This window comes from Anser anser, assembly GCF_964211835.1.
Source record: "Anser anser genome assembly, chromosome: 8".
In the NCBI taxonomy this organism is placed as follows: domain Eukaryota; kingdom Metazoa; phylum Chordata; class Aves; order Anseriformes; family Anatidae; genus Anser; species Anser anser.
Genome location: NC_139728.1, coordinates 28768348 through 28912526, shown reverse-complemented (window position 1 = coordinate 28912526; position 144179 = coordinate 28768348). Strand labels below are relative to the sequence as shown.

At 43.1% G+C, this 144179-nt stretch overlaps 1 protein-coding gene and 2 long non-coding RNA genes across 7 annotated transcripts; 2 read left to right on the top strand and 1 right to left on the bottom strand.

Moving 5' to 3' along the window:
• The first annotated feature begins 45223 nt into the window (after positions 1-45223).
• On the top strand, positions 45224-63809 carry LOC310903240. Of its 3 annotated transcripts, XR_014587370.1 has the most exons (6): positions 45224-47070; positions 47587-47746; positions 54746-54880; positions 59644-60288; positions 61913-62007; positions 63130-63809. It is a non-coding gene; the product is annotated as an uncharacterized lncRNA (long non-coding RNA). The 3 variants fall into 3 exon arrangements; XR_014587371.1 differs by lacking the exons at positions 45224-47070; positions 47587-47746 and having other exon boundaries at positions 54284-54880; positions 59287-60288; XR_014587372.1 differs by lacking the exons at positions 45224-47070; positions 47587-47746 and having other exon boundaries at positions 54290-54880; positions 59690-60288.
• On the bottom strand, positions 52098-59270 carry LOC310903241. The gene is made up of 2 exons (XR_014587373.1): positions 55387-59270; positions 52098-54124 (listed from the first exon to the last, which is right to left on the bottom strand). It is a non-coding gene; the product is annotated as an uncharacterized lncRNA (long non-coding RNA).
• Positions 63810-63862: 53 nt separating the features above from the next.
• Positions 63863-141689, top strand: LOC310903239 (uncharacterized protein). Of its 3 annotated transcripts, XM_083846018.1 has the most exons (16): positions 63863-68944; positions 71968-72061; positions 73788-74020; positions 78236-78414; positions 79562-79725; positions 81744-81919; positions 83210-87568; positions 92082-92226; positions 102632-102814; positions 104286-110262; positions 115866-116006; positions 116211-116504; positions 118800-118862; positions 136814-136921; positions 138515-138580; positions 139850-141689. In XM_083846018.1, the coding sequence occupies exons 12-16, from the start codon at positions 116410-116412 to the stop codon at positions 139854-139856; spliced, it is 339 nt and encodes a 112-aa protein (XP_083702144.1). In that variant the 5' UTR covers positions 63863-68944; positions 71968-72061; positions 73788-74020; positions 78236-78414; positions 79562-79725; positions 81744-81919; positions 83210-87568; positions 92082-92226; positions 102632-102814; positions 104286-110262; positions 115866-116006; positions 116211-116409; the 3' UTR covers positions 139857-141689. The 3 variants fall into 3 exon arrangements, 2 of the variants coding, with proteins under 2 accessions (XP_083702144.1, XP_083702143.1); XM_083846017.1 differs by lacking the exon at positions 138515-138580 and having other exon boundaries at positions 139415-141689; XR_014587369.1 differs by lacking the exons at positions 83210-87568; positions 115866-116006; positions 116211-116504; ... (2 more) ...; positions 138515-138580; positions 139850-141689 and having other exon boundaries at positions 104286-112578.
• The last annotated feature ends 2490 nt before the right edge of the window (positions 141690-144179 follow it).

Below are 144179 nucleotides of genomic sequence, written 5' to 3'. Positions count from 1 at the left end.
ATTCAGGGCAACTAGGATGTGTCAGTATTGGGAGGCAAAGACTGCAATGGCCAGTGGAAACATTCTTCTTATGCATGCTCACCATCAAGCAGTTGCAGGTGGGCCGTCTGGAATCACAGCCATGACTCTGCCTGGTGTTATTTCCTCATTTGTTGTTTTCTCCATCTGCTCATTTATTTTCCTGGTTATGGTCTTCTTCTCTCTGTCTCCATCTCCCCCCTCTCATTCGTTTAAGTAGAAATATCCTTCCCTCTGGCAACTGTGTAATGTGCTTTCCCTTTTATGTATATATTTGGCTTGCAAATAGGTAGCTTAAAAAGCAGAGACAAGACAGAGAAACCATCATCAAATTCCAGCAGATTCTTCACATATTTAGACTATCTTCCTGCAGATTTTGCTTATATTTTCTGGATTTTTTATTTTTATTTTTTTTTGGCTGTGGCATATCTCAATCTGAACACACAGCAATGAAGCTTTATTCAGGACAGGTTATGTGGGAGATGAGACTGAAGCACAGAACATGATGCACAGTAACTTCAGGCTCAGTTACCACCTTGCTTGAGCACAGCAGGGATGGGGAATGACTGGGTGTGCTGAGCAAATGAAGGTGCTTTGCAAAACATATGGCTGCTGCCTTGTTGCTGAGAAAGTGTGGTTGCGTTAGTTTGTGCTCAGTGCCAGCTGTGGGGTGCTTCTCCTCTATTTGTGCTTTGCCAAGGAGAATTGCAAAGAAACTGAAATCTAAGCAACCATTCTTTCCTGGATTGTGAATATACTGGGTTTCATCTCTTAAATAGTGTAAACGGGGAGCAAATCAGTGAATTACAAAGGAGCACGGGGAAGGGAACAGCCTGTTCTCTGTCAGATGGTGGTGAGGGCTACTGTACTCTCAGTCCGCTGGTAAATCTGCCCTTCATGAGAGTATACGAGTGTGATATTTTAATCTGTTATTGTTATATTCAGCTCCCCGTTTTCCCAGGAGTGAATTTTGATCTGCGGCACTGGGGGGCTGCTGGAGTCTGGTGGATAAGGCGCAAACCTGGTTTGCTGATGCTGTGTGCTGAACTGTTTTCTGCCCTAAAATGTATGGGTTTTGGCAATGATTTCAAGATTTCACTGAGAAAAGGATTCTCAGCTTTTCCACAGATCCACTGTCTGACCTCTGGCCAATTCAGTCACCTTTCTATGCCTCTTTCTCATCCATCCCATCTGTTTGGACTTGAAACTCTTCAGAGCAGCCATTGTCTCTTTAAGTGTATTTATTTTGTACAGTACCTAGCACCGTGGGGCTCCTGCCTCAGTTGGAACCACTGGGTGTGACTGTAATGTAAATACTGAGTAATAATAATAGCATATGTGGGGGTGTAGAAACAGGGAGAGAGAGAAAAATATTTTCCCCATTCTTGTCTGCTTTTTGTTGTTGTTCTATTTCCTATTCACAGAAAGCATACAATACTGATTAATGAAAAATTTCTGGCTCCAGTTCAGTATCTGGCTTCAGTACATTTGCTATTTGATATCTGAGATATGTACAACATGTTCACAGTGAATTCTCCAACTGAAAACAGTAGAGTTCAAACCAAGTCAATTAATTCACAGAGTGAATGGATTCAAGCCCAGATTCTCGTGCCTTGTGGAGGCCTCTTTGAGTCTCCTGCCAAAAGATATCTGTTTAAAAATGCAGTAAACGTAACTATTTGATACTTATAGCTCTTACAGCCTTATGTGATTTTTTCCTTGTTATGGCTGATCTCTGATAATTGAGTTACATTTTGCAGACATTTCAGGCATTCTCTGTCTCTCTGCGCTTTCTTCCCCCCCTGGCGCTGCAGCTCAGCCAGTGCTTTGGACGGTTTCACATTTCCTTTCTCTTTGTTGCCTTGGATATTCTGCTGAAGTAAGGCATAACAAAACTGTATCCAAAATCCATACATACCTCTAGCCAGGCTCCTTTCTGAACCTGCTTTGTGGCTCTTGCTTGTGAGAAACCTTATCGTATCTGCGGAAGGAGAGGAGAGATAAAGCCTTACAATGAAAATGACTGTTGTGTTCTGCATTGATGATCCAAGAACATTAATAACAGATCTTTGTTGAGTAGCATCTCTCATCCCTAACATTCACGCATTTAATCAAGTGATGTATATAGTACAGTAGGCAGTTTTGATAAACAGTCCTCACTTACGTGGAGTATAACAGGTAACCGTTATAAGACCAAGTAGAAAAAAAAAAAAAAACAATATATGGGGAACATTTTTATCCATGTGAAAAATTAAGTTAGAATGATATGGAGTAGAAATTTATGCAGGGTATATGGGCTAGCATTTCTTTAACAGGCAACATTCAGGATTTCTTTCTTTTAGTCTTTATACCTTACTTTTGTATAGTTTTTCAGCTCCTTGTAGTGCCCTCTCCTGTCTTTCTCCTTTAAAGTGAGGATGTCCCAGGGCTCTTTTAATTGTGTTCTGCTCTTTTACCATCATACACTTTGCCCATTTTTTAATCCAGCTACTCATCATATCCACCTGTTCTCTTTACACACACTGACGTCCTACATCTGAGCTGTTTCCATCCATCCATCTCAGAGCATGGGTATGTCTTCCTGGCTATTTTGCCACAGCTGAAATACTTCATAGGCATAAGTTAAATCCTGACATATCCTTAATAGTTCCTTCATCCCTTTTGCTCTCCGTGACCCTTGTCTGTACCACTCTTCCCTTGCTACTCAGGTCTGCAGCCTGGGGTAATCACGTTTGATTCATTCCAGTCTTTGGCCCAGAAAAGAAGGAATTCCTTTCCATCTCATGGCCTTCTTATCCACCTGGTCCAAAGAAATGACGCAAGTAAAGTTTATTTTCCTTGCCCATTCCTCTGACAAATTCTTGCAATTACTCATCCCATCTTACCTCATGAAGCCCACTATTTTCTTAATCTTTTAGATTCTTCCTTACTTTAACCCTTACTATATTCTTGTGTCTTTTGCTGCAATACCCATTTAGCCCTGTTCTGCCATGGCACCTGGACAAGTTTCTCACAGACTGGTGTCTTGTACCAGCAATACTATTTTTTATGTCATGTTTTTCATCATGCATAGTGCACTGAGTGCCACCATCCCATTTTGGTTCTCAAGTTTCACCCCTATGACAAGTACTAAATAAAATCAGTCAGTGAAAGAGACCTGAAGAGGCAGGATAATATCCATATTATCTAATAATATCTGTAGTTTAAAAGTACTTTAAAAATGCATACTCCTTTATTATCACTCTCTCCTCAAGTTCTTTTACCATTTCTGTTCTGGTTGGAAACTGTAGGCAGGAGTTTTTCGTTTCTGGGTATTTCTGCAGCACATAGCACAACGGAGTCCCATTCTACTCCGTTACAGCGAATACTGCTGAGGAGCAGCTGTAAAAGATGAGCATTCCCTAGCACTATGTTGAAGCATTAGAATATTTTATTTGGCCGCCTGAAGAGTTGCAACACGTATGGTAACATGACGCTGGTACAATATCAAATGAGTATGCATTGTCCTCAATACTTTTAGACTATAAATTAGAAGACATTTTGTAGCTGCCAGAAGTTCTGGAATGGCCTCACCAAAAGGATAGTGTTTCAGGAACAACTTCATGAATTAGTGGAAGAGATCATAAAACAGGATAATGGCAATCTTGAAACTGCCGTTTCTGACCATGAGGCTTTGGCTGTCTGATTTGTTGATTCATTATCTGCAAAAGGGTGGTAAAAAGACATTTGATCAGTGAACATGCGTTGTGTTGCATTTGTGTAGCATTTAACTAATTCCATGCTTTAGGGCTTCTGCTTTTCTTTAAAGCACAAGAAGCTGGCTAGATACAACATTTGGTACCTTGTAGCCTAGGTGTAGCATCTAGTGGTGTGGCATTGAAAGATGTTTTCCTGTTTGCAAAGGTACTTATTTGCTCAAGTTCACTGCTGGGTTTAGCTGCTCAGCTCGTGGGATCTGGAGCCGGTCCTGCTCCGTCCTGCTCCTATTCGACAGCAGATAGCTTTCCATTCTTCTGCAGCAAACACCCAAAGGCTCGCTCACGCTCTTTGGGAGGCGTTTTGTGCCGCATGAAATGGGGGACCTGCGGTCGGTTCTGGCTTCAGCGTCTGTGCTGTGGCTACCTGCAGCCGGAGGGGCGCCGGAGCACCCCACTCCCAGCAGCTCCCATCGCCCTTCGCCTGCCGCCTCCTGCCCGCGTTCGAAGGCAGTCGCGCTGCGCCTGGCAGATGCCGCTCAGCTAATGGGATCCCTGCAAAGGGTGCCATAACCTTCGGCAGGCAGTAGCACGGCTGTCAGCGCTAGCACGCTGAGCTGTTATTTGTGGTATATTTCGATAAGGAAAGATAGCTGAGGAAATAAGTGTCAAAACTTAAATCATTTCACATTGTAAACTGTTGAACTGCTTTAATCCTACAATAGTTCTGCTTTTTTTTTCAGTTTATTTAAGTTGAGTCACAGCTAGAAAATCAGCTCCTCGGTATTTTTGCAACCACAAGTAAACCCTGCCAGCAGTAAGAAAAGGGTGAAAAGGTGAAGGGTTGAAACAGTAAAGCCTAGAAAATAATGAAATGTCAGCAACACTGTGCTGGTAGCAGATCTCCAGCAAACCCACAAAGAACAGAAATGATCATATTAAACAGCCAGCAATAGCAGATCAAAGAACGCTGGACCTGGGAGAGTACTCTTGTCTCAGGCAATCTCCAGGAAGGTGTGGGCAGACTTTTCTTAGAAATCCAGAGAAGTTGAGAGCAAGTCTAGCTTCCATTTCACTCCTTAGAGCATTTATTAAGGGTATCATCCTGAAGCTGCCTCTCATTTTCTTGAGGAATTCTCCTGGAACAGATAAAACCTTATGCGTGCTGATTTTAAAAAAAAGATATTCAACAGATTCTTCACTGCACTTATCTTGTGTATATATAGGTAGAATTTCATTCCAGCACTGCTCGTGTGTAGAACAAAGTGCTTACATAGCAAGCTATAATTTCCCTCCTCCTGCTTCGGAAAGTATCAGTATCACATGATCGAGGCTTCCCATCACATACCAAGAACGTTGTCTAATTGAAAACATGTGAAACCAAATATCTGGTCATCAACCCTTAACTGAAATGGATTTTCAGAAAACATTTCAACGATTTCAAACAAACAAAGTGTGTTGATAGACAAGTTTTGAGCAGGAGGGGAAAAGTCTAAATTCATCCATTTCAAGCTGTGAATTAATCGTAGCTTGAGAAACAGCTTTTGTCATGCCACAGGTTTGATGTTTCCCTCCCCAGATCTTACTCATACCTTCCTTCCTTTCATCCCGATGATTAGAGCTTCCCTTGGGATGTCTGCTCCAAGACATGCATATCCAAGCAACCACGTTTCTCGCAGTTCCTCTCTCTCCCTTTCAGCCTAGAGCTCCAACATGCTATTGGTAAAAACATCTCTATAAAACTCCATCCAGCTGCCCCCTGGATATTTCATCCTCTTCCATGCCTTGCTTATCTCTTTCCAGCCCTTTACTCAATGTTTCCTTTGTCCATCATGCTATTTCCTGTTTCTCCTAGCTACATATGAGTTGCTTCTGTCATGTTTATAAGCAGGTAATTTAAATTTTGCTCATCTTTGCTCTACTCTCTTCAGTGTTTTTAGGTACATGGTTCATAAAAGTATGCAGTAACATAAAAAAGTGAAATGAAACCTTCAAATAAACCGAAGAGTGAGGCTGAGACCTATTTGCAGATGTTCAATAAAGTCAAAAAGAAGCTGATTTGAGGGGATAAATTATTCATAGCTAATTATTTGTGCTTCTTTAATGCTAAATATCCTACATTTCAGCCTCCTGCAGGCAACTCAAGCAGTGATTCCTGAGTTCTTTAACAGCAACAACCACACAGTTTTTGAAGTGCTTTTGGTCCCTCCGGGTTGACAGGTGCTACATAAAAAGAAGACAGGATATTGTTATTAAGGCTCTTGAGAGTTTGAAGCATAAAGTCCTGTAGAGTGAGCTGAGATTGTATCTTCAAAACACACAGATTACAGCTTCTACGCACTCATAGGCTCCGGGCTGTTCTTTTGGCACAGGCTTGAGCAAGGAGCGGTGTGTCGGTTGCTCTGCCCCGGGGATTTGTGACTCCAGCTCGGGGCTGCATTGTAGTTCATCATCTGCCTCTGTGGTGCTGCGAGGAGAGAAGATGGGAAAGTAGCACTTGCCTGCACTGTACCACGAGTTCACAGTCCTCCTATGCACATGCTGACCTTGCTGTATGCCCAGACACCTGTGGATGGACTCAAGGTCCTGGCCTTTCTGCCCCTGAGCTGGTAGCAGCTGGGCACAAAGCTCCATTTCCTCATGTAAAGCAAGTTGTAGCTTGCGCGGTTACAACTGCAAGGCTTTACTCCATATACATATCTCACGTCTCACATTGACCATCCATGGGCCTTTTGGCTATGAATACTCTGCGCTCTTGCCTGCTTTATTCAAGGAAGATGCTACCTCCTTGTGAGCATCCTTGTTCAGTTTATTCCAAGTCAGGGATATAGTTATCCGTCACTGAACTAAGTATGTGGTGTGTTTTATCAACCCATTATACTTGTAGATCCAACGTTAAGGTTACAGTAGAAAAAGACTTGATTTACATTCCTTTCTTTCTTTTTCTTTTTCTTTTTTCTTTTCTTTTTCTTTTTCTTTTTCTTTTTCTTTTTCTTTTTCTTTTTCTTTTTCTTTTTCTTTTTCTTTTTCTTTTTCTTTTTCTTTTTCTTTTTCTTTTTCTTTTTCTTTTTCTTTTTCTTTTTCTTTTTCTTTTTCTTTTTCTTTTTCTTTTTCTTTTTCTTTTTCTTTTTCTTTTTCTTTTTCTTTTTCTTTTCCTTTTCCTTTTCCTTTTCCTTTTCCTTTTCCTTTTCCTTTTCCTTTTCCTTTTCCTTTTCCTTTTCCTTTTCCTTTTCCTTTTCCTTTTCCTTTTCCTTTTCCTTTTCCTTTTCCTTTTCCTTTTCCTTTTCCTTTTCCTTTTCCTTTTCCTTTTCCTTTTCCTTTTCCTTTTCCTTTTTCTTTGTTCTTGTTCTTGTTCTTGTTCTTGTTCTTGTTCTTGTTCTTGTTCTTGTTCTTTTTCCTCTTTTCTTCCCTTTCCCTTTCCCTTTCCCTTTCCCTTTCCCTTTCTGTTTTTTTCAGACATATCAGCTACCCGAGACTGATGTGCCTTGGTGTAAGATTAGCATGAAGGAAGCTACAAAGCAGGCAGCTACAATGCGAGGACTATTTATATGCATCATTTTATTTGCATTGTAAAAGGCTTTTCCAACGCACAATGAGTTCCAAGTTCTCTGTGATAAGTTTCAGACTGATTACTGGAGTGCACAATATATTTTGTATGTGTATTTATATGTAGATATATACATATAGACAATGTTAGAAGGATATTAGCTCAGCATCTTCAGAGTCATATCAGGCTATGAATGGAAGTCCGTGTGTTTATACAGACACCAAGTAGTATGTTAAAGGGCTTGTTTTTTGAAAATAAAAGCTTAATTTCATTATCATAATGATGATAACATACAGCTCTGAATGGTATTAGTTCCTGTTTACATTACTCATGGTGTTGGTCTAAGCTGCATTTGCCATCTAGACATAATTACTATTTTATTATTATTTTTTTCACAGTTAAGTGGAGCATTTTAGCACAGCTGAATTGCTGCAAGCCTTGGTGGAACAAATCTATTAGTGGTATGGCTTGAAACAATACACAAAAGAGCCCTGTGTGTGGTCTGCTCTACATGCTTTTCACTTCCTTATGTTAAACAATAAATCTCTGAGTCAGCTAGAACTCAGAGACTAACATCCAACGAGAGCCGCATTTTATCTTTTATTCATTGGCAGGAACATAGCTGTAGGAGGTATTCAAATCACACTTTTATTTAAACAAACACAGCTGGATCACAGCCTCTTAATATAGCAATTCTCTAATGAAAAATAACAACATAGTATTTATCTCTTTTCTTTTGTGCAGCTCTCAATTTGCTAAAATTAGGCAGACTTCAATCCCATACAAAATTGGCATGTTTTCATGACCAGAGCTCATAGCAACTAACTGCAAAATTATAATGGGAATGTAATTATAGTAGGGCATGTGAAATACACATCCTTTTGCTGCTGTAAGCTATATGGGGTTATACAATTATGCTGTAATAACATCATTTATCTTAAAGAAGTCAGACAGCTGATTTCATTTATTTAACTTGAGTTCTCCAGTTATGTGCTGTGTCAGGTTAACCTTAATGTATTGCACAAAGTAATAGGGTGCTAGAAGTCAGGGCTTCCCCAAGATGCACTGCTCTCTTGTTTGCACAAGTTTATTTTCCTCTTTATCCCCGCGAGTATTTGGAGGCAACCAAATTGAGTTTCTAGCTCTTTGGGAGCCTTGTGAAACACGCTTTTCTTTCTTTGTGGCTGCACTGTTCCTTTCTTTCTGTGGTTGACATTTGGGTCCAACAATTTGTAATTAATTGCAGAAGGTCGTAACCAAGAGAAGTAGCTGAGTCACTTGGCCACATGCTGAATGAGAGTTTGAAAATAATCACCTTGCCATTTATGTGGTTTAATAAGTAGCATTGGCCAAATTCTGCACTCATCCATGGCAAAGCAATTGCACCAAAACCAGCAGGACTTGTGTAAGTCAGTGCCGCCTTTGATCTCCTCAGGATTAAGCAGAATACCCGGAATAGTGTATTTCTACAAGTGATGCAGTATTTAGAGATTATTTTATGCTTCCAGTCAGGTATAACAGACTGCATGTGGTGGCCTGGGGAGGGTTGCTTAGCAGGAGTGGGTCAATCGTGTCACGGAGGGCAGTGTGGTGCTGGGTTCCCACTTGGTGACCTGGGGAGTCGTGTGGCTCTCAGCAGGGAAGGGACGTATGGGGCAGGGAGCAGAGTTACAGGTAAGGCCTATTGTGAATAAAAGTAAATGTAAAAAACCCAGCTTAGGGATGCAGACCGATCTGGCCTGGGAAGCTTTATGAGGTTGAATTGTCTGGGAGACTCTAGGACTGTGGGTGTAGGACTTCTAAGATTAAACAAGGGCTTGTTCTGCAGAGGGGTGCTTATCACCAGCACTTTATGCCATCAGGCTTCCAGACATTTGGATGCTTGTTCCAAAGCTAGAAGCAGATCTACAGCCTATACAGCACCAGTCCAACTGCTTCTTCAGCTCATCGTCTTCCTGTCTCAGCTGATTCATTTCTCAGTATCTGGTGACCGCTGCCAATTCCATTCATATCTCTGGAACTATTTAACCAAGCAGTGGGCACTGGGACATGTATTTCTTTCAAGTCCAGTTCTATATTTGGGGATCACAATGCCATCCTAATGCTGTGTTTCTTTCCCTTTACCTTGTTCCTCAGCAAGTGTTTTTAATAGACGGACACACAGTGAAACATTTTAATTTCAGCCTGAGCTCTTGATGTTTTAGGGGTGTTAAATATGTCTATTGTGGACCAACAAAACACTTTTATTGATGAAGGCAGCAGGTTTGGCTTTCCTCAGCAGCCATCAGATCGCTATACACATGTAGCTCCTGATGCAGACAGGGCTAAACAAACTCTCTGTTCGTTTCAGAAAGCTGGTGTTTAGCACACTTGCTGTAATGGATTTTGAAAAGAGTTCAGCCTGCTTAAAACAACAGCCATATGGTTTTCAATACTGGAGGGCTGGCCAGAATGTAAATGGATATGACACACATTGTCAATAAAAAGTCATTTTACCGCTACACGCACATCTGTAAGTTTAAGGAGAGGTTTGGGTCCAAGTCCCCACTGACCAAATGTATGGGGTGGGGAGATCTGGTGTGGGGTTGAATTTTAATATTGCTTGTTTGAATGGCAAGCAGCATTTCACAGTAAAAATATTAAAATCACGTTTCTTAATACTGAACGTTTTTCTAAGCAAGATCATTTGTATTTATACCTAACTTGTTGTGTTGGCTACTCTTATTTTTTTGAGGTCCCCTTCTTGTTCTGCCACTGTAGATATATCTGTGACATAATATCTGAATTATACCATTCTCCAGAAGTTTTTGTAAGTCCTAATAGTGTAACTGTGGACTGGATAGACAAAAAAGAAATCACGCCCTCACTCGTGTCTAATTGCCAAACTACAGCTCCAGAAAATAAAAAATTACTAATAGGGACCTTTGCTTTTTACTTTTTGCCATGAAATGCACAGTGTAGTCAAAGTGCAGTCCTTTCTACAGTCCAACTTTCTTTAAATAAGTGTACCTTTGTCAATATGCACTTTTCTTCTCTGTTTTGCAAGTAGATTGCTGGAGCTGAGGTTACGCACCATAGAAACATTTCTATGTAAATGCTTATTTAAGAGAAGTGTGGTTCCAGAGGTACAGTTGTACCCACGACCACACCTTTGAATCTCAGAAGCTAAAGAAAAATACAGGGAAGAGTTAACCACAGTCTTGAAACCTCTTCTCAGGTAACATGGAATTTGATTGCACAACAAATTCAATATGGGGCCCCAAGATTATATCAAATAGGAAGTTTAGAGAGACCCTGTAAGGATGAGGAGACCTCAGAAAATTTCACCAATACAAGTGCAGATTCTCAGTGAGCTACCATCTCACATTACGAAAGAAACCATGGAAAAAGACCAAATATTTTGCCCTTATCTCAGAGAGCAGTTCTTGAAGGTAGAGAGGGCTTTCCTCTTCTGTCAATGCGTGATTCTACATTCCAAGCAAAATAGGCCTGTATTCTTTTTAGTGTTCAATTTTCTTTTTTTTTTCTTTTTGTTACCCATCTCTACACTTATTTCTCTCACCCGATGTCTATCTATCATTTATTAGTATCTTTCCAGTGTCACCTGTCACTGATAGTTACCTGTCCCAGTTATCACTGTTACAAATCCTGGAAAATTCTGTAGGAGCCACTTGAGTGGAGTGAAACTTGGAGAAAAAAAGAGTTTATGAGCACAGCCTACGTTCCTGGAGATATTTGGGAAGGTGTGGAATAGACGCAGTAGTTGGTGAGCAAATACTCACAGAAATGCATTTGACAAACAATGCTACTCTTCCAGGGACTGTCCACCCCCAACTCAAAGTGAAAAACAAATAAATTAACCTTGGCGTTGTCCTTGAGGAACGAAGCTCAGTCAAAATGATTTCTTTCTATGGATGCCTTTCAGATCATCATAATGACAAGTAACTTGTCTGGGCACAGTGACAATTTGTGGATTTTGTCTATGGATGTGAAGTTTCACTAAACACAGCACTCATGAGTGCAGATAAATTCCTTTTGGATCTAATTTCACTGTGGTCCACTCCAGTATTAGAGATATGGGTCAGACGTTTAGATGGGATGAAGCACTCAGCTGTTCCAGATGTTTGCTCAAAACTGTTTAATTAAACTAAAGTGAGGTATAGCAGTCTCGGGAGAAACAGCTCTCGGAAGTTGTTTGATGCTTTGTGTTTCTGATTTTACAAAAAATAAATATTTCTAAACACTGTTCAGCTTTTCTTCTTCTATCCATGATTAGAACCGGGAAGTGTGGCACCAGGCTGGAGAGGTAAATGAAATCAAGAGAGGGAAATCAAGCCAATTCTTGATACCTCACAAGAGCTGTGACCTGATTCAGGTTCTTGGAGTCAGTGAATGGTTCTCCCATTCCCAATTTGTAGATCTTAAGAAAAAATGCAGCACTGTCAATTCACAGGTTCGGTAACATAGAACAAAGTAACATTCACTGAAAGAATGCCCATTCCCCAAAATAAAGTGTGGTTATAGTTATAAAGTCAGCATGGCTGAGCGTAGTGGCAGTATGTTAGTGGATGATGTGCACAGTTTGCACTAAGTGCAGCCTGGAAAAAGCACAATTTTGGCCGCCTGGAAGCCTGTCCAAATGTGCATCTCATGCATTCTTTCTTGCAGGGAGCTCTGTCCTCTCCATTCAGCTTCATGATGAAATTTGGAAAGGTTGTCTTACATGTTTTTCTTAATGATATAGTGCAGAAAACCCTTTTGTTTGCTCTTATGGATGAACATAGAGTTCATCTGCCAGTACATCATCAGCAAACGCAGCCTCGCTCTGTGTTCCAGCTTGTCCGAATTCCATGTGGCTGGGTTAACCCAGCACCAAGTTCATATATTTAGTCACTGGCAGGGCTTTCCCATTCAGGCTTGGCATGATGTTAACCACAAGTCTTTGACCACCTTGGAAAGTGGACAGATTGAGCTCGTGCCTGTGCACAGTATGTCACATAGACATAACTCCCTGGAACCATTGGAGTACTGGGGCCGCTTTCACTTTCATTTACTTATTTGCTCACTTTCTTAATGCATGGTCTTCTGCTGTCCCCCTCCTCCTTCCTTTCAGCAGCGTTAGCACAAGGCTAATTTTGATATAATGCCTGCAGCAACCTGTCAAAAAGTTTAAAATCAAATTTTTGATGTATTATATCATCATGAAGAAGACATCAAATACATTTTATCTAGATGCTTTTGCTGAATTGTTCAACTACTACCTGTGTTTTCTCTAAAATTAACTACTGGTTGAATTAACTACTTACCTGAGTACCTACACCAACATGGTACTTTTGTTTAATGCTTACTCTTCTATGGAGCAGTGGTACCTAAGACAGAGAATATTATGATGGCAAGCAAGGTTTTGAATGTGGAGTGTTAAGGAAGTGGCTTTAAAAGTAGCCACGGAGCTGGTTCAAGGTGTAGATTAAGTGATCAGCCCTCTCACATGGCTGCAAAATGCCTGAGCTGGTGGTTCCTGAGAAGGTGGAGAAGGGTTTTTGTAGATTCTGTCCATAATTTCTGCTCCACTTTCTCTGTCAAAAGCAGCACTTAGTGTGCCTTGTCCTGTCCTGGTCCCATCACTTTTCCCACCCGGCTTTGTCCCTAGCCCCCAGTAAGAAGAACAGAGAAGAAAGGATCTAAGTTCTGGGATGCAGTAAGTACGGAGATTAGTTATCCCTGGTTAGTTACAGCCAAAATATTACTTTTTAGGCTTCTATTTATAACCTTATTCATCTTCTCACAAATAGCAAAATTCCATAAATCCCCATGTGAGGTGGAGAGCCTTTTTGTTTAGATAAACTTTCTCCAGTTAATTTCTCCTAGGAGCATATGTAAAACAAGGAGAGCAAACAGCAGCAAAGCAAGACATCAGTCAGCCAGACAAGCAGCGCTCACATACTGCTTAGTTCTCTCTAGCACTACCAGCACAGAAAGCTTTCCCTGCAAACACATGTTGAATGCTGCCTTATAGACCCACACAGACTGGAGCTCCATGGACTTGCCTTTTAGGGAAAGATATAAAGAAAAAGTGGGGAAGGGAGCTGCTTCTTTCCGTCCTTCCTGTTTATCCTAGACCTCATTTAGCAAAATAAGAATCAAACAAAGAGATGTATGGAGACAAAATACATGTGTTAGTTTCCAGAGTCTGCTATTTTTAAATGTTACCTTGGATAAAGGAAAAAGTTTGTTCAGAATACTGCCTTTTCACCCAACCACTTCACTGCCTCATTTACTGACAATAAATAGGATTAAGAATATACATTGTTTTTACTTTCCAGTTAGATGTGCTGAATGACACGTCTATGAAAAAGGAGCATAGGGTTCAATTCCAGAAGGCACTTCATTAACAAAAATGACATATAACCCCCCACACACACTTGGCAGCCACCTGAAAAGGGTTAATGAAGGACCTATTTGCCTCCCCCATCTGTGAAAATATGCCAATCAAAAAACAGCTGCTATAAAAGGCTGCAGCCCAGCAGGAATAGGAGTAGTAGGTGGAGAGGTGTTGGAGAAGCAAGCTGTGTGAGGCTAGCCTGCCAAGGAGGGCTGAGGGAGCTGGAAGGGGACTTGGTCCTTTGCTTGTTTGGTGCTAGTGTGGAAGTTGCAGGAGAAGGTGTGGGGGGGGCCTCTGGTCTACAGCCTGAAATGGATTGAGTTCTCAGCTCTGGGAGCCCCGTGTGTTTGGCCCCACTGCTGGACGTGTGACCCTCCAAGTTTCGGGGAGTCAGTCAGATGTTTGTTGCTGTCACTGGGGCTGGAGAAAGACAAACAGGCTGGAAAGAGCCTTCCCAGATCTCTTCCCACCTCTTAGTGAAACGCAAACAGAATCAAAGCTTCTGAATACCTCCCAAATAAAAAGTGATGATTCCTTTAAAGAATAAATAAATAATCATGTATCACTTTTTCCTCTTACCACAAAACTCTTACTTGTCTTCTCAGTAATCCAGTCCTTACTACTATATATTTTGTATGTTTGTGCTTTTGCTTGCTATGAATGTGCTGCAGATGGCTTACTTAGAAGAGGTGCTTGCTGGTTTAGGTTACGCTTCTCTTCAACCCCAGCTATGCAAGAGACATACTATAGAAAAGGAGCTAGAACTTGCTGGGCATTACTGGAGAGGAGAAAGGGGCATGGCATACGTATAGTCTTATACCTCCTATAAGACACTTTTGCCTGTGAGATGCCTTGCTCCAGCCTTTACAACCTAAACGGGGACTGTACCCCTGTGGGTGTTGGTAAGCACAAGTATAAACCTGGGATCTCATTAAATTTAAAAAGCAGGTTTAGGGGGAAAAAGGTTATTTAAATTAATACTAGCACAAAAACGTGCATAGGAGCTGGGAATAGAGAGGCTTAAGGGAGCTGAAAAATGCCTTCAGCAAAATAAGATGTGATAGAAACGATGTGTCAGCTATCAAAGACATTGACTAGGAGCTGAAAATGGCAGTAGGAATACATTAATAAAACTTGAAAACAACAGCTTAAGGTGTTTGGTTGCTTGTTTCCTTCATATCTGTTGAAAAGATGGAAAGATTATACGAGAAAATAGCAAATATTCCCTAAACTTGCTTATGCCATTCTCCAACAAATCTGGTGTGGACCACGTCAATGAGCTGTTTCTCAAGTGCTTAATTTTGTACTCGTTAACTTTACTTGTAAAACAGAAAGTACAAGAGAGCACCAGCCAAACGGCAGATCCCTAGATATGTTCATTGGGAAACTTCACTTGTATAATTACAATTAATTTTATTGCATGCCACAGCAGTGAACTGGATATTGTAGCTATCTGCTAACCAGGTTAAAAGCTGGAGCCATGAGCCCAGGAAAAAACAGATAGCTCCCCTGCTTGCATGAGGGATGAAGCCAAAGTGCAATTGTCCAGAGCCTTTTTCTCTTGGGAATTGTGATTGCTATAGCTCAGATGGAACTGCTTAAAATGTTCTAGATCCTGTAATTTCGTCTATTCTGTATGATTTTTGTGTCCCTTTGGTATTGGGAGGTGAAGCTGCTGCCTTGTGAGGGCTCCCTGTCTGCAACATAATAATCCCCAAGCCAGGCTTGCCCGCTGAGCTTGGTGATCTCCAAGGCCTGTGTCTTCAGGATCTTGGGGTGCCTGCAACCCAGCTCTGTTTGTGTGCCTCTGTGGAAGAGAAACTTGCTGGAGCTTGTGATCCAGGAGGAAACGGGCCACCTTGGGCAAAGCAAACGTTTATTCTTCAAGAAGAGTGACTCCAAGCTATGACTTAAAATTGGGATTCTGATTCTTATCAAAACCATGTTTCTCCTTGGTGTTCACAAAGAGACAGATTTACAGTTTTGTAATGCAGATGCAGTAGCAAGCCTTGTTTTGGGAATATCTCCTCTGGTACTTAAAGCCTGTGCTGTAGTGCCTTCCCTCTGAACAGGGCTGTGTTACACGTGGAGGCTTTCCTCGGCTCCTCTTCCCAGCCAGCTCAGCACCTTCTAGTACCCTTCCATGGGTCTGCAATATTTCACGTTACTGAACGTGAAGTATTAATGACACGTATTCTGTTAAGCTTATGGCCTTTGCTGTATTCTTAGCTTTTTATGGTGATTGCCTGATGTATTAACAGTGATGGCAGCTGCCAAGCTGCTGTGTCTGAGCTCCTGCTTCCCTTCTCACCCTGCCCTTTTGCCAGGTCAGGGACTCCAAACAGCAAGTTCCCTCTACTCTGTTTAGTATTACATATATTCTTTCCTTATTTTTATTCCTAACTTTTTTAAATATTTGCTCCAATTTCCCTGCTGCCTCCCTTGCTTCCCCTTCCTGCCAAGAGAGGAGAGGTGAATGGACCGTGCGATGATGAACGGGAATTTTAGAGTGGCCTCGGGCTGCAGGATCCCCGTGCCCAGCTGGGATGCGGTCCTTGCATTCAGCCTGGCCCTGAGCTAGCTGTTCAGCTGTCTGGAGAACAGGCAACTTCTCCTGCTGAGTAGATTGGCCATAAAATATGCCAGACTGGATTTCAAAAAGCCTCTTTATCAATTTCTGCCGCAATGCATGGGACGATAGTTCACTTAACCCAGTTAGTATTATTGAACAAAGATAATCTGTCTGGACTATGCATGGCTTAAAATTCGACTTTGTGTGTCACATTTAGCAAGGGTGGTGGTCCTTTTTAGAGCTTGATGTGCTACTCAGACACTTTAGTTATCTATATACTATTACCAGATCTGAATGAAAGAAATCAGGAGCGTTGCACATCCTATAGCACAAGACCAGAGCTGTTGATACACATACTTGGGTGAGTAGATCGGTCCCAGTGCGCACACGGTGCTGGTGGCCTGGATGCCAGGGTGCTGCTTGATACCACTCAGCACTGAGGCTTTACATCTGGGGTCCTGCAGGCCTCACAACAGCTTTACAATGCTGCCTGGGGGGGTATTTTCCTGCACTCACAAGGCCTGAAAATTTTAAAAGCAGGAGCTAAGAGTGACTCCAGAAGCAGGGGGTGAATACGCGACAGAAATAGTGCCTGTGACTTAACGAAGGCTGAATTACTCCATCTGGGACCACCGCCGTGCTGGCTCCCTACGAACGAGAGTCCCGAGGTTGCAGCTGGCTGCTGCCCGAGCAGTTCTCGAAGCCGTGCTCGGAAGCAGCTTCATTATGCTCTGCTCGTTGTGTCTGCACCTCCATCTCTTCAGCTGCCTGGGAAATATTCTTGGACAAGACGTGCTTGACGGGTGGAGAAAATCAAGCAAAGCAAGATGCTGGCCCCTTCCTAAGACGGAAGTGTTACCGTGCTGGCTGGGCTCTCCTGTTGCCATGTTAGCCATACAGGAAAATGGCGTGGAAGGGAAAGCTCGAGTGTAGTCGGGAGTTCTCACAGTCCTGTTTTTGTGTTATTTGTGTTTGCGACAGTATCAGCTTTTTCCACATAAATACCCGGAAGGCAAAATTTCATTTTTTTTTCTGCAAAAGCTCCAATAAACAATCGCTTGGTGCCTGCTCTGCAAACTGACCCTCTTCCTGAGATAGAAATGTGAGGGCTTTGCTTGTTGTCAATGAGCCTGTCATGGTTTTCAACATGTTACTTTGCAAGAAATTCATTTCCAGTGATCAGCTTATAAACCTGCCATAAGGAAGTGTGTTTTCACACTAGTCTAGTGTACTTCTTGTTTTCAAACTCTCAGGGACGTAGAAATACACCAGATTTTTGGCAGCACATGGTTTAAAAATCAGCACCAACGTATCTATTGAACATCTCAAATGGGTAAAGGAAAGGGCAGGTTTCATCAGGGGTCAGTAAACAACGAACATCTGCCTTGCCAATCTTTTCTTTTGCTACAGTTTTGTGCAGTCCCAAAAATCCTTCAGACATATGTTGAACAGAGTTTCAAAGCACCCAAGCCTCCTGCTTCTGCTGATATTTTGGCCAGTGCTTAACCCTATGTAGTGCAGCCTGGATTTTTCTGACTGCAGCTGAATCAGATCGGATGGATCAGGTAGCGTTTGGGGCTGGGAAATTGAGGTCTCTGATCTGCAGCAAGTTAGATGAGGCATGGGCAGAAGTTCTGTAAGCCACTTGTGCAGTTACCCAGGAAAAATAGATGAGTGAAGCATTAACTGATGTTCTTCACCCCTCTTTGTCAGATCTTGGCATATGACACTTAGCGTTAATGTGCTTATTAGAGTTTGTCCCTGCCCGGTGCAATCTGCCCCAGTTGGGCATAATAAATTGTTCCACAACGGTCTTCAGCCAAATAAGTGCTTGACCTAATAATGCATCTTAGCTCTGCCTCGAAGCTCAGCAGTGCCGTGCCGCGTAGGACACACGAGTGCTCTCTGAAGGTCGAGCAGCGCGACTCTGCCAGCAACAAACCACCATCTGGTGACCCCTCGCTTACAGCATCAGCCTTCGCTCCATGGACATTGCCAGCAGATGCATTTAATTCCCAGCCTGGATGTTGCAATGGTGTGCAAGGAGAGGAGTGACCCACGACAAAGCTCTGTTCCAGCCCCTGCAAGGCTTTATCGATAGGCTGACCCCCAGCAGCAAGCAGCAGGTCAGGTCGTGGGCAGTAGCTTACTCGTGCTGCTCTGCTCTGTTGAAGCAGTGACAAACTGGAGCTTGGGAGTAATCTTCAGGGATACTCATATGTGGAATCAGCTGCAGCTGCCCAATGTGGTTATGCTTTGCTTTTAGTCTGTGTAACCCAGAAGGCTACCGTCTCTTGGCTTAATTTCGTTGGCGGAAAATGAAAGGAGCCCCAAAGGCAGTATCAGAGCAATTGGGACTTGAGCATGGTCCCAAGAGCACATTTTTGGTAATGTGGAGGTGTACGTATGTCATTCTGTTCAATCCTTGCTTAATTTGTATGAAACATTAAGCATAAGTGGTGCTGATCTTGGACAGAGGTGTCCACTAAGGACTGAGCAGCCATTCATTGTCCTGTTTAACTTCATTAGAGCATCTCTGTCTTAAAATATTAGCTTGGCCATGGTTTGAAAGATGGCTGTCTGGCCTAAATGAAAGGGAAATAAAAGAAAGAAAAATCCCTTTCTCCATTTCAAATTAGGATCTCAGTAACTTGTCCAAAGCCCTGTAGAAATATAACTACATTGTCTTGGTGGTTTCACACTCACTCCACATGTTTTCAGGCAACTGCACGTTGTAGTGGGGCTGCTGGTTTATGCATTTAGACATATGTTGTTCCAAATGTTGCTAGAGAAAGCAGTTCTGATACATGTATTTGAAATAGAGAATTAGAAATATTACAGATACAGTCAAGTAGGATGTCTGGTTAGATATTCTTGGGGAGAAAAAAGCACCAAGTAGATGTATTTTGGATTATTTTTCCCTAGAAAAATATGGTTCTGTCAGAATTGAAAAATTCCTGAAAGCAAGTCAATTTTAGTGAAATTTCACTCATTTGTATGTTCACTTTTGTGAAGGAAAAAGGAAAATTCTAGCAATGTCAGAATGTTCCATTTGGACATTTGCAAATTAAGCACTTCAGTTATACAATGGAATTAAACTGAAAACGCAAGTGCAACAATTTTATCATGGAATATTTTGATTTGTTTTTGACAGTATTTTTCTTGGAAATTTTACCTTTTACCTTTTACTCTGAGTAAATGAAACAAATCCTTCACAAAGCATAATTTCTCTCTTTGTAGCTCTGCAGGTAATAAAGCGTTGGGCAGAGTTTCTTCTTAAGCAATTTCAGACTGGTGAAAAAATACGCTTTATTGTTTAAGAAGAATTTTTTACATAAACTTCTATCACACACATTCAGCTTTCATAAAGAAACCTTTCGGATGCGTAGTGACTCTTATCTCCACGCCAGTCACAGGGCTAAATGTGTAATAACTGACAGCGTCTAGAGGATTTTTGCCTTGGCTTGCTTGCTAACAGAATTTTCTCACAAACCAGGCAGGAAGAATCACGTACTCTTCGAACAGGGAATCACTGAATTTATTCAGCTAACAAGTCAATAAGAAATGCTAAGACATTGACCTACTTATAGCCTAAGTTTTGCTAACTTTATGTTGATTAGAAACTGAAGTGGGATCTCTTACCCCCGTATTCTGGTCCAAGCCAGTTTTCCTTCAGTTATAGCTGGTTGTGTCTGAGGTAAATAGGCAAGAAAAGGTTCAAAATCTTGCATGCAAGTAGGTGTTAGGTGATCAAAATGAGTTCGAGCTCCTTGAATCCTGTTATGGCTGAGTACTCCATGAACATGGATTCAGGACCTGAGTGACTCTTTTCCTGTGATGGCAAAATGTGGATTTTTTTTTTTTCAAGGACTCCCCTTGGCTTCACAAAATCGTGAGAGTCTCTTCCAGATGCCACCACGCAGCAGTGGTACATGCAGCCATTGCAGGTCCCGAATTCCCATCCTCTGGTATTTATTAGCCCGTGATGACTGCCTGCAGATTTGGAAGCTTTATATATTTTGATTAATCCTTGTACTCTGGGGCAATGAACAGGGGTGTGAGAGGCCATTTGTGTGAGAATCAGGTAACTTTTCTTCCTTGGTTATTTGCAATGCAGAGGCAAGACCAGAGGTAGGCACACCATTTTTAGCAAGTCTGTAGTACAGCCTTCACCACAACCAAGATCCAGCTGAACTTTGTGTCAGCAGGAAGCCAGATAGGCTTTTTTTCAGGAATAGCCACCTACTCCTTGGGACATCGTGCAGTACCACCCACAGCCGATGAATTGCGGGACATGAGCGCGGCGTCCTTATGCTGTGATCCTTTTGGATGAAGGTACAACGATGTGATGGTGCTGGGCTGAATGACCCCTTCACAGCTGTCTCACTCCGTACCAACGTTTTCTTATTTCATTACTGATTACAAGGAATCGGATTGTATTTACAGGGTCAAAAGTTTAAGTATCCACTGCGTAATTCTTACAGTACTTTGGGGAGGCAGGCTTGCATTAATACCACCTCATCTTGGAAGCCTTCAAAGCCTGTCAGTATGTCTGATAGTGTTTGGCACTCAGATATGACAGTGAATGGTAATTTGCAAGTGCCTCAAATGGACAGAAAATAGTTTTCATTATTTTTACTCGATTTGGAGTAGTGTCAAGCACCCTGTAAGAGCTTGGATATTTCTAGGGCTGCGTGTTCCCTAATGGGTGACTGAACAGTACAGCACATCCCATCCTTGGTCCAGGGCTTGGAAAATTCCTGTTTCAAATCCTGGACTCAGCACAGCTCTTCTGGGTGACCTTGGGCAGAGGAAGCAGCTAGTTTATTGCCTTTTGCAAAATGCTTTGAGTTACAGATGGAAATGCTATATAGAGGGAAGGCGTGACTGGTGTGTCGATGGGTGCTGGGGAAGCATGGGTTATGAAAAAACGTGTGGAGGAGCAGGGAAGTGGTGGAGAGAGAAGGAAGGGAGGAAGAGGTTGCTCTTCTCTGCTGCTGTAGCACCTGGGCAAGGACCTCTGGGAGCCAGCGTGCTCATGCCCTTGCTACCGGGACTTCTGACAAATCAGCCTGTCTGCTCTTGTGCTGGCTTTCGCTGCATCTCTCTGCAGACCAAATGATGCACTTCTTTGAAGAAGCTGTAATTACAGAAGAGCCCGGCAGCACTTTCCTGTGGTGGTAACGGATATATCAGCATTTCCACAAAGTCCCTTGTGAGGGATTTACAGCTCAGCCATTAACATTAGCTACACAGTGGGTGTATAAGCCGCTTGCCCAAAAGTATTAAAAAAAATAGTTTTAAACAGCGTAGCAAATTTTTGCAGGCCTTGTCTAGAAGCAAACTTGCACTGGTTTGATAAAAAGTGAGTTTAACCTAGTTTGGTTGGAGCATTGCTTATTTGTGTGTACATGCTCATATCTGGCTTGAGGGTGACTTATTTCAGCCTATTCTGATTTTAATAAACTAGAGGATATGCAGAAACTCTATAAGGATTCCCTCTTCATGCATACCATCTGCTGTACTGAACAACTCTGGTAGCTACTGGGTTAAATAAAACAAGCTTCTGATCATACAGATAAGGGGCAACAGAAAGAACGAGCAAGTATTTGGTCAAACAGGTTTTGAACAGTTAAAATACTATACATTGTGCACAGCCACAACCTGACACTGAAGATGGAAGCAATGCTGAGACTCCAGCTATGTTACTACTGTCACAGTGTTAAACTGAGGGGAAATTTCATAGCCTCTCAGCCTAACATAGAACACAAAAACTAACCTTATATCCTCTCTCATCCACCTCATTACACTGGGTAGACATAAGAAAACATTCTCCTTCTGTTTCTGTGAGTTAAAGATTGCATGCACGCTTACTGAAATAAGCGAAACGTTTGAATGTCAGAGGTAAAGCTGAAGGCTTTTTCCCATGGATGATCTTCAGTGTCAGAATTCATGGTTCAGAAGGCACTTTCCTCTGGTAATGGAGTCTGAGGCAGTGTTAATATGTATGGCTTTTCCCAGCCTGAGAAAATACATTTGGCAGGAGGATGTGGGAGAGGAAGGAGGATGACACTCCTCTAGTGTGGCGATTTCCCTGACAGTCAGGTCTGTGAAACAATACAGAAGGCCTTGTACTGTCATCAAAGCATGCTTCCTGGAAAGTCAAGCCAGATCCTGGGATGTCCATAGGATGGTGGCCCTCGGGCAGTGTCCAAGTTCTATTTTCTGTGTGTGCTTTGCAGTCCTTTTCCCTAGTTATGATTTTAGAGTAGAAGCTCTTCTGCGCAAGGACTCTCTTCTCTGCTCCCAAACTGCTCAGTGTGATGGGTTCCACTGGAAACTTCGCTCACCATTAATACCTGTTACTACCCCTATTGCCATCACTTTAAAAAACTGATAGAAAATAGCAAATATTCCAAGAGAGCCTAACAGAACTTCTAGATCACGATACACACTGATGTGTTCCTCACCTCCCTTCTGCTTTCTGTTTCTGAAGATGACGTAAGTTAGGAATTGAAGAAAATGGAGAACAAACAGCTGTATGTCTAAGAACAACTTTTATGGGACATACATTTCTGTTGAAAAATGGAGTGCATGAATGCCCACTTAACTAATTTTTCTAGTCTGTGAAGATGTGTTTTTCCATCTGAATGTAAGGAATAACCTTACTTTAGGAGCAAAAAATATTGAATGGTTACATTAAGATGGTGAATATTGCCCAAAATTACACTGACTGATGTCCTTAAGAATTCCTGCATCTCCTGAGCCATAGCAGCAGCCTTTCTAAAGGAGCTCCTCTTGGTGTTAAGCAGTGGTGCTAATGAACAGCTGGAGGAATCATCTGCTTTTCTTATTAATACAGCAGAAACATTGTGATGACAGCTGAAAAGGCACTTAGGTACAGAGTTCGTGGAAGTGGTTTAGTGCTACAACTTCAGTATTTCATAGCACTGCTGCTCGCACTACCAATACAAGAAGTATAGGCAGGTTTCCCTGTGCTGTAAGAGGCAGTCGTACCAGCATCCATGCAGAAGTCAGCACATGGCAGCTGGTAATTTCCCCAGGGAATATGATGAATAGGGTAACTTTTTTTTATTATTATTATTATATACTCTTACCCCCCAGCTAGCAGGTGACAGTTAAAAGTGATGGGGATGTGTTGAATCCTTGTGAAGATGTCCCAGCCATCTGACTACATCAGTCTTCAGAGGAAGATGTGGATTATCCCAGGAGGCAGGAATTAGTACACAGCAAGCTTGCAAAAAGAGAACCTTCTAAGAAATTTGTGTGTCCTGTGCTCTGGGTGGAAACTCCATCCCCTTGAAAGTAACCCTGGCACTTTAGCTTCGTGTTGCCAGATGAGGTGGTGGAGGTCTCCACAGAGTTTTCCTGTAGTATCAGGACTCAGGGTGCTGCTCAGTGACGTGGTCGAGTTCACACAACTTTATATACAGCAGGATGTTTCTGAAAATTCAGTCAGTCTAACATTTTAGTTATAATTGAATAATATTGTAGACTTGTTAAACACTCAAACCATTTCATATTTAATACCTTCAGAATTAATAACTGATTCAGTTTGGGGTATGATGAATGTCCATGTCAAAGTCTAATCATATCTGGCTTTTGTTCCAGCATATTCCAGAGACAAAACATTCTTTTATGACTCTCCTAGTCTATGCATTTTTAAAAACACAGAATAAAAAGTCTTGGCAGCTATCCAGTCACGAGGATGATATTCATTCCAGGAATATTTTTAAGGCCACTGCTTTCTGTTCATCCTCCTGGTATTCTTCAGTTTCTTCATCTCTTTACAATTGAGATATCTTTTTTGTTTGTTTGTTTTTGTCATTTAAAAATAATATGTGGTTTCAGCTTCCTCTAATAAGACCTAAATTCTAATGATAAACTCTAATTGTTTACATATATCTATTTACAAACCATCACAGTCTTTTAAACTTCACTATGCAATTTGGAAGGAGGCTGTACTGTCAGACTATGATTACGTATTTCAATTTTCATCCCTTATGAGATACTCAGATGAGCTACTCATACTCGTATTTCTACAGGGGAAAAGTTTGTCTTGGGGAGAGCTTCAGTGGTGGCAAAGAACCATGTTCTTCTGGTGTTACTCAAACCCAAGTAACTGGTCATTTGCCTACCATGCCCATGCTTGAAGATGTAGGACCACAATACCAGAGTAACTACAACGTAAGATACCCTGAAATGTCTCAGAAATAACTTCAAAGGCAGTGCGTGCATTAGTGAATACTGTGTATGTCTAGCGTGGCTTGGAGAATTTGGCCTACGGCAAAAGTCCAAAAGAATCCATCTACTTTAAAGATATTAGGACTTACAAAAATAAACCCATGCAGTTACTTTCAGTCATAAAATTAATGACATTTGAATAACAATACTTGGAAAAAAAAGAGAATTTGGTCTTAACAAAATGTGCACTCCTTGAATTTGTTTCAGTTATTGATTGCTAGATTATGGCATTTGCAATAACTCTAAATTCTTGAAATGTTTTAGTCTTTTCATTTTCATGCAGAGATTGCAGAGATGCTTGTTCAGCATGATGTGAAGATGAACTCTGCATCCAAATACGTACATAACTGACTTGGCTTTTAGTTTTTCTGTCATAACTGCTACTTCAATCACTTTTCCTGTGGGAAAAGGTATTCTGACCTTTGGTTTTATAAAGACAAAAATATTGTGGAGATCATCAGCGTTTGGAAAATCTTTCCGTAAGAGAAACATTGAATATTAAGGTTGTCATTTGCAAACTGGCAGGAATCAAATATTTGTACCCATTCTGACATTGAATAGCATTGCGTTAAAGGAGCAATTGCAAGGTGGCAGCTTGTAAACTTGTGGGTTATCTTAGGGCAGGAAGGGTCTAAGATCATCTAGTCCCACTTTACAGGTCATAGAAATTTAGCCATTCTGTTTGGATGTAAGCCTAAAAACTGAGTCTGTTTGACATTTCAGTGTTTTTATTCTCTCCAGGTGATTTTTTCCTGAAAAAAAAAAAAAAGAGCTTTTTTGGTTCAGGAGTACCACATCATTTTACAATTATGTCCAGTCCAAAGACAATTCTGATTTTGTAATTGCTATATTTGAACGGGAAAAACTAGAAAGTACAGTGACTAACTGTGATCTTTGAACAGCTTATTCAGGAAAGGGATAGTTTTTTCTCATCACTTGTAGGGTTGAAGTCAAGATTTGATATCATTTTAGCTCGGTAGGAAGGCATAGGTATTGACAGTGGGTTAACATGAAGAAATTGTGTGGCATGGGTTAGAGAAGAGGATCTGACTTGATGAACAAATGATCCCTCCTGGCCCTCAGACTGCTGAATTACTTCATGCGTGCTAACCATAGTTTACAGTAAAAGTGCAGTGGAAATCACCAGCATAATGAAACAGGCTGTAACACTTGCTATATTTCAGGGCTTCTCTTTTATTTTTCCATATGCGAATGAAATGTCAAAAGAACTATACAACAAGATAACACATCACGAATGGTATTACCTGTATTTTTCCAAGACAAGCTTCCCTGAGTCTCTAATTGAGAGGGGAAAAAAGTGGATTTTCCTGTAATGGCTGGTGCATTTGTAATAATTAAGGGTTAAGGTATGTGATCGTTATGAGAGGGGTGTTGATACTGGTGCACTTCCGTGCAAAAATTATGGGTTCCCCTTCCAACTCCTGCCTATTGCTAGCTGGCTAGCTGAAACATAACACTGCATGCTAAATATAAGTGGCTAGATCCTACTGTGGATCCATCTGCAAACATACCACGTGCCAGTTGCTCTAGGTAGGGTATCTTGGCATGGACATCTGTTTACAGGGAAAGCCTTTTTTTATTTTTTATTTTTTTCTGCCCTAATTGTTTCCATGTATTTCAGACTTGGGTTTCTCCCATTTCATGGACATGAGAGCAATTAGCCAAGAACTTACAAGCTCAGCAGTTAGGGGAGTAGTTTATAAACAAATCAAGGTTACTCACAAGGCATGTTTGCTCGGATCCGGTGAAATGGTAAATATAGTCATCTCCCAATTAGTCTGACCAGTGAGGGGGGATGGGGCAAGCCAGATAAAGAAAACACAGATACTACAAAACACATGTAAACGAGTCAATAAGATTGTGTGATAAAGGCATAAAGGAAAAAGGTCTATGATGCTTTTGGCTTAGATTCTTGGGTGCAAACGAGCTCTTGAGCTGGGAAGTCTACACGGCACGCTGATACACCTTACCCCAAGTCTACCACGCATGGCATAAACACATTTCCCTGGTGCCACAGCCCTAAGAAAACTCATTTTTCAGTGGGGGTACTGTGCTCGGGCTCAGGGCTGTGAGGCAGTGCTGCTTCTGCGTCAGGTCTGGCCGGGCTAGACTCTGCCCCGACAGCCCCAGGGCTTGTGGTTATGGGGTCGGTGGGCGTGCAGCCCCCCAGGGTTGTAGATCTGCTGTATGGGCACCCTGCCCCAGGGCTGGCTGGGCGCACTACCTGCAAGGTTTTCCCAAGATCTAGTTTATGAGCAGATATTCTTATATCTACTCTGTGTATTGTTGTTGCTCACCCATACTTCTTTAATTAAATAGCTTCTGTCTGCTGTTCCAATATTATCTACTTGCCAATACTTAAACTGACATTTTCATATACTTCTCTGAGCGCACTGCGTCAAAATTCAGCCTGACTTACACCAATGGGTTTTTCTGAGCTCGAGCGTCAAAACAGGGGGAAGTGTCTTAACAAGAAAGTTAACTCATAAAGCATAAGACAACTAGACATACTGTACTATAGAGTGTCTTAAAAGCTGTTGACCCGTGGTCACTTGGTGCTAGTAAACTGAAGTATACTAGTACACTAAATGTCTGAAATCGTAGTATATATTTATTAAAAAACGATGAGAATACTCTTTAAGGAATTGCTGTTATATAGATTATTAGGAATTCAGCAGTTAGGTTTTTTTTCAGCACATCCAAAAATTTTAGTTTTTTTCAGCACATCAGATTTGGAACGTGTAAATATTATCTATTCCTGAACACTTAAATATCTACTGAGTTCAAGTTTTGTTACTACACATTTCATTCCTACACTGGAACTTGTGTTCTTAGATGTCTAAAGGTACGCAAGGTTGATGCAATTAAGTACGATTAACTTTTTAGAATGGACCCTCAAGAGTTAAAGCCCTCTGTTCTGAATGGGCAATAATATCTCAAGCTATTTTTCAAAACCCAAGGGTTTATTCATATGTTCTTGGCCAAGATTTTCCCTCCTTTCTGCTGCTGCTCCTCGTAATGGATGCCAGTTTGCCAAGTGATGGTGGGAGTAGTGATAAACGCGTAAGCGTAGGTGTTGCATATGGTTGTAAAGCAATCTGGACCTCTGTGGGTCCCAGGCTGTTCTGGATGGGAGCCTGTCTCTGTCTGGTTACACCACAGGGCTCCCATCCAGCATCTTCATCCCGAGCAGCAATGTTCATGCAGGTAACTCCACTGAAGTCCACTGGGCTCCCAGGATGTGAAGCTTTTGAGAAGGGGTTGGAGAATGAGGCCTTGAGTATGCAATGGGCAAACGTCTGTGGATACCTGCTGTCTTGGTAAAGTTAAGTTTTCTGCACTGTCGCCAGAAGTTTTGGGAATCAAGCCCTTGTCTATTTTGTCACTGTCAAACCCAGGGAGGACAACGCTGATACGCATCCCCTTTGTAAATGTCTAAGGAGTTGTTTTTTTAGGAAGAGCCAGGTACACGTATACTAGTCGGCTCCTTAGCACAGAGCCTCTCCGGCACTCTAACCCTATACTTTAGTCACTACTGACAGGTAGAGGGCAAATTTGCATAATGAACTGTTTAAATATTCAGTTTTATCAAGGCTTCAAGGCACTATTTGTCCTCCGCTTCTTCAATAGCTAGTGACCCTATCTAAATCAACATCATTTGTCAAATCAAATTAGGCTTGTTGTTAATTTCAGACAGTGATGTTCATCTTTTTGATGCTTTCAAACAACTCTGAGGTAAATCCCTGTGACATAATGCTGCTTAGATATGCTAAATGAGTCACTTGTTCAATGCTGCAATTGTCAGAAAAATATGAAACTTAGCTCTAAGGTAAATATTGTTGGGTCACTTGAAATGTATGCAAATTTGACATTTCTCTACTGATTAGCATATCTACACATCAAAGTTTTCTATATATCACATCAGATATTTTTGATTCAGGAGAGTTAAGGTCAGTGGCACTTGGCATAGTCTTTACTTTGCATCAGACAAGATGAGAAATGAAAATCTTCTTGGGGAAACTTTCCAGCTCAAACCTTACTTTACTGAAATAAGAATATTGCAGAAGAATAGGGGAAGATAGCAGAGGCTCCCCTTTATTGCTGTGTTCCTAATAAAGGAACATAGAGATTATTCACTTAACTAATTAGTTGTAAAAAGAAAAAAAATAGACAATGTATTTGTGTTCAGAAAGAAGAAAAAGCTTCCCTCAATCTGTATTACAAATTTTTCGATGCAAAGTGTACCTCCACAGATGTTCATTTGCTTTTGAAATGAGTTGTTTTTAATGATCAAAAATAGGAAGTATGTCCTGTTTGTGTGAAAGTTGCACTCTGATTTGCCTCGGTGGGAGTTTTGCTTGTCCTGCACAGTGCAGGGTGAGCCCCCAAACCTGCCTGAACGTGAGGGAGTCGCTTAGCTCAGCGGTTGCTCCATGGATGCTAATATACGTGGTCACAAGTTAATTGTTCACACCTTTTGCACATCAGGCCTGTAGAGATCCTCAATAAATTGTCAGTGGATTCAGTGTCCAAAACTCTGTGAAAATCCATTATGTTCAGTGGCAGACGGTTCTCAGTTTGAATGGTCCTAGGCTGCCACGTACGCCATCACGAGAAGGATAATTCGTGCAGCCCCTTGAAATCCTGGTACCTGAATGGATCTGTGTCCATGAGGGGACAGAAGTACGCAAGCAGCCAGTAGGCACTAAAACTCACAAAGAGCATCTTCCTGGGAATAAACGCAGTGCACACACACCGTGGCTTTCTGTTCTGCTGCAGCAGAGTAATTCGGTCATGTAGACTTTTTTTCTTTCAAAAATAGGGAAAGTATCTCAACTGCAGCATACAGTGAATGCCAGCAAAATTTTGTTTTAAAAATAAAACAAACATTTTTCGAATTATTGGAGCAGAAAGATGTGTCAGACACCACTAACATATGTTTATTTTTCTTTTTCTCTCCTATAACTGAAACATGGCCAAAATCCCTTTCCTTCTCCTTTACATTGTGCAAGTGCGTGTGCATATTTATCTGTAGATATACATTTTATGTTTTGCATGGAGACCTTACATCTCACATTCTAGAAATGACCAAATGGACTTCTTTTACTCCAGAAAATAAGGCGTAGAAATGCTGGTTGATCCATTATTACTGCAGGGCATATAGCACCACTTAACCACATTAGTAGCTGATGTTTGATGATAAATCAATAACAGCTTTTATCTTCTAAGTAAAAGATATTTTATTCTCTTCCGCCTGTCCCTTGATGGGTGATATAAAACCAGGATCTGCGCACACATTCTTAAGGCAAGATTTTAAAACTATTTTGGTGTAAGATTCACATTTGCAAGCTGCCCATGCTTCCCATATTGGCAATGATTTTGACAAATGTAAAAAAGTCACTAATATTTTGACACTTTCACTGCCCAACTATGATACCAGCTGGCTGTGAATTCAGTTATTCATTGTTCTGCTGTATTTTAAAGACTGGTCCAGAGCCAATGTACTGGACCAGCTCCATTCATTCATTTTCAAGATTGAAGTTTCAGCTAACTGTAGTGGCCATTTTTCAAATAGATCTGGAAACCTCTTCCAATTTAACAGGATCATGCACAACAGAAAAAGTCAAGTGTGCGCTTAGCTTTAAAGCTATTTTCTTTACAGCAATTATATATATTTCAGCATAGATCAACCTAGTCTTCACAGGATTTCTGACTGCTCTCCTTTATTTTTAAGATATGACCGGTGTTTTCTTCACAGTGAAACAAGCAAAAATATATATATTTGTAATGAATAGATGGATTTAAAATTAAATTAAAGTAAGGGAGAACTTACTCCTGAACTCTTAAAACCAAAAGTCACTACACTGGACCGAGATGTATAATAACTCAAGAACTATTTTTAAAGAAACTAAAAAGAAACTTACACATCTTTGGCTCCAGGTGGGCAAATATAACTTTTAAATGGACTGAGATGGAGCTCTCAGAAGTCCTTAATGCATCTGCGGGGCAGACCAGAAGTACAGGCTGCTTTGTAGGGCCAATCCTTCCTGATCTGAGCGTTCTGGAGAGCAGGTACATGTCAAAGTTAGCAGGTCCTGCTGAAGTGCCCTTCTTTAACAAATATAAGAAAAATATGCTTACTTAGTAAGTCTTCTTTATTGTGCCTGCTAACGTTTTACAATATTTTCCAAAGCCAGTAACAATATTCATCCCTCTGGCTTGTAACTCACTGATTAAAAAACAGATTGCCAGCAGTCATCTGCTATTGTCTGGCTTCTTAAATTCTGTTTCTGGTTTAATTTACTTGATTGTTCCATGCACTATTCATGAGTTCTATAATATTCCGAACTTTAATTTCAACAGATTAATTCTTACTAATTATTCAACATATGAACCTGCACATGAGAATTGTACTGTATGCACCATCCTGAGGCACGGAATGCAATGTCGAATCGTTTTCTGATTTCAAGTGGAAAACAAACTAATTATGTGGAAATATGATAATATATTGTGCTGCAGGGACCAGCCCTTTGTCTGTTTAGAAATGTTTACTTATGATCGGCTCCCTGTGTTATTTCTTCCAGGAGGAGCTGCCCTTTCTTAATGCATAAACATTATTGACTGGTCCATGATTCTTTACTTCAAGAAAGCTGATTTACATAATTTTATATTACTTCCGTCTGGTGGAAGCAAACAAGACATCCCAGGAAAGTAATAATTGAGCTAGCTGTAGCAATGTTCTGGAAAGATAAGACACGGAAGTCCTTGGAAATGAAGGATCACTTATTTCTTTTATTTCCCCTACTTTCTTTTTTTTTTTTTTTTCAGCTGTCGTGCAGCTTTACCTCTGCTGTATTTGATTTGATGCATATCAGCATCCAGCACTGCATCACTGCATGGGGTGCAAATCAACCATCAAAAAACAGACGTAGAACATGCTTTCTCTATTGCTTTTTTTTTTTTTTTTTTTTTTTTATCAGCGTGCCCCAGTTGAGGCTTAATTGGGTAATGCTGGGGCTGTGAAATGTTGGGATACAGGATCACTTGTCCTCGGGAGAAATCTGCTGAAGTCCCACCGTGGTCAGTGAAGCTGTCAGCAGCCTGGCCTGCAGTGTGTCAGCATTACTGTGCTAAAAACTGGGGGGACACAGCAAAACCTCACGGTAATGCTGCTCACCAAAAAAAAAATATGATTTAGTCCCATGCGTGAAGTGGGGGAGAAGGGAAATATAAAAAGATGTAATACATTTTTGCTTCCCATGCCACGTGAAATGTGATATGTGCTACACACTGAAAGGTTGAAATATGTTTTCAGAAATTAATCACCCGAGAGAACTCCAGAAACATAAAATAGAGGGATTGAGTTTCATAAGGGACCCTGATCAGTAGTGTCTTTATGTGGCAAGTCAAGGCTATGAAAACTAAATACCAGCAGTGATGGGAGGAAGATAAAATTGGAGGTACATTTTGATAGACCTTGGGTGATACAAGAAAGTTTAACATATATCAGAATATTTTCATTCCTCCTAGAAAACCAGTTCTTAAATGACAAGTTAGTATTTGGTTTTCCATCCTTATATCTTCCCCAATAATTTATAGTTTATGAACTTTACAGTATCTAATGCATTTCACTCTTTACCCCATTTCCTTTTTCTTTTTGATGGCAAAGCTATTTGCAAATAGTCTGCTTTCTGGTTCGTCTGTCTTTTGTTATTATTTCTACTGTATTTCTACTTGCCTAAAGGCCTAAAGGGCTAGCAGAGGTCTCTGTTGAGACCTGTCCTAAACTCCTGCCCCCAAAGTTCTCACTCTAGGATTCAAATTTAAAATGACTAGCTTTCACTCATCTATTTTTCTTCAGTAGCTCTAACAGAAGCATGCAGTTGCATTATCCCTATAATGAAGTAGCCAAACCGAGTCAATTCTGTGATGAGAAGTTATTTCAGTCCTCTCCAAAAGAACATCTTCCATCCTTTGTGCTGCTGTAGTATCTAACTGAATGTTGACTCAGAAGTCCTCTTATGCTCCAGACCCACCTGTCCCAGCCCTGCTGTTTGCTACTGGCTGAGGAGTGGGATAGAGAGCAGGACCAATTGTGGGAGGAATCCCTTCATTTGTTCCAGCCACTGATTTTCCTGCCATGAAGACTAATGGAGGAATCAATATTTCACATTAAAAATGTTCCCAGAGAGACCAGGGCAGCTCAGGAAAGATGTGCAAATTCAACGAGGCAGCGTAGAGGGGAAATTTTAATATTCATTTTAGATCTTCAGTTCGGGTTTGATATGAATCTGAAAGTACTGCTTTAAAAGACTGGTGTGGATTTCCTGGTGTCAGTTAAAGACGGTTTTGTTCACAGTTGGTGCAGTGATCAGGGAGTGGGGAGAAAGATAGGGCCGCGGGGGCCAGATGGTTATTCTTCTTACTTGGGCTCAGACTTGAAGAGTAACTTGTTCCTTTGCTCAGAAATAAAGGCCGTGGAAAACTTCCTTGGGAAATGGCTATAGAGCATCTCTAGGGCTCTTAATTGTATTTAAATAATTGAAATTTAAATATCATTGTAACCCGGCAGACTGTGTTTTCTCTCTGCCACAGCAGTGCTTAGCATGTTGGAAAGGCAACAAAAGGAAAGGAAGAAAGGAGGCCGTTTTCCCAGTCCCACGGTCTGTGCCTCGGATCCTGCTCCAGCCTGCAGCCGCAGCACCGGCTCTAGGCTGCGGTCTCGTCTGATCTGCGGCTCAGCCGTGTCAGATCAGGTCACTCCTTGCCTCGGAGACGTTCCCCGAAACAAACTTGGAGAGGTTTCCAGAAGTGAGAGGAGAGGGAAGGTGTTGCTCCTTCCCCCTGGCCAGCAGGAGGGAGCTTGCTGCCACCTCTGGCAACACACCTGCAACCAAATGAGCAGAAATTGCTGGCAGTCTCGTGGAGTCAGTCGTGCAACACCTCGCGCTACCCCTTACAAGTGCTGCTGCTCCACTTCAGGGGCTGGGAATGCTGCGATGAGATGTGTTGACCAGGACCAGGTAAGAATGTTTCTAGCAGCGCAGAAACACAAAACCCTATCCTCCTTGTCCTGAGATGCTGCTCTGAAAAAAAAGATGATCTATCTTTGCTTGATCTGTGTGTTTTGAGTACACTCAATTCAGCTTTCATAAATTGCTGCTTTTCCTGGGCATTGTTTTGCCAGAAAGCAATATATATATATATATATATATATATATATATATTTTTTTTTCCACATGATGAATGTATAGGAATATAAAATGAAAAAGGGAAGGTTTTTCTCAGCCTTGGCTGGAGATCTGGGACTGCTCCGGGTGGCCAGCTGCTGCCTGGACAGCGCTAATGTAGGAGATGCAGGACTTGAGAGACGTGGGAGGACTGCTGCAAAGCCTGCAGTCTGCCTAAGGATGCTGCCATCCTCTTGCCCCTTAGCACAGTTTAAGCCCAGGGCAGCCAGCCGAGCAGCTCCTTGCCCATAGGGGCAGGGTACAGGATCCCACCAGAGGCTCTGCAGGTGCTGGGGTGTGGGTGCTGGTGCTCCTTGCCTCGATCTGCCCAGGCTCGCAGTGCGTGGGCTGCTGGTTAATGCCTCTGCGCTGACACAGAGCAATTTGTTGGTTCCCGGCAGCTCCGAGCACGTGGCTGGGTTAATTAAGTTTTGATGCCTTCTGCGAGGTCTGGTGGAGGCGCCAGGGAAGTTTGCGCTCTACTGCTCTGTCCTACCTTGAGCCTCGGGTGTTTCCTCTTCCAGGCACGAGTGTTTTGGCTGGGATTTGTGATGGTGTTTGGAAATTTTGCCCAAAGAAGCAGTGGGGCTAGAGGCATCCTTGTTTCTGTGCTCTTTCACAAAAGGAGCTGTTTCAAATCTCACCTCTAGTTATATTTGGACTTTTTTTTGGTCTCCCTTCCTATGTGAATGTCTATTTGTGGAAGGACAGATTCTCCCTCTTGCCCCTTTTTCTCCCAGGTAAACCCGATTTCCCAGTCCCCAAGTTATTTACCTTCTATCTCCTTGATTTGTGATCTGGTCCCTTCGCTCCATCAGCTCATCTCTGCAGGCAGGATGGGGATCACAGGAGGTTTTCTCTTAAGGACAGGCTCGTGCTCTGCTGAAATTTGTTATAGTTAATCCACAGACACCCCAAGGAAGCTAAATAATGGCATGTCCTCAGTCTGCAGCCGGGTCAGATGAGCAGGGACATATCTTATACCCACCCATTTGTACCCAGTCCACACCAGAATTCCTGGGTAGAGCATAGCCTGGCTGCTCCATCAGAAGTTGCCATAAATGAGGTGCTGAGCGTGCTCAGATTGACTGTACGTGGGTTTTGTGGTGTCTCTGCAGTGGGTTTCCTGGTACCACCCATGCTGGATTTCACTGGAAAGAAGCCAGTCATGGCTAAAAAATTTAATATTGTGTTCTGAGACTTTTGTTGAGGGAATGACTGATCTAAATCTTGTTGAAAAAAAATGCAAATAATAGCCTTGTTTCCAGCAGGCTTTGCGTCAGGCCCACATTCATGATCATAGTACAATGATGTATGTCTTTTTAAATAATTTTGTTAAGAATGGGCTTGCTCATTTTTTTATTTTATTTTTTTTAGCAAACCATAGCTAAGGGGAGTGGGGAAGAAAGGAAGGCAAGGAGAACCACAGAAACTGTGCTAAAGGAATTTGAAATGCAAAATGCATTAAAAATTTAGTATGTGAGCAAAAATGGACTACTTTGCACTGGAAGGGTGAAAGGGAGGAAAATTTATTATTTTAATATGTACCAGGCAAGGACAAGCACAAATCTGATCACGTCTGAGGAAGCAGAGAGCGACAGCATTGGCTTATATTGAAATGCTCTGGCAAATATTTTGGTTTAAAAGAAGGAGTGAGAGAAAGAACGAGCCAGATCTGGCACATCAGCCTGCACCTTTTTGCACAAAGCCATGCCACGCTCAGCTATCCAAACTTTCTGTCTTACTTGAATGCATACGTTTGATAATATGAAATGACATATCTATATTTACTCCTTACGTTATTCAGGGGGTTGTTAAAGAGTTCAGGGGTTTAATACAAACTGTTCTGAAAGCTTCTGCGTCATTCTCACAAAAACAACCTGATGATAAGGGTCCCTCTCTATAAGGCGTGTGACTGCACTGGAAGCTCATGCGACTGGGAGTAACTTGGGGATCTCTAGCAGGGAAAGACAAGGTTCTTGCGTGAGCAGAGTGTGTTGGAGTCCGTGTGCTATGGCAAGACTCCAGTGAGATCCGTTGTGTCCCTCCTGGTCACGCTAATCCCCCTGCAAGCATCAACGTGCAAACCGAGACCCTAAGGAGTGCTGGTCAGACACCCTCCCAGTTGGAGTTCGTCTGCTGGGCTATACTTGAATTACCCACAATTGATTTATTTATTTTCCCTGGGGAAAATTTGTCTTCCAGGGGCTAAGAGTAAAAAAAAGAGAAAATCCGATGCAGCCTTTCAGGGCTCTCTGTATCGAGTTAGTTTCTTTATGAAACCGGACTTGGATGCCAACAGTGTGTGTATGGAGGCTTCGGAAAAGAGCATTATCATGGAATTTCTCTCAGAAAGCAGTTCTTCCTTGGGTTAATTTTCCTTCTAAAAGTCACTGTACAATCAAGAAGGAGATACATATGTGAAAGCGGGAAGATGCAAATGTGTAAGTTTAGGCCATTCACATTAAACACCCAAGAGGGGGAAACAAACCCCCTCATTTTCCTGCAGGAGTAGACACGAGTAAGAGATGTCAGTGCAGCTATGACATCTGTTTACATGGGGATTTTATGCACCTGTTCACTAGGCAATAACAAATGCTTACCATGGTGGTAGCTGTATCACACGGTACATATGCTGCTTCTGACATACATAACACCTCTTTAAGGAAACACATGGCCCCATATGTCATGAGAACTTGTTTACATTCTACAATACAGTAATGGAAAATATGTTTCATAATAAATGTTTTCATCATTTTTGTGTTTAAGGAAAGAATGGGAGTTTTACACCCTAGCTGTCAATCTGAGTGTCCTCCTTCATTGTTCTCATTGAGAGATGTGTGGCTGTGAACTAAACTTCCTAAGAGCTTTCAAAATTCAGAAGAGTTCAGATCTTAACAGATCAGTTTTAAGGACTAATGTCCATGGAAAACGTACAATATTTTTTTAAAAAATGCAATATATATTTGATGCACGTCAGAAAATGTATTTATTTGAAGTTCTATCACATGTCCCATTTCTGGTCAAGCTGACAAGAATGCATGTCTTGTATTGTGTGTGCCCAGCTCTTGAGATACTGAAGCCACTTCAGAAGGAGTATGCCGTTGGCTCTGCAGTGTCACCTCTTAGTTCAGTCATCCTGGAACTGGGAAAAGGCATTATGTTACTTCATATCCCTAAAAGTAGCAGGTCATCTTCCTCTTGAGCATTGACTAGTCCAGCCTCTTGAGAAATTAATTTCTGGTCTGTAGCTTGGATATTTTTTGGCTGAGATCATTCAGATTTATGTTGCCATTTTAAGGCTTTTCCCTTCTAATTGTTCTTCTGTTTTCATCTGACAGTGTTTCTGCCTTGAAGAGTGCTCAAACACAGAAGTTTGAGTACTCGATTCAATCCTTGCTGCTGGGGCAAGATTTGTCCTACAGTTAAACTAATAGTGTTGTAAGAACTCAAAAAAGAAACTTTTATTTCCTATGGCACAGAGGTCCAAGAGTTAATTCTTATTATAGGGATTTTTATTGATGATATTCACCCTGACACTTTCTGGGATTTAGTTTTGGTTATTCCTTTACACTTTTAACCATAGGTCACATTCGTGGAGTTAGTTAACCGGGTGAAAATGAGACCCTACCTTGTCAGCAGAATCCACTCATTTACAGACAATACTGAAGTGTGAATGTGGGGGATATGTGGACTGACAACTTGTATTGTTTTGATTTAAAGAATCACATGTTGATATATTGTTCAAATACTGCTTTTATCTTTTTAGCCCTTCTTCAAAGCAGTATTCACCACTAGTTCAGCAGTTCCCTGGTATAAAAGAATGAATGAATAGATCATTTATTCCAAAACATAATAGCATAAGCTTGTCAGCTCCCTTTGTGCGTAGATGTAATGCTGTCTAACAACAAAGAATTTTTATAAGTTTCATTGAATGCCCCCCACAAGTACATTTTATTACCGCTACCTCATTTAGCATGTATGTATAAGAAAATACATCTTATTTTCTTTATTTTAAATTATCTGCCTGATAAATTCTTCAGGTGCCTTTAACCACAGTCTTGTGAGAAATAGAAAATAGTGCTTAGCTGTTTGTTTTTTTTCCTCTCTCTCTCTATTTATTTATTTATTTTATTGTTTTAGATTTTGTTCTGGGCAATGCTTATTCCTTTCCTCCAACCCCCTTCCTAGACTGGGAAGTCCTTGCCTGCTTTGGCCAAGCTTGGATAAGTTATGTACCTCTATATGATCTGACAAACAGGAGCACAGAGAACTTTAAAATCTGCTTATGAAATGTGTCTGTGGTAAAATATCAGTAATAATTTTAAAAGGGTTAAACTTCACTTTTAGTGACGTTTTCTGATTTATGCTTTCTTGCTGTTAGTTTCTGAGTTTTTTGTGGCTTATGCAATATGTTAAGGCATGAAGATGCTCTTGCCTGTATGTATTGGAGAACAAGGATGCATATTTTGAGTTACTCTATGAGCTGAGCATGTGTTTTACTGTTTTCTGTTTCAAACATGCTGCTCTAGCATATTTGGAGGATCCACCACATGAAAATAGACTTGCTAAAGTAACTCATCGTGCAGAAAGTCTGAAACTTACTCTCAGGATACTGCAGAGCAGCTCTGACATTTAATCTTCCTCTTGACTCTGAAATTGCAATGTCACTGGAAAAAAATAAAAGCAAAACACCTCCCAAACTGTCTGGTCCCTGAACTCTGCATAATAAAGAGAAATGTGATGTATTCTTTTAATAACTATAGAAGCCTAAGGCCCTAATTCAACAAAGCATATATAGGTCTCATTGACTTGGAGGATGCTTAAGGTTAACCATGTGCTTCATTGCCTTGTTGAGTTGGGGCTATAGATACAGTGATAATGTATACCCAATGAAAACCTGCCCTAGGTAAAAGCATGGGCTTACCAGACAGTGCTCAGCTTCAATTATAAATAATTCCTCTTTTTTTAAAATAAAGTATCCCTTTAACACACACAGACACACATGCACACACGCAGTGTTTTTTGTTCTTTAAGATAAATTCTCATCTGTTGGAATCATACATAAGATTCTGTTTCTCCCCATACTGCAGCTTGGTTTTCATCCCACAGACAGATAAATACACACATATTTCTAGGTTATTATCATAATTAGGCCCAAGACTCCTTTTATAATTGTACATGGAAGAGAGGGGATAGCAAATCTTGTTTGACTTGGAATTCTTGAAAGTAATTTTTTACTTTAAGATACACTTCCCTAATAATTTTATTCATTACAACCATGTACATAGAACAATTCTGAAAATACTAGGGACGTATTTATATTGTTTCTTAATTTATCTACTATTTTTGATACCCTTTAGAAGGGAATGATGTTTTCCTCTTTAACTGTGCTCGAATACACAAGTACCACCTTTTAAAACACTGCTGACTGTAATCCTGTTCCAAGGTTTTTTATGTTCAGTATGCTACTGAAATTTGGAACAAAATTTTGCCCATTAATTTATCCTATAAACCCTGCTGAACTGGTCTTTTGGTCCTGTACCTAGGTGCCTTGCTTACAGCAGAGTGCCAGCAAGCAATATGAATGGGAGAATGGCAATATTTAAAAAAAGAACATAACTTAAAATCCCGAAGGAAGAACTGGTTCCCAGCATTTTAGGGCAGCATATGATGTTCCATCAGTCTGAAGCCAACATTTTTTTTTGACTTACTTTAAAGTCAAGAAACAATATGATAACAACCTACAGAAACTTGGCACAATAATTGAATAATCACTTTTCTTCCAGTGTCTGATCAAGCCATAAAGAGAAAAATCACAAAGATGAGACAAATTTTATTTTGCTATCGTATGCGGTGAGCAGTTTCTGAGAAATATTGTTTCCTCACTACAGGGAACCAGTGCCTACTAATAGCAGAGCCAAGCAAAATTTCTGAAAATTGTTATTGTAATGTTTACATAATGAGATCATATTTTTTTCCCCTTATGAAGTACAGGTGCAAAATCTAAACACTCTGGTCCCAGAAGTACAGCTTTCCAGCCATTTCTTTCTTAAGCAGTTCTTGCAAACTTAACCAGCCATCTATTAATGGGCTATTTACAACCCTGGTAAATCTTCTCTTTTTTTGCCTCTTGCAACCCTACCAATGAAAAACAAACAAACAAACTAAAAAACCCACACAACAACAAACTCAAAATCTTTCTACACTTTTTTTATTTAATTATTTATTTTCTCATATTCTATTTTTCAAGAGGCAGTCAACCTACAGAAGAGCATCTGCTGGACCCTGAGCGGGGAACAGACATACAGAAGCCTTGCAACCGTGAAAGCCAGGAGGGTCGGAGCCCGGATGGTGTTTGCTCTCAATCAGGAGGCTTTCTCCTTCAAACGAAGGGAGGCAGCACCCTCTAGCACTGAGCCTTTGCTACCACTCCAATGACAGGCACTGCCAAACATAAATCAGAGTGATAACAGCCTCTGCTGGGGATTCAGACCCACATTTTCCTGCATGGAAGATAAAATCTTTTCTGGTTCTTAATTCAATCACATACCCAACTGGCAATCTTGCATATCAAAATGGGAATCCTGGGAGGCTGCTGGAATATGCAGATCAACAGAAGCTAATTAGCATTTACTTGCAGCCATCCTTAACTGATTGGCAGCACAGCTGTGGGGACCAAGCAGAACATGCTGAGTTGCATATTTGTATGGCCACCTGCCATTTGGTGGGATCCAAAATAGTGTAAACTACCACTTCATAATAACTCGGTGACCTTAGTTTTGAAGTAATATTGAATAGACATATTTGGCTAAGTGTATAATTAGTGCTTATTTCACCTGACATGCAGTTCAACAATAGGCTGTGCAGCAGTACCTTCTTAATTTGACATGTTGATGTCTTAATTGAGATTGACAACTTGTTAGGGAGGTGCTCTATTTCCAACGCAGGCTGAGATCTACCCATCATCACTGACTTTCCTATACATATGAAACAATACACTTTTATCCCTTAAAACATATTCCAACTATTCAGAACTGAAAGATCAAACGTGAGTAGAGCTCGCTGATGAAAGCACCAGGTCTACTTCTTGCAGAGTTTTTACCTAAGTACTTTTACAGATTTGCTCAAAATTTGCAGTGAAATGGGATGTGACCCAGAAAATAAAAATATCAAGAAACATAACAAAGAAAATTAAGGGGAAAAATGTTTAGGCAGAAGGAATGTCAGCATTGTAGGCCAATTCACACAATGGTGGTGAACTGAACATGAATGAAAGCCGTACCGGATATCAACTGTAAGCCATTGAAAAGAGAGCGGTGCCTTTCATGGTTAAGCAAGTAAAGAAGTTTTATAGCCTGGTTGCATCACCACCCTGATCTGGAATTCTGGGTTACCTGGATCAAAGGATGCCTGTGCCTACAGGCAAAAATAAATAAAACAGATCAAATTTGTGTGCCTATCACACACTGTATATAACTGACCTGTGTAAATTGGCATGTTTTCTTGGGGCATCTGGACTGGCTTGTAGCAACTAGGAATTTGGTCCTCTTTTGGGACCGCATGATAGAGAGTTTAAATATATATGTATGTCTAGTGGTGGTAGGAAGAGTATGTGTAGGATTGCTGATCGATGTGAAATATAAAGAAATACATAAGTGGTGCTATAAAACTTAATGGAAGATGTAGTAGCATGGTGACAGGTAAGAAAGGAGTTCTTGTTTGCATGTTTCCAAAATAGGACCAGAGGCTGTGGGAAAATGAGTCCCTTCAATCAAAACTACATCCACATTATTCCTGTGTCACCTATGGACAGAAGCAAGACCTGGAGGTCATCTGCTGTTTCTCACCTGAGGATGTACTATTTAAAAACCTGCTATGCCTTAACCAGTACCTGCCTTTCATGGTGTCCTTGGGATAAATATGTTCAGGCATACTTTGGGGGACATGACTCTATCACATTTCCTGTTTATTAAAATACACACACATAAAATACACTCCTGATGATGCTCATGAACAGATAAATGGCTAAGTTAACAACAACCCTCCCCTTTGCCCCCGTGAACTGTGTAACGTACAGATGGAAAGAGCCCACCAGGCCATTGAGTTCAGCTGGCCTGCCTCTGCAGGAGTCATTCCAAAACTTGCTTGGTGTTTGATCTTTGGATGGAGATCTACATTCTCCATCATTTTGTCAGTGCTCTGAAAGCAGAGGCAGCTGTTGAACGTTACAGAGGGGGCAAAGCGACTTGGTTCTTGAGCCCTGGTGTGAAGGCTTTGTACACATGGCCCCAGAATTGCCTTGGCTCTTTCTGTAGCCACACTGAATCAAACCATCTCCTCCCATTTGAGGAGAAAAACCTCAGCTTAACTACTAAGAAGCCCTGCCAGGTGCGTAAGCACTTCTGAGCTAAGGCTTTGTAGGCAATTTGTCACTAGTGCAACCAACGCTGCCACACAGTAAATAGTTCAAGGTGTTGTGGATGTAACCTGCTGGCCCAAAGGCAAATGAAGGGAACAGAAATTTTCCCATTGTTTCAGATGCACTTTGGATCACACCCGTGGTTATCAGGAAATCGTGTAGCTCTGTTCCTGGGTATACCCTTGGATGCCCTCAGGTTAGGGAGGTCGTGTGTGTCAAGAGCCTTGCTTCTGCCCAGTCAGATGTTGATTTCCCAGGCAATTACTTGGATGCCTGGTTTTGTGAGAACCTGAGCAAGCTGGTAGCTGGTCGTAGAATGGAAAAGAGATGGGAGTCTGAGCTGACTGGCAGCTTGACAGCCTGTTGGGCAGGTTGCTGCAGCTCTGGGCTTTCTGTACGTATGGGGAGCCAGGAGCCTGGGAGCATTGGCTCCCGAGCCCCGAGACTCCCATTCATCTGGGACTTCCCATGTTCCTTGCTCCGTATTATGCAGCCAAGTGGAATTTTAATTAGAAACTTATCTAAATTGTTTGATAATTTTTCAAACCTTCTAGAATTCCTTTTTTTCCTTCCAAATGGGAATGAAAACAAACTGGAATATTAAAACCATCCCTGTGCCAGAATTACAGATCTCCATCCAACACTACTTCTAAATTCGTGCCACAATAGGGTTTGTGACTGAGCTATGTCATGTTGTATCACGCTCTGTGAATGACAGCCTGACATTATAAGTGCTCATCACAGCGCTGTGTACGTATAAAGGATGTTCTAAGTTCTGCCAGCAACCAGGCATGGCCGTTTGGGAGCTATCTGTAGTCACTAAACCTCAGGAGCTGTATTAGGGTGCAGGCAGTGAATTCAAACTCCATCAGCCTGGTACGGCTGTTGTGCTGGTAAGACCTGCAGTCTGATGGGGATCTCCCTGTTTCACTGCTCAGAGGGGGGGCTCCCCAGGGAGGGTCCTTGCCGTGCACCGCGTGCCCCAGGCAGTGCCACATCCTGCTGTGAAACTTGTGCGCTTTGACCACAGCATGGCATTTGTGCCATGACCCCACCATCACCTCTCCGATGAAATGGGCACTCTCTTAGGAGGCTCAAGAGACTAACGATGTCTAAAATAAGATGAAAAACTACTGAGCCCTGCACAGGGGTTGCTGGGAGATACTTTGTGCCATCCCTGGTATTGGAGAGGATGATCCTGCCTGCATTAAGATGAATCATATGAATCTCAGCTTCCTGCTACTGATGAGAGCAAGCCCTCTACCTGTTTAGGGGCACATTCTGGATTTTTGCTTCGTGCAAGCATCCATCTCTCATATCCATGTGAGATCCCACGAGCAGCAGGACAGCTCATACATCAGGCGGGCTCAGGGAGACCCCTTCGTTAGCATTCGTCCCAGTCCGTGCTGATGCTGTAACAGGTAATTGGACAAGTTTATTTCCAAAGCCTGTGCTGTAAGCTGAAGTGAGATGCAGTCCTCGGTAAAGACTTTTGCTGCTTTTCTGCTATGCAAAATAACAAAAAAGACTAATCTTAAAACTGCTCTTAATGAGTATAACCAAAATATTAACAGTAGTAAACAAGAATACATTTGCTCATAACTTGTCATATCAGTGTAATAAATTAAGCCAGAAACACATTAACATTTGACAGCTTAAACAATGCAGGAAAAAATACAAACCTCACAGGGACTATGTGAAGCATGTTGGCAGTTTAACAGACATTTTGAGATGTAGATACATATATCAACCTTTCTGAATTTAGTCTTGATAACTCCTTTTCCTCTGTGTGCCAAAACACTGCCGTGTGAAGACTAATGAGTTCCAGATTTGTTTATCTTTGGTGGCTGAGGCAGATTCATGAGCCCCTTGAACCCATTTTACAGCGGTCATGTGATAGCAGCGTGCAACACCAGAGGCAGAAACGTCTCTTTTATGCTGATGGATATACAGCGCGTTAAAAGATCCTGCAAGAGAGATGTGCTTGGCCATCTGATACAAGGGCCCATGTCAGATCTGTTTTGGATGATCTATATGAGTGAATTGTCCTGCCTGTTAGCTTTCATATGTGTTTTATGTTTATGTTCAGAGGTGTAATAACAACTGCTCGGAATAAACCTCGTATACGAAATAGGGATTATTATGTCTAACAGCAAGACTTCGTGACGTGTGCTTAACAGATTTTTGTATGGATGACTGTTTTTTTTTCCAAACTTTTTTCTTTTCTTTTTTTTTTTTTTTGTATATTGCATAAGCCCTCATGTAAACATCACAGCTGAACAAGACTCTGGTCCAGTGAAACTTCTAAGTGAAACCTCTTCCTCTTGCTTGTCCTCTATTATATATCTACTTTTTTTATTTGGCTCTTAGTTTGCTTTCCTGTTAATCAATTTATGGTGTTTTAATGTTTCCCTATGTTAAGACCTGTGGCTGCTCCTGAGGGAAGGGAGTGTTATGAATATGCGTATCTATCAAAGTTAACATACAGCATTTTGTGTAGGTTTTTGTGAAAGCGGAGCAGAGCACTGACCTGCTGGAGGTCCTGTGTGGTGATTTCTTTGCGAACTAATCTTTGCTTAATTTTGAAGAGAGTGGTTTGGGTTTATCACCCCCTTGTCCCTATGACTGCTTTATATCTCTTGACAGGAAAAAACTGATGCAAAGGCACCTTCAACAGCTTAAAGCAGAGAATGCTACACGAATGTCCCTTGATGATGGCTGGCCACTGCTGTGAACCTGCCTCTCCTGCCATGGTCTGGCCAGAAATGAATTATCTTGAATTTTAAAGTGGTGTACATGTCTAAGTAACTCTGTGTTGGTTTGTTTTTGTTTTTCTGTTTTAGCAGATGCATTTGGACTAACTATTTCAGTACAGTAAACCCTTCTGCTGAGACCGCTCCTTATCTTTCTATTTCATGTAAGTAAGATTTTTTCAAAATTTCTTTGACTGGTCATATATTTTAAGTAAGCAAGCAAGACTTTCTGTGGAAGCATGACCGTTTGTGACTACTGTGTCCTGTGCAGAAGGAGATGTAGCACACGTGTATCCTTGTAGTGCATGACCTGGGTGAGGCAGGAGAAGGGAAGGAGCAGAGGAAGAGTAAAGAAAAAAAAAAGAAATTGAGAGAGAAATTGAGTTATGTATAGGGATTATTTGTTGGGTTATTTGTAAGGAAATCTCATTTGTTATTTGAGTACTTAATAAGTCATCTGAAACCTGAACTAGGAATTGGCTTTTGTTAGCTCTTTCTGATAGAGGTACTAAACCAAGGTCAGAATTTGTTCCATAGTAATGAGAGGTAACAAGAACTTTTGGATTTCACTTCTTGTGGATTTCTTCATCGTACACTGTGTAGAGTACACTCCTGGGACAGCCCAGTCGAGCCTGAGGTCCCCATGTGCTACACATTGGATAAATACACAGGAAGAGACAGTTCCTGGCCTGAAATGTTCACAATCTAAATAGATGTGGCAGCTGAGAGGTGCATAAAGGGGAATTTCCTTTTATCATGAGTGCACATCTGAGTTGCTGAGAGGGGAAGTGATTCAGCCACAGACAGGAATTTTGCCCGCTTTGGGTGGTCGCTGAGCCTCTACTTGCACCTTGGCCACAGGTCACGCTGATCCCTCCAGCTCTCTGTTTCATGATTGTAAATGCAACCTCTTAATTATGATTTTCTGAACCAAATAAGTAAAAAGCAGACAATGCCGTTTCACATAAGAACAGTCGTCCATTTCTGTACCATGAGCAATGACTGTTCTTGTTCCAGTAGAAGCCAGACCTCTTCATAACATACCTTGTAACCTGTTAATTATAATTTCTTTCTCTAACACTTGGATCACACTACTAAATATTTTTAAATATCTATATATGTGTTTTTTAAGCTGCTGGGTTTAGGTTACACCTTTTCCATATGCCCAACCCACACAATCCCATCAACGCTTTCACACACCAGTCAAACACTCTATATTTGTGTGAAACTCACTGAAGGAAAAAAATTCCTATTACTACTACTACTAATACAAATTCGTTTTTCACAACTATTAGTATTTTCCTGAATGCCACTGAATGAAATTACTGCAATTGAATGTCTAACTTTTTGTTGCACTGATTTAGCACAGAGGTTTGATTTATATTTATAATTACTCCAGTCCCATCACCACATGCCTTATTTTTTTCCTTTTTGCTCAACAAAGCTCCCTTTACAAAACTTAATCACTTTCTGTATGAGCAATTCCCTAATACATTTTATATTCTGTTGTTAGTGTGAATGATGTTCAGAAAGTTGATACACATTGCAACAGCAGGTGTTAAGACAGGCAAGTAGGGAACAAAAGCTCTTAGTGCATGAAAAAGTCTAATAATAGACAATTTGTTCACCTGGCACTGGCTACATTAGCATTTGAGATGAGCTCATTGTTATTTGGCAATGAGCTTTCTGCTGGTCGCAGGGATGAAAATATGGAAAATCCAGGTTGTGGAAATAAAGGTTTGCTAATATTAGAACGGCATTAAATGGTGCATGATAGAACTGGAAAGGTTGAGGGTGAGCTGGGGGTTTTAAATAGTGAGACACTTCCGTAATCAGGAAAGCAATCAATAAAGACAGAGTTGTGTATACACTTGTAATAAAATTACACGTGTAAACATTTTCAATAACTCTACAACTGGGCAAGCTGTTCGGAGCAGGTTTGCACTCAGAAGTGTAGTTCCAGCTTTTTCCAGGCTCACTGAAAACGTGGCCATTAGTTAGGGAAGCTCACCACGAAAAGCAAAGTTAGGCAGTCTGCTCAGAAGGGAATCATCAGTCCATAAAGGCAATTCTCTGCCGCGGCCCCGCTGGGGCTGCCAGAGCCACGGGGCAGTGCTGGCAGCACCACTATGTCCTGCTTGTGTCCTGAGCACCAGGTACGTGGGGTGTGCCTCCAGACCCCAAGCAGCTGGCGTGAGGAAGAGCACGTTGATTCCTGGAAGCGTGTTGAACGCTTCCATGTGTGTTGTTGGGGCCGTGAGCATTTGGGAGGCTTTCTCTTCCAGGAGGGGAGCATGCCTGGTCTGGAGGAGGGGAGAGATGGAGCCTGCACTTGTCTGTGCTTCCCATCTATCCCTCAGAAGGTACAGGGGAAGCAGTGCATGAATTAAAAAGGGCAGCGACACAGTCGAGTGGCCCTAAACCACCTTCTGCTTAGCATGTACACTGCCTCCAGAAAGAGGGCCAGGTGCTCTCTCCCCAGAACAGACAGTGAAATGGGTGTCCTTAACCCTGAAGTGTGTTTTCATGTCCTAATCTAAAACTGAGGAAATCATATTAATTTTAATATATAATAATAATATGTCATCATCGTAGTTTTGTTTTTGGAGAGCAAAAGTCCCTCTGATCTTTTCGATTTTGTTTTCCATATCCACACCATCCCATCTCCTGGCTGTGTGCAGCCAAGGGATTTGGTGAGAGCTGCAGGACCCTGTTCCTATCTACTACTCTGAGCCGTGCACACTGGTCTGTGCCTCGATCCCAGGGACATTAGGGATGGGGACATCACAGATCTCCCTTAGGTGGACCATGGAGATGAACCCTGCAGCAGAGGCCACACTGGTAAGCTCCCTGTAGTGTTTTGTTGTACCAAAACTTTACATTGGCTTCCTTAAGTCACACAGTAGTTCATTGTTAATCAAAAGCTTCTGTTCCTCAAAGTTATGTGTACAGTTTCCAGTGATCTATATGTCAGCAAGCCCCCACCACCATGCAGCTAACTGGGCTAACCTTCCAGACAATGACTGTACATATTTTGGGCCAAAAGCCTCTTCCCTATTAAGTGTAAAGTGCATTGACCATTGTATTACAGCCAGGCAGGGCTTGTTTGACATAAGTGCTATTCGTTAGCATCAGATTTGGTATTGCAGACATCTATGACAATGTGCAATCCGTGCTAGAAGAGGTCAATATGATCATATAGCACCAAAAGGAAAAAAAAATCATAATTGGACTATTGGGTATTGATGATGTTAACAAATAGACAACGATTTTAAAATAGTTGAACTGGTTAATATCTCACACTTTCAAAAGTGAATATGCTGGAGAAATTCACAAACATTTAGCAATCAGTTCTCACATTGCTTGACCACAGTAGTCGTGCACTGATGGCATTTGTGGCAGTATGTATGTCTGGTTAAGTCCGGGAGTCAGCCCATATACATATCTCTGAAAAGTCAAGGACCAGACAATTAGTTTCTTCACATCAGTTGTTTTTGTCCTCCTTTTTTTTTTTTTCCTTTTAAAATATCAGGTGGAATTTAGGACGTAAGCCTTTAGGTATCTAAAGGGAGGCCACGACTGAGCACGGATCAGATTGCTTTTCCTTGCTCAACTCCCCCTTTGCATTCCAGCCTGACAAAGTTTTGTTGCAGTTACTTAGTACATAGATAACTAAATGCTTTAAATACTAATTAAAATAGATGATGTTTAACTGTTGGCCTGTGCTATTTGTTTATGATGGAAGACAGCAGTGAACAGAATCATCTATTACCATTATCAGCAGCCTTTCTTTTCTTCTCCAGTTCTTATCCAAGCAATACATATGTCCAGGCACTGACTTGGTTCCCGTAAACAGCCTTGTTTCCAACAGAATCTCTTCCTCCATCTTTCCACTGTCTTATCTTTCAATTCACCCCGAAACTACCTTAAAACAATACATCCTAAGTTCCCTGGGGGTTGTGTACTTGAAACTTTATATTGGAATTGTTTTAGCCCATAATGCATGTAGCCTCATTTTCCGTATGCAGAAGTGCATTGCCATTAATCAAAGGAAGAGCTGAGTAAAGTGGTACAATCCACATTCTTATTTTGGAAAATTAAAAGGCAGTATCATTATTAAAAGGCAATTCGGCTAAATGTTTTCTGATGGAGGGAGAATTGGGACACACTACATTGTCCAGTGACTTTGCCAAAAATATGACACCAAGAGGCACGATAAATGAATGTATAAATAGTAATTGTTCTGAAAGGAGTAGTCATAAATCACAAAGTGAGTTTCAGGACATTACTTTCATGGTGATACTTGAAATGTGATCTACCTTGAATTAAAAGAAAATCAGATTTTCTCCTCTGGTTGTGTTGAAAGGAGTTAGATACTGGAAACCCAATTTCCCTGAAGCAAAACCCTATGCAAAATATGATGCTCTGCAATAAACATTAGACCAAGTTTTGCAAAGAGGAGGGGGGCTGTTGAAGAGTGCAAACCAGCAATTTTTTGGAACAAGAGGTTATTAATCATGCAACACTTAGGGTTAGCAAAGTTCTGGCCCTGAATCAGCGACGCACTGCAACAAATTGCATCACTCCAGTAGGAGCAGATAAGGTGATCTGTGAAGCCCTGCAACAGATCTCGGAAGACCTTTTCCCTTGCAGAACAGCCCGTGTTATAATGAAATACAATCCTATTATTTGTTGTATCCATTTATCAGCAGAATTCAGCCTGTCTCATGCTGTCTGTGCAGATATTCTTCCCCAGGTTCATCCAGCCTGCTTTTGGGTGGAGAAAATACCTGCAGCCTACCTTTTCCCATTTTTTCCCTGAACAGCATCTCCATGAATGTGTGCACAACCTGGGAAGCAATAGTGAAAACTGCTGAAAAGCTAAGTCTGAAGAGCTCGTAGGATAGCTGAGCACTAGACCTTACCAAAAGAGGGGTCTTTCTTTCTAGGCATTGATATCCTGTGGACATGACCCTGCAGAGCTAATCCCAACTCTGTTTCCCTTATTAGATCAGATACAGGATTCACAGGATGCTTTACAGCTTGGGTCCTCTGTGTTCCCAGAAATCCTCTGGCCAGTTCCCTCATCTCTTCTGGGTCTCTCTGTGACCAGTTTCTGCTGTGCCTATAAGGAGTGGTGTGTAGGTTGGCATCACTAGCTATAATTGCTATAATTACATTTGAAAGTAGACCCTTGATAAGATTTGGAAACGGGGACCAGCTCAATTATGCAGCTTTGTGATCTAATTTTATTTGCTTTGGTTTCACAGTCTCCCTCTTATCCTGCTTGTTGTTTGTCACACTCCTTGTGCTCTGGTTTACATCAAATGAGCTCATCTATGCCTCCTGCTCATATAGCTTATGATATAGGGACAGCCCAGGGAAGAAGCCTGGAGCCCTGAAACACATGGGTTTGCATGGAGAAAGTCAGTTTGGAAAGGCAGGGGAACAAGAAGCTTGGCAGTCTCGGAGCCTAGAGTAAAGGGGATGTAATGTGGTGCTCCTCACCGGGCCTTTCACTGCTTCACAAGGAAAAATGCAAAAGTTTTGGAGCAGGAATTGTTGCCATCAGCTGCTAGCCACCTGGGGCTATTCAAAGAGTAATGAACTTTTGGTATTCCTATAAATTTGAAGTGGTCAAATGATCTCTGGTTGTTTTGTTTGTTTCTTTTCAAGTATTATTCTAGAACAACAGATACGTGGCAATTCCTGCTTTTTTCACTGGTACCTGGACCCCAGATACATGGTGTAGGGAGCAGAGATGCTTGGGCAGCCTTGATGGTTGTACAGTATTGATGCACTTTTTGATTTAATAACTCATGTTCCTCCAACACGGCAATTTCCTCAGCAGCAGCTAAGAAGCTAATCTGGTTGCCAGACTGACCAACACAAGGCTGAAGTTTCTGAAGCTCAATAGCAGGATTTGAAACAGTTGGTAATTTAGGAGCTAGAGCAGTATGTTTCTTCAGTATAGCCTGCAGGTCAGCCATTACCTGCTAATAAATAGGTAATAAATAACCACTAGCAGTGTCAGCTTGCTGCTATTTATTCTCTCATGTAATATTCCAAGTCTATTTGTACCATGGGAAAAATTACCTGATAGGAAAGCAAACAAGCCACAGCCAGATCTCCCCGCTGAAGCTTGCACAAGCAGAGTTGGTGCCTCGGGCTGTCCCCAGTGCCTGCAGGTAAATCACTGCTGCCACCAAGGGAACCTCACTCCTGCCTCACCTTGTCTCTTGTCTCAGGAGTATCTGCCTGGTTCACCCGGTCCCCAGCCAGACATCATTCTCCAGCTGAGGACTTGGCTTTCCAGTAGCGGTTTGGTCATTTTCTGAGAGCAAGTAGCCAGGCACGATTGCCTTCTTTCTCACTGTTTTCTCCAGTATTTCATGTAGTTTATCCACCCTGCTAAAGCTGGCAAAGCGGTCTCTTTCAGAAGATTGATGCAATGAATTTCACGCTGTATCTTCAGTAAGTGAAATATTTTCTCCCCATTTTTCATCCAGCTCCTGGGGCTGGACAGATAGTTTTTTATTAATAGAATATACACTAATATCAAAACATTTTTCAAGCCAAATCTCTTAATTACTTTTTCCATTACCTGCCTGGCTCTCCACATGAATAAATGAAGAGAAGCAGAGAAGATGGACACATGACAAGATCCTCTATGTAAATCGCTCTGTATATCCCAAACCATCTTCTAGGGCAGTGCTAACTAATTTATGATAGGTCACCCAATAGTTATTAATAAGTTATTGAATTAATATAAAATTAATTCAGTAATATTTCTTGAATTAACAATGGCTCATTAGCCAACTCATGGCTTAATCAGCCTTGTTTTCTGCAAAATATTTGGGAAGTGCACTGATGCCATGGGTGCTTGCTAAAGGTGCACGCAGTGATTCAAAGGTGCTTCCCCTTCACCAGTGGAGGCTGGCTCTGTGGAAATATGTTCTTAAAGCATCCAAGATCCATCACTGCTTTGAAAGTGTCAAAATAGCACTTTCTGTCTGTATCCTCTTTGTGTTTCCTCTTCGTTACGTTAATGGGTGGCCACGTGCTGTGCACTTCGCTTGCCTCACTTTGAGTTTTGCGCTGAGCTTTCAATTAACAGGGCTCAAACCAATAACTCTGGCAGCACTTTCCCCTCCAGAAATCCAACTCTTATTGCACATCCATTTTTAAAAAGGTGTTATTGATCCTTCAGGAGTCTTCCGGGATCCTCTCTGCTGCGTCTAAGGGTGAGGGAAGGAACTCGCTTGCCACCAGGATGAAGCTGCTTCCCAGGGCCATCAAGGCGCGGGACTGCAGGGGTGGCAGACCCTTGCTGCAGCCCCCCGAGCCCAACTATTATCAGGGAATTTAATGAAAGAGACTGGGTAGCATAAGACTTCAATTCAAGCACAGAGAATAGTTTTTTACAAATGCATGAATATTGGGTGGGCTCTCACATCCCCAACTTTGAATCATTTGAAGTTTGCCAGCCCTCATGTCTTTCATTAGTGAAGGATATTTACTTCATTTTCCATCCATTTTTCTTCTTTTTGTCACCTCAGCTTTGCTGCCTTCAAGGAAACAATATATTACAGACATGCTGTTTTGCCCTCGGAGAGCGTACGGCAGCTCATTTAACTCTGGTGCTGTTCTCCTGATGCTGTAGCCTGAAATCCATCCGCTACCTGTCTGCAATCCAACCTATACTTCCTAAGCAAAGTTAACCCTTTGTTAAGGGAATTACCTCTTATTTGTGACGGTGTCGGTCACACTGAAATACACACAACTGTGCTGCCTTGGTGGTGCTGTCTGAAAGACATGCGGTGAATTCAGCCACAGTTTCTCTCAGGAGTTCAGCTCAACTTTCTGACCACAGTTATCTGAAAATGCTTGGAGCCTTTTTTTTCGCTTCACGTTGTTTAATGCCATCATTATTCCAAGCTGTTTCTGTACATGTGTGAACTTTTTTTTTTTTTTTTTTTTTTTTTTACAGTGCTTAAGCTATGGGCTCTTGGTGTGCTGTTACTGAGGAGGCCTGATGACATGGGATTTGGAGCTGGGTGGAACAGGGTGTATTCTGCCACTTGATTTATTGTCTGGTCAGATTAATTTGCTTTTTTTGTGCAGGAGGATCATTACGATGCCAGGTGTTTATTCCATTTGGACTGTGAATCTAGCTAATTGCCAGGGCACCTAGAGCTTGTGAACAACCTTGTGTGAAAACAAAACAAAACAATCTAAAAGTACAAAACCACTCGAGGCACCCTGCAGAACAGCCCTCTTTCGCTATGGATTGGGAGCCCCAGTACAGAACGAAAACTTCTCAAGGCTGGGGTTGTGGAGCCAGCAGCATACATGGAAGCAGAGCTCTGACCCCTGGTACCCAGGCAGGACTTGTCTCAGAGCAGCATCCAGAGGGGATGCTCACCTTAACCTCCTGGTCTCCACATGAGCGCATGAAATCAGTTTTGTACGGGCTGAAGGAAGAAGGGAAACTCCTCGTGTTTTTCTTTTTAGGGACTTTACACAAAGTGTTGCTGTGAAAAATACATGTGAAAAACAAAACACTTTTTTTTTTTGGCAAGCTGAGAACCTGCTTCCTGCCCTTTGGTAAAGCAGGCTTTGTGTGTCCCTCCTGCTGCAGCCTCTAAGGCTCCTCTACCTTCTTTTTATTTACAGCCTTGCTAGCAAGAAAATACACACAGATGATGGGCTCAGGGCTCCAGACCCCCCTGTCTATGGGCCAGCACGGACCCTGGCTGCCAGGCACTGGGCTGCGGTACAAGCCCTGTACAACCCAGTGAACAGGGACCAGGATGCCAGGGTCCCAAATTTTGTCACCAGCTCTTCCAACAGACAGTCTGCATGGTGTTGTTCAGTATCTCCTCCTGCTCTTGTACGGAGTCCCATTTCTGATGCCCAACAGAAGAAGTCTGTGCATCACCTGGGGTCATTGCCCTATAAATTGCAACCCTGGGGAACTGCTCACCTGCTCATTTGACACACCTTGTGTTGTGGCTTATACAGCTGCTTCTGTTTAAGTAACTGTTGTTATTCTTGCATGTGGTGGTGCCTTTTTTCTTCCCACGTTGCTGGTACAGTTGGTAGATGTCTGAAAGCGGCTGAGCCCTAGGGCCCAGCATGGGGGGATGTCCTGGTCTGTCTCTTAGGACGTGGTAACTTCCCTCCATCTTTTCAGCAGTGATGCAATAAATTATTACCCTGCAAGAGAATTTAATCACACAGTTAAATACATCATTTGCAAGGCTTTTAGCATGCCCTACTAAATTCTCCACTTTTTCATGTAATCTCTTTAGGCCACTGTCACAGTTTCAGATACCTGTACTGATTTCATTCCTGGTAAACGTATCAGCAGATCACAGCAGGAAAAAAAAAAAACCCTGACACATCTCCCCAGAAGTTTTTGCTGCAGCCTGAGCTCCCAGCCGCGTCGCGTTCAATAGGTCAGCCGAGAGGCACTTTGCCATTGCCCGGTAATTACCGTGGAACCTCTAATCCAGGCCACAAATTCCTCCCTGCCCATAGTCCTTTCTACTTCAGAATGCGTATCTAATAGCAACCAAGGACTTTTCCTATTTTCTCACTTGGAATCTGTTTTGGGAACTTGGAATTGCTATCTCACTGAATCAGTAACATCTGTGACTGCAGGGCAGCCCGAGTGGGAATGGTTAGGGGGTTAGGCAGATTTCCTGCATTTCAAGGCTCTTTTCCTCTGAAGAGACTTCTTTGGGACAATCCAATTGCATTTAATGCTGCTTCTTTCCTTTTTTTTTTTTGTTGTTTTAACCCCATCTTTTCTCCCTTTTTCTTTCCTCTCCCCAGCCCCACCCAAGTTGTTTGGGTTTAAGAAGTAAAAATGATTTTAAGGACGCACGCCAGCATTTTGAAAAGTTTTGGTTTCAAACACATGAAAAGAAAAGTCTGAAGGGATTCCTAGAACTGTATTGCAGCTTGCAGGTATGGCTTTGATTTTCCTTTTGGCAGGCTTTCGCCATCCACTCTTTCATTGCCCTTCCAAGAAACACTGCTGGGTGCCTAAAGACCAGCATGCTTCTTACACTTGGCAAGAGAAGATAACAGTAATGCTACAGTTTGGGCTTTGAAAGATTAAAAGCAACATTTATTCCTTACAGTACCTTCAAACTTCCTCAAGTTAATTTAAAATCCATTTTAGAGAATGTTTAACTAGTAATACTGGGTTTTTTTCTAAAATTCTGTATATACTGTACCTGTTATTTAAACCGAGTAAGAGGTGGATTAAAGCAAGCACAGTGCTTTAAAGTGTGTTACATGCTTTGAGCAGTCCTTTCCCTCTGTTGGGAGGAATACCCTGCACTTCTGGGACTGGTCTCTTTACGATATCTCCGTAAAAGCACTGGCAAGAAGTGACTGTACGTTGAGAGCAATTTTCAATTGTTCAGAAACTTTTTGCTCCTCCTCCCCCCTTTTTGGTGGTGACTGACCTTATTGCTAGCCAAGTAGACAACAAAAGTATCCTTTCCCCAGCTTGCAGGGCTGCTGATAAATTATTCATACAGCTAATGAGGATTGTGAATTTTCAGGCATTTTTAAAGGCTTGCATCACTTAGTCAACATTTCTCTCACACCTGCATGCTTCAGGCAATCAGGTGTTTAAAATTACCGACACAGAGCTCTGCCCCTTCTCCTCCTGAAAATGCTTTGTTCAACAGCGGAGTCCTGTGGCTATTTTGTCTGTTTGTCTGCGTGAGGCTTTTTCTGTGCTAATTAGTGTGAGGGGAAAGGGGAATCTGAGAGGACTGCGTTAATTAGCAGAAGGGATCACATACCTTGGCTTATATTAATTTTGAAATGACAAGACACAGGTGCGCATTTAGTGGCATTGAATGCATGTTAGCATTTAAGGGCCTATTTTTTAATTTTTTTTTCTTTCTTCTTCCTATGGAAGGATCTTCCTTTAGTGGGAGTTACCAGGGAAAAAAAATCTCAGAGTAAGGAAGCTCCTGTTGAAGCTAAGAGCTACGCGATGTGAAAGGACTGATTATGTTTATATTACATGGTCTCCTGTGAAAAAAATCAAGCCTCCCAGCTAGCAGGGAAAGAAAGGTCCCTGCAACTGAGGAAACAACTGACTCAGTGTCTTAATTCTGAAGGAAATGAGTCCTTTGTAGATGAGAGGGATTCTTCTGATCTAGTTCAGTGAAAGGCATGCAACTATGAAAATAAGTTTTTCCTGTAGGGTTGGAGAATAAAGCAGAGAATCAGAAGGACCGGGGATTGGAAGGCAAAGAGACTTGCATTTAATCTTGTTTTAACCTTTAAATGTTCCACTGGTGACTGTGCATCACCCATGGTATCCTTAAGAAAAACTTGAGAGTGAAAGATTAACAATAAATGAAATCTTTGTTGTGTGTGGCAGCCTGGCTGCCGTGGCTGGGCAGCAAAGAGTTTGGAGAGACCATCACGGGTCTGCCTGATGGTGTAGGGCCCTGAGGACCTCACATCCCTGCACATGCACGTCTGAATGTGGGGGAGATGGCTGAAGGCCTAGAGCAATGTCTGAAGAGGATATTTGGTACTTTGAATATGGACCCGAGCCTGTATTTGAGCCCAGTGTTGCCTTCAGCTCATGCTTTGTGGAGTTGAGTTTGCAGTGGGTTTTGATGAATGTGAAATTCAAGTGTGCATCACTGCTGGTCCATACACCAAGGCGTGTCTTGGAAGGGCTGGCCCCCTTCACCTTGCTTGGACACTTCTGTCTGTCCTGCTTGCCCTTACAGGGGTGTCTCAAGACTGCAAAATCCTTCCCATATAGCACTCATCACAAGAGAAGGTAGGAGAGATGGGCAGCATGAAGCAGGGATGCTTACACAACAGCGTGCATTTCTACAGCTAAGGTATAGAAGACATATTGAATTTGGCTATAAACAGCAAAAAAATGAACTTAAATTTATCCTGTTCCCTTACTTGGCATCATAAGGTTACTGTGGACGTAGTCTGTGGTCTTCTATAGGTGCACAGGAATGCATGTGTGCCAGCAGCCAATTTTTATCGTAAGTTGTTTTGGTGAAAACTGCGATAGTTCTGTGGTGTTGCCAAGGGTTTGGAACTGTGCTGAGAAATCTAAATCCTCATATAAACTGCAACAGCATCGTGAAGTATAAGCACTGTAAATCTTTACAAATTATTGGTCACTTGAAATAGATATACTTGAGACATTTGGTGCGTATGCCAGTCATTCGGTCATTCCTGGGCAATAGTTTTGCTCTGAAATAAATCCAGTTGACTAACTACAGATACTTCATACCTTACCAGCAAGTACAGAGTACACTTAGTGCCATGCTTACAACATAAGTGACCATTTTGAAAAAGCAGATCAGTCTGGAAGTTGATCAGAAATGCAGATACAATAGAGGAATGTTTTTAATGGCTTTTGGGGAAATATTAAGATTTATTCACATAAAGACCTACTCAGCATGTTGCACAAACTCCTCTTAGCGTACTAATAAGTCAATGTGTTACCAAATGTTTAGTCATTATAATTACAGCCACATGTTGTCCTTTTTACAAATAGGTCTGGCTTAATTGCATCATTTTTCAGCAGGATTTATGTGGTCCTGTTTAATCCAAAATTAGTACATGCACAAATGAAGTGCAAACTATTTTCCATCACTGAACTGTGAAATATTCTCCAGAATAGAGATATACCAACAAGTTGCTAAAAAGATGCAATAAGCAGTCAGGCAACTTTGCGATTTCTATGTATGTGTGTGTCTGCTTCTATATAATTTGCTAAAAGTAAGAAAAAATATACTAAAATATACATTAACTGCCAAATGAACAAAAAAGTCAGTAAATGATCTAAATCAAGCAGTCTTTTTTGATCATCCCCAGTAAGACAAAGGATGGGAGAGATCATAAGTCTATCTTGATATTGCTAGCTTTCAGCGTTTATTAAATACAGTAAGAGCTAATGCATTTTATATATCACATCAATCTATCACATGCAAATATATCACATTTATAAGATTATCTGTAGGCCAAGATTGTGTAGGCCTACGTTCTAAGTTACCGTGACTAATATTCCATATAACCTACATAGTTCTGAGGGCTTAAGGGTGTATGTAGGACATGGTAGATGTATGAGTGTGGGCTACTTGAACCTGGGCCACATGTAGCAATTACAATACATCCATAATGATTTGAAGTTTGGAACATGTGATTTCCAAGAGCATTGTAAGTTAGACATTAAAATAGCAATGCATGACTGAATCCCACCAGGACCCAAAAGCCTAATGCTGGAAGCAGATGAAATCCTGGTTCAATTTGTGTCTTAAAGGGAAAAGTTACTTTGACTGAAGTAGTGCTGAGGTCTTGCCATCCAGAATGGAAAATTTACTTACTGCTGTGAGGAACTCTGCTGATTTTTAGTGGGCAAGTCAGAAAGCCAACAAAGGGTCCCCAAGTTGCTTAAGCACTATTATGGAAGTGCTAAGGATTGTTCTGCCTCTAAAAATGAGAGTTTCTCTGTCATTTTTGTTTTCTTTTTTCTTCTGTTGTCATCTTTGTGCCAGTATGCATAGCTGCAATGTAGACAAATGCAGCTTTTGAAAGCTACTCAGTTTTGTGCAGTATGTGATTTGGGTAGAAAGTAGGAGAATGGCTCTATTAGTAAAAATATATGAATATTGAATATAGCCCTTGTTTCAAATTCTACTCTCCTCATTTTTATGGCTTGAAAGTATTTTTCATTGTATGTCTTAATGGGCCAAAGTTTCAAAGACTTACTCAAAGTAGGGCACCTCATGACCTGTGCAAGATGATCTTAGCCATGAGGAACGTGCACCCTTGTGTGTATGAATGGGTTAATATACTTGCAAGCAGTAGCTCGCAGGTCACTGCCACTTCTCTCTGCTTCAGCGTGTCACCACAGTAATTCACGCTCTGAAACCTTAAGGCTATATCTGGTAACGTTCACTTTGTGCTGCAAATAGCAGCTTCAGCTGAGCTGTCTCTGAAGTAGCGCTGGTGCTCAATGAGCACAGCGATCCTCGGTGAGCAGAGCTGTCCACGAGCTACCCAAGTGCGGCTGGCAGTGATGTTTGTGACGTGTATGATCCCAAACTGAAAGATCTGATAAACCAGCTCTGATGGTCAGCTGGACTCATCGCTCTCAGCAGCCCCTTAACCTGAATGTCTTGAGATGACAACAAAGGTGCTCCCAGGGTGTTCAGGACTGTACTGAGGCTTGAGCCAGGGTGTGAGGTCTGTCTTGCCAGTTTGACTAGCTCCCTGACTTATTCTGCTCATTCACAACTACTTTTCCTAAGAATGTTTGTGTTTGGTTTTGTGTTCTTTTTTTTTTTTTTTTTTTTTTTTAATAGTCCAAGTCAAATGCCCAGACTGAGGGACTTGCTACCATTTGTAAATCGGGAGCTGGACATTTACCTGGTATTTCTCATGTAGACATTTCCAAATACACTTTAATGAGAACATATGATCACTGTTAGCTTCACTTAATAAGAGCAAAACATACACGGGCATCATAATCATACTTGGAGAAATCACAGGTAGAAAAGGATGCTCTGCTGCATTTTGGAGAACATTTTCCTAAGGAGATCTCATTTAATGGGTTCCGTTCACAACAAAATCAGCATTTCCAGAGCTGCATGCATGCTTCTGAGCAGCTTCAGGTAAGCAGCTCAGGACTGCTCCGATTTGGTTGTATTGTTTCTCTTCAGCATGTTCCTCTCCATGAGGAGTGACCTCAGCCTGTCTGTGTGCCAGGGGAGCGATCTCCATCTGTTGAACACTTGTCACATGAACCAGTGACCTACACCGATGTAACACCCTACAACACCTGCGAGCTGCTCAACCGTGGCCGCCCTGGCCACCGAGAGACATGGAGCAAGAAGCACCCGCGACAGCTTGGAAGAAACTGGGTCACTTTTTTTATGTACCTTAAAGACAAAATATGAAGCAAAATTCCTCCTGGTAGCTGTGAAGCTGGAAGCGATTTCGAGCCTTTTTTTTTAAACAGAAAGTCTGCTCTTGCCTTAGTTCACAGAAATTAACACTGAAACATTAGCCTGTCATCCACCGAGTGCTTTAACCACATAGAAGAAGGCACCTGGACTCAAAAGATCGAAGCTCTGCTCGCTTTTCTCAAGTTGGATATTCTGCTCTTTCTGGTGTGTCTTGAACATGTAGAAGCAGCAGAACTTGTCTCGGGGAATAAAGGCATCGCCACGGGAAGGGGACAGATGGTACGTGTTCCTGAGACCCAGCGACGGATTGATGCTCCTAAGGAGAGCCGCTCCCACAGGTGGAAGTGCTTTTAAATAAGCCGGTGGCACAGAAAGTTGGGGAAGGAAGGAACGCCTCGGGTGAGTGATCTTCTGCGGGGTTTCGGACCCGGTACCCCTCTCCACATGAAGCTGCTGAGGTCAGCTCTTTGGAAGTTGGGAAATCTCCCCAGGAGGGCTGGGCTCCAGGGGGATGGAAAGAGCTGGGGCTCGCAGGAGGCTGCCTCCAACCCTTGCACCAGCTGTTCCATGGGTATTTCCTAATACTTTCTTCACTTTTATTTATTTTATTTCACTTCAAAGTTGTCTTTGAAAAGAAGAGCCTGAACCGGTTGTGTGTTCACTGGCTGACTGTGATCCCGAGGCCTTTTTTTGTCTCCAGAAGCCACATCACCTGCCTGGGGGCACTGAGGTGGGGCAAGTGCCTGAAGGTCGGCTCTCCGGGACACAGCCTGGTGTCAAACTAGCTTATTGTTTCCAAAAATGGTATTTTTCCCACCTGTTTTTTATTTTACTTGTTTGAAAGTAGCTTTTTTTCACACAAATTCCTGCCAAAAGGCTTAGTAACTCACCTCAGCCTGTGGCCAGCACCAGTCTTTTGATATAAAAGTGCAAAAGTTGGTTTAGATAAGTTACGTGTTTTGCATGGGGAAGATGTTTTCCTAACCCACACTGGTAGAGTATGACATTCTCTGATTCATGAGAACTTCTAAACCTTTCAGAAATCTTCTGTTCGATTTTCAGGCTTTATTATGGTAAGTTGAGATGTTTTTTATCTGCAACATTATTGTTCCTAGTGTGATCATTTTTGCAATTAGAAAATAATACAGATTAAATGATAGTTTCGGTTTTGAGTTTTCCAGGTTGCAGAAGGTGTGCATCTATATTTTTCTTTCAAATTCTGCATTTTAAAAGATTTAAAAAATAAATAAATCAGAATATAGCTGAAGTATTTCTTTATCCCCGATCCCCGTAGGCTGTCTGCAGCTAGTCTGGGCTGAGCATGAGCTTGGAAAGAATACTTCTATGCTCCTGGAATATAAATTAATTGCTAACTTCTCCAAGTTAAAATGGTGATACTATGTTTTATCTTCTAAGAACAAGCAGGGATATCAATTAAAGTGTCACAAGAAAACCCTGAATTGTTGTGAAGTAGCATCTGATTTCCTAGATTCATCTGAAAGGTATGCTTTCAGATCTCAAAAGCCTCTCCTTAACCCCTGTTCCACAAATAGCCTTATGCTGGGATGAAGCAAAGACAAATACACAATAGAACTTAAATATCTGTTTAATAGGAACTGCTGAGGGGTGTGTGCTACATCTTCTCATAGCAACCATAGGCCACATTTCAGAGGTGGAGGCTGAATGGATCAAATGCAATGGTTTCCATGGTTGCACAGGGTTTCGTGTACCCAATAACATTAATATTCTGGTCCTTAATAGAATAACTTGTACAAAGGCATTTTTCCCTCTTTATTTCCTATCTTAAATTATTATTCTACGGATGATTGAATGGAATTAGAACATTAAAGTTATATTTAATCTTAAAATGTTGTTGAGATTGTTTTTAGCATGGGCTCAAGCCTTTAGTACTTAAGGGAGCAAAATTTCAGGTGCCTCCTGAGTCAACACTGTAGGATTTGGCTGGTGAAATAATGATTTTTTTTTTCTCTTACCAGCTTGCTAATATCATTTATCTTAACAGAAGTTTGATTGCCATTTCTTGTCTGGCAAAGTCAAGTATATTGATGATGGCTGACTGTTTTTGGAAGAAGACAATGTGAGGCTGAGAGCTTACAGGTGGGATCTCAGTTGTGATAATGTGACTTACATTTTAAGCCCAGTAAGTTGTGCTGGATCAATGAAAAATCCTTTTTAAGGGAATGCCTCCTTTTGTGTTTTATTACCAAGTTGGAGGTGATTATCATTCTTGCCTTTGTTATTATCTAGGCTTCTTGCAGGCTCTTCTCTGCTGGAAATTGTCCACTACCTCATTTTTTATGTCTTTCTGAAAAATCACAGTTCTTAATTTTGGTAGCTATTATGAAAACAGCACTCCAGAATTACACCTTACCCAACAGTCATAGAAAAGTCCCCGGTAAACAGTGTGCCTGGATAGTTCCACTTGACCAGGACTTTCATACAACTTAAAACCACAAATGCTTGGGCTTTATGAAGGATTCTTTTTAAAGTGCCAATAATTTGCAGGTGCTGCCCTAGTTCTGGGATAAGCCATGGCTGAACGAGGAAAGCTTGCTGTGGGGAAGAGGCATTGTGTAACTCTTCAGCTGATTTGCTGGAGAAAGAAATATTTTGTCAGTTTATGTTTGACATTTCCAGTCTCAGTGGGTATATCCAGCCCTACTCAAGCAGGGGGCATAAGCATCCATCCCAGAACCATAGAATAAAATATGCAGAGGTCTTAAGAGAGCTCTTCAGAAAAACAACACAGTGCTTAAAGAAATTGCCCAAATTTGTGTGACTTTGATATCTCCAATGGCTAGTAGCTACTGAGATGTAATCAGTGCTGACTTCTGGCCTCTGCTTTACAACTGGAAATCTGTGTGAGCGTGTAGAGCTCTCTAAACCTCCCAGTGATTTATCTGAAGTGTTTGTTATCTGGCTCACAGATGTCTATTAAAGTGCAGTTTACAGAGAAGAGCTCAATGTGCAAAAAGGTCGAATTTTTAGCTTGTGTAAACTGTTGTTTGCCCACTGAAGTCAACAGAGTTGTCTTTTGATGAACCCCCAGCAGAGGACCTGGTCTCTAACGAACTTTCAATGTATTGTTCTTGGCTGCCTCTATGAATATTTCAGAGTGTGCTGAAGCTGGGCTCTGAATGCATTCATTCATAAACCACTGTATAAATGATCAAAGGCAAGGCTTCTTGATCTTGAATGCAATAAATCCTCTGCTTTCAGGTTTACTGGACTGGAGACTATCGTAGAAATACTTGTTCCTCACATACAGATGAGGAAGCTGGAGTCAAGTATCGCTCACTTTGGACAAATGCCTCTGGAAGTCCCCAAATTGCTTTGCACATCTAACAGATTGGACAGAAGCAGCTCAGCCTCCACAAACAGCAGCGTTGGGCTGGGTACAGTCTGCCTGCATGGATCGTGTCTTTGGAGACATTTGTTTACTGCTTTAGGCCTCTTTAGTGGCAGAGGAGAAGGGGTGTTTACCTGAGTATCTGCAAAATGCAAGCAGAAGGAAAGGTGACTAATTTTAAATCAAGCAGTATATATTCATATAAGCTTATTTTTGAATTTCAAACCTTTTGTTATAAATACATTGCATAGATTATTAACAAAGACTTATTTTTTTTTGCGTTTGCATCTAGGTTTGTTCAGCATCTTGGAGATTTCTTTTGAGAACAGTGGTAAAGCCTTAGAGCAAAATGGATGTGAAGCAGGTTTTGGGGTCATGAAACAAGTACAGACTTCTTAGACAGAATAGATTTTTCCAGCCATCCAAGTAGTTACATTCACGTAAGAATTGTTTAAAGACAGTATTTTCTAAGGGTGTTTATATCCAGATGATGTTAGAGAAACATGTACAATGAAGACTAAGTGAAAATAAAGATCAGAACTTCTTCACCCTTTCTAGGTTTCTTACAGGAAAAGACCTCTCTGCAGACAGAAAAACCTCTCTGCAATAAGGTGCAGCACTGTTTCATGGGATTGGCAATGCTTAAATCTGAACTCAGTCAAAATGAACACTCAAGAATACTGTACAGTTGGGATTTGCTTAACCCCATGTATATCACTGTGGATTTCCCCCATGCTATACGGGCTGAAATTTTTCAAATCAAAACCGTCTTCAGTAAGGACTCCCGTGGTGCATATCTTCCTTGCAAAGGGCAGAGAAGCAGTGACAGGTGGGAAATATAGTCTTGAGAGGCAATATTTCCTAGGAGAAATACTTTTATTTCAGGATGAAATATTTCAACTTCAAAGATCTTAACTTCTTTCAAGTTCTTTCTCTACAGGATTGCTCACCTAGTGCTAACGCTGGTCAGGTTTGCCAGAAGCCCTGTGCACGTGCTTGAAGGTACACACACTTCCAGTGACTCTCTGTAGGGCACTGATGTATACAGGTATCTTCATACTTCAGTTCATATTTACACATGTATTACCACCTCCTCCTTTTAGTAGGGATGGCTATCTAGAACTGCTAATTGTCGTAAACAAAGCGTTCATATCAGGGTGGTCCATTAGAAATGCTTTCGCAGGAAATGAGACGTAACTTCTTTAAATGTGAAACAAAGCTCTTTGTAAATTGTTTCCTTTAGTTAACCAAACCAAACTACATTACCTAGTAACAGAGCCTGCCATCCAGAGGCAAAAGAAATATGTGGCATGAAGACTAACTGTGAAGATTTCCTGGCTATTGGTCTATATGATACCAGTACCAACCCCATCACCCAAGATGGGTGACAACCCCATTCTGTTAGAAATTACCAGTAAGAAACAGCCCATTTCAATCAAGAGTGACAGCAGATAATGGCCGTTTGAGATCTAATTAATGATTCTCTAGCAAGTGGTAAGGCCTTGCCAGCAGCACCTAAGCTGTACCGGTGTACTGGCCAATGCTGTGCTGCTGGGCAGGAGCTGGATGTTGTGGTTTTCTGGTGTCTGAGCTTGTCACACCTCTCTGTGATCAGCAGTCTGAAATGCCTTCTGTGACTAGGTGATATCAATAGGAATTAGTGGTCTAACGCTGTTCATTGATAGATATAGAGAGTACCTGAGATTGCCTGCCTGAACTTATAAATGTATGTCATTTATAAAAAGTAGGGGGCTTAGCTAACGTTTCCTTGCCTGCTAACTGTATCTTCATCAGAAGCAGCTACAGCCACTCCTGCACACAGACAAGATCACTGCTGTGAATTTTGAAAACCCTGTGGGCTGTGATCCCTGTGGAGGATGTACGCACCTTTCCCATTCAGAATTCAGGTTGCCTGGATGTACGAGCACGAGTACGGCTTTTGAAGTTTTCAAGGGCTTATCATTCATGCCGTGTCTTCCTATGTGTAACTGGCATTACTAATAAAAAACAGGGGCCCAAATCTGGCAAATTAGTTATTGGATTGCTCCATTCATCTGTGCTAACCTATGTATCGCCCTTCTTTGTGCAGTTGTTCAAGAGGTTAATGGATAATCCTGCCCTTGTGAATAGGAATGTTGCCAGCAACAACAACTGGGACAAGATTATTGACTGTCTGAGGCAAAGCTTAGAAGATAATTGTTGTGTTTAAATGCTAATTCTATAGTATTATCCCAGTAACTTGTTGATGCATCTAAGAGTTGCTTGATGTCTATCTATACACACCCACACATGTGCACACACTTGCCTGTGGGAATTCACATGCTTCTGCTGATATGTATGCAAAAGATTCACTGTGTTTTCTTATTTGTAAACAAAAAATGATTGGATTTATGTCCTGATAAAGGGAGCTATTCCAAACACACCACCAATTTATGACTATGTTCATCTTGCAAGCTGATCAGTTCATCCTTGTGATCTTGCAGCCACGGTTCAAGATACAGAAGATGCAGAAATGCCACAGGACAAGCTAGGGCTGCATGTTACCAACCCCCCACTACAGGAATACTTCACCCATTGGGAGAAGCATACGCAGACCATTACATCCTTCACTCGGCAGGGTTTGTATGACATGAGAATTGCTACCTGCCACCCAATGTGTCTCATGCTGGGAGACAGGACTCTGAAGTACTGGAGCCTGGCTGTCTGCAGTCAGGGCTGCTGTACTACATCCAAAGCAAGCTCGCCAGTCAGCAAACGCTGCATTAATCTTTTGGGGAGTGTTTGTTTTGCTTGTTTTGCTAGGCTGAGTTTCAAGCAACTGATAATGTGTTTGTGAGCAGTTCTCCTGTTGCAGCCCATTTTTCAAAGGAAGTGCGAAGACTGATGCTCCCAAGGTTTGGTGGAACATGGGTGTGAAGGGTTATATATGATCCTGCTTCGATGTGTGAGCGTACAGTGCTTTCAAGTGCATGGTAATATGTCTGTGCAGGTACATCTGGGATAGTGGAGTTACGGCTCTGTGTGAAGTCTGATGAGTGTTTTTAAAAATATGCCTTGGTTGTGGTTCTTCTCTATGGGTGCCAATTCTGCTCGTGCAGCTACCTCACTGCAAGTGAGATGTGCGTTTGCTTGCTCAGTAATAGTCAAATTTTCAAACTGCTGCAGGATAAACTCTGAAGCCTTCCAAGAATTAAATTAGATAACCACTTTATTGCTTAAAGGTTTATGAGTGTAGAAATGCCTGGAATTTCAGGAGGAAAATGACAATGTATATGGCTTGTCGCTACTTGCAGTGTCACTGCTCTGTCCAGCTGCATTACTGTTGTTATAGTTCTCATAGGCACTTAAAATCACATCCTTCAATATATTTATGCATTTAGTTTCTCCAAGCAAAAAGGAATTTAAATACCTTTTAGGATTTGGAAAGTTCAGATATGATTCCAGAGCCTCCCAGATGTGTAGGACCTTAAAAACAAGAAACATTTTCAGGACTTTTTTAAGCTTACTCTCCATTGTTATTAACCTAATCTTTCACCTTTTCCCAGTCGCAATAAAGATGATTTCAAAGGCAGAAATGAGAAAAAATATATTCTTTCAAATCTACCAGTTTGGGGGCCTGTTGCACACGTTTTTCTGTTTCTTTGTGGTTTTAAATTACATTTCTGCTCTGAAGTCAAATCATCCGTTAACATGTTGGTCTGGAAGGCCCCAAAGCTGCTGCAGACCTGGCATGCAGCAAGCAGGCTGGCTAAATGGGGAAAGCTGTCGCTCATCCTCGCCTGCCGCAGACACAAGTGCTGTGAGAATTCCCCTGGTGCAGGAAAGTGTTGTGGTATCAGACTCAACATTTATTGGTGTAGTAACAGGAGAGTTCCTTCAGGCTCAAATTAACGTTATAAAACTCCCCTTCCCCAAATCAGCTGCTTAAATTGGATTTAAGGGAGGGTTTCACGTCTTGTATTTTTCTGTGTACCTCTTTGTGAAGAGTAATGCCAATCCTTATGCTCAGTCTTCAACAGTACTATGTGTGATAGGGTTGGGCTGCGTAGGACAGTATTGTCCTACCACGTAGGGTGCTGTACAGACTGCTGCTAATGATAACGGGGATGCTGTCCAGCTCTTGGTAGTGGAAGGTCCCCAATATGGACAGACCACAGTGTGAGGAATGTAATATCAGATGTGTGTTAAGGTGTGGGATGCAATCCAGTGCCTACAAAATATAAGCACAATTCCTCTTGCAGAACTTATCCTCGTAATTTTCCTGAGCAAGCTTTGATTCTTTTGTGTGTATTCTAGAAAAAATAACAGGAGTGCTTTGGAAAAACAAAAGACTTTCATATGCTCTGGAATTTCTGCAGTGAGAGTATGCAGACTTGAGGCTAGTTACTGAGAACAGTCCAATGTATAGCTGAGGGTGAAAAAATAGCCATGTCACTTCTTTGGAACCTGATCTGGAGTTCACTGAAATGAATGAAAAGGCTCCTGTTGGTTTTAAGTGGATCCAGCCTTTACACAGTGAACAGAAGACATGTGTCTTATCTGCTTAAATGTGAAAATGTTATTGGTAATTTATGTTGATAGAAAGAGCACATGGTAACTTTCTTCCTGCGTTTATATAACAGGAGGAAAAAGCTTCAAGTGCACAGTAAAAATACATCAAGGATGCAGTTGCTTATGGCCAGCACAATGACTGTGACACAACCGAAGATTAGGCTGTTTTAAGAATATTTGATGGAAGGTAAAACATTAGGCACAGGTTTCCCATTACCATCCTGCCTAAAGATGACAACTCACCACTCTTGGTGAGCCGTGTCATCGCCAAGCTTGCAGGAGGGGAGATGGTTCTTACTGAAACACTTGTGTGGTGTCTTCTGATTTTGGTTCAAGTGACACAGCATTCAAAAGATTTGAAGGCCATGCAGAAGAATATTGCAGAGCAGGAAAGTGTGCAGGGATGGCTGAAGCCACTCATCAGTAACAAAAATAACATGATGCTTCATATGTGTAGGTTCTGCTTTACGTTAATAATTTGATTAAAATCAACAGACTTGCTGTGGATTTTCACCAGTATTAAATCAGGTGAGAGTAAAAGAAAAAAAAAAAAAAGCTTTTTCTTTTCTTTAGGTATGCTGACTCAATTTGTTTGTTTCTTGGGAATGCTGAAACAAATAAAGAAAATGAATAGAAATGTCAAGACACTGGATGAAACCAACATCAAAAGAGAATTCTTTTGAACTGATGAGCTGACAGCTGAAATGGTAGCAGCAGAGCAGCATCAGTCGGTGGTCAGATACTGTATGCTGGATCTCCACATTTTTTAGCCATCTTTGAGACTGATGCCTTGCATTACATGATCAGAAAACCAATTGCCAGAGGAAGTCCCTGGAACTACACCACTTGTTGTCAAAGAAGCTTGCACCATCACAAGGCATCACCTCCGCTTTCCAGACACCGAGTCTCCAGACAATTAACTCACGTCTGCTGTTACTACGTTGTTTCTCTCACACTTCTCCTGGATATGTATGAAACTGTCGAGCTGAATTACGCTTTATAAGGTGATAGGGAAAAGATCTAACATCTATTTTTCCCTCTTGCAGATTTTATAGTGTGGGGGACGCTACTTTTTACAGCCTAAAACCAACCAAAAAAAAGAAGTTCTGCTGCTCCTGAACTGACATCTTCCAGGTAAACAAGAACATCTGACATCACTGGTAATTATTATCACCTCTTTTTTTTTTTTTTTTTTTAATCTCTACTTTCGTGAGCAGATGTTAGGAAAAGCATAAGAACAAATGACTGTTTATTGAAATCTAATTTTTGACATTAAAATGAACCAAATGAGCTCAAAAGGAGAAATATAGGCCTGGACTGAAGTCTGGCATCACCTTTTCAATACCATTTCAGACTGCTTTAATGTAGTGCAGCCCCACTGCTTAGGAGAATATAACCTTAGGACATATGCATGATGCCTTCTGTGCAAACGAATCCAACTGTTGCAAAAAGGGCCAAATTCAACATCTCAGCAATAGCTGAGGATGACCAAGTTCTCGAGGTATTTATCAGCAATCCTACTTGACAAGTGATGTCTTCTTAATGACTTTCAGCAGTGGAGACAGGTAGTAAACAGGGATATTTGAAGGACTTGGCTATGATAGGAAAATTCACTGCATGAAGTGTTTTCTACGTTAGTGAGATCTTTTCGCCATGTTGCTTGAAAAGTTCAGGTTTGCCATTCCCTTTGCTCTGTTAGAAGCTATGCAGCTTGTTCCACACATTTGCTCCCTGACTTCTTCCCATATGTTTGAAATGTTCTTGCGTTGTGCTGTTTGGTAGGTAATTTCCTGCCAAAGCCAGAGCAGAAAGCTTATGCAGGGTTTCCTTCAAAGTAGGCATTTTCTACACAAATGAGAATTACTCATTGAATTTGTTCCACTTGGGGTATGTTATGTGTGCATGTATTCTTTGGTAAGTGTTTTAGTAAATACTAAAATCTCGGGTATGTTAAGGTGATCAGCAAAATTCATGCCAGTATTAAATGAATAATTGTGGCAAATGAGTTTAATTGTGCTACATAAAACCTATAATTCTTATGGCTATGTTCTTTAACTAAATGGTTAAACCCTGCGCTTAGATCAATTTGTCCAGGGTGGTAGGAGAGGAGAAAAGAAATGGCAGTGAACAACATGCAACCATGTGAGAGGATTATTTGGCAAATGATGATAGGCAGTTGAGGCTTTGGAAAACTTCAGGAAACTTCATTGCTTCCAATAGAAAACTGTTAATGGAGAGGAAAGCAAACAAACAAACAAAAAACCTAAACCTATTTAATTTTTCAAGTAGCTCTACTAACTTTTGAGATGTCTATCAGGTTCTAAGTCAAAAATGATCACCAATTGAAATGATCACCATTGAAATGATCACAAATTCCAAAAAATAACAATAAAATCTTAGTAAGAAGAAAACAATGCTGATGCTTCATTAGTAAGATCAGTAGTTAAATTACTATGCTTTTTTTTTTTGGGGGGGGGGGTGTTTTGTAAAACTCTGAACCTATTTTCACTTCTGTATAAGTATTGCAATTCATCTACACTGCTTTTGTACTTGGTCTTGTTCTGATCTTTCTCAAAGCTCAAAGACACACTTTGGCTGTGCACCTCTGGCTATTAGCCCTGTGGATTTCTTTTAGAGATGAGTTGGAGGCCAAGAGACATGAACTAAACAGCACATTATCCAGTTTTGCTTATGGAGTGGACCCCATTTTGTGAGCAGTACAGCAGGAAGCTGTATTGTTAAAGCTGTATATTGTTAAACTGATTTTCTACTTGCTGCTTGATTCATGGTGGCAGGTCAAAAATGTTGTGGCTCATGTGGCCATTGGAATGACCTTTCATCTGATTTTAGCCCTGTAAGCTGGACTCCCATCCTCTTAAGTACAAGCTTTTCACCAGAGGATTGGAAATAGTTACTTGTGCCAGTTAAACTCCATACTGTCCTTTTAAACTCCAAAACAGGGACTTGCAGAGCCTTTGGATCTGCTGGCATGCATTTCAAGGTTCTGAACATGTAGGACAGAATTTGGGAGGAGGGAGAATTCTCCTATTTCAAGAGCCCAGGTACACCAGGGCACCGCAGATATGCTCCTGCGCTGGTGGGGTCCCGGTAGGGTCCCTCTGGCTGCAGTGAAGCAAAACCCTGCTTAATGACCCCATGAGGATCTGAAAGCTTTTTCTAATTAAGAAACCTCCTCTGCTTAGGTTCATTGAACTGCATGGACTTGCCATGGAGGAAGGAGCTTTATTTAGTCTTTAGGACTTGCAGGCTTTGAAAATCAGTTCCTGAATTTGGGTTCTTCCTTTAAAAAATCCCTGTTGCAGATTACTCCTTGGAGTTTAAAGAATAGATGTTCTGCTGTGGGATTTGTGGGAAAATGAAGCCTATAACTTATCTGTAACTGCCTAATGGTGTTTGATAGTTCACATTTTTTAAAACTACTATAAAAAGAAGCCTTCTAATTTTTCTAGGTGGAATACTAATGGGGGGAGGGAAGGAGGTCAAGAGGAGCAGAGATCAGGGAAGACTGTGGCATAAGCTTTCCCTTCTGTTACCTGCAGGCACATTTAAACCAGCTGTTGCTCTATTAGAGAGGATTTTAAACATCTAAGATACGCACAGATATACAACACATTTATTCTGTTAGTTTGACCGAGCATTTAGAAACAGCACCCTCTACTTTTAATACTCTTCGAAGGCTGCAATGCCTGGAGCTTTCGTCTTGCCATCTCACCTGGTAAGAGCCCCCCTGGCAGGCAGACCTGGGTAAGCACAGCCATTCCTCCTCGTATGGTGAGGACTTCTCAAGGTTTGATGTCCTGCCCCATCAGAAGCTCTGGCTGGGGTGTACACTCTTTAGGTTACTGGTGTCTCCATGCCCTCATGTTGACACCTATTCTCTTGCCCACCTCTGAATAAAGTTGTGGGACCAGGTCCCCGTGGTAGCCATCAGGAAACACCAGTGAAACCAGTGGAGCTGATTGTGCCAAGACCAGAGTCAGGAGCAATATTTTAAGTGGCAGCAGCCAACATGATCTATTGTGAGAGTGGGCAGTGCTGGACCTCCGTTCTTCCCTTGCTCCCCCTCCCTCATATTTATAGGTTTCTAATTTCCGCTGGATAATGAATATCACTCTTCATTATAATTATGTTAAAAGGTACCAGCATGATGATTCAGAAACCCTTGAAGATATAGTCATATTTTCAGCAACAGATGGATTTAACACTGCAGATGGAGTGTTAAGAGTGCAGGTAATAACAAACTCAGCAATGTACTGTACTGAAATATAATTGGAAAGTATTAATCATATATTGGTTACTTCAGCTTCACTAAGTAGATGTTTAATTTTCATCAATCTTTTTACCAGATTCCCGGAAAGGTTTCTGTGTAGACAGAGTGTGGCTTCTAGGTGAAACGATTGCCCAAGTTATTAATGACCAAGGCCTTGATCTCGCAGGCGTGTGCCCATGGCTTACCCAGGCATGCAGAATAAAAATCATTTGTGTTAATAAGGCTGTCAGATGGGGCCCCTTTCATATGGCCTACAGTTTCAGGTGGTGAATAGTCAGTAGTAAAACTGAGACCCCTCCGAACTCAGGGGCTGTGAGAGACCCGCCAACAGGAACTGCTGGCTGCAGATTTGGGGCAGAATGCAGGCAATTTGAAAAGCCCAGTTTATGGAGGTAAACCAGGGCTTTAAATCTTCGCTGAACTGGTTCTTAACATGTCAACAAAACTGGGAAAGACTGTTTTCTTCCTATTCCTTGCTATTTTCTCCAAGTACAGGCCTTTTGAAGTTATCTGCATACGGCGAAATGTTGGATACTCTTTCTGTAAACCCATAATTTTGACTGGTTTTTAAAATGCCTCTTCCTAGGGGTTGCATTTGAAGCCTGGATTACTCAGGGGAGTTTTGGCTCTGAGTGGGCCATGCAGGACCGGGGAATCAGTGATGACACCTGGTTGCATACCATGACTCTGATTCCTTAATTAACATTATTTATAATTAAGATTTCATGCATAGGATCAGAAAGCAGCCCGTGCTCTGGTTTGTCACCTGGGGATGCAGGGAGTGCTGTAGGGCAGATCTCCAGCTTGCACAGCATAAATCTCCATCCATTTTATGGCAGGAACATAAAACATGCTCTTTTTGGTGAAAGCTGATATATTTTCTTTTGACTACGCTTCTGTGGGTGCTGTACCTCAGATGGTTTGTGTTCACATTCTTTGCTGTGGGTTTTGGCACCTGGTGAAGCTGCATCACGGAGTGGCTGAGGTCAGAAGGGTCCCCTGGGTCCCCCCCTGCCCCAGCAGGGCCACCCCGAGCAGGGCCCACCCCACGTCCAGGCGGCTTTGGGAGCCCCCAAGAAGGGAGATCACAGCCCCTCTGGACAGCCTGTGCCAGGGCTCCCTCGCACTCCAACACATCTCCACTGCCTTCCTTTGTAAGTCCCATGAAATACTCTGGCTGAATGCTTTGGTCTTTAGCTGAGATATTTAGTTTTCTAGTGGTTTTTGGATCCTGAGAATGTAATAAAAATCTGGAATTCTCTCTGGAAAGTTGACTCTCACTTGATGGTACAATAAAATCCTACTTTTTTGTCTTGGCTGATGAGAAAAAAGATCAGGTAACAAAATTGAACATGTCTGGAAATAAAAATCGTCATGACTGGAAACCACAGGTGACCACGCTACAGTGCAGGATTAGTGCACTCTCTACTTTCTGACAGGTATCTGTACCCCTGAGAGATGCAAAGAGGTACTGATCAATCGACCGTGATAATCAAATGAAGGTCTGAGAGCGTAAGTGACTCAAAACGTGGTGTCTCTTTACGGGTACCAGACAAGATGACTTGTCTGTAACACAGGTTCCCACACTGCTTGGTGCTAGCATGTGAAAACAAATAATAATTTTCTTTTATTTTCATTCGCACTTGGAAATCATCCCTCCCTATCCTCCCTTCTTATTCCATCCAGACTATGGGGGTGAGTGCGAGCCCCAGAGCCGTGGCAGGGATCACAGGCAGGGCTGGGTGTCCGAGCCAGGACCACCTCCGAGCTCCCCCTGCACCATGTGCCGAAGGTGGTGGCATGGAGCTGACTGATGTACGTGACAGCACAGCTCCAGCATGGGGGTGATACAAAGGACAAGAGTCGTGGTGGATCGATTGTCCCGACTGGATGCGATCTGAAGACCTGTGTGCATACCGGTAGGACAGACTTTTGATCTTCATGGCACTGTTTGTACTTTCCTTCTCTCTCTCCCTCTTTTTTTCTTTTTGTCCTTTTTTTATGAAAATTAATTGTATCAAAAGTGGTTTAAATTGTCAGGCTTCTTAGCCTTGATTTAAATCATGTGTTTCAAAACTTGTTCTGCATTAGTAGCACGGAGTTTGGTTCCTGTGGAGAGGTTCAGCCTCGCTGTGCACCAGCGGGACAAGGACATTTGGTACTTGTTTGTGAGAAGCAGGCAGATAATGCATTGCATATACATGTAAATAACGTAACTTAATACACATCAAAAAACTGTCTATTTCTGTACAGAAGGTACTAAGAGGCAATAGATCCGCCTTAATAAATCATCTCATACTTTACTCTAAAAGGCTTTAAACTCCAGGGGACTGAGCCTGGAGGGCTGCTGCTCAGACCAAAGGGGACTGAGTGACTGGGTGCAGCTTACATCACCGGGATTCACAAGAACTGCAGAGCTCTGATGTCACCCCATTAACTTTGGGACTTCTGCTTGTCCCTGTTTGCCCTGCGTCGTCTTAGGGTATGGGGTTTGATGGTTCTAATTACTGCAAAGATTTTTTTTTTCCACTTGTGACAAACTGTTTTCAGATGAAAATTGCAACTCAAGCAAAATCGCGAGCCGCTGTCTTTATGAAGGCATTTTATCTGCTAACTCAAGCTGTGTGAAACTTGCTAGATGTATCAAAAAAATGAAGGTAAAGTGTGTCTAGTATTTTAAAACTTGATAAATTATTGACACCGGGAAAATGCCCTGAGTTAATCAGTCTGATGGTTTTGTCACCATTTGTCCCTCGAGGATTCAGAAGTAGTGGATCACACTCTAATGTTGGTCTGCTCTCATCGTTCGGAAGAGAGAAAACAAACATTCCTGTGCCTCAGCTCCTCGTCTGTGTCTGCACTCGAATGAATCAGCTATTGAACTGAAGGAAAGGAAATATAAATTGACGTGAAGAAAATGTTCACCCTGCAGCTGCAGAAGCAGCTATAGTCAAAAGTTGATTTTTATCCCTTCAGAGACCAGTAGTTTGGGGCACTGATCACATCATCTCATTCAATGTTTAGACTTTATATAAAAGTGTGGCTTAAAGGTACTCCTTTAATATGCCTTTCATAATTTATTAAAATAAGTTTTGTGTGTGTGTTAATATCAAATGTGATTTTTGGCACACATTTAGAAAGGAAAATCAAAATTCAACCTACTCTTTTTAAACACTGCTACTGCTTCTTGTTCACTATCACAACAACAGCATTTAATAGTCTGACAGAATAATTTGAAAATAAAAAGAGTATTTGTTGTATTGGGACTTGTAAGCCAGTAGTTTGTATGGCAGAAATGTCCTAGCTGGGGGTCAGACTGTTGCATTTACTCACCTTGGTTTTGCTGGGCTTGCATGCACAACTGTGCAATGACACAGTGCTGTAACTTATTTCATAGGCATCCCAAACAAATGCTAAATAGTCTGCTTTGGGAGTGATTTCTGACCACTTACATTTCCCGGACTGTGCCCTAGACCTCTCAGGCTGCTGCACTGAATTACCTGGAATAAATTCCTTGAACTCAGGTTGCCCTATTATCCTTGTTGTCTTTAGCAGAGCCATCATTTAAATGTTATGTTTTTCTGAGCAATTTCTTTGCCATGTAACTTTCCTGTCTTTACTTTGAAACTGTGCTTAAATACACAGTGGAATACCACAGTTTCTCCTTGTTCCTCTTCTCAAGTGTGTTTGGAGTAGTGCAGGAACGTTAAAAGACAGTCATCTTGTGAAATGCATGAGTTGTACAGGGGAGAAAAAATGAGCAATTTATTTGTTGGCATTTTGGGTATGTGTTATCCAGACCAGTTATCATTCAGTTCTCTGCGACAGCAATTAGTCTACCACTGTACAGATATCGTAGATGGCAGCCCACTGTTCAAGCCACTGGCCTGGAGAAGAGCTCTACTTCTACACGTTAATCTTTCTTTTGAGGTCAAAACCTGCTTCTCTTTTTTGCTGCCTTCTTGTAGTTATTTTTCTTTCCATCTGTGATGGCAGCAGTTCCTGAGTTGGGGAAGAGCTTTCCTTGCTGCTCTGCTCTCTCTCCCAGCAGCAGTTTCTCATCCCATGGGCAGAGCAGACTTTGTCCTCGCTGCCAGTTTTGTACTACCCGCCTGAACGCTGCTCCTGGCGGGTATTGTCTTTGTAAGTGGATGCCTCCTCGTTGCTGCTAAATAATATATGTCTGCCTTGAGATCAGCTGCATCAAGCATTTGTGGAAGCTGAGTCTTCTGTGCCTCTCGGATCCTCCGAAACATATTCCATGAGATTCCTTTGGTTCTCTTTGAGCTGTTTTTTTTTTAATTTTCTTAAAGATGTAGTTGAGTTTGGGCATGACAAAAAATCAATTCACAACAGCACTGAGACCTGCTCAATTTATAGGAGTAAATGCTACATGCATACTTCTTTACTTACATAACTGATATTTCTTATTTTATTACAGTACATACTTTTTTTAAGCTGAACTTTGAAGCTGATCCCTCTGTAATGCTTGGTGGCACTGCCTAGCTAAGTAGAAGCCTTTTGTTAGTTTTAAAGGATTTGTACACTGTCAGATGAACAGATGCTAACATGCACCTGTAGCCTGTCTCCACTGGGAGCTGTGTTCACCACTACTGTTTGGAACCAGTTGGACAATTTTTTAAACCAACTTTATGATAAAAGATTTTTTTAATGTAAAAAAACTTTAGTGAAAAGCATCTGCTTTGTGTGTCTAGTTTTTTTTTTTTTTTTGCTAGAACTAAAAATTGATGTACATCTTTTGACTTGAGAATTTCTGTTCAAAATATCAACTGTCTGTGGAAAAAGGAGATGGAGAAGATTTATCTGAGGACTTGTCAAAATTCTGTCCAGACATGGTGATGACAACTTCTGTGTTTTAGCTACTTATCATAATTTGTTGATGTTTTAGATACTCTTGTTTGATATTTGTATTCATGTGGCTTAAGTAAATGACTTAGTTGGGGTTTATTCCTAATTTTTCCATTGGCTTCCTTTGCAACACTGCACATAATTTTTCGAAGACATTGGCCAGTTTTGCATGCTTTATTTCAGGAACTGGAGGATGAGGGCAAAGGGGTGGGGAGAGCAAACCAACCTGGAGACCCCTTAGCCTTAACTTTGAGGTGCTCAGTGCTCATGTCTCCAGTCAGTGGTGGGTGTCTAGCATGAATTAAATATTAATGCTGTTGCAGAGCACTGGGCAGGCATCATCTGGGCATACAAGCTCCAGAAAGACAAAGTCAAACCAGAATTAGCATAGGGAAAAACTAATGGCATAATCCAAAGAATGGAGAGTCTACCATAACAGAGTTTGGCTTGTTGAACTCAGCAAAACAAAGCCTGAGAGGGAGCTGGAGGTACCTCTAAGTACCTTGATATAAACAGAGAAAGCTTAAAATAAATAAATAAATAAAAATCCACACACACAAAAAAAAACTAGACTATTTACACTAATAGACAGTATCAGCACAAAACCAAGCATGCAAACTGCCATGGAAAAGGGTGGTTTCTATCCAGCAGAGGAGAAAGATTCTGAACAGCTCTCAGATGGAGGCAAGAAACTTCACAATTGGAGCATAAAACATCTGTGAAAGGGGCTTTATGTGCCGACTGTTTATGAGTGCATGGGGCAGAAGGTGACAGCCACATCTCCATGTGCTCCCTCCAAACTTCAGCTGTGATTAACCCTGCCTCCCACCCAGCGAACCCCCCCAACCTGCAGGTTTCAGACTGTTTCCATCTGTTGGCAATAACACAGATCTTCGCTATCTTATTAAGCACTGCAGCACTCTTGCTCACAGAAAGCATTGAGACACTGCTGAAGTGCTCATTCCTTTCACTGCTTTGCCTGTTATCCAAATCTTTGCACTCCAGTATCAGAGATCTGCGTTAGCTGATGGCACTAAACACTGGTCACTAAACAAGCCTGGAGCTGCAGAGGCTGTGTTCAAAACCAGACTCTTTTTTGAAAGCCACATTAACTGGCATTGAAATCAGAAAAGCTAAGTCTGTGCTTAAGTGTTAAATGTTTATAAATACTTGAGCTGTTTTCCAAGGGAAGCGATACTCTTGGAGTGGTTTACACATTCCCTGTGAGTATGGCTTCTGGACCAGCAATCTCTGATCCTTCCTAGAGCACCGTCCTTGCCTGGACACCTTCAGTCCATCTCTGATGGAGGGACAAGAGCAGCGAATAGTTTCTCTCTTGGTGAAGCTCTTCATCCACTTCTACAACCTTGTGCTGCTCTCCCAGTTTATGATCTGAATCGTGCTTCCCTGCCCATTGATAACCAGTGGCCCAAGACTCATGTGGGTATGTTGTCTAACACAATTTCACTTTCATATTTAACCCAGATTAACATTCCTTTACCACGCTGTTTCCCAGCTGTAAAATCCTTCGTGAGCAGGCAGAGAGTGTCACATGCTGGGCTGCGTGGAGCCAGCAGCAGCTTCTCTTGGAGATGACTCATGCCATTTCAAACTACCTGGCTAATCACTAAGCTGAGATCTGCGGCTTTACAGACAATATATAATATTTGCTTTGCCTCTGTGCATTGCGTTACATTTTGGATCCTTTTCCATTAGGATTTGAAGCATATAGACTGCATCTAATCCAATTTATCCTGTTCATCTTGGCAATGCTGGCAATGCTGACAGCTCAGAGAAAACACTTAATTTGACTAAGTGTTTTCAGTTTGCTTCTCAAAATATTTGAAATCATTAAAGCCAGAGTACCCCTGTGCTGCGATACACAGTCCTGACCTACTTTAGCAAGTTAATTAAAATTTGCAGATCCCACCCTCTTCACTTATGCTGCAGGCTGGATGGGAGTTTACCTGGTTAAGGCTGGGCTCGGTGTTTGGGAATAATTCTCCTGGCTTGATGCATTTTAATATGACTCTTGAGAAAGCACTTGAGCTGTCAGAGCAGAACCAGGGAACATCCCAACCAGGGAACAGCGCGGCGTGCTATCTGTGCCACACTGCCCAAGGTCTCTATGGTGGGTGCTGGGCTCCCCAGGCAGATGCTCCCCTGCTGTAAGGCTGCTCGAGTCCTGGTATTCATGCTTGTATTCACTGCTGCCTGCAGTGCCTGAAGTTCTCGGAGATGCCAGGAAGCTCTCAGCATTCTGGGTGTTTTATGATCTGTTTTGTCACTGGGATCCACATTTACTGTAGAACCAGTAATGATTCAAAAATGATGAAATAGGTGTCTAATCCCAATTTCGTACAAAGATTGCATGAAAGGAAAATCTCCAAATGGCTCCTTTTGAACTGCTGGATAGGAGCAGCTGATTAGGTATTTTAGTTTGGTGGCACTGGAGCATCTGCCTGTGATGGTGAAGCAACCTGAAATTGCCAGGCAGTGAAGGGCAGGTGATATGATCTTGCTACACCAACACAGCGATCGCTTGCTTTATATCACAAGATATAATTTTCTTTTGATTTTTTTTTTTAAAGGATTTGCTCAAGAGTTCCCGTTCAGAGATGCGTGCTGGCAAGTTGCAATACCACTGAGAACGGGAGGTCCGGAGCTGCAGCAGGAGTAAGGAACTTGGAAAATGCAACTGGTGCGGAAGAGCGAACAAGGTCACTGGTGACAAGGCTCTGCTCCATCTGTGCAGGCACGCTCTTGAGCAGAAGCATTCCAGCAACGTGGCGTTTTGTCACATTATTCCGTTCCTTTTAAATTTCAATAGCTAGTTATTTGCCTGCCTTTGGTTGGGAAACAAAGCCCCTCTTTGTGCAGCAACACAACGCGGCTATCTCGTGTAACGGAGAAATGAAATGCAAATAACGCAGGAATTGTGCTTGTCTGGGGAAGAAGGCAGCATTGTCTAGTGACAAGAGCAGGAGAAGGTGGTGTTGCCCAGTGCCTCTGACAGTCAGTCCCAAAAGTGGAAGAAACCACAATTTGTGGAGTCTTCTGATAACACTGACATTAAAACCTCCCATGTCCCCATTTCATCTCTCACAGAATAGGGACAAAAATTACTCTGCTGTTTTGTGCAATTCAGCAAAGCATTTAAAATTGCACTTTATCTTTTTAAGTACACAAGAAGTTCTCCAAATACCTGCACAGAGCAACGTTCACACAGAAGTGTTCTGTGACATTGGGTCCGAGTAATTTGTAAAGGAATTGGAGAAGTCTAAGTGAGAGCCATTAAATTACTGAATTAAGAAACTCTTTTAACCATTTTTTTCCTTTTTATCCGTTTTTTTCCAAGGAAGTGAGAATTTTTAAGTTAAATGTTAATATTTTTCTTTATCCTTTTTGTTCAAGCATGGTGCAAAGTGACTACTTAAAAAATACTGAAGAAAAATCAAACAAATGCTAGGGCAAGGCAAACCTTTGAATTACCACTCAGAAATCCATTCAGAGTATTAATTTCTAGCACTGCCAATCATAAGAAATTAGGATTTTGCTCAGACTTGGGTCTCTTATTTTTGTTTTGTTTTACTGTGTTGCACAATGCCAAATTTCTTACTGGGTATGAATGCCTGAGGATCAGTTCTCAATGGCATTACTGGGAAATGAGAGGTTTTGTCCTGCTTTCAGCATATTCTCAGCATCTCGCTGGATCAGGCATTTTTAAGCTGTGCATACTCTTGCCACAGTTTTTTGTTTGCACCTATTTCTTTTCTGTCTTGTTTTACTCTGCTTTCTCCAGCCCTCACCTCATTTTCTGCTCCATCACACCTCTTCGCTACCTTCCAAGGTCAAATCCATAAGAGACGGGCAGCAAAGGAGCAAGGGGCTTGTTCAGTATCAGCTCCCCCCCCCCCCCCACCAAAGAGCAATGCTAACTTGCACTGTGCATATGAAGAGCTATTCAGAGCTCAGATTGGTGACAGTCAGGGGACAGTTTAACCTCTGGCATCAGCTAGAACTGGGCAGCAACACGAGCCAGTGCAGTCGTGCTAATTAATGTACCCTGAGGGGACACAGCGAGGCACTGGCCGGGTCCACCTGAGACATACTGCTGTTGGTACCGAGGTGCCAATTAGAGTGTTCCCTCGTAAAAATAACCCATGCTAAAAAAAATTAAAAAGGCAAAATTCCAACTGAAGTAGATAAAGCAAGACCTAGACATAAAATAACAAAGTGGACTTAGTATTGTGGCTCTGTGATACATCAATACAAGGCAGGACAAGCTCTGCTGTCCCTGGGCTGGGCAGCAGCATCGGTGCTAACCTCCCCCACCTGGCCCGGGCTGGGGGCTGAAGGTGCTCACACCCATCATCTCGGGGCATCCTCCGTTAGAGAGCAGGGATGAACATCTCAGGGCCACAACCTCTGCGGCTGGCACGGGGATGTCTGGGAAAGGATCTCATCCGACACCAAATAGACACCAAATAGATCCACTTCAGAGTGAACAAGAAGTCAGGAGAAGCTTTGGTTCCTCTCCTGCTTCTGGTTTAACACCAGCAGTGCATTGTTGATTGCAGGCTCTCAGTTTCAAGTTCTTCTATGACCAGTCAGCAGTCCTCAAGCTGATTATCACTGCATTGAAAATCAAGCTGTTGTTGGAGTATGGCGGGGTCTTGCTTTCATCAGCTGACCAGTTCTTGATAACTGAAGCAAGGAAGCACTTTGTTCAGACTAGCTAGAGTCATGTTAATCTGCTTTTTTTCTCCGTAGATGTTTTTGTGGTGGATGGGGGATCTTAAGCATGTATGCACTTGAAATATCTGAATGTTTCTGATGAAGAAGACCCCAAGGACCTTAACCTCATGTCAAAGACAAACCCTCAGTGTGCCTTTCTAGAAAATGCTCTTCCTTCAGCTGGATACAAGGAAATCAATTCTGAGATTGATGTGAGTATATATCTTACAATATACTACTATTCCTCTAAAAATTATTTTATCAGAGTTTATATGGTGAAAGTACATAGCTATATGGGGCACTACTTTACAGCTGACTGACTGACTGGTAGGAGAGAGGAACCATTTGGCGAATCAGACCAGACCAAATGGCATTCATTTGGTTAATCACCAGCTATTAAAATAGCATCAAATCATAGCAACCTATTTGTTTATCATTCAGGGCACAATTTTCTGCACAGTATATTCATAACTGCTGTACCCAAGCTAATTTTAAACGAGCCAACAAAGCCGTTTTTCAGCACTCTCCTGGGAAATGGATCTGTAGACTGATCAATCTCGCTGCTTCTGGGGCTAAGGCCCCACAAAATCAGAGCTGATGACATTGGCGTTTAACTATGAAACAAACTGATGCTTGTTTTAGAGACATTTTTAAAGCTCTGCATGGTTTTAGTCTTTTGCATTACTCCAAGGTCCATTTGACTTCCAGTGTCTCCAAGCAGGCCATACCAACCATGTTCTCTCTAAGCATGAGTGTTCAGGCACCAGTGCAGACCACTTTGTGATTTGTATTAGAGACAACATTCAGCAGTTCCTTGATGGCTCCTCTCTTTTTCACCATGAATTCAGCAAATGATGAAATTCTTTTTCTTCAGCTCAGGAATATAACAGTAACTTCGATCTTGGTCTTCAAAGTGCTGATCCATTCCTGAGGGCTGTCACCTCGCTGCTGGAGTACAAGCCCTCAATAATTAAGGGAAGCAGAACACTAGAACTGTGGTCTGTGCAATGATTAAATCAATTGATTTTAGCGCTGAGGTAAAAAATGGATGAGTAAAACCTTCCCCAAATACTTTTTTCATATAAGTAAATAAATGCACAGTTCAAAATTTCTTTTCTGCTACAGTGGGTGTCCTCCTAATCTAGCTTCCTCACTCGTAACATACCTGCAGAGAAACTAGGACAAATTTTGGCTTTGCTGGCAGACCTGTTGCACAGATTCCTATGATGTTCATGCTCTCGGTACCGGCAAAATAGGTGTGTGCTTATTTTTAGGGTGCAATAGGATATGATGAAACCTCAGAGCCGTATTAAGGCTAGCTGAATCGTTGGCTTGACATTTCATTCTGCACGTCAGTTGATTGGTCATTTTATCACCAGTTATGAAGTGAAATTAGATAATCTCAATGCCATATGGTATACAATATTTATAGTTTAGTATGTTTTCCATATATGTGTGCTAAAGCCTGCTTCAGGGATTTGTTACGGTCCTTGTGTTTACAGGATTCGGGTCTTGGGTGAAAGAAGAAATTGACAGTTGCTAATGTTTGACTTAAACTGATACATCGGAGGCCACACAGGCGATCCCTAATTAAAGTCAATTCACACTTTCCATCCTTCGCAAGGGACACTGTCAGGTCTCCTGGGGACCAGACCCCAAGTCCACCCAGCTCCATTACCTCCAACAGCAATTGGGACAGAGCATCCCCCATCAGTTAACCTCCACCCCATCTCCTCTCCCAAACAGCCATGAGCGTGCGGTGTCTCCTCCAGGTCTCTGACACAGGTGGGCTTCCACTTGAAGCATCCCTAACAAGGATTATTGTCAGCATTGGGTTTAACTTCAGAAATTCTTGCCTTCCATCAGAATGCTCCATTCCCCTTGAAATCTTGATAAATAAGGAGCTACAGGATTAATTATGTGGGACATTAGTCACTCAATATGTGTCATTATTTTCTCAAAACAAGGCTAAATGAATGCCACAGAAGGGTCTTACAGAGATCTGCTTTTGGAGCTGACTCAAATATGATAAAATAGAAGCATCTTCTCAACCCCAAACATCAGTTGCCTGGTACAGGTGCCTACTCTGGGGACCCTAGTGAGCTGTATGATGTGAATACCCTTAATACAAATAATTTCTTCACTGTTTCTCATCAAAAAAGATCCCCATGCACATCTTCAGATCCAGTACAAGCAGCAGGAAAGCTGTGGTAAGCTTTAGAGCAGATGTGTTGGTCTGCTTGAGACCCAAGTCCCAGCCCTCATCCCTGTCTCTGCTGCCATGTCTTGGTTACTTAACGTTGTTGTAATGGCAGACGCAACAGAAACTGGCTGAGACTGGACCATTTTATTTTTTTTAAGTGGTAAATAGTAATAACAATCAACAAACCCTGAGAGAGGAAAAGTGATGTTCAATTGCCCCGTAAGAACCCTGTGAGCATTGGAACAAAGAGGAGTTAATAAATGCTACAGTCAGGTTTTTTGGATGGGATTCTTGCAGAATATGATTTCATAATCCGCTGTCTCTAGTGAACAACAAGACCTCTGTAAACACTCAATATTCAAACAGAAAATTGTTTCTTGTAGGCTTCCATGGCACAAAATAAAAGCTCTGTAAATCTGGGCCTCCATATGTGGTTCTCAGCTGGTGTAAGTCCCTGAATGAATTACATGTGAACAGAGAAATTAATGCTACACACATGGTGGCCAAACTTGAAAGCAAAAATTGCAGCTGATAATATGCTGCAGTGGATTGTGAAATATTTGAAGATAAATGGAAGCTTGAGTCCTTGCTGATATAATGCATCAGTGATGCATTTCAAGGGATACACAACCATCACAGTGAGATATTACAATACTGAGATCATATTTGGGAGAGCACAAGGACTCGCGCATTAAAATCAAAGACTGAATTTAATCAGAATGCAAAAAGGTAAGTTGGTAATATTGGCTCTTTACTGTGATTTTGAACAACAAGTAATTGGGTAAAAAAATTGGCTTGCTCTTTTTAAAGAATCCCACAATTTACTGTTGCAGTAAATGTGTATCCTATCTAGGTTTTGAAATGATTGTTTTCTAAAGCTGCTTTTGTTAATCTGTAAATGTTGATGACAAATTACCCAAGAGTTTTTGTACTTTTGAAGCAGTTGCAATCTTTTTGTTATAGTTTTTTCAACCCTCTGTAGGCAGGGGAGGAGGAAAGAATGTGCATGTTCCAGTGAATTCTAAATGAGGGCTGTGCCTCCCCTGTTTGTAAAAAGCCAAGCAAAGCAGTAAAAATAATAAATAAAACAAATGAATCCCTCTTTAATCCATTCATGAGCTCAAGTGTTTCAAGTAGACCATAATATTAAGACAAAGAGTTCTGAGAGAGATGGATCAGAGGAAAGGGCTATTGCTTAAACAATGTCAGCCTATTTAATTAAATTACGTATTTGTCAGCACTGTATTTTCCCATGTCCTGGATTCTTACTGTTGATTCAAGGCTTAAGGCCTAAACAGAAAGGGCAACAACTGCTGCGTATTTGATCCTGAGCAAGCTGTGGCCTTTGAAATGCCAGCACTTGACGTCTGGGAGAATGCTGGAGTGCTTTTGGGTAAGAGAGGGCACCAGCAAAAGAGATGATGAAAATATGTTCCCCCCATGTATCTGACAGTGCCACGGCATCCTGAAGTGCATGGGGAACCTCAATGAGAATTTTTAAGCTTGGTGTTATTTCTACAACAGTTTACTTGTATTTATCACAAGGACAGTTGGGTCTCGGGTAGAGAACCAAGAACAGGGCCAGAAGCCAGGAACTCTCAACTTCTTCCTTCCTTTGTCTGCAATGGTTTGGCAGGTTTTTCTAATATATAAAATCTATAGTTTAGTCATGGACAATTGCAAATGTTTATTGCCTTATGGTCAACTTTTAAACTGTTTTCATAGCTGGTTTGTTGCACAAAATAGGCGGCTGTGTTTTGCTTCCCTAGATGGGTATCTTCTGCTTCAGACTACACAGCAGGGCTGGAGAGAGCCACTGGGACTTGCAATGCAACAGCTTAGGATGAAGCAGCAGACAAATAAATCTTGCAGGCGTTAGGCCAGAGTACCAGCTCTGTGTGTGTGGAGAGAGCTTAGCACTCAGCCACTGCTCCTGTATACATAAGAACTAATAGAAATTTGAGTATTTTTTCTCTTATGTACCCATACCAGTTTTGTTTTTTAAAAAAAATTGAGGACAGAAAGTGGTCTTTGGTTATGAAGAGCACGATCTGTCCTTTGTCCAACTCTTTGAAGCATCTTTGCCAGTATTTTGTGAGCACATTCCCTCTGGCATGTCAAGCAGGATTCGTGCTGTAGCTGGAGTGAACATGTTGGCAGGGCACCCTGACTTCCATAAGGGTGACACTGGTGACATTGGTCCCTCCTTGCAACTGTTCATAGAAGAGAACTCTGCTGAGTTGCTTTTTTGAAATTCCACCAAGTAATCCGTAAGTCTTATTGGGTGATATTGGCCCAACTTGCTATGTCTGCCTCTTCTTTCACATTTCATTTACAGAGAGCCCATATAACCTAGGTACCTCCTTTTTCTTTCTGTTGTACTCAAAATGCCCATGAAATTCCTCTTTTAAAAGGCTGGATCAGCTCTTCCCTGATCAGTACGAGTGGTACAGATTAACACCTGCTTCTGCTCACACTGATTTTAGTGGCATAAAACAAGTTGAGCTCAGTGCTGTGGGATCATGCTCTCAATATCCTGAATGCTGAGCGCAGAATCTGGCTATTTTAGACTAAATTGAACTTAAATTGTGCTTGAAAGATCATGAAAAATGTGAGCATGAGCACCATATTCCTTGAAATACACCATATATGAATTGGGACAAATAAGGCACATTTTTATCTGCCAATATTGCTAAGTGTGGAACATAACAGAAGCAGTGTGCACTGTCGGCTTTTTTTAAGCTTTCATTTTGGGATTGGATGTTTTACTTGAAGAAATGTCTTAGTCAAACACAGGTTAATAGACTTTGAGCAGTGATGGGGAGAAATTCAGCACTTCACATCTATGCAGGGGCCTGACTTCCTAGCTAAGAGTTTACAGTGCCCCCAAGTACACTTGTCCCTGCTAACAAGCCCACCCATCTCTCTGCCACTTGAATTAGCTTTTTCCAATGAATTTTCCCATTGCTGAAAGAACTGTCTTCGTTTTGCTGGAAGTTCAAGGTGAGACAATTTTTCTTTCAGAACTGGCTCTGTTTCTCCCAAGCTATGTCGAGGCAAGGCTTTCCCTGCTGCTGAACATACAATTTTAGCAGCTTTAAGACTAGGCAATCCTTTAAGTGCTAAAATAAGTTCCATAAATGGGAACTTTATGACCCAGGGAATGACTTCCCCAGGTGTAAAGGTCTGCCCCCAGGCCATCTACCCACCCAGCACACCCAAACTCCCCCACACCTTCAACCTGCTCATCTGCAGAGTTGTTTAATTTTTAACTCCAGTTCATGTAGAGTTGGACCACACAACCTGCTTGTGGGGCTGCCTCGGTCTCTCTAAATGGCTGATGTGATCCCGCTACCTCTGCACTGCAGCCTTCATTTCATCCTCCCAGCAGGGTGTGTAGGAAGAGAAGTGTCCCCTCTGCGCCTGCAGAAGAGGAATCGGGCTGCAAAGAGGGACAAGGCTCACATGAGCAGGCTCAGGGATGGTATATTGGAATGGAAATTTCACAGCGCCGGGCTGATCACCACCTTATCCCTCTGCAACAGAGCAAATGGGCTGCGTGGTGACAGTGAAAATTTGAAGGAACTTTTGTAAAGTCAGACTGAAAATCTTTTGGCACGCTCTGGCTAACTGAAGAGGCAAAGGCAAAAACATCTCTGTGAGTTCTAAATATTTCATTTGCCATCTTGCCTAGCTATTTTATCAGGCATTCCATTTAAATATGATTTCAAATAACACTTGAAATGCTTTATTTTAAAATCTACTTTTTTCTTTTTCTTTTTTTTTGGGGGTGGGGGCAGGGTTGCATTTTTTTTTATTGAAGCCTTATTTATAGATTTATCTATTTATTTATTTTTGCGCATCATGCAGTTTAGATGCATTCCTAGCAGTTTGAGCTCTGGCTCTGATGTGTGTGAGGAGCACGGCTGCTCTAAACCCGCCCCGCATTGAAAGGAATGAATATTAACTTTTGTTTTCTTCAGAGTGACTCTTTAATTGAAAATTTAAATATTTAATGAGCTATTTCTAGCCAGAAGGGAGGAAAAAGAAATAAATAAATAAATAAATAAAAGGCAGCACGCATGCTGAAGCTTGGCAGCCCCGAGCAGACAGGAATTGGTGCTGCCGCAGCCCGCACGTGGGACGTCTCTGCCAGGAGCCCGTCTGCGCCCACGCTCTGCTCCCAGCCCTCAGCCCCTAGCGCGTCGCCCACGTCCAGCGTTTCAGCCAGAAACTGAGTCCTTGCTCCATCGGGGTGTTGGGGTGAAATTCAGTTCTACGTGGATAAAGCCCGTAATCAAAACAAATGGCATTTCTAATTGAGCCAGGCCCTCGTGGTAATGAAGGACAGCAGTCGTGTAGAGATCGCTGCTTCGTGCTTCTCTCCCCGTTCGGGAGACTGAACTAATTTATTTATGAAACCCAAGCAGCACGCCAGATTAGCCATATAACTAGCTATCTGCGTTGTTGAGATTCGCTTGTTTGCTTTCTCATGACATTCAAGTGAACAAGCTATATGTCAATGAAAGCGTTGGCGCTCTATCGTATATTATAGACTAGTTTGAAGTGCAAAAAAAAGATCCTGCAATGGGGCTACACGCAGTATTTTTTTTTCCAGTGAGCATATGCTGCGAGTGGGAAAGAACCGTATAATGTGAACGAAGGTTTCGTTAACGATGACACGTAGCAGCCCCTGGGTAAAAGAAGAGAAAGCAAACCTGGGAACACCGGTAGGCTTCGTGGGCTGCTACCTGTGCAGAAGAGGCAGGTGCAGAGACATAGTGAGGGCAACAGCAGCATCTGCTCTTCCCCTTTGCCTCCCTGCAAGCGCAGCATGTTTGCCAGGCCCAGGCAGCCTGGATGCAGGATGAGTCCCTTTCTGTGCAGTCAGCCTCCAGAAAGTGGTTTTGCAGCCAATAGTAAAGTGCTCGCTTCCTTGGGAGGCTCTAAGATTTCTCTCAGGCAGAAGGGAAACATTTCTGTTGGGAAATATTTTGGCCAGATGTCTCCCACATCCCATGGTTCTGGTTTTAAAGGTCCTAGCATAACCTTTATGGAAATCTTGACAGGTCTTTGTCGACCTGCGGGCGATGGGACAGTGTTGCAAACCTCGTGTCCCACTGAGCTCCTCCATCCTCATCCTCCCCGCTACAAAAAGCACCCAGAGGTTCCGGGGGACCCGGGCTGCTGAGCACAGCAATGCTTTGGTGGGAGCATGGAATCATGGCTTTGCCCTCCCGAACTCCAGCAACACCTGGATAAGGGTCCTGACTAAGGTCCTGGGCTTTTCCTTCACTCCCTTTTATTCTTTATCTGCTTTTTGCTGTATCAGGGCTTATCCAGGGGGGCAGCGGCACCCCGCAAGGAGGCCTGGCTTAACCCCAGCCGTGCTGCCCCGGGGAGGCCGGAGGGAGGCCGGAGAGAGGCCGGGGCCTCCGCAGGGCTGCGGGCCGCTGTTGGGGAGCGCGGCTTTGTGCGAGCTGCGGATGGCCTCTGCTGGGAGCCGCCGCTCACTGCAGCGAGCCCCGGCCCCCGGCTGCCTCCCCCGGCCCCATGCCGCCCAGCGAGCGGGCTCATGGCCTCCCGGAGGTCGCTGAGGCCTTGGCAGTGGCGGCCACTCGCAATGTGGTTTGTGCCTGGGTCAAAGGGCAAACGGCCCCCTTTCACCTCCCCCCCTCCCCCCTTTTCTTTAAATTTATTTTAAAAAATATTTATTTATTGCTTTCTTTCACCCTCCAAGCTTTCACAGGGAGCTGGGCTGCACGCTGGCCTCATGTCCAGGCCTTGCTGAAGGCAGGGGCACGGCGAGGCGGGCACCTGGGAGCCACCCAAAGGCACCCGCGGCGCTGCAGGCCCTGCGCAGGAGCCAGATGCAGCGAGGGGAAGAAAAAACAAAAGAGGAATAAAAAAGAAAAAATAAATAAAAACAATCCCTTCCGCAGCTTGGCATCTGGGCGGCACACGTGCCAAGCGGTGCGGGAGCAGGGGGAGAGGAAGCGGCTGCGGGCTGGGGGCGATTTGGCACCCCGGCAGCCCACAAACGGTTTGGGTTTGAGCTGAGAAGCTAACGGCTGGCGCTAATGCAAAGGGTGTGTTTGGTAAATTTGAAAAGCCCGTGCTGAAATTAAAAAAACTCCAGCCTGGCGGTTCTGCAGGCTGAGTTCAGCAAAGTCAAAATGCTCCGAAGAAAGGAAGGCTTTGGGGGGGTCGAAGGGGCTGTGTGGGATGCAGGCGCGAGGAGGGGCCCCCATCCTATATCTGTTTCAGTTGTGACACTGCAGGATGCACTGATGGTGTCCTGGGACCGTTCAGCACCGACAGGCAGATCCTACAGCTAACATCCTACTTGGTTGTTTAATGTTCAAGCCTGTACGAGCTGCTTGAAGCAAGATATAAAGCAGGTGTTAGAAGTCTCTGGAAAGTTTGCTGTCAATTACTGTGATTTCCTCTCCCCAACAAAGACTTACAAGCTGAATGGATCTTTTCAGTTATGTAAATGCACTTTTCCATAAATATTTTGCAGCAGAAAACAAAAAAATGTCTGTGGGGGTTGTGTGTGTCTTGTTGCTGATGATGGCAGCCCACTTGCATTGCTGGGGTCACGGAGGTGTCCAGGCTGGTGGCCACACTTGTCAGCTCTGAGCAGGGCTGTTGGTGTCTGACACCCTGACATCCCAGCACCCTGACATCCCAAAATCCCGACCCCCCAGGCACACTCTGTTCGCTTTTAGGATGGGGACAGGACATGGTTTCCAATTTTGCAAAATCAGACTTGAATAAGTAGTGCCTCACTGCTACTGATTTATTAGAACACCCCTCCTCACCCCAAAACCTGAGAGGAATATGTCTGCACGTGTCATATACCAGTAATCGCGATACAGTGGATGAGACTGGGAGGACCAAGCTTGAGCTTTGCTCTCCAGCTGGTAGATGTCTGGTGCGTTCAGCAGGTGATGATGCCTGCAACTGGCAACGTGCTTTTGGGGAGGGGAACCTAAGGGATGTGCTGCTTTTATGAGATACCTGAAAAATCCTTGGAGAAGAGAAAATGGCAAAGATTTATTTTTCTTTTTTTGTATCTCTTGCTAGTTGGCAAGGATGACCTTTATTGAATGAAACTTATTATTTCTAGTAATTTCTTTAATTCCTTTGCAGTTCAAAAAAGTTTGAAACCCTATCTCCCAGTGCTTTCAAGCACTAAAAGTTCATCAAAACCTGGATGTATTTACCTGCATGCATTCAAGGTGACAACTACCTTAGTACCAGCTGAGCCCTTTCCATAAACAGCCTGATCCCATATTGCCTTGCCCCAAAATGGGCTGAAGAGCTGCATAGGGGTTGGAAGCTACATCACATCTCCAAGAGCATTGTTTCGAGTCTTCCTGCAGTCACTGAGTCACTGACTTTCTAGGTTACTTGTTAAATTTGGCTTGTGCCTGCCTGTGCTTTCCGACCACATCGGGGGGTTGGCAAGCTGGGGCCACCAGCTGAGTGAGAAGCACTTGGATGCCATGGTGGCAAGGACTGTGCACGTGCCCATGGAGCGTGGCACCGAGGGAGGGCTCTAGCCCCAAAATGTACTGAAGAAATTGCCAGTACCTCAACTAGTGAGCGAGGCCTCCTATGGGGATGGCTTGGCCAGCTCTCTGCTCCGCAGGTTGGTTTGGGAGGGACTTGCAGAGCCCTGCAGTGCTGCTGCCTCCCCTGTGTTTGCAGGAACAGCAGCGAGGGCAAAAGGATCCACCGAGGGCTGCTAGCACAGGCTTAACCCCTGGGGAGGTGTCCGAGCTGCAAGTCCCTGCAAGCTGGGAGGCCATGGAACAAAAATACCAAAATCCTCCCCTGAGGAATGAGCAGCTGTGGGAGGGAGCGATGGAGATGGGGCACCAGCACCTGGTTTAGGTGCCAGCATTGGGCCGTGGGATGTATGGGTTTGTGCAGGCTCTGCTGCATGACCTGGCATCAGCATCACAGAGGCAACGAGGTTGTCTTTCAGTGGAAGCAGTTTGGTCTTTCTAGGGCACCAAATGTGTAGTATTTAAAGATCACAACACTCTGGTCTTAATTTCCAGAGAGAGATGGGGTGCCTTTTCATAAATAACATGATCACTGTGTTCTAAGATTTTAGAGGAGCCACGGTTTCCATTCTAATTCCCCCCTCTTTCCTACAGGACGGATGCCACCGTACATGCATGATGACACAGAAAGCCTAGAGGATAGTTTTACCGTGCAGCTGACAGATGGCAAGCGCACAGTCCAAGGGACACTTTACATCTACATCACGCCAGTCAACGATGAAATCCCTCATCTTTCCAGGTTAGCTATCTAAGTGACATTCAGTGCATAAAGACTTAGGAAAAAAAAATGAAATAAAAGAAAGTGACCCCTCTCTCCACAAGCATCTCCAGGCTCACCCTGGTGCAGAGGAGATCATGCTTTCTTCTCCTGTGTCCCGGAAAACTGGGTGGTAGCAAGTAGAGCCCCACGATACCATCCAGCAAAAGCCCTTTGTGCAGAAATAGCTGTTTTGTAGTCTCTGGGTAGAGGCTTGCTTATTTTTAAGTTAGTGGCAAAAGTCTGGTTGTCTTCGATGGGGCTAGAACTGCTCTTTTTTCACACTCTAGGACTCTCTCCTGTTTCCTTTAATCCCTTCTGTACTTCTTCTCCATTCCCTTTAATCTATTTTTAATGGTGAATCTTGTTGGGAAGAATGTGGCATGTTTTGTGTTTTTTTTTTTAATACTGATGGTCCAAAGCCCGTTGAAGGCAGTGTTCATACTCACATTCCTTCCAGGAGAGCCAGAGTGCTGCCCCTGGGAATAAGGCTTCAAGCAAAGGTGAGGAGCAGTCTGGCCCCCAGTGCCCATGCTACATGGGAGCTCGTTAATTGTCTCTGCTCACAAAGGTAAAGTCCTTCTGAGAGCCTTTCACCATAAAGAAGTCAGCCATGAGATTGCTGAATGGCATTGCTAGTCCACACCCTGTCACGAGTGTAGAGGTTGAGTTTCTCTATACTGGGAGATGCCTGGCCTGACGATGGGAGATGTGGTTTCACTCACTTCATGGCTGTAGCACACGTTTCAGCCTAATTAGGATTTCTACTCTTAAGAACTCACAAGTTGAAAAAAAAAATAATCCTGTGGAGATGCTGAATCCCTCCAGAAATGCCAGATCTGGCCTAAAAAAAAAAAAAAAAAAAAAGAGAGGATTAAAATATTGATTTTGCTGCTTGCCTTTTGTAGACTCTTTAAAAGATTCCCACAAGCCATAGGGGGAAGAGCAACAGTAAGACCAATACTTCGGTGCCCTCTCTGCATGGTGGTGGTAACAGCGTCTCCTTGACTCACAGAAATAGTTCGCAGAGATAAAAATATTTTCTATTCTCATCCCACAAGAACTTTTGGGACTTGAAAAAAAAACACAACTTTTGTCTCAAAGAGAGAGAGAAGAAAAAAACAAGCTCAAACTTCTGTGAAGCATAAAAATAATCCACTCATATCAATGTTAAATTTAGATCAAATTAGCTGCAATGTTGCATCTAAATTTTAATATTTTGTGGTTGTTACTATGGCTATTACTATGCTTTTTATTGTGTATTTCTTTTACAAAATGAAAGCCATCTTTATTCCTCAAGTGAATTTCTTTTTAGAAATTGGCAGAAGAAATATTTCAATAAACTCAGACTCCTTGCATTATGCTGCCCAATTTTTTTGAAATAGGAGATTTGTCCAGGTCTGGCTCTAGCAGGGCTTGAATCCCCATTTTCAGAGCACAAGAAACGTGTTTGATCACAAAATACCTGGTGAACTCCAGTTGCGAAGGTAAGCACGAGCTTTCATTTTGAGGCATACATCAGTGCACATGTGAAATAACACGTTTCTCTGCCTGGGTTGCTGGGGCCCCTTTGCTGGGCTCCTTTTTGCAGGGGGAAGCTGGAAGAAAATGGTGCAGGTCGGCCCTGGCTGGAGCAGAGCAGGGGGGCATCAACGCTCACCCATTCAAAAGGGCTTTGGCTCTGTTCCCAGGGCATCACGTGTGCATTTCAAAAAACTTCACAGAAGTAGTAACCAAGGAGTAGTTTCAAAATGGACACGTGTCCGTGTTCCTACCAGTGTCTCTGCAGAGCTCCCAGCCCCTCTTGGCTCAGGGGAAGCTTTGCCCCAGCCTCCTCCCGCCCTCCTTGCCAGAGTTGTGCCTACATCTGTAGTTTCTTTACCCTTCTCTTCTCATTCTGTTCCCTTCATTGTGTGTTTTTTTTTTTCTTGCACATCGTATTTCCCCATCTTTTCCCATTTCTTGCAGTTTCCCCATCATCATCTATCTGAAATGGCTTTACTGGATTCGTGTGGTTGCTCCTACCTAGTGTGAGCAACCCTATGGAGACACCTCTTGTCTGATCTTTTAATTTCCATGTTATTTTCTAGTCTGTCAGAGGCAAGCTTCATCTCTCAAATGCCATTTACTCCTTCTTAGTCCATAGACCAAGTTGAGGCCTTTCGTTGAAATGGGAGGCAATGCAAGGGCAACAAAAGTGCCAGTATCACTATTTTTTTTCCCAGTTTTTCACTTGGCCATGTTGCTGGGAGCACGCTCTCCTTCTGCACAGAGCCATGAAACCAAAGGACAACATCAGAGAAAAATCCCACGCTTGTAAGTGGCAAAGCTTTCTGTCCCAGTCCCAGGGCAGCATATTTGTTGAACAATGTTTTTTAAAAATTCTGTCTGCTTGATGCTAAGAGGAGCCTGCTCATGCTTAATAAATTGGAGAAGTTGCTCAAAAATACTTCATCCATATGAAAGCACGAGCCCTGTACGGCTGCCAAGAGAAGTGAGACCTGCGGTGTCATGCCGAGCAGGCGATGGCCACACGAATTAGAGAAGCTTAGGTACAGATCCCTCGCTACCACAGTTTACCCTGAGACGTGAAAATGTAACAGGGAAAATACAGCACAGCATCCGATCTTCCAGCCAGATCTGCCTCTTTTGGACACGTTCATGGGCTGTGCACCAGGCAGCATAACAGAAACCAAAATAACATCTTTAAATGACAATTCCTGCAGCACATGCACGTATTGTAAATATCCTTCTCCCCCAGCTTCATTTTTTCTGCTCTTAGTGAGTTCTTGCCCAGCCTCTCGTAGTACAGCTACCTTTTCAACGCCAGCCTGGACAAGGCTGAGCTCGGCTGTGCTGTCCCCGTGTGCCCAGTCTGCAGCTGGAAGGGGCAGAGGCTGCGGGATTGTGTATCTGCCCGTCTGGGGACGAGGGACATCCCCAGGCATCCTGCAGCTCACGGCTTGACTTCACTGGTAGGGTAAGCAGCAGGACAGGAGGCGTGTTTTTATATGAAACTTCCTGCGTTTCGGTGGCTCTGGTAGGTCCCTTGCAGGATTTCCTTCTCGGTTCCTACCTGGGCTTCAGAGGTGCCCATAACTTCTGTACCTGCTGTGGCTGGAGCTCACCCATCACCCTGTGTGGCACTGGGGTGAGCTGGCAGTGATGCCCCAGCACCACTCAGCAGCATCCCAGCCCCATCGGAGCACCGCTCCAAGGGAAAGCTCGGCCCCTGCAATCACTTCTTGCCACGTGTCTCCTTCCACCACCCTTCTCTCTAATGACACATTTTAGCTGACTTTTATATCGGTTTGCTAAGCCACTGTGCTGTCTTCTTCCTTTTATAATTAAGCAACTGGAGAAATCCTTTGAGGTCAATAAATTCTGAGGAGGCTTACATAAAACAGAATATAAAGTGGAGAGCCCTGCCATCAGAAGCCAGTAAAAGTCAGCCTCTTTGTGCGACACCTCCACAAATGGCATTATGTCATTGCATAATATTAGTAAGGAACAGTAAGATTATGTTTTTTTGTTCAGAGCTATAAAAAGTAATGAGTCTCACATAATCTACTGAAGTGAACGGGAGGGGGGAGCACGAGAGGGAAGGGAGGGAGGTGGTTGTAAAAGCGAGCCTCCATTTTTTTGGCATCGTGAGTACATTAGGAAATCTAGCTTGTAACACCCAAATAGACTTTAATGTGCTCTGTCGTGTGGATTTCATTTGTTTTGTTTTGCTTTGCTTGCTGGGAACACACACAAAACCCTTTCAGGAGTCAGGTGGTCTTGCCTGACAAATTTTGTTTCGGTAAATACAGCGTAATGATCAGAAACTGGAAAATGTGGTGGGGCCGGTAAGGATGGCTTTATTCATCCTGGGCTGCCACACAGTGCTGCAAGTGTCTCGGATGCTGCTGATCCCAGCTCAACGAAGCCAACAGTATTATTCTAAATCTTCCCAAACAGGGTGACACATTTCCGGCCCTAAATATTTACTTGCTCCAAGTAGGAATTTAAGTGCCCGGCCGGCAAATCTTTGGAGTCATTCATGTTGGAAGAGGAAGGAAACGATGCTCTGAGGGTGGCTTTGTGCCGTGGACCTGAATGCACAGGTTGTATGGGAGTTAAATACGAGCTGTGAAGGCTGGGGACTGAGCAGGATGCTTCCCCTGAACATACACAAGCACATGGGCGAGCAGTAATGTGAGATACGGGCTGGGCTTTGGGCGTGGGGAGCCGAGGGCAGTGGGAGATGGTCAAAACGAGAAGCTCGCCTGCTCATCCTGCTCAGTTCTGGTACATGCACATTGGGATGGGATGGCAGGAGAGCACTGTGGACTGAGCATGATAAATACCAATACCTCTCAGGCTGGGGCGAGGAGGAAATATTTTAGCAGCGATACTCTGCAACCAAATGAGAGGATGGCTTCTCTTCACACACCATGGCTGCTCACTAATGCATGCATGAACTGACTGTCCTTTCTGTCAAACAGCTTCATTAGCATTCCTTTTCATTCTGTACTGGAGTTGAGAGAGATTACATCGAGAGTTGGCTGCCTATCAGTTGGTCCGATTTTATGTGTTTTTAAAGTACGTGCTTTTTACAGGACAAAAAATGGGTGCGGAGCCTCTGTGTAAGCAGAAGCTACCGGGGCTGGTGGCTGGTAGCTCTCTGGATCACCTTGCGTGCTGTGGGATATTCATCCAAACTACGTGCAAGTCCCCCAAACATCACTGGGCTGCCTTGGCGGAGCTCACCGGGCTGCCTGGTGAGCGGGGAATAGCAGGAGAACCATCAGCGACAGCTACCGTCAGGAAGCAAAATTACCAATATTAATGCAGGGAAGCGTGTATCCAAAATGCAGCAGCTACGGTGGCAGCCCTAGGAGGTGCTTCAGCCTGGTGGGTTTTAGGTGGTTCTAGGTTGGAAAAGATGCAGTTTTTAATGCGCTAAGCTATGTCCTACCCACCTCTGCTCCTCCATGCTCCAGGAACAGTACCAAGGTCCCGTTTGTCTCAGGGCACTGCAGTCCTACTCGCCCTGCTTATTTCTCAAGTGATCCCTCTCTACATATTTCCATCAGATCACAACTCTTTTCTAACTTGCCTTCCTGGCACCCTGTAATTTTTCTTACCTTGCGTATAAATCGGTCAGCTTGCGTAGGGCCATCAGAGCTGCTCTCACTCTTTTCTCTTTCTCCTTCCTGAAACCTTATCTGAGGTCTGGGAACTTGGGGATTTACCCCAAGCAGCAAGGCATGGTGTGCCACCAGCACCTCTGATAAAGTCACCAAGGGCTGCCCAGCCGCTAGAAACCCCGCGTGGGTCACAGCACAGGAATTGAGCAGGGCTTTACGGCCTATGCTCGGCTTCTCCCAGGCTTTCTGGTGCTGCACACTTGCTCCCCACGTGTGCCGCAGGTTTGGCGCATCCCGAGGCGTTGGAGCCTGCTCGGACGTGCTGCAGACAGCTGGGGAGCCCCGCCAGCCAGATGGTGGAAAGGCTCCCTGCACCTGAATCCTGAAAAACATTTGTTCTCAAAAAAAAAAAAAAAAAAAAGTAATAATAATAATAATAAGGCTGAGGGGGAGGATTTTGTTTGCAGATGCCCGTGCCGGTTCGCAGCAGCGCGGGGTTAGCCAAGGGGGCTGGTCCATGCCGTGTCCCTTTGCCCGTCCGCTGCGAACGTTGCGGTGTCACCTGGGGTGTGAGGCTTCTGCTCGTGGTGTCTAGACGGGTGATTACTGAAAATTAATTAAACTGAAGGAAATTAGGCTGGAAGGGGAGTAGGCTCCTGGGAGGGGAAAATGGAAGGGAAAATAGGATCCTGGTGTTAACCCTTTCCAGCCCCTGAAATAGGAACAGCTCTTAAATGCTCTCGGGTCAGCCTGACGACATGCTGAGCGTGCTGTGCTGTGATTTCGGGAGCTCTGCTGCGTATGTGAACCCCCAGCCCAGGCGTGCCGAGCACATGGGGTACCAGCAGCCCTGTTCTCCCTCTGCCTGTGCCCCTGTTGCTAGGCAGACCTGCAGTAACTTGCAGATCCGCAGTAGGTTTGAAATGAGGTGGTCTGGTTGGGGGTAAGGTCAGATGCTTGGGTGTAATCCGATAATAAATCAGAGCTTTATGGGGATGGGACTGGAGGCTTTGACAACACTGCATCCTGGAATAGGTTTCGATCAGGAGGATACGGACAGGTCTCCCCGTGCTTTTACACAGTCTCTTACCTGCTCTTCCCTCTCCTAAAGCCTCTCTTATATAGCTTTTCAGCATGGTATCCGAGTGCTTTGTGCCTTCCCCTTGGCACGAAGCCACCGTCTGGCTAGCGAGCAAATACAAACTGTAACACCTGGGTGTCAGCTATGAACATTAGGGTGTGCTACAATGGACCCATCTGTAGTACTTGGCACATGCCGAAGATTTTTATATGTGGTTGGCTGAAAAGCAGGATCAGAGAGAGAGAGGAGGGAGAGCAGGGGAAGAGGGCTCCGCTGGGCACGCAGAGAACATCGTTTTGGCAAAGGTGCCAGTAGGTTTCCATGGGCTTGTCTGCTTTTTCTCTCAGCTCATGCATTCAATAAAAATATCCAGGTTGCTTCTAAGAAAAGCAGGAGTAGATTTCCCCAAAGAACAAGCTTAGAAGCCTTATCCTTTGTCTCCGGAGAACAAATCTAATGCTATAACTGGATTTAATAAGAATAGATATAATGGTAATAGATATAGTAAAAACTGATTTAATAATGACTAGTTCCATTGTTCTTCCACATGCGATAGGTCTTGCTGTCCCAGCTGGGTTTGGAGGGAGGAGGGCGTTGTGCTCAGAGCCAGCCTGGATTTCGGGCTGCGTCGGCTTCGACAGTATTGCATCCAGGAATATTGTTCAGTCAGGAGGAGAGGGACGAGGGCCACCTATGGTATGTCCACACTGGTATCCTGAGCCCAATAAGCCACGATGGATCCCAGTTTTACTTGGTGGATGGAAAAAAAAACATGTCCCCATCTGAAAGTGTCTGGGTATCTGGGGAAACAACAGCAAGGTAGGGAAGGAGTTTACAGCAGTAAAAGGAGCCATGGCTTACGGCACTGGGTTCACCTAAGAGAACACTGCAGTGCACTGACAGAGAGGAAACATTTTTTTTTTTTCCCTTTATGTGGCACTGATGTGTTTTAAAATGTATGGGCAAAGTTTGTAGTTTATTTCCTCCAAAGGGGCCAAGTCCTCCTGGCATTCTTATGAACAAGCTCATTAGAATAAAATCCATTATGCGCATAACTAATGACACAAATTTACAAATCTGTTGACAATTATGACCACATCCCTCATGCATTTGCTTGCAGCTCACTGGAGTGACCAGGAGAAGGAGTTCAATCCAGAAGTTTTACAGCTCACGAGCTCTGAGTGCAGTGATGTGAGATTATTTCCCAACTGGATTACAAAGCTGTCATTAGTCAGGGCAACGCGGGAGGACCAGGGCACGAGACCGTAAACTGTCCTCAGGAGACCTGAAATCATTTTGAAGGCAGGGCGAGATATTCCTGGCTACAGAGACCCTTTTTTTTTTCTTTTTTTTTTTTTTTTCCTTTTAGCTGGGGGGGAAAACACACGCGGGTGCACACAAACGGCGTCTGTTCCAAGGAGCGCCTCGCGTCCTCTGGAAATGAATAGAAATCAAATTGAGACACTGGTGTCCTCAGAGTGTTAAATATTTCCAAGTTCTTGCCAGGCGGGTGTAATTTATTGAATGTAGGTTTTGTGAAATAGTGCTGCTGTCAGGGCGAGATTGGCACCAGAGAAATGAAGGCGGCTAATTCTCAGGGGGTCCTCCCTGGCAAAAACCCTCTATTGAGTCCTCATGCTACTTGTGCTCATAACTGCCGAAAAACCAGGAGTGCCATCTGCAAACTGTGATTCATAAACACTCTGTCAGTCTGCCATGTACCCTGACATCATAAAATAACAAGAAGCAGCATTGTAATAAAGAGAGGAGGTTTGCAGTCGACCAATTAAATGCATCTAATTTATTTCTGTTACAGCTGAGGCTTTATTTATTAGTAAACAGCTGCATTTGTTACACTTTTTTTTCCTTTTTTTTTTCCTTTTTTTTTTTATTTTTTAGCTAGGAGTGTGCCAACTGGCACTTTTGATAATCCATTAATCCTAAATAATCATCTGGGTACTTCATGGTTGGTAGGAAAAAAATAGCGAGAAGGTTATTAAAAGTTAAAACGTCACCTTGCGAGGAGGCTGGCGAGGGCTCCTCCGCGGCAGCTCTGCGTGAGTTATGGCGAGCTCCAGTCTGCCGGCCAAGTCCTACGCTCGATTTACACCTGTGAGTAAGTGGCGTGGCAGCCAGTTGAAAGGGCTATAAATCCCGAGCAGGATCTGGCCCTTGCGGATAGGTTTTGTTGTGTTGTGTGTTGTTTTTTTTTTAAGGACAGCCTGTTTGCGGTACAAGAGGAGCATTTTGCATGTTTGGTTTACTTGCCTCCTACTTTCTCAGCGCTAACTTGATTCTCAGCAAAGCTAAAAATCTGCTAATTGGTTGTCAAAGTCTAATTAGCTGATATTACCAAAAAAAAAAAAAAAAAAAAAGATAGGTTTGCCTTTTATAATTGGAGCTGAAACCCCCCACTTCCCCTCCCCTCAAACCCCCTGGTGTGTGTTAATTGAGCTCCAGGACTTTTCAGTGTATTTTAATGCTCTCTCCTTTTCAGTGCCCTGGAAAGCTTTGCAGTTAATGAGACAATAATATGTACAATCAAGGAAAAATGTAGTAAAAGCTAGGCGAAGCCTTATGGAACCGGGATGGTGTGAACGTGTGCGGATGTGGGGAGGGCGGGAACGGTTCACCAGCCTCCTCGAGCAGCGTCAGACAGTCAGCACCGTCCCCTTTTATTTCCTTTACCTTCCTGAGCATTTCCTTCACCTCCTAAGGAGGAATATTTTTTCCCATAAAGAACCATTTCAGCAGTTCAGGGAAGAAGGCCGTACTCTGCATGGGAGTTGAATGAACAGGCTACACCTGAATGTCACCTGAACTACATGAACATTGGTGTCTGCTATATTTTAGTGTGAGTGTATGTGTGCATATAGATATGAGCTAAGCCCACCCTGACATCTCCCACACCACCCCTACAGGACCCCAGAACCTCCCAGCAATGAGTTGGGTCAAGGGGACAGCATCCAGCCCCCATGGCCACCTCCAGGCCAGCAGCGTGAGCCACTGTGTTTCAGTAGCTCCATTTTAAAGCCTATCCCCTGCCATGTATTAAAAAAGCAACGTTCAAAAGCAGTGAGCACAGGTGGGTGCTCTATATATGGGTGCTCTTTTTTGATATGTATAATAACGTTGAGTTTACTTACTCAGTCATGTTTTCCTCTTTCTCCTCCTCCTATCTTCCTCCTCCACACCTGCTTTCAATCGATCCCCTCTGCCCCGCCTGTCATCCCATCCTCTCTGCTGCTTTTACCACAAACCCACTAACGTTATATTTCAAGTCAAACTCTCAAGCCCACGACGTTCAAGCGAGTGAATCCAAAACCCGAACGGCTTCGCCAGCCTCCCCAGGCAGGGAGTCCATGTGGCGGCGCGGCCCCGGGGAGCAAGGTGCAGCCAGGAGCAGGGTTTCACCCATCTTTTCATCCAGCAGGAGTCTGTTTTTCCTTTAAATCCGAGACAGCTTTTTTTCTAGTATCTAAAAAAAAAAAAAAAAGAACATATTAAGGCCAAACGTTGCTGCTAGATGAACAACTTCAGATGTACGTGTCTTATTGTTGTACGTCGCATCCGCTTAGCAGTGTGTACCCTCAACACGGTGGGTATCTGGCTGAGAAAAAAACAAATAGGAAAGTGCTGCTGCTTGAAGAAGCAATCGGGAGGTCTTCTCCATGTCATGGATTTTGGGACAATCTCCCATCACTGCATCTCTCTGGGGTTAGCAAAAGTCAGGTCCTAGTCTTGAAAAGCTCTTGGTGTTTTTAAGCTTGGCGGACTCCTGTTTACGGTTGTCATTAATGGGGCAATGCAGAGGGGTGGCAGAAAGGAACAGAAAGCTTTTTGAAAAGGAACAACCTAGGTGAACATCGCTCTCCCCTCATGAGACCCTGACACTGTGAGTATCAAAATATTTCCAAGCTGCTATGGGGAACTTGGCCTTTTTTCCACATGACTTTGGGTCAACTGCATTTGTGTGTTTCATGGTCGCCTCCTTACTTTATCCTATTTGTTTGGATTTCCTTTTAAAAAAATCAGTCAACATGAAGCGCCATTTCTGCTTAAACAACTTGGGCTGTGGATTTGCTTTACCTTTAAGCAAAATATGCAGCAGGCTGATGTCCTGCATCCCTGGCTGCTTCCAACAGTGTCGTGCCATCCTTTCCATTTCCAGGTCCTCTCTTCTGCTATCCTCCTTGATCTCTGATCACTTTTGGAAATGGTCTGAAAAGGAGTCCCTGTTCACTGAGATCTCATAAAAATTTAGACTCCTTCAGAGATGCAACCCAAAAGTAAGAGCCCTCAACTTCTCCAACACGGCATAAATGATTTGTCCAATGTCAGCTGCTCCACGCTGGTGAGTTTCAGTAATTCTTATTGCACAGGTGAAGGGGCTGATAGCTTTTCTTTTTGATGATTTTTCTCAAACACAATTAACAACTTTTCTATATGAAGACAAGCTGGCTGGTATTTATGTTATGAATGACTGTCATGTCCATAGACTAATTTCCTCAGTTATTAGTCGCTTCTTGAATGTATCAAATCTCATTCATGGGTGTCATTTGCCATGCTAGTTGCAGAGGAGAAGTGATGTTAAAGGGTTAATAGCAAAGGTGAACCATCAAAGGGGGTGAAAAGCACCAAAATTAATGCAGATTTTGCTGCAGAAATAAATCTAAAACAAAAACCAAACCCTGACAACCACTATTCTCAGATGTTGCTGGCAGCCTTCTACATTTAGTGGGAACCTGTTGTTTCTGAAAGTCAGTTGGCAACATAATGAGAAGGCAAGAAGCAGAAAAAGGATCCTGCAGAGTCTGTGCTGTACATGCCGTTATTGTGCATTGTCATCAGCAGGTTGACTGACAGCAACTCTAGCTGGTTGATGTTATCCTCTCACCTTTGCAAAATCCTCAGATAAAAAGTTTGTCCCTGCTTCTGCCTTTGGCTGTTGTGCTGTGGTAGAAGCTGAGGTCTCCGAGCCCGTGCTGTAGCTTGGGCAACCCTCCAGTTTTGTTGTACCATTTATTTGGTGGCCCTCGGGGTGCCACCCCTATTCGGAGCCCTTTTTAAAACTAAGTAGACCAGGTAAATCATCTCTACTCCTCTTTGGAAGACCACTCAATCAGTTTTCTAGCAGTTTTAATTATCTGTGGCTACTGCTTTGTAAATGGGAAAACGGCACTGGTCCTTGGGCGAGGCGGTGGAGCTCTTCATAAATAAATCTAATCGAGCCAGAACCACTGTTGCTGAGGTTACAGCATCACTATTGGCTTAAAACACAGTGCTTGCTCTTAATGCTTAGTTCATTAACGCATTCTGTCCATTGGCTCATTTGGATCTATTAACATAATTGTTCTTTCTAAACAACTGGGTCATTCTCTCTGCCGAACAGAAGATCAAAGCAGGTTTCAATATTTTGGAGAAATCATGAAGCCAGATAAATACAAGTACTCTTCACAAACTCACCTATTAAATAAAAATGTTATTAGATAAAAAATGTATTAGATAAAAATGTTGTGATTCCACCTAGCATCAGCCTTGAAGTGAGAGCACAATGGCGGTTATTTGAAAACAAATATCATAGCTCAGTAGCTTTTTATTTTGTAAATGGTCTGTTTTTCTCTAAAACCTAAAGCAAAAATATTTTCCTGAGCCATTCTGATAACCTTCTTTCATTATTTCTCCCTGCCATGCTCTTGCTCCCTGCTCTTCTCCTTCCCCTGAACTGAAGGGCTGATGTCTGGAGCATAAAAGGAATATTCCCCTTTTTAATTTCTCTCCCCTTTTACTCATTTAATTTCTTTTTTTTTTCTTTTTTTTTTTAGGTGACATTGTTCTACTCGCCAAACCTGTAACTTTAACAGAGGGTGACAGGGTGACCTTGACGACAGATGTTCCTGTGGCAACAGATGGCACTAGCAAACCCGAGAAGCTGCTGTACGCCGTCTCCGTGCCACCTGTGCATGGTCAGATTGAGCACATCAATTATCCCGGCGTGCCCATTTCCAGATACAGCCAGTTGGGTGGGGTGGCCCAGAAGGTCCCCTCCATCCATGACAATAGCCACGAGGCCAGGAAGGAGGCGCTCAGGTGAGAAGACCTCCCCTTTGCACGCCAGCGTGCTTGAAAGCCCTCGGCGAGCTAAGGGTTAAGCTTGCATCTCTCGTGTGGTATTTAACGACCAATATGGTTGTGCAAAAGAGACTGCTGCAAACAGGAACACGATGTAATTTTACCATTACAGTAATTACATACTTTATTAACTGTAATAGTGAAGTTGTACGGCCAAAGGCGATGGGAGTCTTGCAGGCTTAGTACAGGGGTGTATCCAGGTAGGCTTTCGTGATCGATTAGCAAGTGAAATCAAACAGTTTAGGTTCATATAAAGAGTTCGCTGTGCTTCTCAAGGTTGCCAGCAGTGGAAAAGGAAAAAGCAAAAAATACCCATCTGCAACTGTGGTTGCTTTCTGGGCAGTTCTTTCTCCTGAAGGGGAAAAAAAAATAATAATCGTAACATTGTCTGAAATGATCAGGAGAACTTAATCCAGATGGTGGTGTCATTTCTAAGAAAAAGCATATGTTGGCCATTATGATACTTAAATATAATGGTTTTACATTCCTCTAGTGGGCACAAAAGGCACACAACAGAGTTGGCGGGGTTTTTTAATCTTCTGAATGGTGGCAGTGGTGGTGGAGTGGTGGGAGATTTTATCTTCCAAATGGTGCGTTTCCCAGAAGATATGGCAAATTCAATTGCCGAGAGCCTGCTGTAAAAGCCATGCTCCGGTGGAATGTAAATTCGTGCATTACTCTATCCAGCAACAGTGGAGAGGCTTAATTTACTGCCCCCTTTGGATTATCATTATTTTATACATATTCTTCCGGCTTCTTCTTTTACTTTTCCCCTTTATTTTTTATTTTTTTTTTGCTTTAACATGTTTTTCTTTCTGATTTGCTTTAAAAGTTATTTACGCTCCCTTTGCAGCAAAGTGGGCACTATAACTAATTTTATTCTTACCATGATTAACTATGAATAATTTCCTAAGAAATGAGTCAAATTAACAAGGGGAAGAAGGAATCAATAAATCATGAAAGCAGACTATTTCTAAGTGGGGTTAAAACCACCATTAAATAAATCACAGACTCTAAATGATGACCCACTTGGATATGGGGGGGGGAAGGGAAATGTCCATTTAAATTGCAGAGAAAGGAAAAATGAGAAGAGTGGGCCAGCATCTGTGTCCCCACCCCCCCGCCCCCCCATGCCATGCAAGGAGGGGGGCACAGGAGAGGGAAGGACCCCAGGAAAAGCAGAGAAGAGATGTGGCTTCCCTGCCTCCGTCGCTGTGGTCCAGCTGCTCAGGGGCCATAGGGCTGCTGCTGCAGCCAAGCACGGATCAGAAGAGCTCTGGCTTTTGGACACGGAGGCATAAATGTTGTTTAACAGCACCTTCTGCCTCCAGCCCTGCTCTGCGCAGGAGCAGAGGAATGCCAGGGCTGACCCGACCTCACTCAAAAAATCTGAAATGTTTTCATCTTGCTTTGATTTTTTTGTTTGTTTTTCACTGGGTTTCAGTGGGTTAGTCCCAATTTAAAAGACTTGAAAAGGACTGCAGAGTCAGGTCCACTGTGCTTCCTAGCTAGTTTATGTTATATCCTTCTAATCACACATTAAGGATCATACTTGGTCTGATGGCATGGTGAGTGTGGCAATGTCACCCGGGCCTTGATTTTCATCTTTCTTATTCACTGAAACTTGTAGATGTATTTTTTACAAAAGGAATGCCATTGCTTTTGCAGGGGAGTTGCTCATCCATCTTTACGCCCGCAGGTGAAGAACTCTCTAAACTGTAGAACATTGGGCAGGCTTTCTCCTCAAGTTTTCTGTGGGAAAGGAAGGGTCAAAATACTTACTCCTTAGTTTAAAAAAAAAAAAAAAGGCAAGAGAAAAGCAGTTCTGCTTGTAACTTCCTATTTGCAATTCTTTTTATGATCTTTTCTCCTCCCTGAACACATGTATGAAATGTAACCAATTCGCTGCTTGCTGGGAAGGTTACCTCTTACGTTGCATTATGGGCCAAAGATTGGCAGCTGGTTTAAATTAGTCTATCTACATTTGCTGAAAGGATGCTGTAGCCATTTTAACTGGCTCTGTGGCTTATAAAGTTAGTTCATAAAGTTGCTGAGAAGGTCTCTTTCCTCATGGTCTTTGTGGTCATGGGAGCTCATCTCCTCTTTTGTGGGACCTGTGAGTATCCCATGGACTGGAGGTGAGGGGAAGCTGTTTGTCTTCCCTCTCTTTTGTCCATCTGGCTGCTTTGGGCAAGATTTGGTGAGTTGGATTTTTTATTTTTCAAAACTATGCGCAGCATCAGAGGGTCACAAGGCAAGGCACAGTTGCTCCCTGCCCACACCACCTACGTGTTGGTGAGAGCAGGCACTTCAGGATATGCTCTGAAAACGAACACGAACCAGCGAAGCCCAAAGCCTTCACCTCTTCCTCTGAGCCAGCATTGAAGCAGAGGACATGCATGAGCATCTTATTCACCCCGGTGTCCTCTGTGGTGGCCTCAGCAGGTGAACCACGCTGCTTATCTAGTGCTTCTGCACTGCTCTTAAATCCTGGTCTAGCTCTTTGGTAATAAAAACTGAACAGAGTAGTATTCACAGACCATCCAGGAATGAAGCCTGTTTCTTCCTAAATGCTCTGTAAATGTGGACGAGCACATCTCCCTAGGACAGATGGCCCTGTGTGGGGAGAACCAGTCCCATGCGATGGCCCCAGAGCTCCTCTCCCTTTCCTGCTGCTGGTGGGGAGCATAGAGGAGGGAGGAGGACGGGCAGGGAGCAGAGGGGCAGCAGTGGGGCAGATTGGGAGTGAGGTGAAGGTCTGAGGGAAGGTTGCAAAGGGCAGAGCTGGGGCTGGTGGGACAAAACGCAGCAGAGCCTCTGGCAGTGACCTTTGTCCCAGCATGGTGCCGTATCTGGCTCCCTTCTCATTGCATTTCTTTCCAAAAAGCGTATTTATGGGCAGGTATGGGACTGCCTAGTGCAAGCACATCAGTGGCCAGGTTGTCTCTGAGGAACCTGCAACCTTGGCCTCTCTCTGTAAGCGGGAGATGTAGGTGCAAGGGCCAGTGTATGAGGAAGCAGAAGGAGAGGGACCCGCTGCCTGCCTCCACCACGGCGATTTAAGGCAGGTCCCTCAGGTCTGCAGGGAAGGGCTGGGGCTGAGGTAGAGACCGATGACTTGTCTGTCAGGCACGAAGGAGTTAAGGCACAGAGATTAAAAAAAAAAATCCTTAAAAAAAACACACTCACACACTCACACACTCTCACAAAACCCTGCACCCTAAATTAATTTCTGCTGGTAATCTATATCGGGTTAAATAACGCCTCATTATTCTGCAACACAGCTGAGGCTTCTCAAAATGTTTATCTTGTTTTGTAACTGGTACCTTCTGGCATATTCCAGTGCCAACTCTCCTAGCTCTTGCTATATTTCATTCTCACTATTTTTGGAATGGAGCTGCTGGTTCCAGGTGATTTAATAAATTGCTTTTTTTTGTGTTCCTTTTAACTTACCCATCTGCTCAACACATGCGTAACTTGCAATCTGTCGGCAGTTTGCAGAAAGACAAACTGTCAGAGCTGCATGCATTTGACAACTTTGTTCCCAATTAGATTAGTGGTAATTTTAACAGATTTCAGGGCAATCGAAAAAAGGGATGACATGTTATTAAAGCATCAATTTTGACAGACCCAAGCACATACAATTTCAGTGTAAATTATTTTAAATGCTTTAATTAAAGCTATGAAAGATTTACCCTTTTAAGCGGTAAGTGATTGCAAGACAAATATAAAGGGAAAGTGGATAACAGAGTTTCCTAAATGGTTTATGCTGCGCATGGCAGTCCACAAGTCACCACCACCATAATCTATGACTGTAATGTTGGAGGCATAGTTAATTATTCATAGCCTCATCTCTGGAGCAGACGTGATTAAGAACATGAGGAGCATTCAGAGATCTAAGCAGTACCTATGAAAATCAGAGTTTGAGCATTTCTGAGATCAGAAGCTGATAGGAAACAGGTTAGGAGTATCTTACATGGGAGATATTTTTATAAATATACTTTACTTTTGCCCCGGTTCTGCCCTGGTTTAGATGGCCAAAGCCCAGTGGCCAGGGTGATTGTGTATTTAGAGCAATTGGGGATTTTGTATACTTGAAGACACTTTACAGGCTGTACAAGCCCTGTTTAAAAAAAAAAAAAAAAAAAAAACATTTATTATTTAAACAGAATACAGCACTCTAAATTCGTCACTTCAGGAGCACTGTGCCGCATGTGTAGCCCATTTAACCGTTTAAATGATTTTGTGAGTCATGGCCCCCTTCCAGCAGCCTCCTCTTGCTGCGACGGCGTGGCTGGCCATCGTGGCGAGAGCGCTGGGCTTGGCCCCTTTCATCCAGCTCCCAGGTCCTGGCGGCAGGACCTTCGGCCTCCCCGCTCTCACACCTTCATCGTGCACCCACGTGTTGGTCTGACTCGGAGCCCAAGGCTTCCAGGAGGACGGCTCCAAGGGTTTTGTTTATTTTCTGTGTGGCTGGCTGCGCGATGAAGAGCTGTCTCATTTTCAGATTGTTAAATGTGCATATTGCGTTAGTCTATAAAGCATTGGTCCCACAACCTGCACTGAAAGTTTATTTCCTTTTTAATTCAGGGACTGTAGGACTTCCCGATACTATTTAGAGTAACAAGCGACAAGCATGCTGTTCCCACCCTTCCCTCTTCCCTAATACCAAGCTTGTGTGCATCTGTTTTGGGTTTTTCTCATTTCCTTTGGGGATGGGTATGACTTGGCATGACTCTCTGAAAAGCCTGGAAGTTTTTCTTTGGAGGTTGCTGGCCCAAATGTTGCAGTACCAAAATGCAATGGAAGTGAGAGGAGCTGCTCCAGCGAGTGCTGCAGGTAGCAGTGGCAGGAAGCTCCTCAGAGCCCTTGGTCTCGTGCCCTTCCCAGCTGTCTCAGCACTGGAATATGCACAACGGGTAACAGGCACAACAAGCTCAGCAGGTAAGATGAAGTCCTGAAGGAAGTATCTCACCACCTTTGGGACTGTTTAGTCCTGTGAACCAAACTTTAAAGGGTTTTGCAGCTGGGACAGCTCCCAGATCCACTCAAATCCCTTCCGCTACTGCTCTTCCTGGCTGGTGTGAATCAGTGAAGCTCCCTTTAATTCAATCAACCTACTCTAGTGTGCACCAGTGTAAGATCTACCTGGTTGTTTTTTGATCAATGAGCACAGACCTCTTAGGATGTCTGAGTTTGGTGTGAAAAATCACCTTCCTTCTTAAAAAGTGAAGGACATTGTGCATCACAGATCAGTGTAAGAGCAAGACTCTCCCAAATTGATGACGCTAGTTGGCCAGCAAGAGGACTGGTCCAAAATAATGGGTAAAATGAGAAGGCAGATAAACATGGGCAACCAGGCCATGTTATTTCAACACTGACCACAGACCATCCATACTTATCCACAGAAAAATGCTTGCACAGCATGGATAATCTGCCCAGAGATCCTCTACCAGGCAGTCAAGCACAGCCCATCAAAACACCTCACACCAGTATAACCATCTGCGCATGTAGACTATTGTACACTGGGGCCAACTTAATAGGGTGAAAATACTCTACTGACATAATGGAAATGCTAGGAAAATGGGAAAATTTTATTTCATTGATGCAGTTAATCATGGTTTTCTTGTCCACAGACCAGGAGAGGAGCCAGCACGACCTACAGTGCAGGTGAGTTACTGTCTCCAGTGCTCTTCTGATGCAACACCAAATAGTATTGAATGATAAGAATATCACGTTTTACATAAACACTGAGACTTAGCAGGAAGACAGATGGAGAGAACTGCCTCTTGAATCTTGTGGTCTTCTCCTTGCTTAATAGCATTTCCCCTTCTAGCAGAGCTCTAGTTGTTTTGGCTCAAAACATGACATTCAGGTGACTTTAGCGAGTTCATCTTCATGGCAGATGAGAGTTGGTGATAAGGGCTCGAAAAGCTCAAAGTCTGAAAAATCTTCCTATTTTAGCAAACTTTTTTAAAGGTTACAGGCCCATTGCAGTTTCTGAGATCAAATCACTGGTGAAGGTAGTCTTTGTAAACTAAACAGAGACCTAAAATTGCTTATTTAATCAAGTCACATACAAAACAGAGCAAAAAAAAAAAACACAGCTTGCATACATATCAAGCTTTGCTGCTTAATCTATTTTATAATGTTTTGCAATTAACAGGAAAATGTTCATCAGCTGATAAATAATTAACAGCTGTTGTTGTTTCTAGGGCATGACGTAAAAGGCTTACATAGGACAAAAACTAGCTTGAGTTGTTTGCCAAAACTCTGACCAAACACACATTTATAGCTCACAAAAACAAATTTCTTTGAAAAATTGCACTTTATGGTATCTCTAAGGGAGTCCTCTTTATGAGCCTGCCAAACATATTAGAAGAAGTATTCACATGCTCTTTTTGTCAGCCAGGTATTGGAAATTTAAGATGAAAGCTTCTCCTTTTTACTGGCATTATTCAGACATATCAACAATTCAAGCGTAAACACAAAGAAATTTTTTTATGATTCACCTACAAGTCACTAGTATCTATAGTTTTCTGACGTTGCACATGGGATTGTTTGATCTGTGTTCAAAATCCTCAGCTCAAGGAGGAGAGGGATCTGAGTTTGGTGAGAGGTAGCCACTCCTGGTAGGTTTGAACAAATGTAGTGGTCCAGTTGTTATTCATCTGAAGTAAAATTAAGCATTGACTTGCTGTTAACTCTGGCTATAAATGGGAGACACAGAAAACAGATCGTTTGGGAATACCCTTTGGATGCACCTGGCTGACTGTCTTGTGGGGGCTCACAACATTTTATTTGTTTACTTGCATCTGTTTTGAGTAAGGGTAGGGTCTGCATGAGCCATGAATTCCAATGAGAGGGGTGTTTACAACCGGATTGTAACTGGTGGTGTGCTCAGTAGTTTCTTCCAAAGCTTTTCTGATTTATTTATTTCTATACTACACACTCATCAAGCAATTACAAGCCGTCTTGACTGAGAGGGGGTATGACTCCTGTTTACAGCAAACACAATCATCTATGATTAAGCAAGTTTATGCCATGCCCATGCAAAAGTTCCTTCTCCCACCTAGACAAGCTTTTCTCCCATTGTAAAGACTTCTACTGCACCAGAGAAATGCAGTTCTTGATCATAGTAATTATAAAATAGTTTTGTGCAGATTCTTGATATTGTAGCTTTAGACCAAGGAGCATCAGAAAGAAAAGAGTCAAAAAACTTGAACAAGTCTCCAAATTAAAAATGTGAAGCTATTGTAGACAGCTGAAGATAGATATGATGTATTCATGTCAGTGCATGTCACTGAAGAGGTTTTCAGTAACATTTTGTACTATTTGGAGTTTCCTAAGTGTTGCAGGCTTCATGCCCAGGTATATCGGTTTGCTGTAATACAGCCAAGTGACCAAGGTGTGAAAAACTAAGGCCAGGTCAGTATCTGCCAGGTTGGGATGCAGTCTCCCAGCCAACTGGAGATGGTTGGAAGTGATAATTGCTGCTATGTGAGAGCTGAATGTACTTGTCGATTCTTCACCTAATTTTTAAGTATGGGCTTAATCATGAAAGTGCGCTTTAACCACAAAGTTGTCCAAATTCTCTCCTCTTCATACTGACATCTGTCTCACTTGGATTGAACTTCACCTACCTGTTGTGTGTCTCAGCTTATCTTGACTTAGCATTGGGACCTCATCCTGGTGTTGGCATGATTGTGTATGTTGAAAAATAGAGATGTATGTTTTCTGCGCCTTGCCAGCACAGAGACCACTTACCCTCGGTTGCACATAAATACTGAAAGAGCTGGAGGTATGCCTTGGCTGATACCCCAGGGTGAAGATACAGGCTCAGGCTTTGCTCTGAACTCACATTGCCTCTTGCAGGTAGAACTGGCAATGCCCAGTCTAAGTGGTGGTGTATGAATACAGAGAAGGAAGGATGAGAACAGACCCTCTTCTCCATTGACAGGAGAAGACCTCAGGTATCTAATGTAGATAGAGAGGGCTTCTTCAGAGCTGGCTGTCTGCTTGGAAGAACAAAGAAACCCTCCTTTCCTGTGTTACGCCTTGACTGTCCGGTTCAAGGGGAGCACCAGTTGCTTGTGACTCTTCCTCCGAACCGTGGTGGTAAAATCAGGTCTGCTGGCAGCTCCTGTTGGCTGCTCGTCCTCTATAAAACTCTGGAGTGACTGCTGCTGTAATGTGCTCACAGCCAGTATTACTGATGTACAGTGTCCTCAACGTTAGCAGGAAGGCTAAACATGATCCTTACTGGCTTGGACAAGAAATGACCCGAAATCCTTTGCCAGGGGTGGCATGCCTATGAACACAGAACCTGTAAGGTTTTTCTCTCATTTCCTTTTGGTAGCAACTTAGTTTTTACTCTTCTCCCCCTTTATCTCCCCACTAATTCAGATTGCCCCAAAGCCAGATTGCGCATAGCACTATAAGAGCAGAACTCAGTCTCTTAGGAAGGACAGATTTTTAAGCTCTCCACCCCAGGGGATGTGTCCCAGCCTGCTGGCAGTGGGGTCCCCCAGCTCTTCCCAAGCTCTTTGGGCCTTCTGGTGTATGCACAAGGCTGGCAGCTCGCTCTGTGAAGGAAATGCTGCGCCTTTAAGCGCCCTCCCCGCAGTGGGTGCGCACTTTTCTGCTTATTCTGAGCTGACAGGTTTAACATGTCGCCTGGTACATCAGCCCGCGTGGTCACCGGAGAGAGGCACCTCTGGCAAAAGTTCAGAAGTCAGTGTTTTGGAAAGATTGGTTTGACCAGCTCTCAAGCGAGAGCAAATCCCAGACCGAATGCAGTCAAATCTTCAACGACATTTAACTGCTGTGGTGCTGCGGCGTGCTGATATCCTCTTAACCTGGAGAGGGGACTGCTTAAAGCTTCACGTTTTACTTATTGTTTCTTTTCTGCTGTGTTGGCAGGGGGGGCCTGGGGTGAAGACAGCTTGTTTTGACTTACTTTTAATTAATTAATTAGTTTGCTTATGGTTCTGGCCCAAGACTACAGGATAGACAAGCAATTTTGGATGTTGCCTTGGTATCTGGACTGCTGTAATACATAGCGTTGCAGTAAGTACATATGTTCCTTATTGCCTCTTCAGGGCTTTTTATTAAGGGATCTTAAGATTTACTGCACGTTGCTTTATAAAATTGCCAGGTCGAAAACTTTTTCTCATCCTTTGGTATTTACGTTGAAGCAAGCAAACGGTTAATAGTAAGCAGTGCCCAAATTACATATTTCTTAAACTCATGGCCTACTTTACTAATCAGTTGTCATAAGATGTCAGATGGAGACCCGTCACTGAAGAATTGCAGAATGCAGCCAGTGAAGCAACTAATTAGTTGGACAGTGGCATGAAGGTGTGCATCCCAGAGGAGCTGAAATGATCAGAGTAGGTGAAGAAAGTTTGGAGAGATCAGTATCTCCGTAGTATACAACCCAACACTTGGCTGAATCGCGGCGATGCTGAGGGTGAGGGCAGCGTGGGTCCTCCACCAGGGACTTGGTGCTGTGGGGGATTGCAATGCTGCTGTTTTTGGAAAGAAGCACGAGTCAGCTGCATGCTTGAAGGAACGTGACCTGAGATGCGCAGGGACTGGAAGAGCTGAGCAGCTTCTGGGTTTCGTTTGGAAGGGCTGAAGCTGGCTGTCTTGCCAGCAGAGCAGCTTCTGCTGCACCTGAGGACAAAAGCCAGGAGTAAGGGCCTGTCAGACCTCTGGAATAAACGTAAGAGCCTCTGTTGTGAGCCAAAAGATGTAAAAGATTAAAGCTTATAAACTTCTATAGGTGGCCCACATGCTCATTTAGTAGTTTAAATTGTGTCTTATGAGTGCTGCATGACTTTCTTCCCTTTGTACGAACCCAGTGTAGGTGCACCCTGTGGATGCAGCAGCAAAACAAATCCTCTCCAAAACTCCTCCTAAGGGTGAGCCCCCACCAGGAGAGTGGCTCAGCCTGGGATGCCGGGGTCACTTTCTCAGCAGCAAGTTCACAGCAAAGATGAGGATCGTCCTCAGCTTCCCCTCTTTGGGCACATGGAAAACTCAGAAATGGATATTTGACTTGAGATCCTTGGTGAAATGAATCTCAGTAGAAAATCTCCGTTTGAGTGCTTTGATTTTCAAAACGTTTTCGCACACTGCTGGAGCAGTTTCACAAGATGATAAGAACCAATACACTGTATTCAGGATTACACCTAGCTGTGTCACAAGAGTTACTGGGAGACATGTTTCCACTTCTGAAGTCTTGTTCCTGTAATGCTCGATTCAGTGCAGTGGACAATTTCCCTGGGACAATGCAACGCTCAGCCTGGATCAGCAACCGCAGGACTGGCCCTAGCCAAGCAAACAAGTGCCACCAGAGGATGATCCTGCTCCCGTGATTGATGGTGTGACTTTGTGGCAGAGGCTGGTGGTTGTCTCGGAGGACACCTCAGACAGGTAGTGCACACCATGTGCCCTGGCAGAAATTCTCTCGGCAAAGCCACGTAAACGCCGTCTGAAGGTGTAAAAGCAAAAGGGCAGCGGTGCTTTTGATCCCGCTAAATTCAGGCAAGATACTTGCTCAAGGGACAGATTCTTGGTTCCAAAAAAGCTGCTTCGACCTTTGAGCTGCCAAATTCCTTCCCCCATTACCTCCCATCTTTCTTTCCAGTATAGCACAGCTACTCTGAGTCATTGTTTATCTAATTTAATTAACATTTGCCAGTGCCTGCAACCTAAAACACTGTCTTAAAACATTTGCTTGAAAAGCCTCCTTGTCCCAGAGCTGTCATTTTTTAGCATGATGGATAATGGATAGAAATAATTATCCTGAACAAGGTTAGACAGCTTAAATGATTTGAGTTTCAAGGAATTAGTAAGCTTAGCTAAACATCTTATTTTTCAAGACACATTAATAATAAAAACACAGTGATGGCCATAATGGATCATAAAATCTGCACTCTGCTAAAACACGTGCTGTTTCTTGCAGGTAGCTGTGCCCACCATGCCTTCACCTAGGGAGATTTAAATCTGATATGTCACAAATATATGATATATCATCTGATAGGTCACAAATCACTGCATCGAAAGGACTTCAGGTAACTTTGAATCCCAAGTAAAATTCTTCCAGTGCCGGTGTCTGATTCAGCCTGTCCAAGTAGGAGGGCAATGTATAAATGGGTCTAGGGAGCAGACAAAGATTTTATCCACCAGCCATGCAAGTATATATCAGCAACCCAGGTGGACTGCAGAGATAATTGTTTGTCCAAGATTATGTTTCTACTGCACAGGTTGGCTACAGTGACTCATGGGCTGCCTAAACTACGCTGCCTGCTGAGGTCCATCAAAAAACAGTCCTACAGCCATGTCCCCTGTAGCAGCCCTGGAAAAAGCCAGAAGAAATGAGAAAGCAGAGCCTCTGTGCACACCAAGTGAGTTACTTCAGGTTTACAAAGGTATAACTGAGAGCAGGATTGGGCTCACTGCCTCTGCATTATTTCCCCCATCCATAATTTTGGGGGAAATGTAAGTTTTGAATTAATCGTTGACCTTTAGCTTTGAAGAAAAACAGAACTTCTGCATGAAATTGCCAAAAATGAGAGTAACGATTTGTAATTGCTTAATTTTGCTCCTAGAAACCCAGGTGCAGCTGGGCCTCCGAGGTGCTTTGCGCAGCGCAGGAGTGGGCTCTTCTCCAGGGAGCCTCAATCCAAGGTGATAAGGCAGACAAAGCAAGCACGGAGAAAAATAGGCTCTTGGCGGAGAAGTGACAAGCTGCATGCAACGGGACACAGGAGACGCCCACTCCCTGCCCCGTGCGTTGCACCGTGATGAATGATCAACCTCCTCTGTGCAGCGAGACACCTGGACCTGGTGCTGTTCCCCTGGGTGCGGAGCAAAGGGTCACATCCTGATGCCCGTCGGCTGCGGTGAGTGCTGCTGGTGGCAGCGCAGAGCCACCCGGTCATCCTACCCCAACCCGCATAGTCTGAAGCATCAAATGCATCAGCATGGTGGAGATTTCCACCTCAAGTGAATTCTTTTTTTTTTAAATTTCATTCACCAAGTTTTATACTTCGGGGGCCTTTAGGAAAATTAAATAAAAACCTTCATCAAAAATTACGTCCCTTTTCACTGCTGAAAGTAAATGAAAATTTCCTGTATAAAGATGGAGAATTTGCAGACCCACTTAGTAAAATCCAGAAGTTTCACTTCAATCCTCACTTTTTATGTTTCTAAATTTGTTTTTTAAAGATCTCTGCATCGGTGTCGAACGATTTAAAATTCCTCTGGCAAAGTACAGTTTTATTGCTCCGAAGCTAGCATAAAGCTGAATGGGTGGCTGTATTTCAAGCGAGGAGCTGTGGGAGAGTGCAGCTTGCAAATGGCAATGGAGCCCAGAAATTGAACTCTAGCCTTTCTATTCAGTGCTCTTTTTATTATTAAGTCACAGAATAAGTAAAATGTTACAGGGACACTTTAAATCTGCACTTGTTTGTACAGCATCCAATGAATATGTGATGGGGTAAGAAAATGAAAAATGTGGGGCTGCTGGAAATAAGGAAAAGATCGGGTGTTGAAGAATCAAGTATGGTAAATTATGGGGTACGGTTAAATCCGTAATTCTAGCGTGAAGGAGAAGAACAGGGCTTTGGTGCACTCTTGCGGCTGTGGGGCATCTTTGGGGTAGGTGCCTCTGTTTGGTGGCTCAGAGGATGGGAGGAGGCAGCGATGGCCAGAAGCTGCCTCAGCTGTAGCAAAAAGAAAAAAATGTTATTTTAATATCTGAAGATCTCTTGTTCTCTGATTTTTTTTTTTTCCAAACTTGAAATAAAATGGTCCAGGACTGAATTGCACAAAACTTTTTATCATGCCCGTGAAAATGTTGGGACAAGTGGCAAAGGCATGCGAGAGTGTGGAGCATCAAGGTAGGGCCTGAACCGCACTTGGGTGGAGGACACCTGCAGGCTACCATTAACACCTCTTGATGATAAGAAGCCTAAATGTCTGGCTGATGCATCTGATTTAGACTAATGACTCCTGCTTTGTTTTTAAGGGCCAAGAAGTTTCAGCCAGAGCTGGCTAACGTTCACTGGCAGGGCTACAGTTTAGTGCAGGTGGATTCTGTGCTGTGTTTCCTTACGGCTCTTCTAGCTGTCGTTTTAAAAAGACAAATACCGAGTGCAGTTCTGAGGAGAGATGTGTACGTCCTGTGCTGCTGCACACAAGATGGGCCACAGGAAGGCTCTTCTCTTTGGGCTTTCCTGAGGTTGCAGGTCCCTGAGGAGCTCCCTCTGTGGTGCTTCTCACTGCCAAAGGCAGTCATGGCCATGGCCATGAGGGGGCAGAAATACATCAGTGCAGCTCCCACGCTGGGAGGAGACCCCGTTGCCTGTTCCTTCCTTCGTAAGACAGTGCAGGGGACCCACCACCAGCATTTCCCCATTTTTTTTCTGCTAGGAGCCAGTCTTGGTGAGTGGTTTGGGTAAGCGTCCCTACCCCAACAGGCATCAACATCTCCCATTGAGGAGAAAGCCAGAGGCAGGGGAGCACGACTGCTTGCCCAGGCAAGGACTCTGACCAGCCACCCCAACCCTGGCACTACGGAGGCTGTACTTTTAAGAACAGCCCGCAATTTTGATGTCCTTAGTTGCGGTTTGATAACCCAGGGTAGGAGATGCAATGCAAATATTGTGCCTATTCCTATGCCCTTGTGAATGGTGGAAGAGAAACCTCCTACGGAAATAAACGTTTCCTGTGCTCATGGCTGACTGGCCAGGGAATGATTTCTGTTTCTCACCAGTGCCAAACCAGTTCCTAGGGGATCAGCACTGGCCCTGCAGCTCCTACGCTCACCTGCCATTTTGTCCAGGCCGTGTAACTGTGCGTCTCATTGCTCTGGTGGGAGGAGGTGTGAATCCTTATTTCCAACACGCTGGGAAAGAGTGGAAAGGGCTGACCCTGCTGCTGTACTTTCTAGCCCTGTTTTCAATGTGTTTGATTTCACAAAGCCATTGCAACTATTTTTTGCCCTTCTCCTAGCTTGAGAAAATAACAGTTACATACTATTTGTTGCCTGACAGCATTTTTACATGCACGTTTTTCCTGCTGTTGAACACTAAGGAGCTGTTACCTGTGTTTTCTGTGCTCCAAATGAGGGACAAATGACCCATGAGCTACCAATTTCTAATGTTGTAAAAAAACACGGTTTTTGTTTTCTGTAGGTCAGAGATGGACGGGTCAGAATTGTTAGGCAGATGGAAGAAATCACCAAGGCAGACAGTCCTGTGAGTAAGAAAAGCCCCTTTCGTTTGTCCCTATGAAAAAAGTCCCTGTGTTTGTCTACCACGAAAGTGAGTCTGATCAAGGGGATTTGGATGGGGCACCAAACCAGCCAGCTGGGCAGTGGCTTACGATATGGTGCTGAGAAAACACCATGGAGAGCTACTAAGGCTTGGGTCTACGGTGTAAGGGGAAACATGCCAAGGATGAAATTCTGCTCCTAAAAGGCATTAGCAAACACCCTACTAGCATCAGTGGATGGAGCTCTTGTGGCATCCAGGATCATTGCAGCTCTGCGTTCAGGTTGTGGCTGGCGAAGAGCAGCAATGAGGAAGACCTGGAGGTGACAGGGGTGCTAATCCCCAACCTGCCCTGCGGGGCAAGAGAGAGGCAGCTTTGCCCCTTGGCCAGAAACAGGAGAAAGAAATCATAACACACGATGGGCATCCGCTCCCTGGGTTCGCCTTTCAGTAGCACGGTTGGGTTTTGATGCAATTTGTTTCTCATGCTTGTGGACGTGTAATGGGAGGCAGAGCGTTCATTACTGGGGAGCCACAACCGAGAGATGAATAACACGGCCAGGTGCCAATGTTAGCATTGGCCCCGCGTACCGATCGTGTTGGTAACCTGCATTAATTGCTCATGGCAAAACCAATGGCTCGGTTTTCCTTAGGAACTACTTGGTAATTACAGAGCGAGTCCAATGAAAGCAGTAGTAAAGTATAATTACGTAGTTACTTTTTTTTACAGTTACCAGGTTATTGTTGGATGTATATGTGTAATTAATGTGTCAGCACTGTGTGCTGGGAGGCTGGGGGAAGCCTGGAGCACGAAGTAGCTGCAGCTTCCCCCATCGCTGGTGTTTTAGGAGGTGTGACAGCCTCTGCTCCTCCTTGGTGGGAGGCAGCGCTGCTTTGTCCCCTGCCTTTCACCCGTGGTGCTCTGGCCAGTTCTTGGCATGCATCTCTCATCTCCTCCCATCTGCCAGCCTCTTTGCTTCTTGCCTGCCCCATGTCTGTGTGGCTGAAGTGTTTCTGGTTGTCCCTCAGGGGTTTTAGCCAAACACCACAGCAGAAAGTGCTCGTAGTGCATCAGGCAGCACTGGGGAAGTATGGGGAGGATGGGTGTGAGCACCAAAAACCACTCCTAGCACAGCTGTATTTTTTTAAAGACTAAATGCAGAATGGATGCAGTGGGTCTTTTTTTGGTCACGTGCAGACTCTTCTACATTGTGCATGCTGAGGAGAGCAGATTGTGTGTTTTTTATTGAAGGAAAAGGAAATTACTGTACAAACTTAATTTTTCCCTTAGAAAATTTCAAGTTGGCTACTGGAAAATCTGACGGGGGCAATCAAAACGCAGCACTGTGTTCTGGGTTGCTTTAGGGTCACACCAATGTACTGAAATCCACTTGCCCATGTCCAGCAAGTCTCAGGTGAAAGCCATGGTCTGAAAACCTCATGGTGTCCCACTCTAAGTCCCATCAAACATACAACAGTTGTGACTTGATTTTTCTTCTGCAAAGAAAACATTTCAGCATTTGGCTGGAAACAAGTGCCAGTTAGTGTTCATTATATCTATTAAATAGGAAATCAGTGAATATGAATGAAAGAGTGAAAAATGTTCTTTAATAATTTGGGACTTTGTAGATAATAACATAGATCTTTTCCCCCATTATATGAAAATCAAACAACAAGCTAACCTATGCAACATCTAGAAAACCCGTGATCTTCTGATCATTCCAGCAGAAAATGTTTAGGTATTTGCAGAGCAGTCTCTAAGGTGGGTTTAGATTTAGGGATTCACTCAAGCATCTGCTTAGGTTCCATTGATGCTGTAACACCCAAATCCCATTCCTAAATAGCAGTGCTTTCCCAGATGAGGATTCAGAGTGGAAAAGTGTCTCCCTGTTGGGTCCATTTCACTGGTCCCTGCAGAGCTGCTCCACCAGGGTAGGTGGGGTAGGACACTCCGCACTGCCTCTCTGATGTGTTTTCAGTGATTTTTCAAGGGTCAGTTGACTTTTCCTAAATTTAAAATGTATTTCTATGGTAACTGTGAGGCTAGAAGAATGATCTGAAAAAGTTTAATAAAATACTTAACGGCAGCCAAGAAAATGGCAAAAGAACAACCTCTAATGGTGTGTGGGATATGTACACGTCCTACATGCAGATGCAGGTGAAATGGAGGTTACACACAGTATTCACCGGTCAGCCTGCATGCCCTCTGCTCCCCTTGCGTGGTGCTGAGCAGCCTGCTGTGCACAACCTGTGGCCATGGGCAGCCATCATAGCCGCTGGTGCTGGGAGGCAATTTGGGCAAACTGGAACAGGAGAATTGAAATGGGATGAGGTGGTCTCAGTTGGAGCAGATTTGGTTTCCCAACCTGTCTTCACTCTGAGCTGTTTTTGTGATCGTTTTATTTTCCCTCCTGTGTAGGTCAGATTGGCTGGGGAAGTATTACAGAGGCTAAAAATCATTTTTGCTCATTGGTAATCACCCCAAATCTCTCTGGTTCCTTTCAATATTCAGCACTGCCCACTGCAGAGAGCGCTCAGTTTCTTCCAGCAGGTCCCTCAGAGCAGACTGGGCATCTTGCACAACCAAACCTCTCCCTGGAGGGAAATAAAAGCACACGGGGGAGTAAAGCCTGTGCGGCTCACTCGGTGCAAACTGCAGCATGCCCTTGTCTGGGCACGGAGGTCGGCAGTGGTGCAGCAGTGCCTGCATGGAGGCTATTTCCGACTCCCATAAAAATCTTTATGTCTCTGCGATCGGGATTCAGCAATGCAAATTTGCTGTGTCAAAGGAAGATGCTGCTGTAAATGAATTAGTACAAGAAGAACTTCTTATTTAAGAAGTGCTGACTCTGCACTCTCCCCTGTGCCCTCACTTTTAAAATTGGAGTCTGGGTTTGCTGCATGCTATGATCTATATTTAGGCACTTGTAAATGAAGTTTTGCGGTCACATGGCTGCATTCTTGTACGACTTCATGAAGTAGTTTTTTCACATTACTGAGATTTATACGTTTGTGTTTGCATATTGCAGGTGTTTCCATAAAAGCTTGGGATAGCCACATTAAGGAAGATGGCCTGAAAAAAAACAAACATGAAAATTATACTGAGCACACCTAAAAGCACTACCTTGGGGCAAAAGTGTGAAGTCACTGCAGAAACAAGGGAGTTGGAGACAGGTAAGATTGATGGATTTAGACCTTTTTGGAGCTCCTCCTCCAAGCAGAGGGTGGAGTTGTGCAAGGGGACAGCATCCCTTTTGGGATGTATCCCATGCGGTGCCCCAAGTAAGCGGCGAGCCCTTAGCAGAATATTTCAAAATGTCAGAGAGTGCTGCAGTGCTGAGCTCATGCTATGCAAATGCTAGCCTGATGAATTATGTGCTGTACACACTACACACAAATCCTGTCCCAGCCAGCCCTGGAAGAGGAGATAGCATTCTTGCCGGTGTGTCCTCTGCTCCAGGAAACTTGCCAGGAGGTCACGCCATAATTCACGCTCTGCTGATGCTTCGTAAAAGTTGCAGCCTGTACCTTGGCTGCTGCGCTGCTGACCCCAGCATCCATGTCACCTGCCGGCCCCTCGGAGCCTCGTGGCTGACAGCATCCCCCTGCAGCTCTCATGGGCAGCACACGCACCCAGTCCTGCCCTGCCCAGGCTCAGCCCAGCAGAAGCTCAGGGGGTCTCTGCTTTCGGGCTACAACCAGAGCTGGCTCAACCCCTGCTTTGCCCTCCTGATTGCAGCAGAAGACAGCTCGATACACAAAAAGGCAGTAATTCATAGGGCTTCTCCTGATCTAAAGAACCCATCCAAAAAAAAGTTAAAGAACCCACCTCTGATAAGCAATAGCAACCAAAACCTCGATATTATCAGCACTTAATTTCACCTGGTTCAGGACACGCTGTTAAGTGGTTCTATCACATCTTCCATGAGGCAGTGCTGTGAAACAGGAGGTTTGCTGGAGAGAAGGGACAGCCGACAGCATAGGGGGATTTCAGAGCAAAATGAAATAGTCCTGAAAGGTTGAGGTGGTGTGGTAAAGGGTTGGGGCAGAATGGTGCGAAGTTTGGCAATGGGAGGAGAGGCTTTTCTTCCACCCCCTTTCCCTTTTGCAGGAGGACCCCTGTACAAATCCTTTCCCTGGGAAAGGACAAGACAAGGGCAGGCGGAGGCAGAGGCTGCACGCCCAGAGGTGCCACCCTGCTTTTTTGGAGGCTTCTGCCTTTCGGAGGCTTGTTGGGGAACTAAAATCTTCCATTTCCTGCTGCCACAGACAAGGCTGGGCGCTGGCCCAAATGTGGGTCAAGAGTGACACCCTGTGGACAACTTACTCTTTTTCTCGTGTCCTCCAGGATTTTCTCTCCTGCTGCTTTCTTTTCTTTTCCTTTCTATTTATTTATTCATTCCTCCTTCCCCCTTGCCCCCCCGCTTTGCTTGCAGAAACATTGCAAGCACCCAGTCTGCACAGGGGTTGTTGCTGCAAGCTCAGCCAGCCCCAAGCAGTGCGTTTGGAGCAGCATTCCTCACCCCTAAAAGGTGCGGGGCTATAGAAAGAGCCCCAAATCCCCCTTCTGTTCCTTTTTGGTTTGTCCCTGGTTTGCACTTGGTTTCCTCGGTATCTCTCAGGGCCCGGCCGTCGCTCCTGACCCTCATCAGTGCCTCCGCTTTCCCTCTGCTTTTCAGCTCACCCCAGCTCTTCTGTCGTGCAGCTCATCAGCTGGAGCACGGTGAGCTCCTGGGGCTCATAAATCTAGCTGCTGCTCGCAAAATTTGGCAAGTATGACCCCAGGCTGTCTGTTAAACTGGGAGAGAGAAATTGCATGGGCTTCCCTGCAGTCACCCCCCCCCGCCCTCCCCAAGCTGCCCTGGGTGAGGATTCCTGCCTGAGCACAAGAATTCATCAAAAAAAGGGTTTTATAGAGACTGCTTCTCCTCTGGTCACCACAATGGTCCCTTCCTAATCTCAGACCTGCTGGGGTTGGACCATGCTCTCCTGATGCTCCTGGCATTATCCCCAGTGAGCAAGATCTGAAGTCCCAGAGCAGGCTGATCGACACCCGCTGACAACCTGGACACCCCGTCTCCACAAAATAAAATTAAAAAAAAAATAAAAATAAAAAGGTACAGTTTTACTTTAAGCAACAAATAATTCAGTTTTATATTGGTGAGAAATTCCTCATCACTCATTTAATTATGCGGGCCTAAAAGAAACCATAATGTTCTGGCATGCCTGTGTGCTGGGAGTGAGAAAGAGGGGGGTGTCAGAGCCCTTCCAAAAGTTTATGTCCTTTCTTACCCCTGGCAGTTTAACCCTGCCAAATCTGCACAAACCTATATATATATCCAAAAGCCAAGGCTGGAAGGAGATTCCTTAAAACCCACAAAAGAAGCAAATATAAGGGCAGTAATTTTTTCCAATGACATTTATATGCTGTCATTAACTCTGCTTTAGCTGGTACAGTTTAAAGCTTTCAGAAAATGTAACTTCAGCTGCACCAACTACCACATGTTTTTGCTGACAGGAGCTGCGGGGTTTGCCTGGTCAGCTCACATACCCTCTCTGCCTTTTCCATAGTATGCAAAAGCTTGATGAGGAATAGGCCTTGTAGAGCAAAAAGTCATTTTTGCTGTTATTATGCAGTTTTCAGCAATCTAGGCCTCAGCATGCATCCTTGTCGGAAGAAGAGCTATAATCAGGTCTCAATCTCTGGCATTGCATAGAACAATATTAGGTCAAAAGAGATGGAGTTTGTCTGGGGAAGGGTTGTTATTTTTCCAGACCTGCTCATGACCCTCCATGTGTTGTATCCTGTCCCTTGAGTTTAGGAGGCAGCACCCTGGCAGGCATCGGAGCACTCAGAAGGCACCAGAAAAAAAAAAAAAAGTAGAAAAGAATCAAACAAATCTGCATTGTGTCAGGCACTTAATGAACAGCAGGAGTGGGAAGATCTGCAAGGAAAAGAGTGTGGGGCAAGAGCGTGTGGCTGGTTGGGTTGAACTCAAATACGCAAACAAAAATATGAAGATTGTGACAATACTACTGGGCTGTGGGAACGGGAGGTGAGAGATGCCAAGGTGAGCACGAGAAGCTTGTATCACCTCCAAGATGTGGCAAATCTGAAAAATTCCCCACCTTGAGAAACATTTCATCCCAGTTCCCAACTCAATGCAGATTTAGCCACTCTGCCTGCAGAAAGGTGCCTTCAGGTGTCTGTTTCAGTCTTACTGCGCTGTGGGAAGGTGTGCTGTGTGCTGTGGAGCAGGTGATCTATTTCACCACAGAGATGGCTGCAATTTGCAGGAAATCTATTGCTTGTAATCTTCATAATTGCACTGGATGTTCTTGCTAAAGATGTGCAGCCTGGATCAGCCTTGCTACCAGGGCCTTGGGGGGAGCTCTGCAGTCGTCGTGCTCGGATACAACAGCTATTGGCAGAGTTAGAACAGGGTCAGGCCATCACGGTCCGGTTTGGAATTTAAATTTGGTGGATTTGAGGTAAATAACATGGCCCTGCTGCCTAGTTTTCAAAGGATAGTTTATTTTTTTGGAAAGTGTAATATGCTTTTGGAAAGTGTACAGGCAGCATTGGGGATGAAGGGCTCTGTGTAACAATCAAGTTTTTACCTTTTAATTAACAAAGCTTTATGAAGAATTTCAATTCAGAATTGCTAAACAAAGAAACTATACAAGCCCCAGATGAGATCTAAACAGCTTCCAAAAGACATTAAAAAAAAAAAAAAAAGAAAAAGAAAAATACTGGGCCACATGTTTTTTCTTATGTCTCTTGAGTCCATTTATTCCAGACATCTGACATGCAATTCAAATTTCCAATAGTTTTAGGTAACCATGTCCAATTTAGAAACCACAGCCTTCAGCTAAGCCTACCTACCTCCCAAATCAGTCCAGAAAACCAGAGCACTTGCTGATACTATGCATTTTCAGATTTGCAGAGCTTTGTTATGTATGTGCCATATATACTTGGGCTGAGATTTCTGGCTCCGTGCAATCCATTTAGATATATTTCATAGACCTGTAGTCGGTGGTCACAGTTAGATGAATTATAGTTCTTAATGGAGAGCCTGTTTGTGCTTTCAAAGAGTAAAACCGCTATAAAATTGATCTCCTCTTTTGAGATGCCTTTGACGGCGGTTGTCGTGTGGCAGTTTGGATGAGACGGAAGCGAAGGGCTCCCTGTGGATGAAGGACTAATGAGCTTTATTTCTGGCTTGCAGACTTGGGCTGAATTCTTAACCTTTCTGTGCCTGATTGTTCATATCTTGAAAGTGGAGATTAAACAGGGCCTTCATGAAAAGTAAAACCAAACCACAGAGGAAATCCTAAATTCAGATACGTGCAAATAATGTCCTGCTATGTGCCTTTTCCTAATTCCCCACAGGAAACTCCTGGGTAAGGATTTCAGGGTGTCTGGGATGAGGCTGGTAAGGCAGGGGACACCACAGCTGCATTAGGCACTGGTTTCCACTTCACCCTTCTCACCTTGCTCCATAAAACCTGGGTCATCTAACCCCACCTACAGCAGCAACCTGATAGATCTCACATGGAGAGGTTCCTGTCATCAAACATCCACTCTTCCAGGGCCCTAAGGAAATACTTGGTGGTCAGATGTAATTTCCAAGAGAGCTTGGCTGAACAGAAATTATGGAGCAGTTTCTCTGCTGCTAAACCCCAAAGTCAGCAGAGACTTCGTCAGCCTTGAGCAGTGAATCTTGCTCGGCTGGTAAGTGGCCATCACTTTATCCTGTAATCTCTCATTCATCTCATCTATTTTTATCTTTCCAGTTCTCTTTCCAGTGGGAGCGCTTATACACAGTCACAAACTCTGCTACTGGGGAAAAAATAGGATTTGAATCAAATTTATTGCTGTTAATTTCTTTCAAATTGTTTCATGAATCAGAGCTATCAGTGGTGAAACATCTGTTCATCTGCAGCATAAAGGCAGCCTCTGACATGGTGACTGGGGAAGAGGCCAAGAGTGGAACCAGTCTCTGGTAGGGTTTATGGCTTGGGAGGGCAAAGGGGAAAGTTGGAAAAGTCACCTGAACCATTTTGATATCTGATGGTTTTTCTGGCCATTTCCCCCAGTCTCCTGCTTGTGGAGGTGACATGGGCAGAGTCGATATTCTTTCTTACAAATAAAAAGGAACGAAACAGAGAATAGAGTAAATAAGGAGTTTCCAATCTCATATCTGTTTTTCATGAAGGCCTTTGATCTTCCAGCTAGCTAAATGCATGGGAAAAGAAGAGTGATATTTATGTCCTTCAAAACCAGCACTGCCAATTGCCACAGCCCCATCAACGTGGGGGGAGTTGTGCTGATTTTTATCAGCAGGGCCTTAAGGACATAGCATGCAGAATTAAATGTATTCTGAGCACAGAACAAGTGGCCAGATTATGGCTCTTCAGTGGGAACACAGCAACAGACTTTCTGCATCTTCCTTTTGTATATATACAGGGGCTGAGAAGTAAAAAGGGAAATGCTGAGTCTGCTAAAATCTGTTCAGATTCTTGTGGGTGCTTGGAGAATCTGGTATACAATTATGAGGCCATTCTCTCTGCTGGCAAATTAACAACTTAGGAAAATTACAACAGGGGAGAAAGAGAAAAAAAAAGACATGGAAATTCTGTTAATGAAACAGAACAATGAAAATCAAAGCTAAAGATGGAAGAAACTGAGTGGGCCCCATCCAGTTCACTGCCTGCTAGGCTGGATTTCTGCCTATAGTAATTTATGCCATAGCTTTGGAAGTGAAAACAGATTTCATTTACTACTGAACAGTACTACTCTGTGTAGACAGAGTTCATGGCCTCAAAGCATTTCTGAAAAGGTATTGTGGGATTATTGCTCCCACTTTGCAGATGGGCAAGGTAATGTCACTTGAATTCTTTAATTTAGGTTCTGGTGATGGAAAATCTAATTAGGACTCGGATATCAGAGGGCTGTCCCCTTGTCTTCTGCTGTCACATTGCCTGGCTGCCTTGGAAAGTGTTGAGATAAAGAGGTCCCAGTTAAGACTGGTGCTCATGTGCGCAAGAAGATCATTCTCTCCCCAGTGGTTTGTCACTAAATGGTTTGGTGGCTGAGTTGTATGGAAGATGCTCCTCTACTAAAGCAGCTTTAACTACCCCTTAAGACAGAAGGAAACTTTTGGCGTCTTTTTCTTTTTCACTAGTTTCTAATTTCTAGTGACTAGTTTCACCTCGGAGAATCCAAAGAACAGCCTGCCCTACCAACTAAGATCAAGACAGTGATGGTGGGACTCTGCTTGCTCACATCACCATCGCTACCACAGTTTCAACCTTCCTCAGAGAGCTGGGCCTTGAGAAAAGCACAAGTTCTGTTGCAAAATAGCAAAAAGCAGGTAAAATTAGCATTTGGAGAAAAGTTCCTGTGGAAAAAACTATATGTTCCCCGAGAGCCAAATGAAAAAAAAAAAAAATCTCAAACTCAAGCTTGCAGAGTCTGCTGTAATTTATGATATACCATATGAATCTAACTATAGAACTTCATTTAAAAATTTTATAAAGACTGTAAATCTACAGTGAAATGTTCTAGGGACAATCTGCTGGCAGAAACCCACACTCTACAGACTGACCTATGGGAGAAACAGTTTGTCAGGGGCTTGATCTGAAGCCCACTGAAGACAATGGAAATACTCTCATTGACGTCAGTGGCCTTTAGATCAAAAAGCCCAAAAGCCCCGCATGGAAAAATGAGTAGTAAGAAGAAGCAAACCACTCTAATCAATAGACACTGCTGTATGAGGGTCTTTAACAATAGCTTAAGGGGCCACGATGAGCCGCTTAGGACAATTTTATTTTGTATTGTATGTATCTTATAATCTTTCTCCTGAAACTTTTAATGGAATTTATCTCACTGGAGAATTTAGGAGAACATCTGCTGCAAATGATGGGTAAAGACATAAGCTGTTGTGGGTGGGGTGAGCCTCAGGAGGTTCGCAGTTTGGGTTTGGCTGCTGCTTCGGATTCTTATCTGAACTATACAGATCTCCTGTGGCTGCAAAAATTGGACTGGAAATCACAAGAGTACGAGACTTCTTGTGAGATTTCCAGCACTTTTCTTATGGTTTTGACTGAACACCAGATGTGGAAAAAATATTTAACAAAACTGGATGCAGTTTTTTTCATGTCTAGTTCTAAAAAGGGATGAAGGTTCAGGAATCTAATTTTATCCTTTCCAGTTTCAGTCATTGCTAAGATTCAAAAAAAAAAAAAAAAAGGTATTTAACCCCAAAATGTAGCTATTGCAATCAGTCCCCAAAGAATCGTTCAGGTAGATGAAACTCTGAACATTACATTGACCATGAACAAAATTAAAACCTTATGCTTTTGGCAAGTGGAATGCAAAGAATCATCAGGGTGAATGGTGACCATTAGGAAACATCCACTATTATTCTTTCCCTTCAAAGATTATTTTTATTTGCTTTCCATGCAAATGTATTTATATTTTTGACCCTTTCCTGCCCACTTCCACTAAACAACCAATCTCTTAGGCTTTACCTAGCACTGGTATTTTTAAGAATACTTGAGCAATTGAGCTTGTCACATGGAAATTTTAAATTTTACACCTGACTGCGAAATTTACTTTTAGTCAAACAGACTTTGCAGGCTACTTGAACAAACCGACCTTACTTTTTCTGTGCAATGCCAGTACTGGGATGCTGAATCACTAAGCAATCGTGAGTTCTACCAGTCCATATGTTTTATGTGATTTTTGTGGACAACTCACAACTGCCAAGGTGAGTCAATTCATTAGTGGTTTACTCTGATCGTACCACCTACTTACACTTGCTTTTAAACTGACAGTCCCTCATCAGAGGTGAAGAAATTCTTTTAAAGCCAAATAGTGAAGATAGCTTAGGAAAGCTCTGAAGTTACAGGAGGAATTCAGGCCATGCATAGATATTCTTGGGTGGTGGAAAGTGATCTGAAGGGAAGTGGGTGATGTATCTCAGAGGACTCTCACTGTGTTTGGATCACGAATGTTGGAAGCAAATGTGAGCAGCAGAAAACCAAATAGATCAAACCAGGACAAAAAATGTTTTAAAGTGACAAGTCTGGTGATGACCAAATTGATTAGAATATTTTATCAGTTGTGAGTGCATTTGAAAACTTAGGTTTCGCTGCAGATGCAGGAGTAAGTTTCTCCCTTTGGGGTACATAAAGACCAGTCTGAATGGAAACTGAGTTGTCATTTCTTTTAAACTCCTAATCTGGTGTGTATTCTCACATATAAATCAAATACGACTGATGAAAAGGCCGGATATTATCCCATCCAGAAGCTATGGAGCAGTGAAACATAACTCCAGTGCCTGAGGAGACTGCCTAGAACTCACCATGCCTTGACATTTTGTTGAATTTTTGGCAATATTGGGGAGTTTTCTTCAAAGATCTAGAGCCAAGCCTCCTGTGAGCCTCCACTGTCTTTTAGCAGCAAATAAACCGATTAATTATAGCAAAAAACAGCTTCGAAGTGTGGACACAAATGCTAGAAAAGGACAGGGAAGAACACCCCCAGTGTTTGTTTTTAATCCTATTAGTTTGGAGGGAAGGAGGGGCTCTGGTGAGCTTCGAAAGATTTTATAGCTGTCTTTTTGGGCCCCTGGAAGGAGCGGTTTGCGGAGCGGGATGTGCCAAGGCCCTGTCAGTGCCTCTGCTCCTGCTGGAGATGGGGCCCAGCCCCGGCAGGCCTGGTGCAGGCCTGGTGCGGGGGGAGGCAGCTTCCTCGGGAGCTGTGTACGGAGGGGAGGCTTGCTGCTTCTTCCTAGAGGGCTAGGAAACATCCACCAGGACGGACCCTCCAAGAAAAATACGGGTTTTAGAAATGCAGGCTGGGGAAGCGCTGAAAAAGGCTGTAGAGAAGGGTGGGGAGGGAGGAGAGAGCCCTCCCACCGCTCTCAGCGTGCTCCTCGCACCGGGCTGCACCTCCAGCCCATGTGGAAGCAGTTACGGCCAAATAACACATCCTGCGGGACTATTTCTAGTCATTTCACAGAAGCCTTATTAAAAAATAGAGACTTTATTAACCTGAGATTCAGGGACTTGAAGTCATGATGGAGGCTGTAAACTCTCAGCCTATGGTTGGGTTTTACAAGGATGATTTGGGGGCTGCAGAAGGAAACCTTGTGGAGAGAGACTTAAGGAGCTCAATTTGGTTAGCGTAGCAAAAAGCAGATCACGCAGCGACCTGACTCTGTGCTGTAAATGCCTTTGCAGGAAAAAATACCACATACAAAGGGGCTTTATAGCCTAATGGAGGAAAACATAACGAGATGCAATGACTGGAAATTTAAGGCAGGCAAAATACAGCGATGGAAAAGAGAGAGGGGGCTGAGTGCTGGGACAAATTGTTGAAGGGGGCAGGGGATTGGTCATCCTCATGCATCCCAAAATCAGAACTGGAGGCCAGCCCAGATGACTTTGGTGAAACATATATTAGTAGGCTCAATTAGTGAGTGAATGTGTGAAATTATTTTCTTGGGGGCTTATATGGAGCATTAAACTAGATGATCTGAATTGTACCTTCCATCCTTAAAAATGGGGGAAATATGCCAGAAAAGGAGCTAGATACCCAAATTGTACCCAAGTGCAATTTCTAGGGTCTCCAGACCACTTTGGAAATGCAGTAAGTGAAGGGACAAGCAGTTTATTGTGAGCTCTGGGCTTATGGAGGGACAGACAGAATGATGCATGCCACCACATGCTGCTAGCACAAACCAATTTTCTTCCTTGCTCCCCCCAGCATGCTTTTCTTTTTTATATTTATTTTTTTGAAACTAAAAATATATCCTCAGAGGCATTAGTCACTCTGCCCACATATTAATAAATTGCATAATGATGCTACCAAGCATCCAAAAACCTTTCAAACTGTTATATATTATTTCTTTCAATAATGTTCTAAAAGGCCAGTGAGGCTTAATGGAGCCACATGGTATTGTATTTAATCCAGAAATCTGGAACTGTCTAAATTCTCATATATAAATTAAGATAATATACAATATGTTTTTTCATTTAATTTGGTTCTCCCCATTTGGGTAGGCTATAACTGAAACTCCATAGGGCTGCGTCTTTTGCAAGAGATTTTTGTCTACCAAATCTTAGATTTGTAGATGCTGTTCTCACTTTTAATTGCTCAAGGCTGTTTGTCGTAATAATTCAGTCGTTTGCCAGCCAAAGGAAAGTTTAATGGAACCACAGTTTAACTGGGCGAAGTTTAAAAATTGTGCAAGTTACAAGAGGTTTCCCGGGACTTTTCCTTATGGTCTCCTCTGTACAGCTCTTTTTGCTTTGCTGCTGAGTATCTCACTGCCCTGCAATCGTAATGGTAAGCTCTGCAGAGCATTTAACACTGTTTAGCAGGTGTCTCCTTGTTTAATCTCCATGGACTCAGCTGGGTATCTGGTAATTACACATGGGAATTTCTAGGAGATGAGGAGTTAAAATAGCCAAGAACTACGGAGTGAAGAAGAGTGAAGAAATCCAAACCCGGATACAATTTTACATGTTGAAAAAATTTAAGGGCTTTAGATCTGGGTTTTGAGCATAAGGCTGGCTTTCATAAATGTCATCTCTGAACAGGCCCACCTCTGCCGTGCAGTGTCTGTATAAGGTGACAAGGGGATTTCATGTAGCCTGGCAAGTCATGGGAGATGTCACAGGCTAGAAGCTGCAAAAGGGTCAGTAAATGCTACCTCTCCCTCCTCCCGTCTTTTCATCGCGTGTTCCCTTAAAGCTTTAAGAAACAATGGCTGTCAATAATCCAGGGTGGAATAAGACCGTGGAACAGGAGCTGTGTAGATCAAGACCAGGATTCATGTATCTTCTTTTTCAGCTCTTATAATTTGTAAATCCAAAGACCCCAAAAATGCACACCCATTCACCAGATTAGAGCTAAAGTGCTTCAGAAGATGGAGGGAGAAAAGAATATATTCTTGGGTATAGTCTGCTCTGCAGTTTGGCATCCTGCAGGAGAAGAAAGCCAGGTGTGGAAACAAACTGAATGAGATGATTTCTTGTCGGCTCAGTGGAGTAGACGCAGAGAAGGTGCTGAAATCTGGGGCATACCTTTCATTTGAGAGAATGCATATGAGAATTAAACACATTCTGGAAAGTAACAGGACTGCATTGTGAGTGAACAGCTTTGGATCGTATGAGCCAGGGTTTTGTTATCACCTGAATAAAATCTCTTTCAGGCTTAAATACTTCTGTTGGTAATTTCTGTGGATTTTTTGTTGTTGTTGCTGGTTTTTTTTGTTTTTTTTTTTTTTTTTCAGTTGGCTTTGAATTTTCCCTGGCTTCATAAGGACTAGACCTGACCTTGGATAGCAATAGTCTCAAGGCTATAATCTGATTTTGACAAACTTTTGGTAGAAGCAGGGCGAACAGAGACCCCTTGTCTCCCCATGTCCACAGAACCGATCCGGTTTTTGGAAAGTTATGTGATAGATGCTTACTATATTTACAAATCTCCTTGATTTCTTCCATTCCCTTCCTGATGTCTCACCAGAAGTGCAATCTAAAGTGCAATCTAAAGCTTTCTCATCACTCAGTGCAGTAGGGACAAAGCTGCTTTGCTTGAACTGGCTTGTGTGCCCTCTAGTGCCCAATTCCTCTCCAAACTGGGTTCTACATCGCTGCTGCTGTACAGATACCAAATTGCAATAAGAATAAGCATCTCTAAGTGCTTTATTTAATACCAGATTCATTAACCTGAGAGTTCTCCTAGAAATATCTGGGATATATAACCAGATCTGTGTTGGTCTTCTTACAAACAGCAGTGTGGAGGGCGGCTTGGTTCAGAGCAGGAGGCACTACACACGAAGGAGGAAGGTTATGCACAGAGCTATAAAATTTCATAAGCAGCAGTTGTGAAGAGAAAGACAGGAGCAGGTATGATCCCTCAAGGCCACCACAGCCCCATCACCTCTGCCCAGAAGGCACCAAGGTGTCGTATACACCTTCCTCACCACCTCTGTCCTCTCCTGGCTGCTTTGGGACCAACAATGAAAGTCCAACTTTGGACTTGGGGCACTCTTCCAGGTCTCATAAAACATTATTGTAGGGGGCGAGTGAAAATTTAGTCATTTTTGAGCAGGAGGGCAAGGTAAATTTCTCGCAGTCCAGTATTTCCCTCATTTTTATTGCTGGTGTTATAGACCAGCTTCTCCGAGGTGCTGGGATTTTGCCTATATTGCATCCTTCTTCACATCCGGTTCCAACAATAAAACCCGCACGTTTTTGATCTCTTGCTTTCATGCTTGCTTACACACTTCGGAAAATTTAAGAAGGGCGCAAGGAATGGGTTAGTCACACTTGTTAATATTTATCCCATTGCAGAATGAGTAGGGCTGACCTCAGAGCTCGGGCTTTGGAGAATAGTTATGAGAACGATTCCACCAAGCTGAAACGAAATCTGCATGCAAAGCTCGTTTGGTGCCTGGAAAGAGCTAGAAGGAAATAAAGGTCTTAAATGATATATTTCCGCAGTTAACATTTTGTCCTGTTTACAGAATCTCACTAGAATACTGGGGGTTTTTGTTTTGTTCATATGTTTTTCATAAGGATAAATATCCATGCAGTTTAAACATTTTCATTAGATTCAAAAAAGAAGGAGAAGGATGTGGGGCTATTTTTTTCTTTAATTGTTAATATCTTTTTTTTTTTTTGTGGTTATTTATTTGAATGCTCTTTAGAAATAAAAAGTCAGGTAAATCAAAGGGAAAAGGAAAGTGATTCTCTTTAATTATTCTCAGAGCAATTTTGAGTAATGTAGGCTAAATTAAAAAAATACACAAGTAAGATATTTTGGCTGGGATGTATGTGTAAAGTATGAACAGCAGGAAAAAAAAAATAAAAAAAAAAAAAGCCTTCCTTTCTAAATAGAAAATCTTTGAAAGTAACAGGGGGAAACTGATGGGAAGGGCTGAAGTCCATATATTCCCACCTCCTCCGCCTTGTGATCTCTTAAAGGTGAGCTGCAAAATGCAAAAGAGAAATGTGTTAAATTCAGATGACTCGCTTGGGTGTCAGGAAGTGGCTCGAACAAACACACCAAGTTAACTAACACATTTCCAGTTTTTTTTGTTCCTCCTCCCTCCCCTGCTCTTCCCATGAAATCTTTTTTTGCCGGTATGGTTTCTGCCTCCACGTGGGAGCGCAGCCACTTGTCCACCCGAGCAGCACCCCCCAGCCCCCCCGGGGCTTGCAGGCAGCCAAGACGTTCTGGGAGGATTTTCCAGAAAGTAAGAGAGGAGGAGAATTTAAGAAAATGTATTCCTGTGTTAAATACCCTGTCTGCAGGAGAAATGACTCAAGATGTGAGGATGGATGTGGTGATCTTTAGTTGCTGTACTATTCACATTTAGTCCAGTCCCTCCTTCTTGGGCCATTCACCTGCTCTGCTGTAGGTCTTCTACAGCAGTGTGGTTCCTGGCATCCACGACGTTAAGCGCCGTGGCCACAGTAACATAAAATTTGTGTGATGCTGTGTTTGCCAGTGAATGTGTTCAGTTGTAGGCACAGACAGAAGCAGTTGGATGTGGGGAATGCTTTTCGAGCTGCCAGTGGCAGAACTTGGTTTGCAATCGGATGTGTGAGATAAGTCTCACTCAAAACACTCTGAAAGTGGATTAGGTCACCAAAAGAAAGTCTGGAAGCCAAGACACCCAGATCCGTCAGTAACTGTGCCCGCTGCAATGTTTCCTATCCAATGGACTGAGCAGAGTCCCACCCCGCGGCAGCCGGGACAGGGGAACGGCACGGATACATGGCTGTTTCTCATTAGCTTCCTCTTTTCCCTCTGGAAATCTTCCCCATGCCTTTCTCCCCCTGCTTGGCAGCAGGTGTGCTAGGCAGAAGTTTTAAATCTAAGTGGAACGGAGTTATCTGATTTACAGTAAGTAGATTTCCTATTTGAAATAGCAAAGCACAGCATTGTGTGCATTACCTTGCACCAATATAAGATATGTATGCACACACCCCACGCATATATGTCTAGAATATAAAAAGATTATATTATTGCAACACTGTCTGCACAGAGCTAATTCACGTACTACAGCATGTTTGCCAAGGGACACTTCATAATTGCATCCCAGTATTTTTTAATTTGTGATCAAGTTGTAAGACTGTTAAAAGTCTCCCTGCTGATTTATGTTTTCTTCAGCTACAGCATAACCGAATTCTGTAGCAATTCCTGATTTTAGTTTTCTGTCCTGTAATAATACAGGAGACATTTAAATTTTCAGTTTTCTGTTTTTTTGTTTGTTTTGTTTTATTTTGTTTTGTTTGTTTGTTTTAAGAACAAACCCAACTACACATCTGAGACTCTTTAGCTAAGGAAAGCCAAAATAGTTTATGAAAACAATTGCTGCATTCCTTTGTTAGGGCCATTTTGGTTCTGTTTTCCCCTCTAACAAAATTTTCAGAACTGTTTGCTTTCCATTATGGACAGAGAAATAAACTAGATTTGGAAATGTCTCTGCTTAGTCTCTGGAATAGATAGTAAGTAAATTGAAATAAAATGAGAAAGTGAATATTAATTCACATTTCTTCTTTGGAAGAAAGATTTAATGAATTTAAGAAAGAGGTTCTGCTCCTACTGAGTGTTGAATTTGATGAAGTTGCCCAGCTTATCACGGTTTAGTGGAGGAGGCTCAGCATTTGATAAAAACATAAGACAGAAATTCAAGAAGCAATCCCCTTGAAAGGAGGGAATTATTCGTGCAGAGGATCTCTACTCCTTCCATTTTTTAGCTCTTTATTTTTCTTTCTGGTGTAAGCAGCTGTCAGCAATGGAGGAGGACAGAAGTTAATGCACTGTTGCGGGGACTTCAGGCCAACTGCATGATATATCCCAGCTTTGAGGCTGTTTTGGATGAATTTCCTGTGTCCTCTTCCCGCAGAACAGCAGTGGGACCCTGGCTTCACCCTCGGGGCTGCATGTCAGTGACACCCAATGGCACAGGCACAGGGACGGGGAGATGGAGCAGTGACAGCGTGGCCAGCTCCAGGTGGGTTCGACAAAGCACAGCCATGAGCCCTGGGCTGATGTGCCAGAGGGTCTGCACACGGTGATGGTACATTAAGCATCATAAAATTGCTACCCTGTGTTCCCTGTTTCATAAAGTCAGAAGGAAAAAAAAAAAAAAGGTTTATTTTCCCCTGCTCCTTTCTTTTTCAAGGTGTAACAAAAATTTCCCCCTCGTGTCCTGTTCTGGCAGCCCAGCAGAAAGGTGATAATCTTGTACTGCATTATCTTACCTGAACCTAATAGGCACTAACTGGCCACCAAGGGAGATGAGAAGGTTGTGATCCAGCTAAGCTAAAAGAGAAGGCTTTAATAATGAAGTGCTGGTGCCAACATTTATTCCCACACATAGCTACAATAGTAGAGCTGGTGCAGGGAAGGGTCGAGGCAGCTGTCTGAGATTATCCTGCATGCACCCCTAAACCCACTTTCATCATGAAAGCCCTTATGATATGAAGTGGCCATGCTGATGGCAAGATGTTATTATCACGATTGCTGCGAGTCCTGTTACCAGCTTTGTTTTTCCACCACCTCTTACCTTTACCATACTGCCCACCTTGCGGGACAGTGGCTTGTGTGTGGCACAGGGCTGGTTTCTCTGTTTTTATTTATCCCTCTATTAATACAGCACTGTCATGCTATGGGTCCCATCTGGCATGAGACACCGCGTTGCAAGACTCATGTTTACAACACATCATGGTGCAACAACCGGCTCCGAGACGTCCGTTCGTATTACAGCCGGTCACCTTCTCCTTGACACCTTCCTGTGCCATCAACTTTAAAAAAATAAAAAATAAATAAATTACTGGTTATTGAGAGTTTAAAACTTTGTAAGCCACGGTGGCTTCATTTACGCAGCGGAGCTGTGTATTGAAATATGAATTAGTACCGTGCGTATCGGCAGGGAGGACCATCTGCTGTGCTCAGCACCCGGGTTTGAAGCTGGTTGGCTGGCAGGACAGCATGTGTTTACAGAAAACCCTAACAGTTGTAAAGGAGCCATTTAGGTTTATCGTGTCAATTCCTGTAAAACTCCACGAGGAGAAATTCCTTTCACAAACTCACATAAAAAAGACAGATAGACTAGTTTTGACCTCTCTAAAAACATTTGACAGTTAAGCTTGTTGCAAGGGTAAAATATCTAGAATGGTGAAAAAAAAATCTTGTCATTTCCCCCTCTGAAGCATTAGACTCCTTGAACACAACATCCATTCATAGCGTAGTTCTTGCATTATAATTTAACTGCCTTTTATTTTCCTTCTGAGATACAAATGCAGGAGTCGTACATGATTTTCATACCGTATTATGCGAGCCATTGTGAAAAAGCTGTCCAGAGTAATGGCTCCATTTCAAAAGGATGCGCGTGCCAAGATACAGAGATCATTTATTTTTCTTAAAAATGAAATGAGGATGGGATTTAAAATGTTATGTTTTGTGTATATGAGCAATATTTCTCTAATCAACCAGTCCAAATGTATTGCCTCCCTGTAGCTTCTCTGTAATCAGAATTGTCCAAGGGAAGGCACGTGCGAGCACACCAAAGGCGCTTATGCTGCCACAAAATTATGTCTTACAGGGGCTGGGTACCTTATAGAGCACCCAGGACAGCCTCACCCACAAATCACCGAATTACTGATGACAGGTATCTGTCTATATTGTATAATTCACATGCATATGGGTGCAGAATGAAAAGGGGATGTCCTTCAATGTAAAGGTGAGGCTGAGTTGAAGCCTTGAAGTTGTGGTGTCACTTGCGTGACTTTATTTATATATATATAAACTAAATAAATAAAAAATAAATTTAAAAAAGCTTGTTTCTTTTGACAGAAAAACCCATGCAGCAAAATTTATTTTCCTGGCAAGATGAGAAATGGTAGGCTAGGGGAGAAAGCTGCCTCCTGCAGACATGCCCTGGCCAGTCTGCTTTGTTACAAAGGCCCTGTGTATGGGTGCTTTGGGACTGGTAACACACAGGGGAGCATAAGCTTCACACGAAGTGGATGTAATTGATGTCTTAAATATGAACACAGGATGCTGGTAGTTCACAAAGAGCCGTTTGGCTTATGTTAAGTAGTTAAGATTGAGTAAGGACAGGAGACTGGTGGGAAGAAGAGAAGATTACCCTTATGTAGTTCAGGTGCTGTGTTCCTTAACATCCTCTAGTTAGGTCACATCTTGGGGTCTTAGCTATGAAATACAGATGACTTGGTTTTCAGTATCATGGAAGTTTAGATAATTTTTGCTTGCAGTCTTGTGTATCTGCATGTATTTAATGCATGTGCCTCCGTTTTTTTGTCTTGATTTTGTTCTTGCTTTGGTGTACAACCCAAAGCAACACACAGCTGCTTTACCCACCACCTACTAAAAGTGCAGTGACTTTGGGTGTCACATTTCCATGTGCTGTTTCTCTTTTTATTATTTTTATCATTACCATTACTCTCAGGATGCATTCTTAAAACCTGTCTACATCTGCTAGGTGGTGGAATATAGGTCAAACCAAAGCCTGGCAGTTCTTAGAAGAGCAGGATTTTCTGCCTTTTTCTGAGCATCCCCGTGAACCCCACCAACGCCCGCCGATGGGACCGGAGCGCTGAGCAGACGCGCGCCGGCTGCGGGGGCCACGTCATCTCGCTGCCTATTTTCAGGCTGTGTGCAGTGCCCTCCTGGGTCAGAGCAGAAAGGGAAGAGCATCATAAGCCAGAGTGTGTGGAAGATGACTCACAGGATTATTTTCTACATTTAAAATATAACCCTTGCATTCTTGCCAATGTATCGATAGAGTCAGGCTCTCTCTCCTGCAGCAAGGCTCATGTGTTTATATTTGTATGTACTACGTAATGCCTCAGTCTATATTTCTACCCATTTTTTATATCTTGTTTATGTTGTTTTTCACATTTCTTCTCCCAAACAGGCAGTAAAAGATTGAAACTTCAACCCACCCAATGCAATTCCTGTAAACACAATGTACCCTGAGTTTGAGCAGCAATGTGTTTGGGAACCATGATCCTTCCCATTTCAGGACTGGTGAAACTGGTCAAAAATGTGAGTGGTTGCAGAGTGGTTCATCTAACAGGGCTGGGATTTTAGCCTAGACCAAACAGTACGCCATTTTCAATTGATAAAGCCATGGTACATATTCCCCTACAGAGATCTTTCTTACCTTCCACAAGGTAGGATGCAGGGCATCCTTGCCAGGGTTTAATGCTCCTCGTGGACTTGGGGTTGGGAGGTTCAGCTGAGAGAGTTGTTATTGAGGAGCTCACAGTAGGGAAACGGTGTTGATACCCCAGCTAAAACCTTCACCATCAAAGCATCCTGTCTCAGGGATCATTTTATTCTCAGAAAGTGGGACATAAATACAGAGTTAATTGTGACCGGAATCCATGGCAATAACCTGTTTATGGGAAAGCTCCATCCCTAGTCTAGAAGAGCTGTAATCTTACTCTGCCATCTAAAATTTGTTGCTTTATTAAGATTACATTCTCTGCCCTCCCCAAAAAGTGAGTTAGTTTGATATGTTTATTGCCCTTTGTCAGGATGGCAATATTTTTTTCTGCTTTGAAAATAGATGTTACTGCTTATATGGCTGTATATTTATCCTTTCTTTTAGCTTTTTCATTACTGTTCCCTTTAATCATTTAATGAGGAGTGTTCAGGTTCCTGATGATTTAAAATTATGACTCACAGAGACACTGGCAATATCTTTGCTGGAGTAACGTTGATCCTCTAACTTTAAGACTTTAAATTCAAACCACATGTTTTTGCCACTAACTCTGAAAACAACCCCTGGAGTTGTGTGACTGTCACTAGAATATAAACCATAGCTATTCTGTAACCCTCTGCAAACAAAAGCCGCAGTATTTAAATTGCGGTTATGGTCAGAGAAGTGACTATTTTAATCATTGCTCTGGTTTACTCGGGAGATCTGCTCCCTCTGCACATTCCAAATATCTCTGCAGATTTTTATAGACTGAAATGAGATTTTACTGCTTTCCACTCCTCTTAGCCCTACAGAGGCCAGACAACGCGGGGCGAGTGAGCCAGATTTGTTCCAGACTCACACATCAACATAGCTGTTAGCTGAATTCCAGCGGCAGGACCTGTGTAACTGATGATGTGCCCGCCAGGACAAGCAGCTACACTTTCGTGTCCCCAGGGAGCTCGCGGGGTGCGTGGCAGTTAGGGGTAAAGAACAAGAACCTAAAACACGGTGTTCTCCCTTACCTATAAAGTAAATTGTTTTGAAATGGGAAAAAAAAAAAAAATCCCTGAGGGGCCTCTCGGGCTGAAAGGGCTCTTTGAACGCAGCTACCTGGATGCCACCCTGCCCCAGGAGCAGAGGCTCGGAGAGAAGGAAATCATGTTTAAAAAAATGGCATTACATGCAGAAGTTGAAGATGCATAAGTCTTAAAGGGATTTTCTGCCGGGTTTTGAGGAGATAATTCGCTTTTTGAACATCTCCCTTACCCTTACGTGAAGTTTCTTGCAGCCTTTTGGGTGCTGAGCTTCAGCCTCTTGGGACTTGCATAAAGTGGTTCGCTGCCTCCCCCCGCCACTCAAGCCCCTTTTTTTGTGTGTTTGCTGCGTCAAGAATAAATCCCATTTAGAAGGTGGCTGCTTTAACTCACTATCTGCATTTACGATATGTAATATATGTGTTTTGTTCCTGCAAAAAACTCCTATTGCAGTATCACGAATGTTACTCTGATAAATGTGTATTCAAAATAAACGTTGGTAGGATAAGACCTAATTCATTTTGGATGGTTTTATTAGGCGTCTCTTAACAAATCCCAGAGTATGTAAATGAAATATAACTATACGTACATATTCATCAGTCTGTTCTTGGAATTAAATATGAGCGCTGTGACATTTGGTTTTCAGGAATGACAAATTAACATGTGTGCAGGATGTTCTCATCTTCCTGCTTTGGAGTCCTGGAGTCAGGAAAAAGCAGACAAAACATATTTCCACTCTTTCTGTCATAGTTTGCAAAGCAGAAAGCCTTTCACGACAGCCAAGAACTTCTCGGGCTTTTTTGTACCTGTTTGGTGCTGACACGGGGCCCCTTCTTCAGCATTCAGTGTTGTTAAATGTCATCCCTCCTGTGCCGGGGTGGGAAGCGCATAAAAAAATAACCAGCTTTGTATCTGAACTGCCTTTTAGTAAGAGCACCAACAAGTCACGGAGCGAGGTAAGCAGCAGAGCAACTTGTGGAGCGCAGCCACTGCTGCTGGCGATTTATTGATTTATCTCCCTGCCCGGTGGGGTGGATGCTGCAGAACTGGGCTGAGCCCCGCGGCGCTGCCCGTCCCCGCAGCACCACGCTGGGGATGCTCTCCAGGAAAACCTGGGCTGGATCCTGCGGGGTTTTTTTGGGCTTTGGTCGATTCGCCACCACGCTCGGGAGCACAGGGCTTAGCTGCGCTGCTCCGGAAACCCAGAGAAAAGCTAACTTTTGTTTTCGGCGGTTCGAGCTGGAGTCACTTTTCTGCGAGAGCAACGTGTGTGCAGGGCATGCACTTTCTGCAGCAGAACAAAATAAAAAAAAATAAAGCAAACATGATTTCTTTTTGAGGCAGGGAGGGCTGGCACCACGCCACCCCATCTGAGCGTCCCGGAGAAGCTGACCAGAACAAATCCCAGCAGGAACACACAAACCTCTTACACCTTCTAAAAAGCTCCCCATTGAATACGACCAGGCAGATGGGAAGGGCCCCTTTATTTCCTTTTTTTTTTTTTTTTCCCTTTCTCCGCCTGGGTTCATTCCCTGCCTTTTGGGGAGTCAGGTTCAAAGACATGCCAAATGCATCACAACCTTCCACATAAAGTCCTTTTCACCTCCCGGCGGAGCTGGGCTGCGCGGGAGCGTGCGGGGAGCCCTCAGTCCATCGGGGACTTTCAGGGCTGTGTGTGGCAAATCCTGCGCGCGGCTCCCACCAACAATAACATGAATTGGACACCTAATTCCCTGGAAATTAAACCCCTCAGCCAGCCAGGGACAACAGGAGCCAAAGAGATTAAACAGCGCAGCGGGGGGGGAATCTTTGGGGTAGTTTGAGGGGTTTCTTGGTGTCGTTTTATTCTTGGCAGGGGGTTATGAAGTAGTGGCTCAGTATTGCCTTTACTGTTTTAATTTGAAGCCCTCTTCCCCTTCTAATAATCCTGCATCCTCATTGCCCAAGACGAGAAATCCACCTGCCCTGGCTCCGTCCTAAGGATCCTACAGGTCTGCCCTTGCCGTGCTGCAGTGATTTGTGCTGGGGAAAGATTGGGCTGGGCACTTTGGGTGTCAGGGAGGGCAGAACCAGGACTGAGACATTCCCATTTCTTTTCCTATCATTTTAATTAACTATTGCAGGCTCTAGTCGCAGATGCAGTGCGCTGGGATGATGTGCTGGATGGCTGGATGCTGGAGAAAAGCACAATCCCTGCTCCTCAGGAAGCGATCTTTCCCTGCAGTGCTGCTTTTTAACTGCTACAAGTCAAAACTTAACTGGCCGAGCTGTGGCAATTTTTTTTTTTACCAAAAAAAAAGCAGTTTCCTATGTATTTTACTGACAAAAGCCTGAAGCTTCCTTTATATGCTTTATTTTCTTTCTCCTCTGAAACGATCATTAGACAAAAGCAGTTTTGCTGCTGGTTAATCAAGAGAGTGATGTGGCCCTGCATTTTAATCCTAAACCAATTAGCAGGATTTGACATCATGCCATTAGACTGCTTGAAACAAAAATCAAGGACAGCGTAATGCAGATAGAAAAGAACAATAACCATCAGCAATGCCCTGTCAAAGGGGAAGGAAGAAATTTGGCTGCGTGTGTAATTTCCAAGCAATCCCCCCTTCCCTCAAACCTGAGCATTCAAATGAGGGAGCTAAATAATAATGAGAGGGAAAATGTTGAATCTCTAATCACATTGCTCTAAACCGGACCAGTTTTAAAAGCAGAGCTGGCTATTCTCACTCTGAGCAGATTCGTTGCTTTTTTTTTTTTTTTTTTTTCATCCCCAGGTCTGTTTGATGATTTATTTATCTGGTGCTCCGTGCTTGGCTCTGCAGGGAGGGTGCACGCTCGGCGGTAGCACCGTTGCAGATGTACAGCGAGCAACCCTGCCGGGAACACGCCAGCGTTTGGCCTCCCTGAGAAACAACTTCCCGGGCACGTAAACCTTTTCTTTGTCCAAACCACCCGGAGATAACCAAGGAACGAAGCACCTTTAAACATCTGTAGTTTTTGCTGCCATA

Bases quoted from the DNA above. Each gene is read 5' to 3' on its own strand.
- LOC310903239 (XM_083846017.1), top strand. From the start codon at position 116,410: ATGATCAACCTCCTCTGTGCAGCGAGACACCTGGACCTGGTGCTGTTC. The intron at 116,505-118,799 runs GTGAGTGCTGCT...TGTTTTCTGTAG, and splicing joins CCTGATGCCCGTCGGCTGCG to GTCAGAGATGGACGGGTCAG. The intron at 118,863-136,813 runs GTGAGTAAGAAA...CTCTTCCCGCAG, and splicing joins TCACCAAGGCAGACAGTCCT to AACAGCAGTGGGACCCTGGC.